This window comes from Nerophis lumbriciformis, linkage group LG15 (genome assembly GCF_033978685.3).
Source record: "Nerophis lumbriciformis linkage group LG15, RoL_Nlum_v2.1, whole genome shotgun sequence".
NCBI lineage: Eukaryota > Metazoa > Chordata > Actinopteri > Syngnathiformes > Syngnathidae > Nerophis > Nerophis lumbriciformis.
The window spans coordinates 1748575-1892753 of NC_084562.2; the positions used below are offsets into that span (position 1 = coordinate 1748575).

Below are 144179 nucleotides of genomic sequence, written 5' to 3' on the forward strand. Positions count from 1 at the left end.
CAGGCGCAACGTGACCTAGTATGCATGCGTGGAAAATGGCAGACGCACATATATTACGTCATAGTCACCTCTGACCTGGAAGTGTATCCTTACCTAGCAGTCTGATATGTGAAGTATTTCAATGTAGCCTATTGCCACATTTCTTTTACCAGTAAACCTTGCTTGCCTCACCATCGGCAGCTGTAAGACTAGCCCTATTGTATTGAATCACACCTGAGCCATCATACATGAATCAAATTTTCAATGGACGTGTGAAAGTAAACAATGTGATGACGAATATTTTACAACAATCAATCTAGGGATCGAGATATCTAGTCAGGACATTCCTCACTCTTTTATCTTCACCTTCATTGTCCATTCTTGCAATCCTGCCTGTGCTTTGAGGCTGAAATTGGCGGTCGTACTCGACGGCCGCAACCACCTCATGGTTTCACAGTAGTTATGGAGTACGAAACCAGACGTTGAGTAATCGCTCAACATACATGGCAGGCAATAACTGATACAGTCTGCTTTGCCAGTCCAAATGCATTCGCTGTTTTCCGTAATCTTCCCTAGTCGGCCAGGTGTTACACACGCTACGTTTTTTTATGAGCCTGCATTCTCGTTGTCTCCCCTTCGACAAATGGACTAAGTTTTTCACTAAGTAGAATGTGGACATTCGAAAGTTCTCTTGCCATTCTTCTGGCACTACACACTCGTTGACAAACATATCCCATCAGGCTGCCGTTCTTCCAGGCCTTATCAAAAACCGTTGCTCAACATTGCTATGTTGCCGTCTGAGATGTGTTGTATCCAAAATAGCTTGTTTCCTTCTCTTAAGGTATTAATGTGTGATTTCCACAAGCGTCTGTATATGTAGAAGAAGGAGAAACACGGGCATGTCTGGATGATCATCTTTCTAGTGGTTACCTCCGAGTTATGACCCTGGCTGTGGCGCATTCTTTCTGACGTCACTTCCTCTCCGAACTCCGTTTATAAACGATCAATGAGTCCATACAGTGCTAAGAGCCGGAGATTCAAGAAATAGACGTCGCACTTACCTTTGTAAAAAATTATCCAAGGAGGGGAACCTTAAAGGCCTACTGAAACCCACTACTACCGACCACGCAGTCTGATAGTTTATATATCAATGATGAAATCTTGACATTGCAACACATGCCAATACGGCCGGGTTAGCTTAAATTTGCAATTTTAAATTTCGCGCGGAATATCCTGCTGAAAACGTCTCGGTATGATGACGCCTGCGCGTGACGTCACGGATGGTAGAGGACATTTTGGGACAGCATGGTGGCCAGCTATTAAGTCGTCTGTTTTCATCGCAAAATTCCACAGTATTCTGGACATCTGTGTTGGTGAATCTTTTGCAATTTGTTCAATGAACAATGGAGACAGCAAAGAAGAAAGCTGTAGGTGGGTGGGAAGCGGTGTATTGCCGCAGGTGTTGTGCCGCAGGTGTTGTGCCGGATAACGCACCCCCGCCGTAGAATGCACCCCCTGACTGTTGTGCCGGATAACACAGCCGGTGTTTCATTGTTTACATTCCCGAAAGATGACAGTCAAGCTTTACCATTGGCCTGTGGAGAACTGGGACAACAGAGACTCTTACCAGGAGGACTTAGAGTTGGATACGCAGACGCGGTACCGTGAGTACGCATGCAGCTGCGGCTTCCAAACATGTGATCGCTTGCCCATACGTGTGTGCCGCTATGTGCATGTCACGTACGTAACTTTGCGCACTTTGAGGAAATATATGTGCTGTATGAACTTTGGGGAGGTGAACGGTACTTTGGGCTGTGGGATTGAGTGTGTTGTGCAGGTGTTTGAGTTGTTTTGGCGGGTTATATGGACAGGATGGGGGAGGTGTTTGTTATGCGGGATTAATTTGTGGCATATTAAATATAAGCCTGGTTGTGTTGTGGCTAATAGAGTATATATATGTCTTGTGTTTATTTACTGTTTTAGTCATTCCCAGCTGAATATCAGGTCCCACCCGCCTCTCACAGCATCTTCCCTATCTGAATCGCTCCCACTGCCCTCTAGTCCTTCACTCTCACTTTCCTCATCCACAAATCTTTCATCCTCGCTCAAATTAATGGGGAAATTGTCGCTTTCTCGGTCCGAATTGCTCTCGCTGCTGGTGGCCATGATTGTAAACATTGTGCGGATGTGAGGAGCTCCACAGCCTGTGACGTCACGCGCATATCGCCTGCTACTTCCGGTACAGGCAAGGCTTTTTTTTATCAGCGACCAAATGTTGCGAACTTTATCGTCGATGTTCTCTACTAAATCCTTTTAGCAAAAATAAGGCAATATCGCGAAATGATCAAGTATGACACATAGAATGGACCTGCTATCCCCGTTTAAATAAGAAAATCGCATTTCAGTATGCCTTTAAATGATGGGTTAGTGTGGCTGACATGGGGTTTAGGCTAAATAGTTATTTTTTAAGGAGTTTTCTGCTGTGGGCCCTAAACTATGGAATGTTCTGCCCCCTCATGTCAGGTTTGTATTTGTTTATTTGAAGGACAATGTGCAGTTACATTAAGAAGATGGCTGCACCAGATTTAGCACCATGCTAATTTCCACCTGTAGTCATTTTATAAAATTACTCAGGATTGAAAATACACAACAATATTAAAATTACATAATGATAAACAACTTAAAACACAAGTACAATACATAGAGGGTATGTGAATTACAAATCAATGGGCGGTCAAGTTATAGTATTGTAGCAGCTTCATTTAAAGTGCAGAACTACAGTATATAAAGTGCAGCAGTTTTTATACCCATAAGGGTATCATTCAATAGCCATATACCCCATTGATATTGCATACATAAAAAAGTTTGCAATGTTACAAGATTGAAATGGTACTCAGATGGCCATCAGACTACTCCCGCGAGAGTATCATCAGATGGTCAACTACCTGCCTGGTATTACTAATGTAAGCAGGACTGGTGGTCTGAAAGCCAGCCTTTGACTGCTTGTGAAAAGCTGTGAAAACTAGAGTTGTTCTTTAGATTCTCTGGGAGACCAGTCCATTCTTTGATGGCTTGATATGAAATGGCTAATTGGGAGAAAGCAGACTTTCTTTTTGGAACATTACAGTCACCCCTGTACTGGCCCCCAATTTTAAATGTTTTAAGTCTCGTCTTAAAACACACTTTTATTTTATGGCTTTTAAATCGGCGCGAGTCGGGTGGTTCTCTATGTCTTTTATTGCTTTATTGAATTTTATAGATTAGGTTTTGCTCATTTGTGGTGTTTTTTATTATTATTATTTTATTTGTATACCATCATATTTTTTTATTTATTTTTTTATTGTATCTATTGTTTTTTTAAATGCTTTTAATTGTGTTATTTTTGTATTTTTGTTTTATGAGCAGCCTCTGGAAACAGTTTTGTTGCTAATAGTCATACTTGCCAACCCTCCCGGATTTTCCGGGAGACTCCCGAAATTCAGCGCCTCTCCCGAAAAACTCCCGTGACAAATTTTCTCCCGAAAATCTCCCGAAATTCAGACGGAGCTGGAGGCCACGCCCCCTTCAGCTCCATGCGACCTGAATGACGTGTCGACAGCCTGTTTTCACGTCCGCTTTCCCACAACATAAACAGTGTGCCTGCCCAATCACGTTATAACTGTAGAATGATCGAGGGCGAGTTCTTGGTTTCTTATGTGGGTTTATTGTTAGGCAGTTTCATTAAAGTCCTCCCAGCGCGGTAGCAACACACAACAACAGCAGTCACGTTTTCGTCTACCGTAAAGCAGTTCGTCTGCCGTAAACAGCAATGTTGTGACACTCTTAAACAGGACAATACTCCCATCTACTGTACATGCATATGTGACAATAACATCTACGGCTTTTAGAGAGTGCAGTGCGCAACTGCGCACACAACAAGGAGACGAAGCAGAATGCATCATCAGAGAGGGTGTTCAGCATGGTTAGAAAAATAGTGACAGAGAATAGAACAAGGATGAACAATTCAACCCTTAACTCAACAATGAGTAGATGAGTGTTATGTGTAAATAAATGAACACTGAAATTCAAGTATTTCTCATATATATATATATATATATATATATATATATATATATATATATATATATATATATATATATATATACATATATATACATATACATATATATATATAGCTAGAATTCACTGAAAGTCAAGTATTTCATATATATATATATATATATATATATATATATATATATATATATATATATATATATATATATATATATATATATATATAAAGTCAAGTATTTCATATATATGTATATATATATATATATATATATATATATATATATATATATATATATATATATATATATATATATATATATATATATATATATATATATATATATATATATGAAATACTTGACTTGGTGAATTCTAGCTGTAAATATACTCCTCCCCTCTTAACCACGCCCCCGCCCCCACCCCCGACCACGCCCCCCCCCACCACCTCCCGAAATCGGAGGTCTCAAGGTTGGCAAGTATGCTAATAGTGCTAAAAAGAAATGGATTGGATTGGATACAAATATAGAGAATATCAACAAAAACCTAGGAAAAAAACACTTCATGTGAGTAATGTTTGCGCCAAGTAATTAATTTGTATTTCGTTCAGTGAAATAAGTGTTTGATCCTCAAGCAAAACATGACTTATGATGTGGTGGAGAAACCTTTGGTGGCAAGCAGAGATATACTGTATATGTGTCATCAAATGTGTTACTCTCTCTCACAGTATGTCCAGTTTTTTCTTCATCATCAAGATTTCCCAACTACACGAAGCTTATAGATTGTAACTTGATTCTAAATGCAGACTTCTGATCCCACTCTATCATGTTGGGTTGTGCCAAAAGGTGTTAGTAGTTCAACACTTGATGATATGATTCACAGTGGTTCAACAGTGCCACATATTTACCGCACCCAAAGTGAACCATCAAAGTATGCAGTTCATCTCTGAAGTGACCATTACTGTCCTGCCAATGTGTGTGTCCGTCTTTAAATGAGCTGGAGCAAGGAAGAGAAGAGAAAAGGGTTGCTGGCGCTGCAGACTGCTTGCTCACACAGCACACATGCTATAATTGGACTCAGAGGAACAGAAAGATCCTCTCTCAGGCTTTACATTATGCAGATATATAGGATATCATGCCAACCCAACATGTGCAAAATTCCCAATTTAACTGAGAATACCTCTTAAATCCTAATTCAGTTTCATCCATCCATCCATTTTCTACTGCTTGTCCCTTTTTGGGGTCGCGGGGGGTGCTGGACATGCACTAACACCTGTGCCACCGTGCTGTTACATACATTTGAATTAAATTTGAATATAGGTTAGTGTATCATTTGGTCATTTAATTTTTGTTTGATGAGTTTAATTTCATGTTGAGATAAAAAAAAAAAAAAAAGAGATAACATTGAAAAACAAAGTGTTCTTTTTTCGTGCCAATAAGCAATAAGTACAGAACATTTTTATTTTTTATTTTGTATTTTATATATATATATATATATATATATATATATATATATATATATATATATATATATATATATATATATATATATATATATATAAATCGTTTGCCAGCAGAAATGAAAAAAAACAGACCAAAATCATATATTTTCTCATATTTTGACACTAACCAGAAGTTGCTATTCAAAGACAAGACTAGCCTATAGGAAAAAAACAGTGTGGTGTTGGATGCTGCGTTTATTTATAAAACCATATTGATTAATTCCATCTGGTCTTTCTGACGCACGATACAACAACACACTTCCATCCCAACATCTTTTCTGGTCCGTTTTTCCATTTCTGTTTACTAGAGATTTTTTTGTTGTTGCATGAATTGCAATTTAAATTTAAAATAAGGGAAGTAGAAATTCATTTCATGAAATATTTATTGCTAATATTAGTGTATTCTACGATCACGCTTTACAGTATATTCTATGAATGTTTTTCATTGAAATAGTTACAGAAAATGGTTTTTCGACTACAATTAAGAATAGAAAAAGACATTAAAAAATGTATTTAATTGTGTTAATGTGTTCAGTTGTACACCATCTTTCTGCACTTTTGTCCACTAACTACGGGGGCGGCATGGCGTAGTGGGTAGAGCAACCGTGCCAGAAACCTGAGGGTTACAGGTTCGCTCCCCGCCTCTTACCATCCAAAAAAAATCGCTGCCGTTGTGTCCTTGGGCGGGACACTTCACCCTTTGCCCCCGGTGCCACTCACACCGGTGAATTGAATGATGAATGATAGGTGGTGGTCGGAGGGGCCGTTGGCGCAAATTGCAGCCACGCTTCCGTCAGTCTACCTCAGGGCAGCTGTGGCTATGAAAGTAGCTTACCACCACCAGGTGTGAATGATGGGTTCTACATGTAAAGCGACTTTGGGTACTTAGAAAAGCGCTATATAAATCCCAGTTATTATTACTTCCACATTTTTCAACCGATTCAAACCATTCCACTATCAAAATGCAAAACCCATTCAAGATATCTAACACTCTCTTGGTTACCTGCAAAATATATCAATAAGAAGAATATGTAGGTGTATATGTAGCAAACCCTAAAGCTAAAAGCTAACGTGCAGTTAACACGATAGAGCTAAGTCACCATATCCATGACTTTTAGTTTTATATGCTCGCATGCTCGCAAGACAGCTAGTGAAGAGTGCTGGTAGATGAGCAAAAAAAATTTAAATTGACATAGCTTATGTTGAGTTACTATATGAAACTGACTTGGACTTTACATCTGGAGAAGAAGGCCCTCAAAACCTGTCGTTACCCTAGCTGGCCGTTGGTAAAAAGTGCATCCAGTTCTAAAAGGAAGAAGAATTCTAAGTGGGTCTGTAGAAAATGTGACAGACGCAGTAACATTATTATGCCATATTTTTACTCATAAAGGTCATGAAGGTTAAACACATTTAATTCTGTCATTAAACTCTCATCCGTTTCAAAACTGACTCAACTTTAATGGGAGACCTAAACCACCTAATGCCTGAACTACTAAGATTTATATACTATGTGATAAACAGCACGTGCAAACAATAACATTTTATGTACCGTATTTTTCGAACTATAAGTCGCAGTTTTTTTCATAGTTTGGCCGGGGTTGCGACTTATACTCAGGAGCGACTTATGTGTGATATTATTAACACATTACCGTAAAATATCAAATAATATTATTTAGCTCATTCACGTAAGAGACTAGACCAGTGGTTCTTAACCTGGGTTCGATCAAACCCTAGGGGTTCGGTGAGTCGGGCTCAGGGGTTCGGCGGAGGTCAAGACACACCCGACTCATCGTGTAGATAAAAACTTTTCTCTATCGGATACGGCAACAGCAGAAGTCAGACTGATTTGCAGGTGTGTAATTTGTTGTGAGTTTATGCACTGTGTAGGTTTTGTTCTTTGAACAAGGTGATGTTCGTACACGGTTCATTTTGTGCACCAGTAAAAAAACATGGTAACACTTTAGTATGGGGAACATATTCACCATTAATTAGTTGCTTATTAACATGCAAATTAGTAACAGATTGGATTTTAACTAGTCATTATTAAGTACTTATTAATGCCTTATTCTGCATGGCCTTATTATAACCCCAACCCTCTAACCCTGGCCCTAACCCTAACCCTAACCAAATAGCTAAATTAAGTCTTTGTTAGTTAGAATATGTTCCCTTAGTGTCCAAAAAACTCTAAATTAAGTCTTTGTTACTTAGAATATGTTCCCCATACTAAAGTGTTACCAAAAACTTATAGGATTGAATTCAAAGTTTCCCTACTAACCCACCAGTGCCTCCATGGAAATGCCCTCCTCTACCTCAAAGAACTACTCACCCTCAAATCCTCCACACGACACCTCCGCTCCGGACAGGCTAACCTCCTCCAACCTCCGAGGACAAAGCTACGAACAATGGGAGACCAGGCTTTCCGCTCCGCCGCTCCCAGTCTGTGGAACGCTCTCCCTGACCACCTGAGGGCACCATAGACTGTGGATGCTTTTAAAAAAGGCTTAAAAACCCTTCTTTTTTTTAAAAAAAGCCTTTTTTTAAAGATATATGCATACTAGTTTTAGCTATTTGGCTGTTGTAGTTTTAATTTTTTTTAATTTTTTTATTATCTTTTTTTTATTTTTATTTTTTTATTTTTTATTTTTTTAATACACTGTAGCATTTTGAGGTTGTTTACTCAATGTAAAGTGCTTTTTACAAATAAAATGTACTATTATTATTATTATATAACTTTGTCTTGAGTTTGAAAAAAAACAACATTTTATTTTTCACTAAAGAAGGGTTCGGTGAATGCGCATATGAAACTGGTGGGGTTCGGTACCTCCAACAAGGTTAAGAACCACTGGACTAGACGTATACGATTTCATGGGATTTAGCGATTAGGAGTGACAGATTGTTTGGTAAACGTATAGCATGTTCTATATGTTATAGTTATTTGATCGACTCTTACCATAGTATGTTACGTTAACATACCAGGCACGTTCTCAGTTGGTTATTTATGCGTCATATAACATACACTTATTCAGCCTGTTGTTCACTATTCTTTATTTATTTTAGATTGCCTTTCAAATGTCTATTCTTGGTGTTGGGTTTTATCAAATACATTTCCCCAAAAAATGCGACTTATACTCCAGTGCGACTTATATATCTTTTTTTCCTTCTTTATTATGCATTTTCGGCCGGTGCAACTTATACTCCGGTGCGACTTATACTCCGAAAAATACGGTATATGTGTTTAAAAAAAATGTTTGCAACATGCATTTCTTGCGTCTGGATCATTCCAGTGCACCATTACAGATATTGCCTGTGGTTTTGGCACAAAACCAATAGCACCAGTTTGAGAGACATATATTATCAAATTGGTAGCATGATGATTTTCAAAGTTGACTAACTTCTTAGCTTGGTGCCACAACCTTCTACTTATCAAGTGACCTGCAAGGTTAATGATCTCGCATTAACTTTTCCTAACTCAAAGCAGGCAGGTTGGCCTTCACCATTTTGTCAGTCTGGAAGTTCCACAGGATCTCGGTTTGATTGTTCTCAATTATGCCATCTTGTTTCTGGGACCTCCAGTCCATTTCTTGCGATACACTATGCTTGCTGACTGGTTATGGCGCTCCATGCATGCCTTGTCTGTCAGCATCTTACACTCTATTGTGATGCGCTGCACTATCTATGGGGCTTCTTTGCACAGCCTGCACCTGGTGTATTGTCTAATGTGGTTGGCCTTGTGTTTAAGGCCTATTCTTGCGCTTCCATGATAAGTGCTTCTGTGTTGTCTTTCAGTCTAGACTTTTCTAGCCACTGGTATGCTTTCTTGATATCCTCTTCTTCTTCAATGTGTTAGTGGTACATGCCATGCATTGGCTTTTTCTTTCCATGACAGCTCGCCTTGTTTCTGTTCCTTACTGGGCTTTCGTTGCCTGAGGCATTCACTCAGCATGTGGTCCCTGGGGATCATATTATTGATGTATTCCTGGCCTGTTGATTTATCTTGTATAGTGGCTGTGACACTCACTTTTTGCTTTGTCCATCTGTTCCAGAGTCCAGTGGTTTATTTTGGCCTGTGAGACACCCAGGTAGATGTCCTGTACCTCTGTTTGTTGCCCTCAGGTAGTTCAACCTCTTCAGTTGTGATAATCTTCCCTCGCCTGGATATCATTGGCCCACACTTTATTTATTTTGATGGCATTGTTGTATATTCTTGTAGGTAAATCAGGGAATCCACTCTTGGTTATGGCATATACAGAACAGCGGCGGGAACAGAGCATCTCTTTGGAATATGCCTTATATGTTTTACTTACATAATGGTTGTTTTCTTTAAACACATGTAAGGACGTCTACAGTTTGTATGTTAATGCTAAGAAGTTGTATGTCCAAAAATCAAACAACGTCCTCCAATTAATAGATTGTAAAACAAGTATATGTGAAATTGTTTCATTATCTCTTATTGTACTTTATCAGAGTATTTTTGTTTAGTTTGGTTCTTCAGAGAGTCTTTATTGTATTAGTTATGTATTACTTGGTTTATGTTAATCTGGCTACATAGCGTTTTTTTACTCATTAGCGTATTTTTTTCAAACATACTTTATATATATATATATATATATATATATATATATATATATATATATATATATATATATATATATGTGCTTCTGTGTTACAATTTCAATGTTATGTGCATTTATTTATTTTTTATAAGAATAAATGTCATCAGAAAAATTCAATATTTCAAACATTTTCCTTAAAAGACATATTATGGCTAGAAAGTGTGTTTTATTCAATATTTATTCGATCGTATCAAACAAATGGTTAAATCACTCGATTACTGAAGAAATCGATAGTTGTAGTAGCTAAGGATGTGAGTCTTTGCCTAGCAGTGTTAAGGGCATCAGCTCTGGACATTTTGCTGTACTTCTTTGGCAGTTTGTTCTTAATGTTCTCACCTCTCAGCTCTGTTAGGAGGCTAACTTATCGCCGGGTCATCATCATTTTTGACTTAAGCCTTCTTTTGCGTGGAGGTTGTGCAGCTGCCCCTGATCTTCATCTTATAGCCAAGCATCTCAAGGATGACTGATGCCGCTGCATATATCAGCTGAATGGTTTCGGTAAGGTTCTTGGACGGGACACGTGTGGAATATGTCTAATATTATTTTATGCATCTTTCTTCCGCCTTGGCAAGCAGGAGAATGCCTATGGGCTACCAATTGTACAAATTCAGTCACACTTTTCTACCAGCTATATGGTGGCGCGCACGGACGCAGCGGCTTACAGCTCCCTCTTTCGGTGCTTCCTTTTGTGTTTTATATTGTTTTGGTTATGTCTGTCTACCTTAGCGACACAACACAGTCGTCAAAACCTGCTGGACATTGGATTTCAACACAGGATAGCTGTCTCGAGCGATTTCCACCGCTCACACAACATACCCGACGAGATAGCGAGACCGCCGGAATCTCCGTGGATTGTTATCGGACCCTGCAGGCGACACAGGCGGCGGCGGGAGAGGAAACAAAAGTGGGGCTGCCGGTCTGGTCTCATGGAGAGAATCAAGAAACAGCCCCACAAGCCTCCACTTCCGAGCATATACCTCACCAACGCCAGATCCATGGCTCACAAAATGGACAAGCTAAAAGTTAAAGTTAAAGTTAAAGTACCAATGATTGTCACACACACACACTAGGTGTGGCGAGATTATTCTCTGCATTTGACCCATCACCCTTGATCACCCCCTGGGAGGTGAGGGGAGCAGTGGGCAGCAGCGGTGGCCGCGCCCGGGAATCATTTTTTTGGTGATTTAACCCCCAATTCCAACCCTTGATGCTGAGTGCCAAGCAGGGAGGTAATGGGTCCCATTTTTATAGTCTTTGGTATGACTCGGCCGGGATTTGAACTCACAACCTACCGATCTCAGGGCGGACACTCTAACCACTAGGCCACTGAGTAGGTGGGGTAAAAAAAAACTTGAGCTAGCTGGAAATAGCTACATCCAGGACTATTACTTTTTGGTCATTTCCGAAACCTGGCTTCACCCCCTAATCCCCGACGCTGCGGTGCAGCTAGCAGGCCGCACGCTGCTACGTCGGGACCGAAACGAGGACTCTGGTAAGAGCAGGGGAGGTGGTCTCTGTGTTTATGAACATCACGCATGGTCTAATAACAGCACTATCATAGACAGTCATTGTTCCCTCAACCTAGAGTTCATGTCAGTGAAATGAAGACCCTTTTTTCTGCCAAGAGAGCTAACAGGAGTAATCATCACAGCAGTTTACATACCACCGGATGCTAATGTTAGCATGGCTCTCTCTCTACTGCTAAACACAATAAATAAACAACTACGTGCCCACCCCAATGGCGAGCACATTATTGCTGGAGATTTTAATAAAGCCAATCTGACAACAGTACTACCAAAATTTTCCAGTATGTTAAATGCCCAACTAGAGGGGGAAACACTCTTGATCATGTTTACTCCAACATCAAGGAGGCATACAGAGCCATCCCCCTCCCCCACCTAGGCCAGTCAGACTACCTCTCCTTGATGCTCATCCCTGCCTACACCCCCCTCAGATCAAGGACAAAAGCAGTAATAAAGACTGTTACAACTTGGCCTGAGGATGCATTCCTCCAGCTACAGGACTGCTTTGCAAACACTGCATGGTATGTTTTTGAAGATCAAGACCTGCCCACACACACAGAGTCGGTACTATCCTACATAAAGTACTGTATCTGCAATGTCACTGTGGAAAAAAGCATCTGGGTTTACCCAAACCAGAAACCCTGGATGGACAACAACCACAGCAGATGTGGCAGGGCATATAGCACATCGCCAATTACAAAAGCTGTGATGCAGGAACCAGGGACTGGGATGTATCGCTGGCAGAGGAGCTGAACTGCTTCTTTGCTTGCTTTGAGACATCACAACCAGTCACAGCCACACCACCCAGCCACACCACCCATAACCATGGCTCTCCACTCTGCACTGAGCCACCTGGAACTATGTAAGGATGCTTTTCATCAACTATAGCTCCGCCTTCAACACCATCATACTAGACATCCTGGTCACCAAACTGCAGGACTTAGGCCTCCCCACACCCACCTGTCTTTGGATTAAGGACTTCCTGACCAACCGACCCCAGACAGTGAAACTCGGCCTCCATCTCTCCTCCTCCCGCACACTCAGCATCAGCTCTCCACAGGGCTGTGTGCTGAGTCCTTTGCTGTATTCCCTTTACACCCATGACTGTAGTCCAGCCCACCCGGAGAACACCATCACCAAATTCGCCGATGACACAACGGTGGTTGGACCCATTACAGGGGGGGATGAGTCTGCATACAGAAATGAGGTCTTTAAACTTTCAGAGAGGTGTTCAGTGAATAACCTGGCACTGAACACCACAAAAACCAAGGAACTCATCTTTGACTTCAGGAAAAACACTGCAGACCCCGCCCCCCTATACATGAACGGCGAGGAGGTGGAGAGAGTCAGCTCCTTCAAGTTCCTCGGCACCCTCATATCTGCTGACCTCTCCTGGACCCAAAATACAAATGCGGTCATCCGGAAGGCCCAGTGGAGACTCCACTTCCTGAGGGTGCTGAGGAAGAACAGACTGGAAAGTCAGCTGATGGTGACCTTCTATCGCTCGGCTATTGAGAGCCTGCTGACATAGTGCATAACAGTGTGGTATGCCAGCCGCACTGTTATGCAGACAAAAAGGCGATTCAGAGGGGCATAAAGTCTGCACAAAAAATCATCAGCTGCCCCCTCCCCTACCTGAAGGATTTACACAACTCCCGTTGCCTCAACAGAGCAAAAAGCATCACCAAGGACAGTACACACCCTGGCTTCCACCTGTTCGACCTGCTACCATCGGGCAGGCGCTACAGGTGCATCAGAGCCAGAACAAACAGGTTCAGAGACAGCTTATTTCCCAGAGCTGTCACCATCTTGAACTCTAACTTATAATAAATAATTCACCCCTATACAATATCCTACCCTAATACCCTACTGTGCAATATTACCCTTCGAGTGCAATACTTCCGACACTGATTGTTATTTATTACTCCGGTACTCTTGTCTTGTTCTGTATATTGTACAGTATTTTGTATAGTGTTTTGTATACTGTACAGGATTGCTTATTATTTTTATTGGATAGTAGTCTGTTTATTTCAATTCTTAGTTATATCTTTATTACCTCTTGTGTAATTTATTGTTATCCCATATTTGTTCCCACTACCGCACCTTAAGTTGGAGTCCTTAATCTTGTTATATGCAAATATAATGACAATAAAGTCAATTTTATTCTATTCTATTCTATTCTATTCTATTCTATTCTATTCTATATTTCTATCATTAGCTCACTTTTCTCACAATAAACACACTTTTCTGAAATGTAGCTCACTTTTATCACATTTAAGTTTAAATTAAATGTTGACTATAAATGTTATATCTAAATGTTACATCTAAATGTTGAATCTAAATCTAATTGTTAAACCTAAACCTAAATGTTAAATCTAAATGTTAAATCTTTATATTAAATCTAAACCTAAATCTTATATCCAAACCTAAATGTTAAATTTGAATCTTCCCTAGCTGGGGGGTTCTTTAAGAAGTTGTAGTATGGGAACCAGAATTTGTTGCTACAGCGCAGGTCTCATGGCATCAGATCGATTGCAACTGGACTGTTCTGTTTGTCTCGGGAGACATTTGACACCATCAAACTATTCTTTATCAGTTCATGCGCACAGACTGACAATGAACAGATATATTTTAAGTGTTTGGTGCTGAGGTCCTAACTATTCATAGTAGCAGGAATTTTTTTTTCCATAACAACATTTTAATCTGAAAATATGTACACTGTATCAAGTCTTATCCGATCGTTCATACACTGTATCGAATCTTAAGGAATCGTTCTGTTTTAAAAATAAAAAACAAGATGGCGCCGGTGTGTCTGGCTCGCCGCTTGTCTATGATCACTATTGTCTGTTTTGTGGTTATTTTGACGTGTGTTTCGAGGACCATCGACTCACTTCTGGTGTATGAACGCCAGGAGTTGTTGAGGATTGGGGAGTCAGTAAGGTCATGTGAACTTTACAATGCAAGAGACCCGGATTCATGTTTCCATGCTAACCTACCTGAGTGCTTCCGTCGGGTGAACGCGCCGCTGCCCAGGAAGCGGAAACGCCGAGGAGTACGATCCGGCCGACTGCTAAAGGTGAAAGCTTGGCTGGCACTGTATCCTGACGCAGTGAGGTCCTCGGCAATTCCCCGGGAGTACAGCGACTGTTTTGGTCGCTATTTGTCACGCCGCGCGCTTCGGCTGGTCGGGTCTTGGTTGGTGCCAATCATCGGACAGCGGGAGGATCCCTGCGCGCTGCGCCCTCTTCGCTCGTCTCACCCGGGCTCAGGTGGCGTGTCCCTGGCTAATCTTCGGTCGCTGAGCTGGGCACCGTACGTGGCTACAACAACGTCTACGAGGTGTGCACTTGTGAATGCGAGATCCGTGATGAACAAGACTCTCGTTCTTCAGGACTTTTTCTCATCATGCTCTTTGGATATACTGTTCTTGACAGAAACCTGGATCGGCACCAGTGAGTCTGCTGCTTTTTCAGAGCTATTACCTCCAGACTGTACTTTCATTAACACGCCAAGAGCAAGCGGTCGTGGCGGGGGTTTAGCTATTGTTTTAAAGGAAAGCGTTCATCACAAGGTGATCGTGGAGTGGTCTTTTCCCTCCTTTGAACTGAGCTGTTTCGAGCTGCGACAGACTGATCCAGTATTTTGTGCTGTGATCTACAGACCACCAAAGCACAACAAAGATTTTATCAAGGACTTTTCGGACTTCATTGCTTTTAGTCTGGTGCGCTACGACTAGATTTTAATCGTCGGGGATTTTAATGTACACGTTTGTTGTCCTTCTAAACCCATGGCCGGAGAGTTTTTGGACTTGATCGAAGGTTTTAATTTGGCTCAGCATGTTACTGGCCCAACGCATGTACACGGACACTCTTTAGACCTTGTACTGTCTTATGGTTTTAATGTTGACAATGTCGTTGTTGGTGATGCTGTGTTTTCCGATCATAGTCCTGTTATGTTCAATTTAAGTTTGGACCCTGATGTAAAACCGCCTGCCGTGCGTCATGGGCGTGTTATTAGAACTGACACTGCAGCCGCCTTTTCTCCTTTGTTCACTGTGTCTATGCAGAATATATCACACTCTGCAGACACTGAACAATTAATGTGCTCTTTTATTTCCACATGTTCTGAGATTCTGGACAGTATAGCGCCCCTCAGAGCTATACGTCCAAAGTCAAAACAGGAGCCTTGGCTCAATGAAACCACACGCACAGCTCGGCGTGAGTGGCGAAGGGCGGAGCGTAAGTGGAAAAGGGATCACTTGGAGGTCTCTTATCAAATTTTAAAAGAAAGCTGTCAGAACTATCAAAGTGTGGTTAAAGCTGAAAAAACTAAATATTTGTCAGACTTAATTTCAAATAGTATCAACAAGCCACGTGTTCTTTTTAAATCTATTAGTTCTGTTCTTAATCCGAATCCAGCCACTTCACTAGAGATGACAAGGGAAACTTGTGAAAAATTTATCTCCTTTTTTAACGACAAGGTTGCTACTATTCGGGCAAATCTTTCTCCTTCTCCATTTAGTTTCAATGTGGCCACTCGGTGCTCGGCTGTGTTTTGTCAGTTTGAGCCTGTGTCCATGCCTGAGCTTACAGGAATAGTCGACAAACTAAAACCCTCGTCCTGTCCCACAGACCCAGTCCCCCCTCGCTTTTTTAAAGAAGTCTGGGACTCTATTGACTTATCTGTTAGGGACATCATCAACAGCAGCTTGATTTCTGGCAGTGTGCCCTCTTTTTGTAAAGGAGCTGTTGTTGAGCCTTTGATAAAAAAAAACAGGTCTTGATCCTACAAGTTTGTCAAATTATCGGCCCATTTCTAAATTACCTTTTGTGTCAAAAATTTTGGAGAAATGTGTTTTGGCGCAACTACAGCCTTTTTTAGATGAAAATAGCACTTTAGATCCATTTCAGTCTGGATACAAAGCTTTGCACAGTACTGAATCTGCACTTTTAAAGGTTTTTAATGATTTGCTTTTAATATCGGATTCTGGCAGCTCTGCCATTTTAGTGCTTTTAGATCTTACAGCTGCCTTTGACACAGTCGACCACACAATTCTTTTAGATCGCCTGAGAGACTGTGTGGGTGTCAGGGGGACTGCATTAGAGTGGTTTAGATCCTACCTGTCAGAAAGGTCCTTCTCTGTCAGGCTGGGGGACGCCACTTCTTCTTCTGCTCCGCTTTACTGTGGTGTCCCCCAGGGATCTATTCTAGGCCCCATCCTGTTCGCTCTATATCTCCTCCCTCTTGGAGAGATTTTTAAGAGGCATGGAGTGTCTTATCACTTTTATGCAGACGACTGCCAAATGTATATGCCTATTTCAAAAGGCCACGGCCCGCTGACACTCCTTCTCAACTGTCTATGCGACGTCAAGGCTTGGTTAGCCCAGAATTTTTTAATAATGAATGAGGGAAAAACGGAAATTTTAGTGTTTGGTCCGGCCCTCACTGACTTGGGACCATTGCAAAATTATGTGCGTCCCAAAGTCACCAGCCTTGGCGTCACTATAGACAGCGATTTTAAACTTGACAAACAAGTCAATGGCGTTTTAAAATCGTGTTTTTATCATCTTCGTCTTTTAGCAAAGGTAAAACCGTTTTTATCTTTTAACCTTTTTGAACAAGTCGTGCATGCTTTTATTTCAAGTCGCCTGGACTACTGCAATGCACTTTATGCTGGCATTAGCCAAAAAGCTCTCTCCCGGTTGCAGTTAGTCCAGAATGCGGCAGCACGACTTTTAACAGGGGCCAGGAGACGCCAGCATATAACCCCAATCCTTGAGAGTTTGCACTGGCTCCCTGTTCATTTTAGAATTGATTTTAAAACCTTGCTGTTTGTTTTTAAAGCTTTACATGGACTGGCACCTCAGTATATCTCGGACCTCATCCAAACTTACAATCCTGCGCGCGCTCTGAGGTCCGAGAGCCAGCTCCAGCTCGTGGTGTCCAAGACGAGACTTAAAACCAGGGGAGACAGGGCCTTCTCTGTGGTCGGCCCTAAGCTCTGGAACACTCTGCCCCTCCATGTTCGAACTGCTCCCACAGTGGAGTGTTTTAAGTCTCGTCTTAAGACCCACTTTTATTCTCTGGCTTTTAACACTACGTGAGTTGTGTGGTCCTCTGTTGTCCTCTGTGTTTTTAAAATTTTGCTTTTTGCTTTCTATTTACTGTTTTAATTGGTTTTACCCTTTGAAATTGTTTTTAATCATATTTATTTTATATTGTTTTTAATTGTGTTTAATATTGTTGTGCAGCACTTTGGAAACATTTTGTTGTTTAAATGTGCTATATAAATAAAGTGGATTGGATTGGATTGAAAAATATATTGTTTTGGAACCGTATCGTAACCCATGTATATTACCAGATTTAAAGTGGAAAAGAAAAGTTTATTTTAAGAGTCGCAACAAGCAAATTGCACTGATATATTTTACCAAGAAAAGAAAAATCTTGTTAATAAAGTTTTGGTTGAAAAAGTGCTATGCTGCACAGAAAAGCCTCCATGAACATTAACATAGCTGTTACTCCTGCATTGTATTTTACATTTTTGAGGGGATCTATGATAATGATTTTCCTTGTTTTGTATACGTACTGCAAGCATATATAGTAACAGACACATTCATAACAATATGTAATATGTACAATATTGACCATATTTTGGGGGGGCGTGTCTGATCATGGCGGAGCCAGAAGTTGAGTTTGTTAACATGGAGATATTTTCACTACTTTTCTTTTGTCGATCACAAAGAAAAGAACATTTGAGTTAAATGCAAATTGTGCTTTGGATCAAAGATCCCATCTACTGCCCAAAACAGCAATTCAAATCTGCTGAAACAAGCTACATAAGCAACATGCTTCGACGAACCTAGTAAAGAGAGACAGAGACTCCAATGACACTTCACCTCCACCACCACCACTTAAGGATTAACTCTGCCTCTGCTCATCATTCAGCTCTGAAGGTACAGACTCTGTCAATCAATGTTCCCTCTAATTTTTCATGTGTGAGCAAACGGAAAAACTCCCTGAGCATTCAGTGGAGCCCATGTGAGCAACATCAGACGTGCACACTGTGGCTACACCAGCAGCACACCTGTCCCAAACCTCACTAAATAACAAGTTCAATCTCCATCCATCCATCCATTTTCTACCGCTCGTCCCTTTTGGGGTCGCTGGAGCCTATCTCAGCTGCATTCGGGCGGAAGGCGGGGTACACCCTAGACAAGTCCCCACCTCATCGCAGGGCCAACACAGATAGACAGACAACATTCTCTTATTATTATAATCAAATGACAGCAGTCATTTCCATTTCTAATATAAGTGTTCAGGCCCACTTACAATGACAATAACAAAAAATATTGTTTTTCATGAACTGTGTACTTGTATTGTTTGTCTGGGTGGAGGTCCTGCTTTGGAAATAATTTGTACTCCTTTCAGACATTGCATTTAGTTCCCATTAAAACATTCACATGTTGCACAATGAGATGTAAGCAGGGGATCATGTGTACATTCCTGCAACTTCCTGTTTGTAAAAAATATATTCTTATTAGTATTTATTTAATATACTAACAGCATTTAATGATTAATATTTATAAATTAAGATTCCTAATAAATGACACTAGAATAAGCACACATTTGATTGGTAAATCATAGAGTAACGACCTGGAATTACACTTTATGTGTGGTGTTGGAATTGTCCAACTTTTTGTGTGGCTGTAAACGCATCACTGGCTAAGTGCCATATGTGCATGTGTTGGCGCAAGTGAGAAAGAGCGAGCGGCTGCTGTTGATATAACAAAGTTGTTTTTGGTCTGGTTTGTACTGCAGAAAATGACCACTTTTGCTAGATATCATTTTTTTTACTAATGTTTTGGTGATGTGTTTATGGCCGACAATAAAAGGTTTTGCTCAGTAAAGTGGTCCATTGAATTCATGTCCTCAAAGCGTCTCGACAGACGTTACAATATTTGAACAGTGATGACGTAAACTGTTTTCTCTGTCGTGTCCGTGTCCGTGTCGTGTCGAAAATTGTTATGCGTTTATTTTTGTATTTGATTTTGTGCGTGGCATAGATTTGCCGTGCGCAGAGGACGCTTGAGCAGTGCGCAATTGCACAGGCGCGCACCTTAGAGGGAACGTTGCTGTCAATTCTCTTATATACTCTTTCATTCTAGACTTCTAGAGTGTTTGATTATCACATCACTCTAAATGTATAGACTATAAAGTTCACAAACATAAAGAGGGATGCTAGTGGGCCAGGCCAATCTGTCCTTATCTCTAAACTAAAACTGGGGAAATGTGTAGAGTGTTCTGGGCTTCAGACATGATTTTGTGTCAGAATTTCTTGAGGAAAAAATGCCTGGTTAGGCTTTGTGTATGTAGTGTGTGCCTTTCTTGCTTTACAGCTATGCTGTTATTATGCTGTTTTTTTTACTTATGTATGTTATGTTGCAGCTATTTAAAATAGTTTTGTCAATTTGTTCTGGCCTATAAACAAATTGGCCTTTATAACATATATTTGTCTTTGTGTGTTGTATGTAGACCACATTGCTTAGCAGAGTTCAGTGATGCAAATGTATGTCAAGTTGATCAACAGATTGTATTATTCTCCAGTGCAATAACAGTACTGAAATGAAGGCTAAAAGGGCATTAATGGGAGCTTTAAAAAAAAAAGAAAAAAAAAAAAGAAGTAACTAAATAGTTACTTTTCACAGTAATGCATTACTTTTTGGTGTAAGTAACTGAGTTAGTAACTGAGTTACTTTTGAAATGAAGTAACTAGTAACTGTAACTAGTTACTGCTTTTCAGTAACTAACTCAACACTGGCTATAACAAACCGATTATTATAAATAAGACTGCTAAAACAAAACAAAAAAACATGTGTTGTTGTCTCTCATAAGGATTGTGAACAATAGACACAAGCCTTGTGGACATGCCATCAATGATTGTGTCAACTATAGGGATGTCACGATATGAAACTGATATTGGAGCCTTGATTATTGGCCGATACCGATATTATCAGATACGATATCAGCAGAACTACAAAACCCAAAACCAGTGAAATTGGCATGTTGTGTAAATAAAAACAGAATACTGTCATGACTTGGACTTTGGCTTGGTTTGTTCTCCCGAGGTGCAAGTGAATTGGACTGGTCATGGCGTGAAAGTAAATACATTATTTATTTAGCACTATAACTACAAAGAAAATGATCAAACAAAAGCGCGCACAGGGGCGGAAGTACAAAACTAGACTATAAACACAAAACTTGCACATTGGCAGAAACTATGAACAATTAAACAAAACACTAACTGTGGCATGAATCGAAACAAAACTTACTTGACATGGCATGAAGTGCGCAGAGGTACATAGAGTGTGACAGGGGTAAGAATGCGGGGTCGAATGCAGGGATGTCGTCAGGACGAACAACAGAAAATGAAAAGCTTAAATAACACAGACATGATTAACGAAAACAGGTGCGTGACTCAAAACGTGAAATAGGTGCGTGACGTGACAGGTGAAAACTGATGGGTGCTATGGTGACAAACAAGAGTGCACAATGAGTCCAAACGTGGAACAGGTGAAACTAATGGGTAATCATGCAAACAAGACAAGGGAGTGAAAAGCCAGAAACTAAACAAAACATGACTTAAAACAAAACATGATTACACAGACATGACAGAGCCTCTCCCTTAAGGACAGATACCAGATGTCCATAAAAAAATTATCAAGAGTCATGGGAGGGCGGGAGGGGGACATGGCGGTGGGTCGCCAGACCACGTGTCCCCGTATCCACCGGGGCAGAGTTAGGTGGCGGCGGCGAGTGGAACGCCGCTGCAGCAGGCGAGGCGGACGCCCAGGGATTGGCCACATTCGTGGCCGACTGGGAGGTGGGCGAACTTGGCGTGGCGGGCGACCAGGTAGCGGCCATATCCGTAGCCGACGAGGAGGCAGGCGCGTCGTCATCGTGGCAGGCGTGGCTTGGCGTGGTGAGTTAGGCGGCGAAGCTCGGCGTGGCGCGTCAGGCGGCGAAGCTCGGCGTGGGTCTTGGTCTTGGCATAGGTCTTGGTCTTGGCGTGGGTCTTGGTCTTGGCATGGCGGGTCTTGGTCTTGGCATGGCGGGTCTTGGTCTTGGTCTTGGCATGGCGGGTCTTGGTCTTGGTCTTGGCATGGCGGGTCTTGGTCTTGGCATGGCGGGTCTTGGTCTTGGCATGTCGGGTCTTGGTCTTGGTCTTGGCATGGCAGGTCTTGGTCTTGGCATGGCGGGTCTTGGTCTTGGCATGGCGGGTCTTGGTCTTGGTTTGGGTCTTGGCGTCGTGGAGCTGCGACTGGCGGCACTTGGCGTTGTGGAGCTGCGACTGGCGGCACTTGGCGTTGTGGAGCTGCGACTGGCGGCACTTGGCGTCGTGGAGCTGCGACTGGCGGCACTTGGCGTCGTGGAGCTGCGACTGGCGGCACTTGGCGTCGAGCTGGTACCGGAGCTTGGCGTGGTGGGTCTTGGCGTGGTGGGTCTTGGCGTGGTGGGTCTTGGCGTGGTGGAGCTGGTGCTAGCCTTGGTGCGGCGACAGGTGCTAGCCGTGGAGCAGCTACAGGTGCTAGCTTTGGTGCAGGTGGAGGTAGCCTAGCTGGGGGTTGCGGCTTGGCATGGCGAAGCTGAGTCACCCCACCTGTACAGTTCCCAGCCCTAGCCCCCCCCTCAAGGAGCAGATACCAGACGCGCTCCCCGCGGTCTGGAACCGTTTTTAGGGTTGGGTGGAGGGAGGTCAGGAGGGGGGCAGAATCCTCCCCACTAAATTGTCCAAAAAATATTTGTTTTTCCCCCACCTGGGGTTGTGTGGGCGGAAAAAAAGAAACATTTTGTGACGGGGGCGGGGCTTAAGTCTTGGGGGGCAAGGACTGTCCCAGTGAGCGGGTCTGTGAAAAAATGTTCTGGAAGTGTCTGATTCTGGCAAAAAAGTCCTTTGGTGGTGGCTGATACACAAAGTTAACAGAATTTAAAAAAAAATCTTGGTCTCTGATGTCATCACCAGTGGGTGGGGTGACGTCATGACAAGGCGGCGGCGTGATGTCACCTGCGGGAAAACTTTTTTGCTGACGACATCCGTCAGGACTTGGACTGTGGCGTGGTTTGTTCTCCCGTGGTGCAAATGAACATTTGGACCAGTCATGGCGTGAAGGTAAATACATTATTTATTTAACACTATAACTACAAAGAAAATGATCAAACAAAAGCGCGCACAGGGGCGGAAGTACAAAACTAGACTATAAACACAAAACTTGCACATTGGCAGAAACTATGAACAATTAAACAAAACATTAACTGTGGCATGAATCGAAACAAAACTTACTTGACATGGCATGAAGTGCGCAGAGGTACATAGAGTGTGACAGGGGTAAGAATGCGGGGTAGAATGCAGGGATGTCGTCAGGACGAACAACAGAAAATGAAAAGCTTAAATAACACAGACATGATTAACGAAAACAGGTGCCTGACTCAAAACGTGAAACAGGTGCGTGACGTGACAGGTGAAAACTAATGTTTGCTATGGTGACAAACAAGAGTGCACAATGAGTCCAAACGTGGAACAGGTGAAACTAATGGGTATCATGCAAACAAGACAAGGGAGTGAAAAGCCAGAAACTAAACAAAACATGACTTAAAACAAAACATGATTACACAGACATGACAAATACAATGATTTGCAAATCCTTTTCAACCTATTGAATAGACTGCAAAGACAAGAAACTTAACGTTTGAACTGGTAAACTTTGTTATTTTTTGCAAATATTTGCTAATTTGGAATTTGATGCCTGCAACATGTTTCAAAAAAGCTGGCACAAGTGGCAAAAAAGACTGAGAAAGTTGAGGAATGCTCCTCAAACACTTATTTGGAACATCCCACAGGTGAACAAGCAAATTGGGAACAGGTGTGTGGCATGATTGGGTATAAAAGTAGATTCCATGAAATGCTCAGTCATTCACTAACAAGGATGGGGCGAGGGATGTGTTACAACAGCGTGGCTTCTTGGCAAAAGAGTGCGGGTACTAGACTGGCCTGCCTGTAGTCCAGGCCTGTCTCCCATTGAAAATGTGTGGCGCATTATTAAGCGTAAAATACGACAACGGAGACTCTAGACTGTTAAACAACTTCAGCTGTACATCAAGCAAGACCTGAAAAGCTTCAAAAATTGATCTCCTCAGTTCCCAAACGTTTACTGAGTGTTCTCTAGTAAAAATGCCCCTATGCCAAGTGTTCTTATCGTGGGCAAAGGGAACACTTCAGCATGGGTTCTATTTTGAATGTTCTGTAGGCTAGTTTCAAACACTTTATTTTGTTAAAAATAGCAGGTCTACAAGTTTCTAGTGGGGCACAAAATGACATTTTGAGATTGTATATCTGCAGTGTTCTAGCCAAGTAAAATCTAAAATGACAGATGCTTTCCCAGTTCTAGATGGGTTAAAGTAGGGCTAAATAATTGTTTATGACTGCTTCCGATACTGTTTGTCCCTATGGAACGAATAGTTTAATGGTTAAGAGAAGTTCCAAAGGCAGAAAAAGCTCTTTGCTTGAGCTTTTGGGTTCATTTACTGTTGTTTTTCATCCAGCATTAAATAAACAAATGTTATTTATTAAGATTATTTACTTTTATATTAATGTCATTTATTAAGATCCCTTTACGTTTTATTCTAGATGACATTTGACAATGCACAAATTGTGGAAAAAAACATGAATTTCAGCAAATTTTCTTGCTATGTAATGCAAAAAAAAAAAAACACTGACACTAGGGGTGTTTTGATCAGGGATCAGTGCTGCCAATCCATCTAGGAGATCGGCCGATACCAATACCGATACCGTTCACACGTATTAACTGCAAATTTTTCCATTTATTTATGCTAATGACTTTTTATCAATATCAGCACAATATTTTACACTTATTCTCTTTTATTACATACAATTATTTGAGCAAAACAAGCTAAATAGCGCATGATTTAGTAAAGTCATGCACTATTGCACTGCAACAGTTTAACAAAAACAAAACTTACTATTACTGATATAAAAAGATTACTCATTGAAATCTGGTTAGCCCTTAAAAGTCCTGCTGTGTCCAGAAACGTATTCTCTAAGTTTTTTTTAACATTATATTGATATATCACCATTACCACCAATTTATGGATGGAGCTGCCCTTACATGTTGTGGACTTTTGACCACAATAATGCTGACACACCGACAGTTTTTTTTACATTATCCTCCCTCCAGACTCTTATTAATGTACCTGTTAATTTCCTGTTAATAACTGCTTACTTTCTGCTGCAACGCAATTACATCTACAATTTTTAAAGAAATAAACTCAAACTCAAACTTACTTATTCTATTTTTCTAGCTATCTTAGTGGCTAGCTTAGCATTTAGCACGCCTGCTCCTGTTTTCTCTCAGTGTGTAACATGTTTACCCTCATCCATCTGTGATAATGTTACCTAAGATATCAAGAAATGTGGTTTATTTGCCGTAATAGAGGTGATTACTATTAACTTAGTGGCACAGCTCCACAGTGTATGAAAATACACAATTGGCTTACAGCTTGTCAGTTGGGAGAATATAAATAAATACAAGAGGAGATCTGCATTTGTAATCGGCATAGTAATGTTACGGCTCACACTCCTGCCTCCTCTCAATCATCTGGGCGCAACTCTGGACATGCCCATGGACGTTCCCCTCCTACCGCGGCCGCGCCTCTGCAGGCAATCTGAAATCAACACACCTGACGCTGATGAAGACTCCACTCCCTTCATAAGCCAGCTCATCCTGCGTTCCAGTGCCAGAACGTAGCTACCAGTCTCAGTACAGTAAGCCTACACGTCTCTAGCTCTCTCTATGTGCATTCGCTCTCTCTGTGTTTCCCCTCCTCTGTGCTCATCGTCATGTGTCCTGTTTCGTCATCCAGCAGCGTTCCCCCATTTCCTGGTTTCGAGTTGTGTGTCTCGTCTCCCTGGATCCCCTCTGGACTACCTGCTGCCTTCCTGGATCTCGACCTCACGCCTGGACACAAACCTTGACGCCTCGCTCCTGCCTTTGACCTCTCGCTTGCCCACGGACCTCCGAGCTTGCCTTGCCCTCCCTGGACTTCCGCCTCTCGCTCAACACGCACCTTCAACAACTCCTGGTAACGCTCAGTTAAATACAATACATATTCACACCATACTTATTTGGATTAATTACACACTCCACTATCTTGTGTTTAATAAACACGTCTCAAACTATCGATGCCCTTGTCTCAGTGTCATCTACTTCTCCATAGTACTGTCACAAGTAAGGCATTAAAGGCCGACTGAAACCCACTACTACCGACCACGCAGTCTGATAGTTTATATATCAATGATGAAATCTTAACATTGCAACACATGCCAATACGGCTGGGTTAGTTTACTAAAGTGCAATTTTAATTTTTGCACGAAATATCCTGCTGAAAACGTCTCGGTATGATGACGTCAGCGCGTGACGTCGCGGATTGTGGAGGACATTTTGAGACAGCATGATGGCCAGCTATTAAGTCATCTAATTCATCGCAAAATTCCACAGTATTCTGGACATCTGTTTTGGTGAATCTTTTGCAATTTGTTCAATGAACAATGGAGACAGCAAAGAAGAAAGCTGTAGGAGGGAAGCGGTATATTGCGGCCGACTTTAGCAACACAAACACGGCCGGTGTTTCATTGTTTACATTCCCGAAAGATGACAGTCAAGCTTTACCATTGGCCTGTGGAGAACTGGGACAACAGAGACTCTTACCAGGAGGACTTTGAGTTGGATACGCTTCCAAACATTTGATCGCTTGCCCGTACGTGCGTGCCGCTATGTGCATGTCACGTAAATAATTCAATGTATACACCCTGATGATTATCTTGTGTGATTACTGTATTATGATGATAGTATATATCTGTATCATGAATCAATTTAAGTGGACCCCGACTTAAACAAGTTGAAAAACTTATTCGGGTGTTACCATTTAGTGGTCAATTGTACGGAATATGTACTTCACTGTGCAACCTACTAATAAAAGTCTCAAAAAGTCTCACGTACGTAACTTTGGGGACTTTGGGGAAATATATGTGCTGTATGAACTTTGGGGAGGTGAACGGTACTTTGGGCTGTGGGATTGAGTGTGTTGTGCAGGTGTTTGAGTTGTATTGACGGGTTATATGGACGGGAGGGGGGAGGTGTTTGTTATGTGTTATTAATTTGTGGCATATTAAATATAAGCCTGGTTGTGTTGTGGCTAATAGAGTATATATATATGTCTTGTGTTTATTTACTGTTTTAGTCATTCCCAGCTGAATATCAGGTCCCACCCACCTCTCACAGCATCTTCCCTATCTGAATCGCTCCCACTGCCCTCTAGTCCTTCACTCTCACTTTCCTCATCCACAAATCTTTCATCCTTGCTCAAATTAATGGGGAAATCGTCGCTTTCTCGGTCCGAATCGCTCTCGCTGCTGGTGGTCATGATTGTAAACAATGTGCAGATGTGAGGAGCTCCACAACCTGTGACGTCACGCTACTCGTCTGCTACTTCCGGTAGAGGCAAGGCTTTTTTATCAGCGACCAAAAGTTACGAACTTTATCGTCGATGTTCTCTACTAAATCCTTTCAGCAAAAAATGGCAATAGCGCGAAATGATCAAGTATGACACATAGAATGGACCTGCTATCCCCGTTTAAATAAGAAAATCGCATTTCAGTAGGCCTTTAATTGTCAATAGCAATCACTAGTGATGTATATCGTTAACATTTTATCGATACCAGTGTCAATATTCCCGATCAATACCGGTATTAATCAGTACTCTAACCGGTACTGTATGTAATTTGTGTAAAGTGAAAACATTTATTTTTTATTTGCATTTGTATTAGCACAAGAGGTTGTGCAGCAGCAACATCATGATATAACATCTCACAACAGGGAAGTATTTTATCAACACCTGCGTTTTCTGTTTTATACAAGTCAATTATGTTTGCATGTGCAAGGTGCGATGTTATGTCATCGTCTTGTAAGGCCCACACAGTTTCTATTCACTACAATTGCACTCAGCATACTCATCCATCCATTTTGTACTGCTTACCCTTATAATAACTCTTAAAATAATAGTGGATAAATATTGGCTTGTGGATTACTGGATTGCATAGAGGATGGTTGATGAAGTGTGTAGTACTAACGGTCGTGAGTTAAGAGACGTTCACTTCAAACCGACACAAATTCTTATTAGCGTGCGTGCGTTTGGGGTAAGGGTTAGGGTTAGGGTTAAAATATTTTTGTGTTCCAAACTTGTGTGTGGTGCTGCTTCCTTATTTGGGATCCTTCCAAGACAATTATCAATTTATCATCTATCCGTGCATAGTAGCGACACTTGAACGAAATGTGACAGTATGTCATAATGACGACAGTCAGCTGGATAAAATAAATACCAATAGCAGTATCATTAGTCCAAAATCTTAATGATCTTCCTGGACCAACCCAGAAACTTGTAGAAGGTATACATCTTTCGTAATCACATACGTTTTCAAGAAAATCAGCCGATATTGATCAGTGGCCAATCGATCGGGACATCCATTAAAAGAACTCAAGTTCTGTCAGTCTCACACTCACCAGACATCAAGCACTAGGGATTGGTGATGAGGAAATTGTGACAGTATGTGACGATGATTTAATGAATTTCTATGTCACTGTAGTAGTTGCTACTTATAGACAAATACACTGCTGAGAGTGGATACAATTGATTTCCATTGCCTGAACATTGATAGCCTTAGCCTTATCCAGGTTCTATTATTAGGTGGTGATCAGTCAGTTTTCTCTGCCACCTGTTCTTTTGCTGCAAGTACTGTGTTATTAACCAACGTCTTTGTCATCCATGCTGTCTGTTGGATCAAGCCAAATGTATCAATGATTGATTTCTTGATCCTGTTGATCAACACCAAGCAAAATTCATGAGAATGTCCCAACTTTGTGTCAGTTTGTGGTGGTTTCCTTATTCCTTGTCGAGAGCAGATGCATTTATGTCATGATTTGGCAGCTCTGCTGTCACCTGTCTGCTTTTTGTTGCAGTGCCCGGTTTCTGGGTCACGGGGCGGAGCCACCTGCGGCACACACCTGATACTAATTTCTTCCTGTCTACTTAAGCTCTCCAAGTTCACTCAGCGCCAGTAGATTCCTGATGGTTCACCCTTCAGAACGTGTTCATCTTCTCTGCTTTCGCTCCACTCATGATTTTTGTTTTCCTGTGGCTCTGTCCCTGCATTGCCGTGGAGTGGTAAATGTTTCCTCTCCACACCTTTTGTGTGCAATTTGTCTTTCTTCACACCTATTGTGTGCATCCTTAGTTATTTTCCCTCATTCCTTTTGGAGTTTGCCTTTTGTTATTATTCTTTTTATTTTTGCTCTGCGTTCGGGTCCTACTCCGGCTAAGCCTATCGTGACAGTTCAGCCTTACTGCAGAGCTGCGCTGCCCACTCCTTAAATCTATTTCTGTGTGTTGGCCGGAACACAAAGCACAGCAGTTTGCCTAAAAGCCTGCGGGAAGATCAGATGCAAAAGAGCGCGGCAGTCTGCTAAATGCCAGCGCCCCTGAAAAGCAAAGCACAGGAGGGGTTCAGTGCTCATGCATGTGACTCTGCAACAGACTGTCAAATTTGAATATGATTATGAAGGGAAACGTGGTTGGATAGGATTTCATTTCAAATGCATAACATGTATTTTCTATCTGCGTCATGACAAGTAAAAGAAGATGATGACTTCTTGGGATGAGAAAGAAGAAGGAAGTTAGCTGCGATATAAATCCAGCTACAACAAACACTCTCTCTAACATGCACACAGACTGGGAGTATGTGCGTGCATTAAATCAGGAGCATCACTGCAGTATGCGCATTGCACCTCTAAAAACATCTAATCACATTACAACCCACCATACCATATCGTGTGAGGGTGGGAGATTGGAGGTGTGTGAACAGAAGATAGAAAAAGAGAGAAAGAGCAGATGGAACAATGGGTGATGGGCAAAAGAGCAAGGAGGGGGAGAGCAGATTGAAAAGAAAAGAGGAGGGGGAGCAGTGGGAGAGCGAGAGATGAAGAGAGGGGAGGTTTCGCCAAACGGCACCGGAGAGTCGGAAGTTTCAGCTCCACGCTTCCCTCACAAGCAGGACGGGCGATCCAAGCTCACACACATTCAAAGGTGAGATGGCTCTTCATCATCACCATCAGCATAATCACATCCACGGGTCTCCATCAGTGTTTTGGCGTGAATGTGAGAGCTGTGTGCAAGCAGTGAACAGTGACCAGCCCAAGTTCAGAGTCTGCAGGCATGCATCGTAAACAGTGAGGTTGGAAGGGTGGCGGCAGTGGCGTCCTGACGGACCACCGTAAAATACAACAGATTAAGACTTAGTTTTTGAATGTTGTAAAAATACCAGATGGTGCCTTATAGTGATGAATTCTGGGGGAATTCTGCATTTAGCGCTCATGCCGCATTTGAGCGATATGCATTATTTATCCACTGTGAAACAGTGATACCTCAACAGAAGAAGGCATGTGTTTAGTATATACCATCACTTTGAATATCACTGGTATGCATGGAAGGATGCATATATCTCTTGTTAATTGTGGTGCTGACACTGGAGGTCCCAGAGGCAACAGGATGCTGTGATATGAATAAGGCTGCTGGTGAGAAAAAGTGCAACCTTTTTTGCAAGAAAAACCAGTACTTGCTGTATTATTACCTGCGTTTGTGTCTCCAGTGTGTGTTTAGTTGTGCTTTAATATTTTGCCCATGACAGTTTAAACAGTTTAAATTGGAACATGCGTACAGTTTCAATTTGGTACATCACATATTCCTAGTTTCTCATTCCAACATGCCTGAAGAGGAGTGGGAAGACGCAGACCTTATTTAATTCTACCTCTTTTCCGTTTCATAGCAATTGCTAAGACATTTATTTGTGCACTTATTGTGCTCAATCTGTAATACAAATAAATAAATAGTTGTTTTTTTGCATCATAAAATGTATGAGATTATCTCATTTTTAATAAGGTTCAAGATTTTTATCAGGTTTCTTCTTCCTTGTACTTTGTAAATACTTTGAGTTTGAACAGTTTCTTGAACTTGATCAAATTAGTCCATTGTTTGACTTCTTTCCCTAATCCATTCCAGTTTAATTCCACATACCGATACTGTATGCTAAAGGTTTTAAGTGTTGTATGTGCATACAAATGTTTTAAATGATTCTTTCCTCTGAGGTTATATTTCTCCTCTTTTGTTGAGAAGAAATGCTGTACATTCATGAGTGCTTTGTGCATAATTTTAGCTGTTTGCAAATTCACTAAATGAATGAATATTTTCAATACATTTGTGTTTCAATAAACAAAAGGTTTATGTAAATATTATTTAAAACCCAAATTATTATTCTAACTGACCTTTTTTGTAACGCAGTTAATGAATAAAATATACTTTTGTTATTTTCCATATGTCTACAAAGTAACTCAGTTATGGTAACACTGGCGAGCAGTAGAGAATACGGGGGGATTTTTGGTCCAGAACATATGTAGCTTTATTCAATTTTGAATTATTTCTTGCCACCTTTTGTAATACATGTCTATGTCGTCTATTTGTATTTGACATGGAACATGGAATGTCATGCAAAATCAGAGTAAAGTATTGATTTAAACTTGTTTAGAGTATAGTACAATATTTCAAAAAAGAAAATGTAAGAACATTTAACTATTTTGTGAGTATTGTGTGGTTGTATGAATTCCAGACAGTAAATTTCCACCACATAGAAAGTGTTTTGCAGTTCAAACCTGATACAGACAAGCACGTTGACATGGTTAAAGGGCTGGTTATGAATAATAAAAACCATGAAACCTTAATACCTGAAAAACTGTAATGGCACAAGCAAAACATTTTGCAGCGCAAACATAGCGCAAACAAATGGGACAAGTTTGGGATGGTTTCGACAAGGGGCGCTGGAGGACATCTCTAGTCAAAAAATGTATTTTAGATTAACTTAAAAACCATAACGGCTAGGGAGGTGTTTAGGGCACTGCATGTTTTCTGCGTCATGTTCGTAATCATTGTTCAGTATCGGTGTCACAAAATGTTTTGTGTCTGATGCTCAGCATATGTAATAATTACATTTTATAATCAGTTTTCAAACTCCTGAATATGTCAATCCTCTCTCAAAGTCACAACTTTTCTTTGAAATTCCACTAAACCCGGTTGCCAAGCAACGATTGCTGTCAATAATTGTATTTTTCTGTTGATGAAAAGTCCATCCATCCATCTTTTTCCGCTTATCCGAGGTCGGGTCGCGGGGGCAGCAGCCTAAGCAGGGAAACCCAGACCTTCTTCTCCCCAGCCACTTCGTCCAGCTCCTCCCGGGGGATCCCGAGGCGTTCCCAGGCCAGCCGGGAGACATAGTCTTCCCAACGTGTCCTGGGTCTTCCCCGTGGCCTCCTACCGGTTGGATGTGCCCTAAACACCTCCCTAGACAGGCGTTTGGGTGGCATCCTGACCAGATGCCTGAACCACCTCATCTGGCTACTCTCGATGTGGAGGAGCAGCGGCTTTACTTTGAGTTCCCCCCTGGATGGCAGAGTTTCTCACCCTATCTCAAAGGGAGAGCCCCGCCACCCGGCGGAGGAAACTCATTTCGGCCGCTTGCACCTTTCGGTCATAACCCAAAGCTCATGACCATAGGTGAGGATGGGAACGTAGATCGACCGGTAAATTGAGAGCTTTGCCTTCCGGCTCAGCTCCTTCTCCACCACAACGGATCGATACAGCGTCCGCATTACTGGAGACGCTGCACCGATCCGCCTGTCAATCTCACGATCCACTCTTCCCTCACTCGTGAACAAGACTCCTAGGTACTTGAGCTCCTCCACTTGGGCAGGGTCTCCTCCCCAACCCGGAGATGGCACTCCACCCTTTTCCGGGCGAGAACCATGGACTCGGACTTGGAGGTGCTGATTCTCATCCCAGTCGCTTCACACTCGGCTGCAAAACCGATCCAGTGAGAGCTGAAGATCCTGGCCAGATGAAGCCATCAGGACCACATCGTCTGCAAAAAGCAGAGACCTAATTCTGCAGCCACCAAACTGGATCCCCTGAACGCCTTGACTGCGCCTAGAAATTCTGTCCATAAAAGTTATGAACAGAACCGGTGACAAAGGGCAGCCTTGGCGGGTGAAAAGTGTTGTTTAAATAAAGTTTTGATTGATGGATAGTATATAACTAGAAAAGCACCCAGGGAGGTCAGACTACTGTAGGCTACTGCAAAAAAAGTCCTGATTTCAAAATGTAATCATCTTCTGTCATTTCTTGAATGTTAAATGAATATGCATTTTATCAGTCGTCCTCTGTCTTTCGCTCTGTGGGTGGAGGCGGAGTCGTACGCATACGCACACAGAAGTTTGTAACGTAAACGTAAGATAACCTACTAGTAATTAACGGGGTCAGCCAAAAAATAATGACTTGTTTCTTGTACCATTTCGGACATTTCCCGAAGGTTTCATGAAAACTGCAACTTTTTCCTTTTTGAATGATTTTGCTAACTAACTACGACTGACAGACAAATCATGGCAAAATGACATCAATCAATTAATCAATCAAACTTTAAAGCACTTTTCATAATATAAAAGAAGTGCAACGCAAAGTGCTTTACAAAGTTAAAACAATACCCCAGTGACCCATATCCCCCATTATCACATACGTACGCACGGACACAGATACCAAACACAAACACACACACACAACACACACACATATGAACTATATGAACAAATGATTGCATGGCTGAGTACAGAGGAGACATGTGAGTAAACACAATCACAGGAGCCATCTGCACCGGGAGGTCATCAGACCATGGCCACCAGGACGCTGACCATAAAAGCGCCCCCACAAGCACGGCCGATAACCCCTGAAGCAGATGGCTCATCTTAGGAATGTTGGAAAATAAAAATAATAAAACTTGTAAAATAGTAAGAACCATGAGTAGAGATAAATAATAAAATACAAGTAAGACATATGAAGATTAATAGAAAAAAAAAAACATATATGTATTGTATGTATATATATGTACAGTAAATAAATAATACATAAATAGAACTAAATAAAATATTGCATAACTAATAGGATAAAAAGTTAAATACAAATTACTTCAATAAAATAATTAATATCAGGTAAAAGCCAAATCAAAAAGGTGGGTCTTAAGCCTGCTCTTAAAAAAATGAATGTTCTCCTGGCAGGGGTAGGAACATATACTGTGCAGAGGAAATTAGACAAGAAAAATAGAATTAGGTATAGAATCAATGTTCTTCCATTATTCATCTATAGATTATAGAAAACCACCTGTGCATAAACATGTGTCTGTTGACATATTGCCTGCCCATTTTGTTGAGATTACAAATAGCTCTTGGCGTTGAGGACACGGGTATTAAAGAAAATGTTTCCTTTTATCCAAAAGGTATCCTTCTCCGTATAGTAGGATCTTATCAGCATGTATTCATTGCCACTGAAAAACCTTAAAACACCACACAATCCATTTAGTACATGTGCAGTCAGGAGCTTGCAATGTGTGTAACATCCAAGCAGATGGAGAAAAATGGCAGCCACAGAAGTAAGTCACCTAATAAAATTAATAATATGAGACTAAAATATGGATGGCGTTTGCATTTTGGGTGTAAAATACCTAAATACTGCTATATATATAAATACTGCTATTACTATGTTATGTTGTGATAAGGCGAGGTATAAGTGGGGGTTGTATTTGGGTGGCAGGTGCCTGATGATTGCTTTGCGTGTCTCTTTTAAAAAACTATGACGACTGCCCGTCACTGTCACAACATGCTTTGTACGCCTTCTGGTGGCACTCAGTGGTGGACACACAGTAGCAGCGTTTGGGTGAGAGCCATCATTCAAGTTTCTCTGCTGCTCACCGTAGTCGGAAAATAACTGAAGATTAGTTTAGAAATCCTATTAAAGTTTCAAGTAGCATGAAAGCAAGCCTGTCACGTTTTCACACCAGCCCGCTTGTGGCGCCATCGTTTCACCAAAATAAACTAAGCTAAGTGGGGACGGCGTGGCGCGGTTGGGAGAGTGGCCGTGCCAGCATACTTGAGGGTTCCTGGTTCAATCCCCCATCTTCTACCAACCTCGTCACATCCGTTGTGTCCTTGAGCAAGACACTTCACCCTTGCTCCTGATGGGTCGTGGTTAGGGCCTTGCATGGCAGCTCCTGCCATCAGTGTGTGAATGGGTGAATGTGGAAATAGTGTCAAAGTGCTTTGAGTACCTTGAAGGTAGAAAAGCACTAAACAAGTATAACCCATTTACAAACCCCGTTTCCATATGAGTTGGGAAATTGTGTTAGATGTAAATATAAACGGAATACAATGATTTGCAAATCCTTTTCAACCCATATTAAATTGAATGCACTACAAAGACAATATATTTGATGTTCAAACTCATAAACTTTATTTTCTTTTGCAAATAATAATTAACTTATAATTTCATGGCTGCAACACATGCCAAAGTAGTTAGGAAAGGGCATGTTCACCACTGTGTTACATGACATTTCCTTTTAACAACTCAGTAAACGTTTGAGAACTGAGGAGACACATGTTTAAAGCTTCTCAGGTGGAATTCTTTCCCATTCTTGCTTGATGTACAGCTTAAATTGTTCAACAGTTCGAGGGTCTCCGTTGTGGTATTTTAGACTTCATAATGCACCACACATTTTCAATGGGAGACAGGTCTGGACTACAGGCAGGCCAGTCTAGTACCCGCACTCTTTTACTATGAAGCCACGTTGATGTAACACGTGGCTTGGCATTGTCTTGCTGAAATAAGCAGGGGCGTCCATGGTAACGTTGCTTGGATGGCAACATATGTTGCTCCAAAACCTGTACGTACGTTTCAGCATTAATGGCGCCTTCACAGATGTGTAAGTTACCCATGTCTTGGGCACTAATACACCCCCATACCATCACAGATGCTGGCTTTTCAACTTTGCGCCTATTACAATCCGGATGGTTCTTTTCCTCTTTGGTCCGGAGGACATGACGTCCACAGTTTCCAAAAACAATTTGAAATGTGGACTCGTCAGACCACAGAACACTTTTCTACTTTGTATCAGTCCATCTTAGATGAGCTCAGGCCCAGCGAAGCCGACGGCGTTTCTGGGTGTTGTTGATAAACGGTTTTTGCCTTGTATAGGAGAGTTTTAACTTGCACTTACAGATGTAGCGATCAACTGTAGTTACTGACAGTGAGTTTCTGAAGTGTTCTTGAGCCCATGTGGTGATATCCTTTACACACTGATTTCGCTTGTTGATGCAGTACAGCCTGAGGGATCCAAGGTCATGGGCTTAGCTGCTTACATGCAGTGATTTCTCCAGATTCTCTGAACGTTTTGATGATATTACGGACCGTAGATGGTGAAATCCCTAAATTCCTTGCAATAGCTGGTTGAGAAAGGTTTTTCTTAAACTGTTCAACAATTTGCTCATGCATTTGTTGACAAAGTGGTGACCCTCGCCCCATCCTTGTTTGTGAATGACTGACTATTTCATGGAATCTACTTTTATACCCAATCATGGCACCCACTTGTTCCCAATTTGCCTGTTCACCTGTGGGATGTTCCAAATAAGTGTTTGATGAGCATTCCTCAACTTTATCAGTATTTATTGCCACCTTTCCCAACTTCTTTGTCACGTGTTGCTGGCATCAAATTCTAAAGTTAATGATTATTTGCAAACAAAAAATGTTTATCAGTTTGAACATCAAATATGTTGTCTTTGTAGCATATTCAACTGAATATGGGTTGAAAATGATTTGCAAATCATTGTATTCCATTTATATTTACATCTAACACAATTTCCCAACTCATATGGCAACCTGCTCACTGAATTCTGTTGTTACTATAAAAAAATGTCCAATCAAAACACATAATTCAAAATTACACCCATTTATTTTCCCTGCTATGCGTGATGGGAAAAAATACAAAACACTCCACACTTATCTGTGTTTAGCTCATTTCAGGTGCTTGATATTTCTGATTGATCACAAAACTTTAAGGAAGTTGTCATGGAAGTAAACAAGGTAGGAGTCAAACTTTCACATATGCTTAATATCTAATTATAATAATTACATATCCTTTACATTAATATATAATGGCTATATATATATAAATATTTATATACATATATATATATATATATATATATATATGTATCAGAGGTGGGACCAAGTCATTGTTTTGCAAGTCACTAGTAAGTCTCAAGTCTTTGCCCTCCAGTCCGAGTCAAGTCCCGAGTCAAGACAGGCAAGCCCCGAGTCAAGTCCAAAGTCAAGACTGGAAAGTCTCAAGTCAAGTCCTAAGTCCTGCATTTTGAGTTTCGAGTCCTTTCAAGTCCTTTTAACCACAGACTAATATATTAACACAGATTGTGTATGCTTTTCAAACGCTGTATTTATTTATTAAAACAAGTGCATTTTAAATTGCAGGAAAGAAAATTGTGCTGACATTGCACTTTATAATAGCACTATTAACCAGTCATTTTAAACATTAACTCATTCCTTTACAGAACAAACACATTGAAAAATAAAGTGCAAATGTACTTATTTGTACAAAAGTGTTAACATTGAAAAAACATGACATATACGTGAACATAACAAAAAAGTTGTACTTTTTATATGTCGGGGCCCTATGCTGCATTGCATTTGCAAAAGACCAAATTAGCCAAGAGTCTGTCAGTCATTTGTGCACGATGTGGGCGTAGTATGATGCCACCATGGCTGAAAACTCGCTCCACTGGAGCACTGGAGGCAGGCACTGCCAAGACTCTCATGGCCACTCGGAACAGTGAAGGAAGAGTCTTCATGTTCAATGCCCAGAACAAAAGGGGGGAGAGAGTTTTTTGGGGTTGGTGCAGTACTTGTAAGTGTTTTTTGTGTTTTTTATGTTGATTTAATTAAAAAAAAAAAAAAGAGTATTTCTTGTGCGGCCCGATACCAATCGATCCACGGACCAGTACCGGGCCGCGGCCCGGTGGTTGGGGACCACTTAGGTAAACAACCAACAGTATTTCAGAAAGCTAGCTAAAACGGTACACATATTCATAATATAGTATACATTTTAACTGACCTTTATTTTACTATTTTTGTCTTTTTTTAGGTGGCTAAAATACGCGGTGCTGCTGACCGCCGTCTAACGTTACGTGTGATATATTGACTAACGTAACCCTGCTTAAAAAAATCACTGAACAAAAAGTATGAATAAGGTAGTGAACTGCAACAGATTCCCGTGTTTGCAATAACGTTATAACGTTAGCAGTGAGTTTACAGCCTCACTGATTTAACTACACTGCAAATAAAAGTCACGTTACTTAGCCAATAAACATTATCTTACATTCAAAACTTACCGTTCTTTGTGCAACTTCAAATGCCGGACGAAGTTGGAAGTTGTTGCCTCTCCATCAGTAATTTTCGAACCCCATGTGTTGCATACTGCAAACCGTTTTGTGTTGACCACCTCGTAATTTTTATACCCAAACAAAATTATTTTAGGTATCATTTTTTGTTCACTGGCGTGTGGTTTGGACATGTCTTCTTCGTTGGTTGTCCTGCAATTTGATTGGATGAATGCTGTGTGATGAAAACAAAGTAGATCTAATTTGATTGGCTGTTGTACTCAGAGCACACCAGCTGACACACACAACGCTGATAGACAAGTACACAATGAAAAATACGGAGCGCTCCCGAATAACTTTTTCATCTTTGGATTTTGGGGAAAGTAGCAAGTCATGTCAAGTCATGTCAAGTCATGTCAATTCAAAAGGCTCAAGTCCAAGTGAAGTCACAAGTCATTGATGTTAAAGTCTAAGTCGAGTTGCAAGTCTTTTTACATTTTGTCAAGTCGAGTCTAAAGTCATCAAATTCATGACTCGAGTCTGACTCGAGTCCAAGTCATGTGACTCGAGTCCACACCTCTGATATATATATATATATATATATATATATATATATATATATATATATATATATATATATATATATATATATATATATATATATATGTATGTGTGGGAAAAAAATCACAAGACTATTTCATCTCTACAGGCCTGTTTCATGAGTGGGGGTACCCTCAATCATCAGGAGAAAAAAAAAAGAAAAAAGAAAAAAAGAGAAAAAAAAATCTCCTGATGATTGAGGGTACCCCCCCTCATGAAACAGGCCTGTAGAGATTAAATAGTCTTGAGATTTTTTTCCCACACATACATATATTGCGCTCTACTACGGTATCGAGCACTATTTTTTGGATAACCTTATTAAGACATATATATATATATATATATATATATATATATATATATATATATATATATATATATATATATATATATATATATATACACACACAAACCCCGTTTCCATATGAGTTGGGAAATTGTGTTAGATGTAAATATAAATGGAATACAATGATTTGCAAATCATTTTCAATCCATATTCAGTTGAATATGCTCCAAACACAACATATTTGATGTTCAAACTGATAAACTTTTTTTTTTTTGCAAATAATCATTAACTCTAGAATTTGATGCCAGCAACACATGACAAAGAAGTTGGGAAAGGTGGCAATAAATACTGATAAAGTTGAGGAATGCTCATCAAACACTTATTTGGAACATCCCACAGGTGTACAGGCTAATTGGGAACAGGTGGGTGCCATGATTGGGTATAAAAACAGCTTCCAAAAAAATGCTCAGTCTTTCACAAGAAAGGATGGGGCGAGGTACACAACTGCGTGAGCAAATAGTCAAACAGTTTAAAAACAACGTTTCTCAAAGTGCAATTGCAAGAAATTTAGGGATTTCAACATCTACGGTCCATAATGTCATCAAAAGGTTCAGAGAATCTGGAGAAATCACTCCACGTAAGCGGCATGGCCGGAAACCAACATTGAATGACAGTGACCTTCGATCCCTCAGACGGCACTGTATCAAAAACCAACATCAATTTCGAAAGGATATCACCACATGGGCTCAGGAACACTTCAGAAAACCACTGTCACTAAATACAGTTGGTCGCTACATCTGTAAGTGCAAGTTAAAGCTCTACTATGCAAAGCGAAAGCCATTTATCAACAACATCCAGAAACGCTGCCGGCTTCTCTGGGGCCGAGATCATCTAAGATGGACTAATGCAAAGTGGAAAAGTGTTCTGTGGTCTGACGAGTCCACATTTCAAATAGTTTTTGGAAATATTCGACATCGTGTCATCCGGACCAAAGGGGAAGGGAAACATCCAGACTGTTATCGACGCAAAGTTCAAAAGCCAGCATCTGTGATGGTATGGGGGTGCATTAGTGCCCAAGGCATGGGTAACTTACACATCTTTGAAGGCACCATTAATGCTGAAAGGTATATACAGGTTTTGGAACAACATATGCTGCCACCTAGGCGCCGTCTTTTTCATGGACGCCCCTGCTTATTTCAGCGAGACAATGCCAAGCCACATTCAGCACGTGTTACAACAGCGTGACTTAGTAAAAAAAAGAGTGCGGGTACTTTCCTGGTCCGCCTGCAGTCCAGACCTGTCTCCCATCAAAAATGTGTGTCGCATTATGAAGCGTAAAATACGACAGCGGAGACCCCGGACTGTTGAACGACTGAAACTCTACATAAAACAAGAATGGGAAAGAATTCCACTTTCAAAGCTCCAACAATTAGTTTCCTCAGTTCCCAATCGTTTATTGAGTGTTGTTAAAAGAAAAGGTGATGTAACACAGTGGTGAACATGCCCTTTCCCAACTACTATGGCATGTGTTGCAACCATGAAATTCTAAGTTAATTATTATTTGCAAAAAAAAATTAAGTTTATGGGTTTGAACATCAAATATCTTGTCTTTGTAGTGCATTCAATTGAATATGGGTTGAAAAGGAATTGCAAATCATTGTATTCCGTTTATATTTACATCTAACACAATTTCCCAACTCATATGGAAATGGGGTTTGTATATATATATATATATATATATATATATATATATATATATATATATATATATATATATATATATATATATATATATATATTTATACACGTTAGGTCAGGAACAAAACACAGAGGCTATTTCATCCCTACAAGCCTGTTTCACAGGTTTCCCTGCATAACGGATAAACCACAGAAACCTTGACCATATATATATATATATATATATATATATATATATATATATATATATATATATATATATATATATATATATATATATATATATACATACATATATATATATATATATATATATATATATATATATATATATATATATACATACATATATATATATATATATATATATATATATATATATATATATATATATATATATATATATATATATATACATACATATATATATATATATATATATATATATATATATATATATATATATATATATATATATAAATATATACATAAATATTTGTATATATATATATACATATATACACTGTATATAGTCTATACAGGTGAGTATATATATATATATATATATATATATATATATATATATATATATATATATATATATATATATATATATATATATATACATTGTTACTTTACATGCAAAGTGTAAAAGTTTGGACACCCCTGTTCTATAGGCACAACTGAATTCCGCCAGCACTACGGGGTATTGATTCACTTAAAATCGAACGGTTCCATATTTAGATACCTTTGTTGTCACGTCCGGTTGCAGACTTGCCTCTGGCTTAAACACTTGGTGGGGAAACGAGCACTCAAGCAGCACACAGGCCTGACTCAGCCGGACTGCCTCTTAAGTAATGTTGCAATTGTTTCATGCAAACAAAGCAAACATGCCTGCTAAAAAACACTCGAACATACATTACGTTTCCACTTTTCCAAAATGCAATAGCTGGATGCTAATTTACATTGGCTGTACCATATACGTGCTCCTAATTAGCAATAGCGATTTTACATGGCGATTTCAACACCACCAAATTTGGTGATGAAAACTTAAACGAAGATGCATTTTACAATCAAACAGATGGTGTGTAATAAATACAACAGTTACAGTATAAACACAACAAAGCTCAACAAAAGCTCAACAAAAGCCTAGACATTCAGCTTAATGGCAAAGACTACTTACTGGCTAATCAATACACCATAGTATTTACCCTAGTGCCATCTAACGTCTTGGAATTGCAAATACATACAAAGTCACTTGCTAATGAAACTCAGCAGTGTAAAAAAAAACACGAAAAAATAACTGGACAGCACAGTTATTATTAGTAGCTCAATAATAAATGTTAAATCATAGATTCCCATGTAACGAGAATTGGTACCGTATGTGAAATGTACTCAAAATGTCCCAATTTTTGAACGTCGTCTTAACATTGTGCCTAACAAACGACAGTAGGTTACAGTTTTCTCGCGTATCATTCAGCGGAATCACGTGCCCAAACAAGGACCTCACATTGGTAACTAAGTCTCCGTTTTGTCTTTTTAATTGAGTACGCACAACTCGAAACCAAGGCAACGGAAGGAAAACACTGCGGGCACAAGGGAGAAGACAGAGAGAGCAAAAGAGAGCATAAAGCTTGTGTCGGCTTACGGTACACCATTGAGAAACTAAGTTCCCGCCAGGATCCTTGGGTCCACTGGTCCTTTAGTCAGCTCCCTCTCATCAGGTCCAGGTGCGCAGATTGCAGAATGTCTCCAGCTGCGGCGACACGGCAAACGCGGGGGAGTGTCCTGTGGAGCTCACAGCGAAGCCTCTAAGTGCTCCCGCAGAGGAGGGAGAAGCAGACTGCGCGTGCGCCGTAACAATTACAGTAGTATTGGTCACTATATGAGACCAAACAAATCCGATAACGCTGTTCAGTATCGTGGCCACTGATTGGCTCAGCCTTAAGCAGCATTACTAAATTGGATGAATGTTATGGTGTACAGGGGAAGAAGACGGCACAGACAGCGGGGACGTCGTTTAGTTCTATGTTTATTTTATATTTACAGTAGAATGGAGTGTGAAACGAATCCAAATGTGTGTGTGTCTGACTATGTGTAGCGATTATCTGATGAGTGTTACCGGAAGTGTTGAGCGAGATGTGGAAGTCCAAGGGGGCAAGGCAGGCTCGGAGGTCTGTGGGCAGGCGTGAGGTCAAGGGCAGGGGCGAGGCGTCAAAGTCCGTGTCCAGGCAAGACGTCGAGATTCAAGATGCAGCCAGGGAACCAGAGGGAACACGGGAAGACGAGACACAGCTCGTGACGCGGGAACGAAGGTATGCTGCTGGAAGGCGACAAGGGGGGACACGAGACAAATGAACACGGAGGGGGAGAAACACAGAGAGAGAGTATGCATAGAGCTTGATGAGTCGGCTTACTGTACTGGAACAGATCACTACGTACTGGCCCGGAACGCAGGTCTGCACTGGCTTAAGAAGCCCAGGGAGCTCATCAACGACAGGTGTGCAGATTGCTTGCAGCTGCCTGCTGCAGCCGGAGTGGCGCGCGCAGGTACGCTCTTGGAGGTGCGCCCAGTGCAGCGCACAGATGAATGCGCACCTCAGTGTGCCTGGGCCGTGACAATTATATGTGTGTAAAGGTGACTAAATACTGTTATTTCATGTGTTCAATGTTGACAAATGCATTTAGAAAGTAGTAGACATTTTTTTATGCTCTTGCAAGGAAAAATATTAGGTTTATAATTATATTAGGGGCGGTGTGGCTCAGATGGTAGTGCAGCCATGCCTGCAACTCGAGGTTTCAAATCCAGCTTTCACCATCCGAGTCACGGCCGTTGTGTCCTTGGGCAAGTAACCTACCCCACATTGCAGCTTCCCCCGTGTGAATGGGAGAATGGGTGAATGGGTGAATGTGACGTGCAATGTAGAGCACTTTGCGTATTGTGCAGGTATATAGTAAAGTGCTATGTAAATACAGACCATTTACTATAATTATTTATTCCTGATTCATGAAAATTAATTTATCCCGGTCATGTCCGTGACCAATTAACTGCGATAAACGAGGGATTACTACATACATTGTATTTAGGTTGAGTTAATTCAGTAGCAGTTGGAATTGGATCGATAGGGCGTAGATTGCTGCAATAGCCGCATTATCTCCATCCTCCACTTGTGTGACTATCGGTAGTTGTATCAGGTAACAGAGCAGCAGTCTAGCTGCTGTACTTCTTTTTGTTGTCAGACTGCAGCACAAGATAGCAGATGTTTACCGGACAGATTAGAGCTCTGAGAAATAGATATCTTCTGTTGTCCAGCTTCAGATGGCGAACCTGGCATGTCCTCTGTCACTCTTCCCGTCTCTGACGTCCATCCAGTCCCCAGGCTGGCTCTACGACTGCAGCCGAGCTGGCGGCTGACAGCTCGCTGACAAGTGTTGAAGATGAGAGGCGGGGAAGGGGAGAGAGGAAGAGAGACTGATAAGAGGGATAGTAGCAGCAGGGCTCTGTCAGTGCACCTCTAGGTAACAGCACCCCTGAGTCTTTGATATGTCTCAAATGTCCGGATTCCAACATCCTGTGCTTGAATGTGAGGTTTATTCGACATCCTTGGCTTCTTGGTTCACACAAGGAACGGGCAGCCATTGCAAAACCTTGCATGGATCAAAAAACCAAAGGTGGTATTGAAGTAAAATCAGAACTAAAAATTACGTTATTAGGATTCCTTAATCTTCTTGTTTTTGTTTTGTTTTTTTAGCAATTTTTAATGCAATGAGGCTGAGGTCCACTGTTAAGAATTAATAATAACAAACAAACCATTTTTGTGCCACCGCTGCTGCTCACTGCTCTCTCACCTCCCAGGGGGTGATCAAGGGTGATGGGTTGAATGCAGAGAATAATTTCACCACACCTAGTGTGTGTGTGTGACAATCATTGGTACTTTAACTTTAACTTTTTTATACACATGACCATTACTGATCAGTCTGTTGTCTTAGACTTAGACAAACTTTATTGATCCACAAGGGACATTGTTCCACACAGTAGCTCAGTTACAAAGAATGGAAAGGGTAAGGATGGAAAGGATAATGCAGGTATAAAGTAGACTAAAAATGTACCATAGTAGCAATATAAAATATAACATATAAACTATATTGCCAAAAGTATTTGGCCACCCATCAAAAAAATGAGATTCAGGTGTCCTAATCACTTGGCCCAGTGTATAAAATCAAGCACTCAGGCATGGAGACTGTTTCTACAAACATTTGTGAAAGAATGGGCCGCTCTCAGTGATTTCCAGCGTGGAACTGTCGTAGGATGCCACCTGTGCAACAAATACAGTCTTGAAATGTCCTCGCTCCTAAATATTCCAAAGTCAACTTTATTATAAGAAAAGTGAAGAGTTTGGGAACAACAGCAAGTCAGCCACCAAGTGGTAGGCCACGTAGACTGTACAGTGAGGGGTCAGCGGATGCTGAAGCGCATACATACTTGCCAACCTTGAGACCTCCGATTTCGGGAGGTGGGGGGTGTGGTCGGGGGTGAGCGGGGGCGGGGCGGGGGTGTGGGGGCGTGGTTAGGGGCGCGGTTAAGAGGGCGAGAGTATATTAACAGCTAGAATTCACCAAGTCAAGTATTTCATATATATATATATATATATATATATATATATATATATATATATATATATATATATATCCAGCCATCCATCCATCCATTTTCTACCGCTTATTCCCTTCAGGGTCGCGGGGGGCGCTGGAGCCTATTTCAGCTACAATCGGGCGGAAGGCGGCGTACACCCTGGACAAGTCGCCACCTCATCGCAGACATATATATATATATATATATATATATATATATATACATATATAATAAATACTTGACTTTCAGTGAATTCTAGCTATATATATATATATATATATATATATATATATATATATATATATATATATATATATATATTAGAGATGCGCGGTTTGCAGACACAACCGCGGAGTCCGCGGATAAACCGCGGGTCGGGCGGGTAAAAATAGATTTTAAATAGATGCGGGCGGTTGGCGGTTGAACCAATTCGGAAATATATATACATAGTTAAATGTTGTTACCCACATACGAAAAACGAGCAGCACTCTTTGAAACAGTCAATTATTCATCAGGCACCGCGTCCCAGCAACAAGCTTCTTCAGCGCAGCAGGGCGCATTTTAGAGGCCAGGCGCTCTCGCATGAATCCTGGCACTGTAGATGCCATTTTATTCCTGCATAGTGCTAACAAAAAAAAAAGTAAGTAGACATACGGTTGGATATGTTAAACGAATTAGTCTACGTTACCTAGGCTATACCAAATAAGCCCATGTCTAACCTATATTGAGTTCGGTCAGCTAAATAATGTTGATGGTTACGTGTTGTTGGGGCGCACTACAGTGCAAAGGAATTAAGGCAATTGCGTTGTTTATTGTGTTTTTTTTCTATTCGAGATATACTACTATGTGTGAATAATTATTTGGCCTCGCTTTCAAGTGAAGCGCATCTCCGATTTGCGACAATGTAAGGCTATTTAGCCTGCTTTGTTTGTCGTGACCGTCTATTTTCATTATAATTCAAGTTTGATGATAAAGTGCAGTCTGATGGGTTTGATTTCCACCCTTCAGCTATTTGCCTTGGCCAATAAGTTGCAGGTAATTTATTATTATTATTTATTTAATTTATTTTTGTTTAAATAGAGATGACATACATATGTTATTGTATAATTTAAGTTTGTGCGCGTGATTGACAGCCTAAGGCTTATGAGGCACATTTTTTATTTATTTTTTTATTTAAACTTAAAAACGTATGAGCCTATGCCTATGCCTACAACATATGTGTTTATCTTTATTTTCCTGCCTGTCGTTGACAATGGAGATTGTCTGATATTTTGTCATGGCTGCAGATCAATCAATAAAGGTTCATCTTTGTCGCGAAATTGTTCACTGCTTCACTGTGCACCCCGCCCTTGTCCCTATTTGAGCATTATAACGTTAACAAGTTAATATTCATTGAAATAAATTCAGAACATTTTTTTTACCTAACGAAAATATAGGCCTAGTCTTTCTAAAACATTTTTTTAACTTCTTAAAAGCCTCGTTCTGCTTGCTGCAACTGCGCACACAAAGTGTGAGGAACGCACTCCTGATCTGAGGGCATTGGCAACAATAGTCAACACTTTCTTAATGGAAATGACAATAATATTATAATAATGATAAATAATATTATCACGCATTAATATCTCTTAGCCACTAATGCGTGGCACGCATTGAATGTCTCTGCGTCATTGGATCAGTCTCCTTTCTTTAACAGGCAAAAGCTTTATAACCTCACTAATGCCTTGCATCGTCTATATTAGATATATAACAACGGGCGGGTGCGGGCGGGTGTGGTTTTGATAAAATGTTGGTTCGGGTGGATGGCGGATGGACAATCTGTCAATCTGATGGACCAGTCTGGGTTTGGAGGTTTCCAAGAAAACGCTACATTTCGGACCTCATTGTACCAAGTGTGAAATTTGGTGGAGGAGGAATTATGGTGTGGGGTTGTTTTTCAGGAGTTAGGCTTGGCTCCTTAGTTCCAGTGAAAGGGACTTTGAATGCTCAAGGATACCAAAACATTTTGGACAATTTCATGGGATGGCACTTCAACTTCATATGTGAGTAAAGGCAGGTGGCCAAATACTTTTGGCAATATAGTGCATGCAATATTTACATATTATACTGTATATGCAGTATATAATATATACTGATATATTGTATTATTATATTATATTTTTATATAATATATATACCATATATAACAAATCCCAATTACCATGTACAATATTACAGTATATGTAACAGCTGCGGCAAAAAAAAAAAAAGGGCAGCATAAAATAGAGAGTAGATCCAGCAGAAAATATACAAACGTACATTATAAACAAAGAGAGGTAGCTAACATAGAAGCGGTCAGGCTGTTGGTTATTTAGAATACAGTAGACCCCTGTCTATTTGTGATCCGACATACAGTATGCTCTACATCTGGGCTGTAGGCTTGTCATGATGTAAAAAAAAGGAATAATAAAACAAAAAATATATATTGACATTTGTCCATTAAACTGTCTTATAAATGTATTTTCTGCTTGACTACAATCTGTTTTTTTTTTCAACATTTACTTAAGTAAAAATCACTTAATTTGGACACAAGCCTACCATGAGGCTTCTAGGTCTTTGAGGCCATTTTTCCTTCCTGCCTGTAAAGATGAGGGTGTGGCTTACTGGCTGGTCTGCATGTCAGAATGTCGCCAAAATAACCATATTTTAGCTTTAGCACAAGGGTATTTAAACCATACCCACCAATATTAAAATTGGCGATGAAACAAAACCAAAGACATCGTCATGGACCCACTAGCTGCGGAAGTGAGCTCTCCAATCAGCGAAACAAATAACTCCGCAGTGACATGTTGGTGAATTTACGCAACTGGAACAAAAGAAGCAAAATGCCATTGTAAGTTAATAATACTAACACACACACTTCTAAACGTGTTAGCATATTCGCTAATGCTAACGACGCTAGCTTGATTACATTACTATAGCACGCACAAATATGCATGAAAATACTCCTACAGACATCACACATGCCACGGTTTAGTAAGTAAGAAATGTTTTAGTTATATTGTAAAACTTACAAACGTTGCTTGCAAAAACACTATAGATAGTTATACTTCTGGTTCAAGGCACGAAACAGTAAGTACATTTTCAACCCGCGGCACCTGCAGTGAGCGAACTCGTTCAAAAGATGGCGCTGAAGCACAAACAATACCACACCTTTTCAGTGTCTCTGTCTGTGTTATATGAGAACTATTTGTGGAATACAAAACGTTATGGCCGTTAGTAAAGAAAAATCCTAAATTAGCCGCACCGTTTTATAAACTGCAGGGTCCAAAGCATGGGGAAAAAAGTAGCGTGTTATAGTCCGGAAAGTACGTTATGTTTGCAGAGACATTTTTACTAGGGATGTCCGATAATGGCTTTTTGCCGATATCGGATATTGTCCAACTCTTTAATTACTGATACCAACATCAACCGATACCGATATCAACCGATATATGCAGTCGTGGAATTAACACATTATTATGCCTAATTTGGACAACCAGGTATGGTGAAGATAAGATACCGGTACTTTAAAAAAAAAAAAAAAAGATAAAATAAGATAAATAAATTAAAAACATTTTCTTGAATAAAAAAAGAAAGTAAAACAATATAAAAACAGTTACATAGAAACTAGTAATTAATGAAAATTAGTAAAATTAACTGTTAAAGGTTAGTACTATTAGTGGACCAGCAGCACGCACAATCATGTGTGCTTACGGACTGTATCACTTGCAGACTGTATTGATATATATTGATATATAATGTAGGAACCAGAATATTAATAACAGAAAGAAACAACCCTTTTGTGTGAATGAGTATGAATGAGTGTAAATGGGGGAGGAAGGTTTTTTGGGTTGGTGCACTAATTGTAAGTGTATCTTGTGTTTTTTATGTTGATTTAATAAAAAAAAAACAACAACAAAAAACGATATCGATACCGATAATAAAAAAAAACGTTACCGATAATTTCTGATATTACATTTTAACGCATTTATTGGCCGATAATATCGGCAGGCCGATATCATCAGACATCTCTAATTGTTACACTATGAATGTCTACTTTGTATACTGTACAATGGATTCATGTTTCATGTTGCATGTTTTTTGTTTAATAAGTGAGACATTATTCTTGATAATCGGACTACAAAAAGGGGAAAAAAGATAGTGCGTGTACTGTGTTAGAGTGCCTCTTGTGGGATTCAACACACTGTGAGAAGTGGGTGTGATCTTGAGCATGTCGCTACTTTATTTTATCAGCAAGGAAGCCAATGTGTGTGGGTTGTTTTTCATTTCAGATGCAATGTATGTTTTAATACCCTGCTGAATGAATGAATAAATGAATGAATGAATGAATGTGGCTGCCAATATGGAGGACTGTAAACCCAAGATCAAATACTTCTCTAAACTAGACTTTCAGACACAACAGAGGTGATCATACAAAGTACATTTTCATGCTCTGCAAATTGCATTTTTTTTGCTTTAAATTGTCAGTAAATACTTTTGTACTTTCTATTTTTATTTTGCAATGGTATCGTAAATAGAAAGTGGTTTGATGACGCTATTCACACACATAGTGCTGAGGGCACTGTCCCACCGGTCCATTCACTCAACGTTTTCAGCACCAGAAGATGCTTTGACAAGATGTTGTGTAACTGCACGTTTTGTAAGGACAACACTTTATACCTGGAATTATTTCTTAATGTGTAAAACTGGATTTAATAATGTGTTTTTAACTGTGAGAGGTAGATTATAGGTTTGAGAGCAGGTGTCGGCACCCCACAGCTCCGGTGCCGCACATGATCCTTTTCTCTCCTTGTTGTGACTCCCTTCACAAATTTGCATTTTTGGAAATAATTCAATCATTTTTGACTGTCCGTGAGGCCGTGAAAGAGTACCTGCTGAGTCTTGAGTGGTGATTGGATTAGCATGAGTATGGCAAGGAAAATAACAGGGTCGCTTGTGTGTGTGTGTGTGTGTGTGTGTGTGTGTGTGTGTGTGTGTGTGTGTGTGTGTGTGTGTGTGTGTGTGTGTGTGTGTGTGTGTGTGTGTGTGAGTGTGTGTGTGTGTGTGTGTGAGAGAGGTGAAAGAGACGTCAGCTTCTTGAGTATGTTATTTATAAAATATAAATAAATAATACATGTTTTATATTTGTACATTTTAGGCTATTTTCCTTTATGGAAGAGAGGGCAAATGACTCTTTTAAAAGTAAAGGTTGCTGACTGCTGGTTCAGAGCATCAAAAAGGGGCATTTTGTTTGATCAGTCCATTGTTCGAGGTGTTCCAACATTCACTGGGGTCTTGAAATGTTGTCACCAAGTGTATTGGGTATTACTGTGCAGCTTGGTTGAGTGAGTGCAGACTAAGTTCAAACATGTTCATTAACTTGTTTCATGATTGATTAACCTACTGTATTTGTGAAGTATAATGAATAAATATTTACTTTGTAAAATTATTTGGCCAGCAGAGGGATGGTATACAAAGCGTCTTTTTTTTTTTTTTTTTTGTTGTTGGTTGTGAGGATGCCATTAAGTTATGAGTTCCAGGTGTTTTCCTGCTCAAAAACAAATTAAATTATCAGGTGTCACCTAGGGATCACTTTGATTATTTGCTATGCTAAAACCAATCCAACATAAGGCAGGGGTCCCCAAACTACGGCCCGTGGGCCGGATATGGCCCGACGGCATCCGCAATCTGGCCTGTCGGACTTCCCAAGTTAAAAAAAAATATATTTTTTTTTTCTATGATTTTTTGTATTTATTATTGTTATTATTATTATTATTATTATTATTGTTATTATATTATATATATTATTTGCAATTTATCTTTCAACAATGTGTGTTTTACCTGCTACATGGCTTATCTGTGTACATTTATAAATAGTTTTGTTTTTAGTACTTACTAAAATTTTATAGAGATGTCCGATAATGGCTTTTTTGCCGATATTCCGATATTGTCCAACTCTTAATTACCAATTCCGATATCAACCGATACCGATATATACAGTTGTGGAATTAACACATTATTATGCCAAATTTTGTTGTGATGCCCGTCTGGATGCATTAAACAAAGTAACAACATTTTCCAAAATAAGAGAAGAACTTCAACTCAGGTTATGGAAAAAGTGCCAACATGGCACTGCCATATTTATTATTGAAGTCACAAAGTGCATTATTTTTTTTAACATGCCTCAAAACAGCAGCTTGGAATTTGGGACATGCTCTCCCTGAGATAATCCTGATACCCACTACAACTATGGGAAATACTATACTTTGACTTTCACAAAGTGCATTATTTTTTTTTTTTTTTTTTTAAACATGCCTCAAAACAACAGCTACAAAAACAATGAAGGCACACAGCTTCAGTCCAGAGTATACTAGAGTAATAAAGTACACAATAACATAGTCCTCCTTTAGTGCAAGACTGCCTGGCATACTGTATAACAGGAAATTATAAACTGGGCTCAATCTGCCCTGCTCTAACGTATTTGTATGAGTAACACAAATCAATCAATCAATCAATCAATCTTTTGTTATATAGCCCTAAATCACAAGTGTCTCAAAGGGCTGCACAAGCCACAACGACATCCTCGGTACAAAGCCCACATACGTGTGCTGCAAGCTAGTGGTGAGTGCTTGAAGTGGCCTACCAGTCAGTCAGAAATTCTGAAATGCTGCGTTGAGACAGGGTACCTCCGCTCATCCACCTCATGCATCTTCTGCTTGTATTTGTCGTGTATTTCTTTATTATTCTTGAAGAGGTGGCACATCAAATTGCTCGTATTGAAGGAAGACGTCTTGGTTCCTCCTCGCATAACCAACTTTTTGCAGTCATTGCAAATTGCCTGTTTTTTATCCGTCAGAGACACTTTAAAATAATCCCAAACCATAGCCATGGTGTCGTTAGTCAGTCACCGAGCGAGCTCGCTTTTTAGCCACGGCTACAGCACCGGCAACAACACACTCTTGTTGTTGTTATGCTACGCTCGCGGCGGTTTGATGAGGTCATCAAGCGTCGCCAGTAAACCTCTCATGCTGCAGTCGTCGACTCCTGTGTTGTGTGTGGGAGAGGGGGAAAGGGAGGGGCTGCTGACTGGAAGACGCAACTGCTCTGTACTGCTCCCTAAGTCCGTGTTTTACCAGCAGCGTTTCAAAAAGTCATTAATTTTACTTTTTGAAACCGATACCGATAATTTCCGATATTACATTTTAAAGCATTTATCGGCCGATAATATCGGCAGGCCGATATTATCGGCCGATAAATGCTGCAAGCATTGCTTTAAAACATGCTTCGCCAAAAGTGTCAATACAGCATTACCACCCTTGCTTCAAATTTAGGTAAACATTTAAATAACCAACATTCAGACCTGCACAAGGAGTTTAAAGCGTGGCAGGTAATATAGTTAACAGCCTCCCCCGTGCACATATACAGTAGATACGAGACACGCATACAGCTGGTTGACTTGTTGAAAATTATTAGAGCAGTCCAAACCGCCCACATAATGTAAAATAATACAAGTGAATTGACTGAATTTCGTAACAAACTTGCACTTTTTCATTTGTTTTATCTTTAACAATGTCTGTTTTACATGCTACTGGTCTTATCTGTGTATTTTTAGCCTTGTTTTCAGTGTTTACCAATTATTGTATTTGTTTTAAAGTACAGGTCATGAAGCATTTAATACACTGTCACTAAAGCTTTCAATTCTATGTTTACCTAATTCTAGATTATGGTAGGCTTTATTTAATATGTAAAATAATTGTGAAACTGTTATTTGAGTGCAATAAGAAAAGCCCATGTGTTTGATGCACATTTTAATTTTAATTATAATATTGTTCTTTGGGTGAAATAAGAAACATATGTTTAATCATAAGTTTGATCATAAATGTTCTGTTAAAATGAAGCCAATAATGACAATGGGATTGGGCCTTAATGCGTCCATGATGAGTTCTGACTGGTGATCGAATGATGAGATGATAGTCGGCTTCTTGGACTTCCTAAGTAAGCTAAACCGTGTGCTTGGTATATCCATCCATCCATTTTCTACCGCTTATTCCCTTTGGGGTTGCGGGGGGCGCTGGAGCCTATCTCAGCTACAATCGGGCGGAAGGCGGGGTACACCCTGGACAAGTCGCCACCTCATCGCAGCGCCAACACAGATAGACAGACAACATTCACACACTAGGGCCAATTTAGTGTTGCCAATCAACTTATCCCCAGGTGCATGTCTTTGGAGGTGGGAGGAAGCCGGAGTACCCGGAGGGAACCCACGCAGTCACGGGGAGAACATGCAAACTCCACACAGAAAGATCCCGAGCCCGGGATTGAACCCAAGACTACTCAGGACCTTCGTATTGTGAGGCAGATGCACTAACCCCTCTGCCACCGTGAAGCCCCGCGCTTGGTATAACACAACACAAATGTTTTTGCTTTTTTAAAACAATCACAACTGCATTTTCAGAAAAAATAGGCCTACACATCATCCATGCAGTCGAAAGCTTTCAAAAGATGTACATTGTGTTATGTTTTGTGGCTCTATTTTTCTGTTCTGTAAGATGGGAAAAATTGTTCTTTTGACAGTAACGGTTGAAAACCACTTGTTGTGTTTACGGTGGGGGGCGGCACAGACCACAAGGGGGCATAGTGGTTCTATGATTAATTGTATATATACACTATATATATAATAATCAAACAATAATGATATAATAAACTAGAGAATGGAGGGTGACAAAAATCCAAAGGGGGTGTATGGTGTGAGACTATCAATCCATCCATTTTCTACCGCTTGTCGCGGGGGGTGCTGGAGCCCATCTCAGCTGCAATCGGGCGGAAGGTGGTGTACACCCTGGACCAGTTGCCACCTCATCACAGGGCCAACACAGATAGACAGACAACATTCACACTCACATTCACACACTATGTGAGACTATGTGTAGGAATTAATGAGTGTGTTACCGTGAGTGTTGAGCGAATCTTTCGTCAGACCAGAGGGGCAAGGCAAGATGGCAGTCCGTGGGCAAGCAAGCGGTCGGGGGCTGGAGAGAAGCAACGAGATCCGTGTCCAATCAGGGGTCGAGGATCGAGGGAGGCAGTCCGGAATCCAACAGGAAAGTCGGGGCACACAGCTCGATCGCGGGAGACACAAAAAGTACTGCGGTAAACACAAGGGACATAAGACACAGGAACTGGGAACACACAGCGAGAGATCAAGTTCGCGGGAGGGAAGCTGGAGATGGGACGCTTACTACGGGAGTGAACTACGTTCCGGCAAAGGATCTTCTGGTCCGCTGGTCTTTATACTGCTTGCCATCATTAGTCCCGGGTGTGCAGATTGCAGATTGCTTGCAGCTTTGCCAGCGTGTGGCCGTGATGCGGCCTGGCACGTTGCGGAGGCGCCGGCAGAGCTTGCCGCAAACGACATGCGGGATTGAGCACGCGCCGTGACACCACTGGTCTAGTCTAATAGGGCCAATATTGGTACTGAACAAAACAGTAAACTTTTTCACATAACTGCCATATAATCATACAATTTGCATAATTGGCCATAGCACAGTCACAAAAAGTGAGTAAATTAAAAGCAAGACAACTATGTTTAAAAGTATTTTGTTGTTTTTTGTCAGTTTTTTTTTTTTTTATCACAGTCAAAATGGCAGAGGTGCCCACAAGAGCAGAACCTACTGCTCAATGAGAACAGTAATTATTGTCAGACTCGCCAAAAAAAAACTCATAATTTTTTTTAAAAGAGAATGTAGAGAGGTCTGATTACTCACTAAGTTTAGCAACAAAGTCGCTAATTTGACAAAACCGGTCCCTCTTGCTCCATCTTCTTATGCTCTGGCAGACCAGGTGCATTATAATGTGTTCATATCAATCAAGGGCAAACAGGTAGTATACGTGGCTGGTACGGGTTACACAGCCATGCATCGCTACAATGGACATTTATGTGTATTGACATCAAGATGGATATGTTACTCTTGCTTTTGTTTTTTAAAAAGACTTATTTGAGAGCCTGCAGGGTCACAAACTATACTTTGATGTGGACCTCTCAGGTAGAAGGCCAAGCAGGGCAGCATCAAAGCATTGCACACACTGTACCCTTTATGAGAAATAGCAACTGTATTGTTCTTTGTAGCTTCAGATGATTTATAACAGACGTGAACACTATTATTGTGGTAGTGGTATCTTTGTATCGCACTTGAGTGACATGAAAGAGAAACTAATGAACTGATGATACTTTTATAGTTTGGCCAACAACACTTGTTTTATTGTAGTTAAAAAAGTATTCAGAGCAGACTGAACCGAATATTGTGGCAATAAAGTCATATAATTAGGAGAATGAAGACCATATCCTGAGATTGAAGTCAAACTTTTTGTTAGAAAGAGTTACAAATAGACAAGAAGATGATCGGGTTTTAGTGTATAAGTCTGAATTTATGCCTAAATTATAGCTATATGTAACACCTAAGTTAATCACACTGTACAAAGAACACAAATGATTTATAAAATACAGTAATAGAAAGACTACATCTGTTATGTGTACTGGAGGAAGGAGACTGCACAGACAACAGGGATGTCGTATTAGCTCTATTCATATATATATATATACGATATATATATATATATATATATATATATATATATATATATATATATATATATATATATATATATATATATATATATAAGAAATAATAATATTAATAAAAAAGGGAAATTAAATGTGACGGATCCAAAAGTGTGCGATTAACTGTGTGAATTAACTGCAGTGTGTTACCGGGAGTGTTGAGCAAGGGGCGGAAGTCCCTGAGGGGAAATGCAGGCTCGAAGATCCGTGAGGCAGGCACGTAGTCGGGGGTACTAGCGGGGCGTCAGAGTCCGTGTCCAGGCGGGAGGTCGAGATCCAAGATGCATCCAGGGAACCAAAGGGGACGCAGGGAGCCGAGACACACAGCTCGTGACGTGGGAACGAAGGCAGGCCGCAGAGAGGTGACAAGGAGGACACAAGACAATGAACACGACGGGGGAGAAAACACAGAGAGCAAACAGTGCGCATAGAGCTTGACATCTTGGCTTACTGTACTGAACAGGAAACTACGTTCTGGCCCGGGATAGCAGGTTGTGCCGGCTTATGAAGGCAGGTCTCATCATCAGCTTCAGGTGTGTTGATTGCTGGCGATTGATTGCAGCTGCTTGCTGCAGACGTGCGCCCGGACCGTGACAACATCCCCCCAAAAAACAGGAATAAAATAGGCTGAACAATTCCACACTTTATCTACTGTAAAGGCTCTTGGGATTAAAGACAGGATTCTAAGGAGTTTCAATAATATATATACATATACATATTTATCATATATTTTTTGTTAACATGTTAAAGGTGTTTAATAAAAATACAATTAATTTAACTCAAAAAGAGTCCCTTCTTTCATGAAGACAAGAATATAAGTTGGCGTATTACCTTATTCTGATAACTTGCACTGATTGGAATCAGACAGGATTCACAGTAGTGCTAAGTTCCAAAACTTCAGGTTTACATTGTGGAGAGAGAAAAAAGTCCTCCTCTCTTTCCAGTACCACAGGAAAGTGGTTGGTTTTTTAGTTTACTATTTGTCCAGTTTCTATACTCGTTTTTAAACCCTTTACAAGAAATACATTGGAGTTAACTCCGGAGCTCATTAGCTTGTGTGCGCTAGTTTTCTGAGACCCTTATTTTGTTAGCGCGGTAAGACTTTTGATAGCCAGTACGGAGAGAGTTGAAATAAAAAGTGCTTCCTGCGTTCCAGCCGTTATTTTTTTACTTTTTCTTCATACTACCCCTGCTCCACTGCCTGATCCTTTTATGATGGCTAATTACAATTCCTTTAGTGAAGTGAAGTGAAGTGAATTATATTGATATAGCGTTTTTTCTCTTGTGACTCAAAGCGCTTTACATAGTGAAACTCAATATCTAAGTTACATTTAAACCAGTGTGGGTGGCACTGGTGGGTAAAGTGTCTTCCCCAAGGACACAACGGCAGTGACTAGGATGGCGGAAGCGGGGATCGAACCAGGAACCCTCAAGTTGCTGGCACGGCCACTCTACCAACCGAGCTATACCGTCAAAAAAGAGAACATTATATATATATATATATATATATATATATATATATATATATATATATATATATATATATATATATATATATATATATACATATATATATGTATATATATATATATATATATATATGTATATATATATATATATATATATATATATATATATATATATATATATATATATATATATATGTATATATGTATATATATATATGTATATATGTATATATATATATATATGTATATATGTATAAATATATATATATATATATATATATATATATATATGTATATATGTATATATATATATATATATATATATATATATATATATATATATATATATATATATATATGTATATATATATATATATATATAAATATATATATATATATATATATAATGTTCTCTTTTTTGACGTACTACCATCAGAATATACCTCAAGCTTAGGGAACATAAAAAAAGCATAAGTTAACTTAAAAGAACAAAAGTGAACTTTCTCAGTATAGCAATGCACAAATATGCATTCTTCCGCTGCGCGTACTGATAGTTGTCTTTTTCTTTTACATGTATTTACTATTATTGGTGATGTGTCGTACCCACAAAACTTCCTAACACGAGCTCCGCCTGCCTAATATCCATCCATCCATTTTCTACCGCTTGTCCCGTTCGGGGTTGCGGGGGGCGCTGTAGTCTATCTCAGCTGCATTCGGGCGGAAGGCGGGGTACACCCTGGACAAGTCGCTACCTCATCACAGGGCCAACACAGATAGACAGACAACATTCACACTCACATTCACACAATGATAATATCAATTTTTGTCTGTTCCAATGAACAAATACCCCGAATGGACTTTTGTTGGAATGGATGTGTTTAATCATCAACCATTAGTGTCAATATCTAATTAGTGATCACCCGCTAATATGTGCCAGGTCCCAGGAGAGATAACACTGTTCATCTGTACTATAAGTGATGTACCATCAATCAAATCAGTGTGAATTGTTTTTTTTTAAACTGAACACAACTTGTGATTAAAGAGTAGATATATGCGAAAATGCTGCATCCTTCGCGGGTCAAAGTCTATTTATTCGGCTCGAGCAGATGTTCTCGTTCCAGGTTTTTCTGGTTGCTGAGCAACATCTGTCACTGCAGCCTGTGTTGACCTTCAAGTGTTTCACACCGCGGAGCCTCCAAAGAAATTCAGTACGTGATAAACATGAAAGACAATATTTAATCTAATAAAAAAAAATACAGGCTTATAGCCACAGTATAATGTAGTAACAATGCTATAAGAGACTGTTCTTTATATTCGGTCAAGTATGTGGGATCTTTAAAATGGCTATACTGTATTGTATCATATTTTTCAGCAATGAATTTAGAATTAGTATTTACTATTACTAGTCTCATGACTCCATTACAAAACGCAGTAAAGTCTCACAAATATTTACAGTATTTCGCAACAATATCTTAAAATAAGCAAACACCAGCTTCTCCAACTTTGGTCAGTTATGTAACTCGTGTTGATGCAGTTTTTCTCAAACAGTGGAGCAGGCCCCTCTAAAGCTGTGCATTACCAAACATGCTTATTGTAGCCAATAATCCTGACTTAGTCATTTTGATTAAATAAAAGTCAGCACAAATTGTTTTATTATTTTTTAATGTGAAGTGGAGTGAAATATATATATATGTAGCACTTTTTCTCTGGATACTCAAAGCCTTTTTACATAGTAAACCCCATTATCTACATTTAAGTTAAATTTAAACCAGTGTGGGTGGCACTGGGAGCAGGTGGGTTAAGTGCCTTACCCAAAGACACAACGGCAGTGACTATAGGCAGTGACTATAGGCAGTGACTATAGGCAGAAGCTGGAATAGACCCTTGAGCACCCTCAAGTAGCTCAACCAACTGGGCCACGCCGCCCCAATGGTGCTCATCAATTTGAATGTATTATTATTTATTGACGTAATGTGGATTGATTTTATAGAAGCAAATGGTTAATGTCGGTAAAAAAATGTTTTCAGTTTAAATAAGGATTTTTTTAAATTTAAGTAAAGTTTATGCACGCTAAAACCATTCTGTTACTGACAAACAAACAATGCTAATAAAAATTATTCTTTGTTGGAAGTTGATCTATACTGTATGTTATAATGTTATGCAGAGGTGTACTCGAAACAATTTTATGGACAAATTATATTGTTTATAGTCGTGGCGCAGAGTGTGGTGGGGGGCACGACTCGAGAGCTCCCTGGAGAAGAAGCACTGGGCTAATGTGAGTTGGCATTAAACAACCATCCATCCATCTTCTTCCGCCTATCCGAGGTCAGGTCGCGGTGCCAACAGCCTAAGCAGGGAAGCCCAGACTTCCCTCTCCCCAGTCACTTCGTCCAGCTCCTCCCGGGGGATCCCGAGGCGTTCCCAGGCCAGCCGGGAGACATAGTCTTCCCAACGTGTCCTGGGTCTTCCCTGTGGCCTCCTACCGGTCGGACGTGCCCGAAACACTTCCCTAGGGAGGCGTTCGGGTGGCATCCTGACCAAATGCCCGAACCACCTCATCTGGCTCTTCTCGATGTGGAGGAGCAGCGGCTTTACTTTGAGCTCCTCCCGGATGACAGAGCTTCTCACCCTATCTCTAAGGGAGAGCCCCGCCACCCGGCGGAGGAAACTCATTTCGGCCGCGTGTACCCGTGATCTTGTCCTTTCGGTCATGACCCAAAGCTCATGACCATAAGTGAGGATGGGAACGTAGATCGACCGGTAAATCAAGAGCTTTGCCTTCCGGCTCAGCCCCTTCTTCACCACAACGGATCGATACAGCGCATTACTGAAGACGCCGCACCGATCCGCCTGTCAATCTCACGATCCACTCTTCCCTCACTCGTGAACAAGACTCCGAGGTACTTGAACTCCTCTACTTGGGGCAAGATCTCCTCCCCAACCCGGAGATGGCACTCCACCCTTTTGCGGGCGAGAACCATGGACTCGGACTTGGAGGTGCTGATTCCCATCCCAGTCGCTTCACACTCAGCTGCGAACCGATCCAGTGAGAGCTGAAGATCTTGGCCGGATAAAGCCATCAGGACCACATCATCTGCAAATAGCAGAGACCTAATCCTGCAGCCACCAAACCAGATACCCTCAACGCCCTGACTTCGCCTAGAAATTTTGTCCATAAAGGTTATGAACAAACAACCATTATTTGAAAAACAAAAACCTCCCATATTTAGATTAAAATCATGCTATTAAGCTTAAAAAGGACTGACTTTATTAAAAACCTGTTTGTTAAATGTCAGTGTAAATATAATGAATAACACTGCATTGATTTTTACAACAAACCTATTCCTAGAGGGAAAAACAGAAGTAAATAGCAGAATTCACCTGTTAATCCCCGGTAGTGTAATAGTACACATCTCTACCCTTGTGGCACAACAATAAGCACATGATGTTGGAGTCTCTCGTCGGTTCGATGAATAAGTAGACAAGTATTCATTTTCTTTTAGCGTAACTCCTCATGTGGGAGAGTGGTGATGCAAAAAAAAAAAAGTTTACTAACACTGCACACCGCGACGTCTACGAGTGGGGGAATACGCGTAATATGAAAAGCCACTTCATTAACTGTCACTGGAAAAATATCCTTGATGTGAAACACTAAAGCCAGTGAGGCCAAACACCAACTTGCGAGATATTTACCCGTTTAAACATTAACTTGTCAGTTAACCACCTGAGAATCAGCATTCTCCAAACTAATGTTTGACTTCACTGCTATAGTGGAGGCTGACCGCGAGGCCTGGCCCACACCCCTTGGTGCTTACGGAGCCAACGTTTGTTGGAACTCTGCTGCTTCCATGGGTTGTGTGTCAACAACACTTACTTTCCGTGCAAAGCAATCCACCGGGTGTCCTGGAGACACCCGCGCTCCTGCCACTGGCACCAGCTTGACCTGGTCATTACCAGACAAAGTGACCTTGCTAGTGTCTTTCTCATCCGCACGTACAAAAGTGCGGATTGCAGAACAGACCATTCCCTCGTCATCAATAAGGTGTGCGTCGCTCTACAGAATATGCACCACTTAAAGAAGAAACGTCTGCAGCACCAGCGACCAAGTGAGGACCCAGCAGTTCCCGAGTTATCTTAATGAAACCCTCACCAGGGATGCTAGGTGATGACACCACCGACTCTAGGTGGGCCTGCCTACATGACACAGTGTGCAATGCAGCCATCTATGCCCATGGGAAAAAGAAGCGCAAGAATGCTGACTGGTTTGAGGCCCACTGGCACCCCTGACCGGGGGCAGGCACTACTGACATACAAGGCCGGGCTCAACCCACACACTCTTGCTGCACAGAAGGCTGTCAGGAAAGCATCCCAACATACTGCCTGCCGTTGCACCAAAACCTACTGGCAGAACTTCAGGAGAGGCATTCAGACTGCAGAAGAAACACGCAACGCCTGAGGGATGTACAAGTGCACAAAGAGAGCAACAGGCCAAGGTTACCGTGAGATTTTCTTTAAGGATGAAGCAACCTTGTTTGTCATCACACACGAAAGATGGCCTCTAACAGATTGTCAGTCGCTTCTCCCACGAGAGCAAGGAGTTCGGACTGACAATCAATCTTAAGAAGACACAAGTCATGGCACAGGACACAGACCCCCCCCCCCCCAACCATCATCATCGACCAGTGACGTGCAGTCAGTAGAGGCAGGTGAGGCGGGGCCTCATCTGCCATCATTGAAAGAAAAAATATATAAAAAGAAAAGAAAAAAAATTAAATTGTTATATGTATCCAGTGATTATACTAAAGTTATTTTCCATTTAACTTCACCAGTTTCAGATTATTTGTATTCAAAATCGCTGAATTTTCACATTTGCCGTTCAAATACTGAGAAGAGACGGTGCGGTGAACAGCAGCCAGTTGAGGCACGTCACTCAGTTGTGCCTCAACATGGATTGTGCAAAGGCTAACTGCTGGCCTGCTGTGCAGTGAGACCGTATTGCTATATGAACTATATTATACATTTCCATAGTTTAGTTAGCTGAGGTGTATAATGTACAGTGTATTTTGTCAACAACTGTATGTGTGTAACGTATTTTTTGTGCTGAGCATTCATAAAACGGCTGCAAAAGACGTACTGGCTGAGGCTCGCAGTAATCCGGCCCGATGGTGGTAGAGGGCGGTAGTGATCCCAAAGATCATTCCTCGGCCGCAGAAGAAGTGAGAACAAGCAACAGTTAGCAAGTCAAGTGCAGCGGTCGTTTATTATTTCCTCTCGCCTGAACTTTTATTAAAAACATGGAGGATTACATATGTAAAATAAAACAGTTTTCTAAACTGGACTTTAAATCGAAGCAGGAGGTAATAATCAAAGGTAGACCAACGCCAGAGCTAAAAGGTTTGCTTCAGACTTCGGGACAGAAGACCCGTTCTTTTCAAACAGCGTGGTTCACACGCAAAGGCTGGCTGTGTGGATGTCCAGCAAGAAAGGTTCAGACCATAATAATGTTTTTTTTTTTTATTAAATGTGCTTTTTTGTGTGCTACAGTTTGTATGTGTAAAGAATGCTGGTATGAGCTTTTAAACATAACCCGTTAACTGCTGCCAATCAAATGGTGAATAAGATACTCTTTAGGGTTCAGATGTTTGTAAATCTGACTGTGATGAAGTCAGTGCCTCACCAGCCATCAACCTCACCGCACGTCACTGTCATCGACGGGAACACGCTGGAGGCTATTGACAACTTCACCTACCTTGGGTCCACCATCTCGAGCTCGCTCTCGCTTAATGTAGAAGTGAGCAGTAGGAATGTTAAGGCCACAGCTGTTGTAGCGACGCCATAGAGTCTGGAATAACCCCAGTTTCACGGAGAAGACCAAGCTAAGCGTGTACCAGGCCTGCATGCACTACAGCAGCGAGGTGTGGACCACCTACGAGAGGCTGGTGAGGAGACTCAACAGTTTCCCCTTAACATTCCTTTGCGCATCCTGCACATCTGTTGGCAGGACAATGTTCCAAACACAGAAGTCCTGCAACAAGCTGGGATGAGCAGCTTCTTGACCATCCTCAGTGAGAGGCACCTACGCTGGCTCGGCCATGTCAGAAAGATGGAACACGGCCGCAGCCCAAAGGACCCAAAAGGGGATGTCATTGTGGTTTGTGCAGCCCTTTGAGGCACTTGTGATTAAGAGCTGTATAAATAAACTTTGATTGACTGACCGACCGACTGACTGACCGACCAACCGATAGAATGGTTGGTGTGTTGGTCGGTTGGTTGGTTGATTGATTGTTAATTGGTTGATTGATTGATTAATTGATTGATTGATTAATCTCTTGCATGGCAAACTGGTGGAAGGGACTGAGCAATTACGCATCCGTTTTAAAGACGCCTGCAAGAAAGACATGAAGCAGTGCAGCATTGACGTCGCTTCTTGACTCTGCATCCTGGTGTTCAATGTTTAGAAGCACTGTCAGGACATGGGAAAAGGCGAGAAATGTGGCCCTTGAGGAGAAAAGGACACGACTGAAGAGAAAGGAGCACCAACAACAACAACCAACTTCCTACATCTGCACCAATTGCACCAGAGACTGCCACTCGCGGGCTGGGCTCTTCAGCCACTCTCGCAGGTGCCGATGAGACCTGACACAGAGCTACTGCATCGACCCACGTAGACGGACAGATGTTGACAAACTTGTCATGCTGTCAGGTTTGGGAAAGCTGTGCTGCTGGTGTGGCTACAGTGTGCACGTCCGATGTTGCTCATATCTGGTCCACTGAATGCTCAGGGCAGTTTGTGCATTTGCAACATGAAATACATGAAAACTTAGGGGGAACATTGCTCTTCACTCATCTTTGCACTGATGTATGTATTGACCTGATCACTGACTGTAAAGCAACCTGTTCCGCAGGTTGGTTTAAGGAGAATTGTACTTTTTGGGGAATTTTGTCTATCGTTCAATCATTATGAAAGACATGACGACAGATGGATTTTTTTTTTAATTGCATTCTAAATATTAAATAAACATAAATAAAAGTCCACTTGCAGCAGGGCCAACAGGAGGTCCTCTATTAGCACATAAAATCCAATAAATAACCATTTAAAAAAGCACCAACAAAACTCAATTTACATTTTGTGACTTGAATATTAGTGATATTGTTATTATAAGTGCTAACACAGACAAACTATTTATAGCTACGACGTGATCACTACCGTGTGTCCCTATGTTTACATCGCCGAGTGGTCTGCTGCTTCCTCGCTTCCCTGCTCTCTGGAAGTTTATTGTAGATCATAAATGATGCCTCTCACCTGGAATGTAGATGGCTGAGGATGTAATCCGTCAAGTTGGTAAACTTTGACAGCCATTTAGGACCCGGAACTGGCAAGAACGACACGATAAAACACATTCTTCATGTAAGTGGGAATATATGAACATCCTTGCAGTCTGCATTCTAATGACAGCAGACATTATACAGTAGGTGATGTTTTATAATATTTAGCTCGCATGAAGTTTGCAGTTAGTGATGAAGAAAAATAAGAGCAAACGTGATTCGCTTTTGAAATTAATGCGTCGCGTATGCTTAAAATCATTAAATGTTATTATAAATGTGCCTGTTACTACATATACATACATATACTTACATCATATATAAAACACATCATTGAAGGTGTTTTTATGTTTTTTTAGGGCTCTATAGGTATAATTGAACAGCTCCCATAGGCTCCATTGAAAGCAGACTTTTGATTGCATGTATTTAATATTTAGAATGCATAAAAAGAAAAATCCATCCGTCGTCATGTCTCTCATAATGATTGTGAACGATTGGCAAAATTCCAAAAAAAAAGTGCAGTTCCCCTTTAAAGAAGCATGTCCGGTCAACATAGATTGTGCAATTATACATTTAATTAATGATAATGTTTGTGATTAATCACATGGGTTAAAGCGTTAACTTTGACAGCGCTAACTTACACACACACATATACATTTTGTACCAACATTAAAAACTCATTTCACATTTTTGTAGGTTTCAACCTTCCACTAATCGTCATGTCTCCCATTTTTTTTCTCCCTCCTCCTTGTCATCCATGTCTCAACCATGCTATTGATCTGTCTCCAGAGCTCTATTTTTAGATGCATGGCACATCTCAGGGAGCTACAAACTGAGCCATGCAGCACAGATGCCACAGATACTGTGAGGTGGAGTGTTATTTGATAGCGAGGTGATACTGATAACAGACTTCACAAATCTGTTAAGATGCTCTATTGACTTGAGACACTGGGAAGACACAAGGCGAATGCACACTGGACTTGCAGTTGCGGTGCTCTCATTTTTCTACTGTGTTTACAAAATGCGAAGCAACCACAGCAGACTTACAAGACATGTTCCAAATTTCATTGAATGACCGAAGCATTGACAAAAGGCTAACAAATGTAAAAAGAGCTTTGAGAGGTGGCACGGTGTTAAAAATAATTTTGATTTTGTGCTGGTAGCTTCCAGAGGCCTTTATGTACAGGGGACAAAATGTATATATGATAAATATAATGTATATGTGTTATTGAAGTCATACAGCTATTTTTACAAAAACTACCAAAAGCCAGGATTGTTATTCTTTTGTTAAAAGTTATTTTATATATACCAGTATTCAATATAATATGGCTTTTCTTTAAGGGTAGGATAAAATAAACTTTATTTAGCCGACAATGGAACAGGTATATGGTTGCAGTGCTGATTTTTACATACAGTAACAAAAGTAAAATGTAACGAAAAACAAAACGAAAAATACATAATGCGCATAAAACAATTGCAATATGTATACATAAATAATAAAACAAAAACATTATCTTAACACACATATTGTACAATAAACAAGAAGCCAATATAAAAACAGATCACAGTAATTACGCAAGTGCGTTGTAAAGTCAGGGCTCCTTTAATAATTATATGGTAATTGTTGATATAAATGTTAGAAAAATTATTCAGCTTCCAGTTAACCATAGTAAATATAACTCTCCAGGATTTTAAGCGCATTTTTATTTTTATTGTTGCAGCCTAAATCTAATTTTGTAGCAGCATTTTTAAAAACTTGATGTTTTGAAGCCTCTTTATTCCAATAACAATGTATTGTCCTGAAGCTATCAGCGTGGTGTTCAGTGAATAATCTAGCACTGAACACCACAAAAACCAAGGAACTCATCTTTGACTTCAGGAAAAACACTGCAGACCCCGCCCCCCACTACATCAACGGAGAGGAGGTGGAGTCAGCTCCTTCGAGTTCCTCGGCACCCTCATATCTGCTGACCTCTCCTGGACCCAAAATACAACTGCGGTCATCCGGAAGGCCCAGCGGAGACTCCACTTCCTGAGGGTGCTGAGGAAGAACAGACTGGAGAGGCAGCTGATGGTGACCTTCTATCGCTCGGCTGTCGAGAGCCTGCTGACGTACAGCATAACAGTGTGGTACGCCAGCTGCACTGAAGCAGACAAACAGGCGATTCAGAGGGTCATAAAATCTGCACAAAAAATCATCGGCTGCCCCCTCTCCTCCCTGAAGGATTTACACAACTCTCGCTGCACCAACAGAGCAAAAAGTATCACTAAGGACAGCACACACCCTGGCTTCCATCTGTTCGACCTGCTACCATCGGGCAGGCGTTACAGGTGCATCAGAGCCAGAACAAACAGGCTCAGAGACAGCTTCTTTCCCAGAGCTGTTACCATCCTGAACTCTAAATTATAATAATAATTCACCCCTATACAATATCCTACCCTAATACCCTACTGTGCAATATTACCCTTCGAGTGCAATACATCCGACACTGATTGTTATTTATTACTCCGGTACTCTTGTCTTGTACTGTATATTGTACAGTATTTTGTATTTTGTATTTCTATAGTGTTTTGTATATTGTACAGGATTGCTTATTATTTTTATTGGATAAGTAGTCTGTTTATTTCAATTGCTATTTTTTTTTCTTTATTACCTCTTGTGTAATTTATTTTTACCCCATATTTGTTCCCACTACCGCACCTTAAAGGCCTACTGAAACCCACTACTACCGACCACGCAGTCTGATAGTTTATATATCAATGATGAAATCTTAAATTGCAACACATGCCAATATGGCCGGGTTAGCTTACTAAAGTGCAATTTTAAATTTCACGCAAAATATCCTGCTGAAAACGTCTCGGTATGATGACGCCTGCACGTGACGTCACGGATTGTAGAGGACATTTTGGGACAGCATAGTGGCCAGCTATTAAGTCGTCTGTTTTCATCACAAATTTCCACAGTATTCTGGACATCTGTGTTGGTGAATTTTTTGCAATTTGTTCAATGAACAATGGAGACAGCAAAGAAGAAAGCTGTAGGTGGGTATTGCGGCAGGTGTTGTGCCGTATAACGCACCCCCGCCGTAGAATGCACCCCCTGACTGTTGTGCCGGATAACACAGCCGGTGTTTCATTGTTTACATTCCCGGAAGATGACAGTCAAGCTTTACCATTGGCCTGTGGAGAACTGGGACAACAGAGACTCTTACCAGGAGGACTTTGAGTTGGATGCGCAGACACGGTACCGTGAGTACGCATGCAGCTGCGACTTCCAAACATTTGATTGCTTGCCCGTACGTGCGTGCCGCTATGTGCATGTCACATACGTAACTTTGGGGACTTTGGGGAAATATATGTGCTGTATGAACTTTGGGGAGGTGAACGGTACTTTGGGCTGTGGTATTGAGTGTGTTGTGCAGGTGTTTGAGTTGTATTGGCGGGTTATATGGACGGGAGGGGCAAGGTGTTTGTTATGCGGTATTAATTTGTGGCATATTAAATATAAGCCTGGTTGTGTTGTGGCTAATAGAGTATATTTATGTCTTGTGTTTATTTACTGTTTTAGTCATTCCCAGCTGAATATCAGGTCCCACCCGCCTCTCACAGCATCTTCCCTATCTGAATCGCTCCCACTGCCCTCTAGTCTTTCACTCTCACTTTCCTCATCCACGAATCTTTCATCCTCGCTCAAATTAATGGGGAAATCGTCGCTTTCTTGGTCATGATTGTAAACAATGTGCAGATGTGAGGAGCTCCACAACCTGTGACGTCACGCTACCCATCTGCTACTTCCGGTACAGGCAATGCTTTTTTATCAGCGACCAAAAGTTGCAAACTTTATCGTCAATCTAAATCCTTTAAGTTGGAGTCCTTAATTTCGTTATATGCAAATATAATGACAATAAAGTCTATTCTTTTCTATTCTATTCTATTTCCATGTGACGATACCAATTTGTTACCAATGTCTTTCTTACTGGGAAGGCAGTTATTATGAGATATATTTAACATTTTAACAAGGCACATTAATCATTGTTACACTCTCTTACACTCTCTATGTCCTGTGCACACTTGTTTGTAGGAGTGAGTGTTTGTGTGCGTCTCAATACAGGCATGAATTACCGCTGTCAAATAATTTACATTTTTAATCAGCTCAATCACATTTGTGAACTTGGATTAATCATGATTAATCAATCACAGGTTATTACTCACTTGCATAATCTAAATAAACTTAAAAGAACAACTGTTGGACACAATATAATTTTATTGTCAGAATGTCATATATTTATATATGACAATATATATATATATTTATAAATGTTTTATTTGAATACCTGTCATTTATATGCTCAAATCTTTGGAACAGTTTTATCTGAAGTCCTTTTGAGGTGTATTTTGAAGTGAAGTTTGTAATTATTTGGGTAGTTATTTACTTGTTATTGGTTGGAGTTACTATCAATCAGAGGTGGGACCAAGTCATTGTTTTGCAAGTCACAAGTAAGTCTCAAGTCTTTGCCCTCGAGTCCGAGTCAAGTCCCGAGTCAAGACAGGCAAGCCCCGAGTCAAGTCCAAAGTCAAGACTGGAAAGTCTCAAGTCAAGTCCTAAGTCCTGCATTTTGAGTTTCGAGTCCTTTCAAGTCCTTTTAACCACAGACTAATATATTAACACAGATTGTGTATGCTTTTCAAACGCTGTATTTATTTATTAAAACAAGTGCATTTTAAATTGCAGGAAAGAAAATTGTGCTGACATTGCACTTTATAATAGCACTATTAACCAGTCATTTTAAACATTAACTCATTCCTTTACAGAACAAACACATTGAAAAATAAAGTGCAAATGTACTTATTTGTACAAAAGTGTTAACATTGAAAAAACATGACATATACGTGAACATAACAAAAAAGTTGTACTTTTTATATGTCAGGGCCCTATGAGACCAAATTAGCCAAGAGTCTGTCAGTCATTTGTGCACGATAGGGGCGTAGTATGATGCCACCATGGCTGAAAACTTGCTCCACTGGAGCACTGGAGGCAGGCACTGCCAAGACTCTCATGGCCACTCGGAACAGTGAAGGAAGAGTCTTCATGTTCAATGCCCACAACAAAAGGGGGGAGAGAGTTTTTTTTGGGTTGGTGCACTACTTGTAAGTGTATCTTGTGTTTTTTATGTTGATTTAATTAAAAAAAGAAAAAAAAAATATACATATATTTCTTGTGCGGCCCGATACCAATCGATCCACGGACCAGTACCGGGCCGCGGCCCGGTGGTTGGGGACCACTGAGGTAAACAACCAACAGTATGTCAGAAAGCTAGCTAAAACGGTACACATATTCATAATATAGTATACATTTTAACTGACCTTTATTTTACTATTTTTGTCTTTTTTTAGGTGGCTAAAATACGCGGTGCTGCTGACCGCCGTCTAACGTTACGTGTGATATATTGACTAACGTAACCCTGCTTAAAAAAAAATCACTGAACAAAAAGTATGAATAAGGTAGTGAACGGCAACAGATTCCCGTGTTTGCAATAACGTTATAACGTTAGCAGTGAGTTTACAGCCTCACTGATTTAACTACACAGCAAATAAAAGTCACGTTACTTAGCCAATAAACGTTATCTTACATTCAAAACTTACCGTTCTTTGTGCAACTTCAAATGCCGGACGAAGTTGGAAGTTGTTGCCTCTCCATCAGCAATTTTCGAACCGCATGTGTTACATACTGCAAACCGTTTTGTGTTGACCACCTCGTAATTTTTATACCCAAACAAAAGTATTTTAGGTATCATTTTTTGTTCACTGGCGTGTGGTTTGGACATGTCTTCTTTGTTGGTTGTCCTGCAATTTGATTGGATGAATGCTGTGTGATGAAAACAAAGTAGATCTAATTTGATTGGCTGTTGTACTGAGACCACACCAGCTGACACACGCAACGCTGATAGACAAGTACACAATGAAAAATACGGAGCGCTCCCGAATAACTTTTTCATCTTTGGGTTTTGGGGAAAGTAGCAAGTCATGTCAAGTCATGTCAATTCAAAAGGCTCAAGTCCAAGTGAAGTCACAAGTCATTGATGTTAAAGTCTAAGTCGAGTTGCAAGTCTTTTTACATTTTGTCAAGTCGAGTCTAAAGTCGTCAAATTCATGACTCGAGTCTGACTCGAGTCCAAGTCATGTGACTCGAGTCCACACCTCTGCTATCAATTAGTATTTCTAGTCATGTGACTATATACAGTATGTGTATATTGTACGTATGTACTGTAATTTTGTGCCAAAGAAAAGTGAGTCAAGTGGGTAAAAGATTATTGATAATATATTGTAATAAGACCGGTAAATGTATCATTGTATATAATAACAATGATGATGATAAGAAAGCTAGTTATTTGATTTATAAAATAAGGGGTCGGAATAAATAAGTTTCACTTTTTCCCACTCCTTTTTCGATATGAAAAAAACTAACTATTATGTTTTGTTACCATTTTATTATGTGTTATCATTGTAAAATATTTGTTTCTATTTCTGTTCCTTACTGTAGTGTAATCAAGATGATTTTATTTTCTCATTATTTTTTCTTTTGCTTTGTTTTTAACATGTCCAAAATAAACTACTACTACTACTAACTTGTACAACATGTAAAGTACAGAATATCAGAAACATTTACAAATGTAGAACAAAAAAATCACTTAACATCTTTAACAATCAAAGCATGATCGTAACAATCCATAGTTGGTGTTATTAATGTGTGAAACTGCTATTTAAACAGGGAAGTGTAGATCCTCTCCTCCTAATGCAAGTACTCCTAAAGCAGGACTACAATCACACAGGAACTCTTACGTGCTGCCCAGGGTGAAAGAGGCCCTTGACTACATCTTATGCTGGTTCAGTTCCCCCGAACTGTGGAGCAGCTACTGGCAAGTGGCGCTGGCACCGGAAGCACATCTAAAGACTGCTTCTTTATCAACAACAGCTGGTGTACAGACGTGACGGTGATATCCAAACACTGCTCTCTTTCTCTGGAATATATGTTCATTCACTGTAAGCCCTTTTACTCACCGCGTGAGATCATTTCATTCATTCTGGTGGCTGTTGACATCCCACCCGGCGCGGACGTGCGTGACGCTCAGCGCACGCTTGCAGACCAGATCTTACATGTGGAACGGTCTTTCCCGGACTCTCTTGTTATCGTGCTTGGTGACTTTAACAAGGGAAATTTGAACCAGGGTTTACCCAAGTATAGGCAGATTATTAAATGCCCGACCAGAGAGGAGAACACTTTGGATCACTGCTACACTACAATAAGCAAGGCCTTTCATGCAGTCCCGCGCGCTGCTCTTGGACTATCAGATCACGTGATGGTGCACTTAATCCTTTCATACAGACAGAGACTGAAACTGGCTAAACCTATTATGAGGACCATTAAGTGTTTCACCGCAGAGTCTGTGGAAGAGCTGCGTGCATGTTGGGAGACGACAGACTGGGAGGCAATTGGCGCGGCCACGAACAATCTGGACGAGTATACGGACACTGTGACCTCATACATTCAGTTCAATGAGGCGCACATCATTCCAACGCGCACCAGCGCTTGTTATAACAACGACAAGCCCTGTTTCACACCCAAACTCCAACAGCTGCGCAAGAAAAAGGAGGCTGCGTGAAGAAGTGGGGACCGGAGTACCTACAGAGAAGCGAAGTACCACTTCAATGGGGAAGTGGAGAAAGCTAAATCTGTGTACTCTAACCGTCTACAGGAACAGTTCCGCTCCAATGATTCTGCGGCCGTTCGGAGAGGGCTAAGGGCCCTTATGAACTATAAGCCCAAAACCCCCCAGGCCCTGAATGACCGGACTCTCGCTTAGGGCCTCAACACACATTACTATCGTCATGAACGGCCTCCAGCTCATCAAAGCTCTGCTCCCCCCACCATCACCCTCCCCACCAACGCCAGCACTTCATTAAAGGAGTTAAAGGAAACAAAAAGGACTCCAAAGACATCACAGGACTCCAAGAACATCATAGGACTCTAAAGGCCCTCTCCATCCAAGAGGAGGATGTACGCCGGCAGTTCTTGAAGCTGAATACGCGGAAAGCGTCCGTCCGGCCCTTCACTTCATCCTGGATCATCTGGACTCCCCAGGAACCTACGCTAGGATCCTGTTTGTGAACTTCAGCTCTGCCTTCAACACCATCCTCCCTGGACTGCTACGAGACAAGCTCTACCAACTCAGCGTGCCCGACTCCCTCTGCAGTTGGATCAATGACTTCCTGACAGACCGAAGACAGCACGTGCGGCTGGGGAAGATTGTCTCGGACAGTCGAACCACGAACACTGGTACTCCTCAGGGCTGTGTACTCTCCCCCTGGGTCTTCTCCCTGTATACAAACTGCTGCACCTCCAGTAACCAGTCCGTAAAACTGCTCAAGTTTGTGGATGACACTACCCTCATCGGGCTCATCTCGGATGGCGATGAGTCCGCCTACAGGAGAGAGGTGGACCGGTTGGCGTCCTGGGGCAGCCACAACAACCTGGAGCTGAACGCCCAGAAAACAGTAGAGATGATCATGGACTTCAGGAAAGTCACAGCCCCACCATCCCCCCTCACCCTGATTGACTCTCCCAACCCCGTCTCCATTGTGGACTCCTTCTGTTTTTTGGGCACCACCATCACCCAAGACCTATAGTGGGAGCCGACTATCAGCTCCCTCATCAAGAAGGCCCAGCAGAGGATGTACTTCCTGCGGCAGCTGAGGAAACTTAAGGTGCCGACCGAGATGCTGGTGCAATTTTACTCAGCCATCATCGAGTCCATCCTGACCTCCTCCCTCACCGTGTAGTTCCCCGGTGCCACAGTCCAGGATAAGCATAGACTGCAGCGCATCGTATGTGCTGCTGAGAAGGTGATTGGCTGCAAGCTCTCATCCCTCCAGGACCTGATCTCCTCCAGGACCAGGAGGCGTGTGGGTCGGATCACAGCTGACTCTTCTCATCCTGGACACACACTATTCTCCCCTCTCCCCTCAGGCAGGAGACTATGGTCCATCCAGACCCACACCTCCCGCTACCTGAACAGTTTTTTCCCCTCGGCCATCAGGCACATGAACAATAACTCCTAAGAGTAGCTCCTTGAATTCCTTCTAAATCTACAACAGGATCTGATAGCTCAGTTACAGCTCTTGTTATTACCAAATCTGTGTTATATGTGTTTTATGTTGCACAATTGCACCAAGAAAAATTCCTAGTTTGTGAACCCGTTCTCAAACAATGGCAATAAAACGATTCTGATTCTGATTCTGATTCACAAAACGCCGCTTCCTTTCATCCTGCTTTCAAATGTCCGCTCCCTGGAGAACAAACTGGACTACCTTAAGCTGGATTTAATTGCAAGACGCGAGATGAGAGACTGCTGCGCCATATTTCTCACAGAAACGTGGCTGAAACCAGTTAGCATCGAGGGGCTAACTATGTTTCGGTCGGACAAGAGCAGAACTCTCACTGGTAAATCCCGAGGCGGTGGTGTTTGTATATACATCAACAACAACTGGTGCAACAATGGGAAGATAGTATCGTGTCACTACCCTCCCGATGTAGAAATATTAACTATAAAATGCAGGCCATTTTATTTACCCCGGGAATTCAGTGCTATGATCTTCACAGCAGTGTACTTTCCTCCCAGTGCTAACACCAAAGAAGCTTTGAATGCTTTGTACTGCTCCAGTAATGAACTGCAATCTACACATCCAGTGTACAGTTTTCATCGTGGCAGGGGATTTTAATCAAGCTAACATGAAAACTGTGTTCCCTCATTTCCATCAATATGTGAATTTTACAACCAGGGGTGGAAGCAAGCTGGACTTAGTGTTCAGCAATATTAAACATGCGTTTAAAGCTGCACCACGCCCCCACCTCGGCTCCTCAGACCATCTATCTGTGATGCTTATTCCTGCATTCAAGCCCCTGCTGATCAGGAAGCAAGCTACAGTGAAGCAGGTGAGGACCGGTCTGGCCAGAGGGATCAATGGAAGCATTACAAGACTGCTTCGAAACCACAGACTGGGACATGTTCAAGGCAGCCAGCCACCGAAAATCATCACACATGTGTGGAGGAGTATGCAGAGTCTGTGTCCGCATACATTCAGAAGTGCATGGAGGATGTCAGTGTGATCAAGAACATCCCCACACGGGCCAATGAGAAGCCCTGGATGAACAGTGAGGTAGGTGCAATGCTGAAGGCTCGAAACAAGGCTTTTATGTCTGGCGACATGGTAGCATTAAAAACAGCCAGAGCTACAAGTTTGTATATAAATACATTTAATAAAGTCAAATACAAATAAGGCAACAAGAGAAGTATCCTACATTTCTCTTTTGTAAAGTAAATCTGAACAGCCGATATGGGCATGTACATCAACTATATGATTTGCCTGAGAAGCTGGACAGGACAAAAAAAAAACAACAAAAAAAAAACAGCCAGAGCTAACCTGAACCATGCCATTAAGTTTGCAAAGCGTGCTCACAGTCAGAAAGTGCAGGACTTCTTCGACGACCCCACAAACACCAGACGAATGTGGCAGGGCATACAGGTCATCACGGACTATAACGCTGCCCCCCGTCCCTGTGACAACAGTATCAGCTTCCTAGATAACCTTAGCAACTACTTTGTGAGGTTTGAGGCACTTAACACCACTCCGGCGAGAAAATCCATCCCTCGCCCTGATGAGCAGCCGCTCAACCTGGATTGATTGAGACTTTTATTAGTTGGTTGCACAGTGAAGTACATATTCCGTACAATTGACCACTAAATGGTAACACCCGAATAAGTTTTTCAACTTGTTTAAGTCGGGGTCCACTTAAATTGATTCATGATACAGATATATACTATCATATATACTATCATCATAATACAGTCATCACACAAGATCATCACATTGAATTATTTACATTATTTACAATCCAGGGTGTGGAGGGGAGGGGGGAGGGGGGTTGGTTTTGGTTCTTATCATCAGTCATCAACAATTGAGAACAGAGAAATGGATATTGGAACAGTGTAGGTCTGACTTGGTAGGATATGGACCGCAAGTAGTGGGCAGAGAGAGAGAGAGAGGGAGAGAGAGAGAGAGAGAGAGAGAGAGAGAGAGAGAGAGAGAGAGAGAGAGAGAGAGAGAGAGAGAGATCAGAAGGCGTAAGAAAAAGTATGTGCATTTGATTGTTTACATTTGATTATTAACAATCCGGGGAGGGTGTTAGTTTAGGGTTGTAGCTGCCTGGAGGTGAACTTTTATTGCGGTTTTGAAGGAAGATAGAGATGCCCTTTCTTTTATACCTGTTGGGAGCGCATTCCACATTGATGTGGCATAAAATGAGAATGAGTTAAGACCTTTGTTAGTTCGGAATCTGGGTTTAATGTGGTTAGTGGAGCTCCCCCTGGGGTTGTGGTTATGGCGGTCATTTACGTTAAGGAAGTAGTTTGACATGTACTTCGGTATCAGGGAGGTGTAGCGGATTTTATAGACTAGGCTCAGTGCAAGTTGTTTTACTCTGTCCTCCACCCTGAGCCAGCCCACTTTGGAGAAGTGGGTAGGAGTGAGGTGGGATCTGGGGTGGAAGTCGAGAAGCAATCTGACTAGCTTGTTCTGGGATGTTTGGAGTTTAGATTTGAGGGTTTTGGAGGTGCTAGGGTACCAGGAGGTGCATGCGTAATCGAAAAAGGGTTGAACGAGAGTTCCCGCCAGAATCCTCATGGTGCTTTTGTTGACCAGAGAGGAGATTCTATAGAGAAATCTCGTTCGTTGGTTGACCTTTTTGATGACCTTGGTTGCCATTTTATCACAGGAAAGATACGCCTCTAGAATGGAACCTAGGTAGGTGACCTCATCTTTCCTGGTGATAACAATGTCACCCACTTTTATAGTGAAGTCACTTATGGGATGGATTCCGTTTTACCCAAGTGTATAGATAGCTTGTTGTCAGCAAGCCAGGTGCATGTTCTACAGAGTTCAGCACTGAGGATTTTCTCCACCTGTGACTTGTCCTTGTCTGATACCAGCAAGACCGAGTCATCCGCAAACAAGAACAATTCACAGTCCCATGCCGATGACAAGTCGTTTATGTATATTAGGAACAGTAAAGGCCCCAATACACTGCCTTGGGGGAACTCCACAGAACATCTGGAAGGAAAGGACACACACGTGCGTATGTTTTTTCTGGACTTCAGCTCAGCATTCAACACCATCATCCCGCAGCACTTGGTGAGCAAACTGGCCCCCTTTGGATTCAGTACCCCCCCTATGCAACTGGCTGCTTGACTTCCTCACAGACAGACCCCAGTCTGTGAGAGTGGGCAACAACACCTCCAGTGCCATCTCCCTGAGCACCGGCTCCCCTCAGGGCTGCGTCCTGAGTCCGCTGGTGTTCACGTTTATGACCCATGACTGCTGCGCCAGGTCCACTACTAACCACATTGTGAAGTATGCGGACGACACAACAGCAGTGGGCCTCATCCGTGACAACAATGACATGGACTACAGGGAAGAGGTGAAACATCTGGTTGACTGGTGCAGAACCAACAACCTGGTCCTGAATGTCAACAAGACCAAGAAGATCATCATTGACTTCAGGAAGCACCAGTCCAGCCACGCTCCACTCTACATCAACGGCACAGCGGTGGAGATGGTTAGCAGCACCAAGTTCCTGGGGGTGCAGATAACTGACAATATAACCTGGTCCCTACACACCAGAGCTCTTGTAAAAAGAGCTCAGCAGCGCATGCACTTTTTGCGTCGGATGAAAAGAGCACAGCTCCCTCCCCCCATTCTCACCACATTCTACAGAGGCACTATAGAGAACTTACTGACCAACAGCATCTCTGTCTGGACTGGAGCCTGCAATGCCTCAGACTGGAAGTCTCTCCAGAGAGTGGTGAGGACGGCAGAAAAGATCACCAGGACTCCTCTTTCTCCTATCCAAGAGATCGCAAAAAGCCACTGCCTGACCAGGGCTCAGAAGATCTGCAAAGACTCCTCCCACCCCCACCAAGGACTGTTTTCACTGCTGGACTCTAGAAAGAGGTTCTGCAGCCTCCGAAGCAGAACCTTCAGGTTCTGTAACAGCTTCTTCCCTCAGGCCATAAGACTCTTGAACGCATCATAATTAAATTATCCCCTCAACTCCCCCCAAAATGGATCAACTCGCTGGAATAAAAAAGACAATATAACATACATCCATAAACGTGGATGCATATGAAAAAGTGCAATATGTTTATCTGTACAGTAACCTATTTATTTATTTATATACGCACCTTATTGCTTTTTTATTCTGCACTACCATGAGCTGATGCAAACATTTCTCAGACACAAGGCACATGTAAGCCGGCTTACCCCAGACTGCCAAAATAATTGCTGCTGTGGGGGGCGTGGCTAGGTGCCTTGTCAAAATGACGTCATCATAAACTTTGCATAATCTTTGATTATGCAAATATTTTTGTAAGAAGGCTAAAAAATTTTATAAATACATTTAAAAACAAATGTTTATTATTAATTAGTATTAACATTTAATTTGCTGTATATTATATATTTTGCTTTATTTTTCCATTGTTGCTGAGTGTGAATGTTGTCTGTCTATCTGTGTTGGCCCTGCGATGAGGTGGCGACTTGTCCGATTGTAGCTGAGATAGGCTCCAGCGCCCCCGCGTCCCCAAAGGGAATAAGCGGTAGAAAATGGATGGATGGATGCTGCTTATTCAACAAACTTTCTTGCGAATTTTTCAAGTTTTGAGAGATTTCTCCAATACTTTTAAGGACCTTTTACTTATTAAAAACGACTATCAACAAATCTAGCATCTTTTTCTGGTGTTATTGTAGACTGTATTCATGTTTAAAGACTCTTCTGTCCGCGATGATCAGAGAGAGCTGCAGTGAGCCTGACTTCACACTTTCCTGCTCCCACTGCATTTTCTCTCCTTAAAAGCCACCACTGCCTTCTTAATATTTGCTCATTGCACATTCTGTAGATCGCTGTCCCCAGGTATATCTCGGATAAACAGTATTAAAGTGCACTTATATTGCAGGAATGTTGCCTCCGCAATCACATCATCACATCATCCTGTTTAGGCAGTGCTGCTTTGGTGATCAAAGACTTTTTAAGGCGGCCAAATTTTTGATGCATCACTAGTCATGAGTGCATAAATAATATACAAGCAATATATATATATATATATATATATATATATATATATATATATATATATATATATATATATATATATATATATATATATATATATATATATATATATATATATATATATATATATATATATTTATATATGTGTGTGTGTGTGTGTGTGTGTATTAGAGATGCGCGGTTTGCGGGCACAACCGCGGAATCCGCGGATTATCCGCGGATCGGGCGGATGAAATTTTAAAAAATTAGATTTTATCCGCAGGTCGGGTCGGGCGGTTGAAAAAAAAAAAAAGATTTTAAATAGATTCAGGCGGGTGGCAGTTAAACCAATTCGGAAATATATATACATAGTTAAATGTTGTTACCCACATACGAAAAACGAGCAGGCACCTGCAGCATATGCCACAACAGAAGAAAAAAAAAAAGAAGAGATGGACACTTTTACGGAGCGGAGAAGGGACGCCTCGCCGGGGTCCGGGACCAAGGCCCCTTCCCCCGAGAGGGCCCCACCGGGAGCCGTAGCTGAGGCGATCCGCGAGAAGGGCCCGACGCACGTCCAGGGTCACCACCGCGCCCACCGCACCGACACCCCGCCTCGTCCGCCTTCGCCGCGGCCGGCGTCACGCGCAGCAGGTAAGCAGGTTACCTGCCCGCCACCCCCGTGGCCGGGGGCTCGTAACAGGGGTCACTCCGCGCGCTCCGCCCGCGCAGCTTACCTGCCCGCCACCCCCGTTGCCGGGGGCGCGTAACAGGGGTCACTCCGCGCGCAGTGCGCTCACGAAAGGGGTGGGGCTCACCCTGGTTGATATAGACAGCAGCAGGACGGTGGCCATGGAAGTCGGAACCCGCTAAGGAGTGTGTAACAACCCACCTGCCGAATCAACTAGCCCTGAAAATGGATGGCGCTGGAGCGTCGGCACCATACCCGGCCGTCGCCGGCAGCGAGACGCGCTTGGAGGTGCGCTCAGCGCGGCTCCCATATGATTGCGCACTGGTGTGCGTCTGGGCCGTGACAGCGTGGCACGCGAATGTCTGTGCTGCATTCGATCAGTCTCCTTTCTTTAACAGGCAAAAGCTTTATAACCTCACTAATGCCTTGCATCGTCTATATTAGATATATAACAACGGGCGGGTGCGGGCGGATGCGGTTCTGATTAAATGTTAGGTCGGGTGGATGGCGGATGGTTGACGACTTTCTGATGCGGTTGCGGATTAAATAATTGCCTATCCGCGCATCTCTAGTGTGTATGTATGTGTTTACATATACAAACCCTGTTTCCATATGAGTTAGGAAATTGTGTTAGATGTAAATATAAACGGAATACAATGATTTGCAAATCCTTTTCAACACATATTCAATTGAATGCACTACAAAGACAAGATATTTAATGTTCAAACTCAAAACTTTTTTTTTTTTTTGCAAATAATAATTAACTTAGAATTTCATGGCTGCAACACGTGCCAAAGTAGTTGGGAAAGGGCATGTTCACCACTGTGTTACATCACCTTTTCTTTTAACAACACTCAATAAACGATTGGGAACTGAGGAAACTAAATTTTGAAGCTTTGAAAGTGGAATTCTTTGCCATTCTTTTTTTATGTAGAGCTTCAGTCGTTCAACAGTACGGGGTCTCCGCTGTCGTATTTTACGCTTCATAATGCGCCACACATTTTTGATGGGAGACAGGTCTGGACTGCAGGCGAGCCAGGAAAGTACCCGCACTCTTTTTTTACGAAGCCACGCTGTTGAAACACGTACTGAATGTGGCTTGGCATTGTCTTGCTAAAATAAGCAGGGGTGTCCATGAAAAAGACGGCGCTTAGATGGCAGCATATGTTGTTCCAAAACCTGTATGTACCTTTCAGCATTAATGGTGCCTTCACATATGTGTAAGTTACCCATGTCTTGGGCACTACTGCACCCCCATACCATCACAGATGCTGGCTTTTGAACTTTGCGTCGATAACAGTCTGGATGGTTCGCTTCCCCTTTGGTCCGGATGACACGATGTCGAATACTTCCAAAAACAATTTGAAATGTGGACTCGTCAGACCACAGAACACGTTTCCACTTTGCATGAGTCCATCTTAGATGATCTCGGGCCCAGCGAAGCCGGCGGCGTTTCTGGATGTTGTTGATAAATGGCTTTCGCTTTGCATAGTAGAGCTTTAACTTGCACTTACAGATGTAGCGACAAACTGTTTTTGTTCCTGAGCCCATGTGGTGATATCCTTTAGAAATTGATGTCGGTTTATGATACACTGCTGTCTGAGGGATCGAAGGTCACGGTCATTCAATGTTGGTTTCCGGCCATGCCGCTTATGTGGAGTGATTTCTCCAGATTCTCTGAACCTTTTGATGATATTATGGACCGTAGATGTTGAAATCCCTAAATTTCTTGCAATTGCACTTTGAGAAACGTCGTTGTTAAACTGTTTGACTATTTGCTCACGCAGTTGTGGACAAAGGGGTGTACCTCGACCCATCCTTTCTTGTGAAAGACTGAGCATTTTTTGGGAAGCTGTTTTTATACCCAATCATGGCACCCACCTGTTTCCAATTAGCCTGCACACCTGTGGTATGTTCCAAATAAGTGTTTGATGAGCATTCCTCAACTTTATCAGTATTTATTGCCACCTTTCCCAACTTCTTTTTTTACGTATTGCTGGCATCAAATTCTAAAGTTAATGATTATTTGCAAAAAAAAAATGTTTATCAGTTTGAACATCAAATATGTTGTCTGTGTAGCATATTCAACTGAATATGGGTTGAAAATTATTTGCAAATCATTGTATTCCGTTTATATTTACATCTAACACAATTTCCCAACTCATAGGGAAACGGGGTTTGTATGTACGTGTTCTTGTATTTCTGTCCTTCATGAGACATCAACAAGGAAAAGTACCTTCCATATGAGGTCCGGTGAACAAGTTAGGACCGAAACTATGGTCCCAATATGGAAAACCATTGCATCTAATAGAGAATGTCTCATTTGCACCCCTTGTGGTGAAATCTAACAAACTTTAGGGTGGTCCCAAACAGGAGGGATTTTTTCAAATTGACTGTGTGTCGCTTTTAAAAGTGCTCCCCCTCTGGTCAACATATGAAATAACAAGTGTGTGTAAGAAATTGAAATGTGCCCTCTTTGGCCAAAATTAATTAAAAAAAATAAAATAAATATGTATAAAGAGACATAGTGTAATAACTTGAAGTAAATAATGACGATTAAAAACCAATTACAAACAAAACATTAAAAAATGTCAACAATTTACTAAAATCAGTCTTTTTCTCAGAATATGTTGACTTTTTTCTTATAAAATTGGTAACAATTTCTCATATTATTTTTGTTTCTGTAATATTGCAATATGTTCTCGTAAAATTACTACTTTTTTAATGTAAAATTATTGCTTTTTAACGCAAAATGGTGACATTTGTCATATAAAGTTCTGACTTTTATCACAATATTGCCAATGTTTTGTTGTTCTTGTAAAATAGTGACATTTTTTTAGTAAAATTATGACTTTTGTCATCATTTTGACGAGTAAAATTCCGATTATTATTATAATAATGCCAAAGTTTTAAAGTTTTCTTATAAAATTCTGACTTTTGTGAAGTCTGGGATACGTGTAAAAACTAAAACATTCCTGAAGAATTTAAATTATTATATTTCTTGGCAAAGTCAAATTTTAGGAAACAGGGACAGTTGCAAACTGTTTTTGGTAAAAAAAAAAATAATAGTAATAATTAGAATGTGTCGTGCATTCATACTTTTTTTTCCTGGGGATGTAATAGCACCAATTTGGTGGAATGACTCATCAACAGCCTAAAAAAAATATAATACATGCTGTATGTTTTGTGTTGGCACCGATGTTTTATAATTGCATTTATATACACGTTCGTAAATTGACTTTCAGTGAATGTACTTCTTTAATTCCTTCATTAACATTACACAACATAACATACCCTATCGTTATAAAGTAAAAATCTTGTATCCAATAAAAAGCTTGAGAACCAGTTAAGAAGAATGTACAGTAAACACACAAGAGGAGTACATTCAGTACGTGTAGAAGACAAACAGACAATGGGGTTGCAGCGCAGACAGTAGTTGTTAGATGAATACATCCTGATGTGACAACTGTGCGAACGCTGCCAAGAGGTTCATAAACTTGTGTGGGACAATAGACGCCGTAAAATTACTCAACAGGGACTGACTTGTCAGACTGCACACCTTGTTCTCTCAACACATAATTGAGAAGATTGCTGTTTGTTCGACATTCTTATCATTGCGCTGACATTAATTTAACCCGGTGAAGCACAACAGTGTGTCTTTATGCCTTAAAATACCAAAGTATCCTTCATTTAACTTAAGTCATCATTATCAACAATCTACCGCTTTTATATCTATCCTATCTATCTATCTCTATATCTATCGATTCATCTATCTGAAGGCAAAGTTGTTGTTGTATCAGAATATATGCATTTAATCAAATAGCTTAGAATGAGCTAAAATTACACTATTAAGCCCTGTATTAATAAATAATATGTGCAGTTGTGGTCAGAAGTGTACATACACTCATCATGCTTGAGCTTGAATGTCTTATTAGTTTGGGAATTTTGAGGATTCATTTGAACTGTTGTTCTTCCAAAGTGGAATGATTTACAATATACATTTTGACTCTGTGTGGTAGAGGTAGGCAGTACTACAAATGTCAGTATCAAGCCAATAGCAAATAAATACAGCGGCTGTATCGCCAATACAATATCGACATTTTTCAGATCATTGAAAGATTTTGTGATTTCCATGCTGTTAATTTGCTCAAATGATCAATATTTAGTACAACAATATAAGACAATGTAACAATATCAACAAAATTAAGAAAAATATATACCCTCTTATTACCGCTATACGCAGATTGTAGGGCCCTATGATCTGTGGTGGGCCCCGATTGGCATAAAGAAACACATGTAAAATGTAAATGCATGAATGACAGAGCGCTTCATATAAAAATGTTACCGCAAACATATTCCTAGCTTCCTCCTGCTCCTTCACTGAGAATATGATTATATCATTCCTCATATTGTCAAACTGGCTTCCATAGCGCACAAAGTAAAATATCCTAGGAAAGCGTTTAGAATATTGAAACATTTTTTTTCGCAAAAATATGAGCAAAATGAGCTAGAAAGCTAACATGATAACAGTACTATGCTAACAATAGCATGCTTACAGTTAGATGTAATAAAATGCCAAAATATATGACACTGAGGGTTATACCTGATAAAATAGCTAAAAAACGTTAACAACTTAGCATGTTAAATGTTAACTGTAACATGTACCAAGATATATTACCCTGAGATGTGTACCTAATAAAATGTTTTTAAAATGTTAGCATGCTAACGTTAGCGTGCATTGAGTACCAAAATGTGACTGGGGTGTGTGTATACCTACAAAATTAGCTAAAAAAAAAAAAAAAAAGATAGCATACTAGCATGCTACCATGTATCAAGTAACAAAATATTTGATACTTAGGTGTATACCTGCTAAATTGGCAAAAAAGCTAGCATGTTGATATTAGGATGCTAATGATCAGGGCTGCTCAGTTTTGGAAAATGACAAGAGCGATACTTTAGTGTCATGATGCGTTCGAAAATGTGTTATCCTTTTTTAACATTGATTTGACCTATTTTAACGTCGATTTATATATTTAGACTTAAGTACCCATTATCAGGGTCATTCACTAACTTATTTTTCATCATTTCCCTATCTATTATATTTCCTACACGTGTTGATTATAGGTAGGGGAAATATTCGATTTTTAGATGCATTGCAATTCGGACATGGGCAATTGTAAAACTAATTAGTAAATGTCAACAATCAATGATTTATTTACTGTAAATAAAGTAATACAGACACTTCTAAATTTGGCTGACTGCAGCGAGCCACCTCACCAAGCGATCCCACCAGCTGCTTTATTATAGGGCACTTATGTTCCAGTTTTGCACACCTTTCCATTAATCTAATGAATACAATGGGAATTAATTCAGCTGTTTCCGATTACAAATGCACTGTGTTTAAAAGTTGCGAGTGATGAATGCTTAATTAGTGAAACAAAAAGAAACGTAAAACGGCATCAATAATTGATTTTTAATGGAATTCTAGCTCCTAAATGTTAATCGTAATCAAATCGTCAGGTGGCCAAAGATTCCCATCTCTATTATGAATACATGCTCTACATTATCTATGTGATTACAATAACCACACAGCCCTGTGTTATATGTTCCTATTAAAGTTAAGGAGCTATTGTCATGTCTGTGATCATGTTTTGTTTAGTTATGTTTTTGCTTGGTTTTTGGACACTTTTTAATTCCTGTTTTCACTCCCTTGCTTTGTCACCATAGCAACCATTAGTTTCACCTGGTTCACATCCTCATGTCACGCACCTGTTTCACATTTTGAGTCACGCACCTGCTGTCACTAATCATGTCACTATTATTTAAGCTTCCGGTTGCCAGGCTGTCTTTCTGGCAACATCACTCGCTACCAGTGACGTGCGATGAGGTTCATGGCTGGTGAGGCACTGACTTCATCACAGTCAGATTTACAAACATATGAACTGGCAGCAGTTAACGGGTTATGTTTAAAAGCTCATACCAGCATTCTTCCCTGCTTGGCACTCAGCATCAAGGGTTAAAATTGGGGGTTAAATCACCAAAAATTATTCCCGGGCGCGGCGCCTCTGCTGCCCACTGCTCCCCTCACCTCCCAGGGGGTGATCAAGGGGATGGGTCAAATGCAGAGGACAAATTTCATTACACCTAGTGTGTGTGTGACAATCATTGGTACTTTAACTTAACTTTAACTTTACACATACAAACTGTAGCACACAAAAAAGCACATTTAATAAAAAAAACGTTATTATGGTCTTACCTTTACTTATAAATGAAGTCCATGCGCCGCTGTTGTGCTGGATTAATGCACCCCCTGACTGGAGTGTTTTATCAACTAAAGCCCTCACTTAAACTTTCCACGTGCAAGATTGAATCTATTTAAAAAAAAGTGTAACCGAGGGTTTATAAATGTTGCCTATACTGTATGAAACTACAAAATAACAAACACGGAGGCTCCAGTTTACACGAGGACCACTTTATTTACCTTCTTTCAAAAACCTCCGCTCCACTGTGTCATCACTTCCGCTCTTAGCGCCTTCAAAATAAGAGCTCAAGGCATATGCTGTATAACAGCGCATAACAGGAACTTAACATCACAAAGAGGAAAGCCCATAAAAATAGGTTACAAAAGTTATTTAATAAGAAGCCAAAAAGTGCAAAAACAATAATGTTCGTGTTGGAGGAGTTGTGAATTAGGTACACCTGCAGTCTGCAGGTGTACCTAATGGTGTGGCCCTGCAGTCATTCACAACTCCTCCAACACGAACATTATTGTTTTTGCACTTTTTGGCTTCTTATGAAATAACTTTTTTAAATAGATTCAATCTTGCACGTGGTAAGTTTAAGTGTGGGCTTTAGTTGATATAACACTCCCGTCAGGGGGTGCATTCTGGCAGGGGTGCAGGAGGCGGGATTACTGCGAGCCTCAGCCAGTGCGTCTTTTGCAGCCGTTTTATGATCGCTCAGCACAAGAAATACGTTACACACATACAGTTGTTGACAAAATACACTGTACATTATATACCTCAGCTAACTAAACTATGGAAATATATAATATAGTTCATATAGCAATACGGTCTCACTGCACAGCAGGCCAGCAGTTAGCCGAGTCAGCAATCCATGTTGAGGCACAACTGAGTGATGTGCCTCAACTGGCTGCTGGTCTCTTCTCAGTTTTGAACGGCAAATGTGAAAATTCAGCGATTTTGAATAAAAATAATCTAAAACTGGTGAAGTTAAATGGAAAATAACTTTATAGTATAATCACTGGATACATATAACAATTTAATAAAAAATAAAAAAATTTACATTTTTTTTCTTTCCATGATGGCAGGTGAGGCATCGCCTCACCTGCCTCTAGTGACTGCACGTCACTGCTCTCTACACACCCTTGTTGATATCCATGCTGCTCTTTTTCATGTCCTTTTCTCGTTCCAAGTTCTCTTTATTCAGGCCATAGTTTGCAAGTTTTGTTTTTTCCATAGTTCTGCCTTCGTGCGAGTGTTTTATTTTCATAGCCACATTTTGTACCTCCGCTGTGAGGGCCTTTTGTTTGTTCCTTTTGAGTGTTTAAAATAAAAGATGTCACTACCTTCACGCCATGTCCAGTCCAAGTTCACTTGCATCTCGGAAAACAACCACTCCAAAGTCCTCGTCTTGACAGCTATTTAGATTTATGTCATAACCTCAGTCTAGTAGTGATGTCGTCTTCTTTCCTAGTTCTATTACCTCCTCTAATTACTCCTACACTCCTCTGGATTTACCTTTTCTTTCTTTATTCCAATTATTCTGCCGTTTTTTTTTTGTTTTGTTTTTAACTTTACTACACATTTACCACACATCCAGCTTTATTTATTCAAAACATGGTATGAAGTATTTCATATATTAAATCCTGTCTTGTTTCTAAAGCTTTATTGTTTTGTGATGATAAATGCACTGCTGCAGTCTGAGCACACAACTTTACTTACTTTAATTTTCCTATTTCCATTTAACTGCCATGCAAATTTATAATAATTCCCCCGTAAAAATTGATAACTTGCCACTAATTGTTGTATTGAAATCTATGTTTTCTTGTGGAATAACTGTTATAGTTTTATACACATGTGTATGTATGTTTACATATTCTGAATGCTATTCCTCAATATATTTTTCTATCTGATAATGCTTTAAACCAGGGGTGTCAAACTGAAATACAGAGTGGGCCAAAATTTAAAACTGAACAAAGCCGCGGGCCAAGGTTGAACAAATTAACCTTTTAATAGGGACCCAAACAAGTTTTGCATTGAATATTGAACAAGCAAGGCTTATATAACTTTATAGTGACATGCAAAATCGAGTTTCCAATAATAATTAAAAAATATCAATGGCATATCAAATAAAATGTAAATAAAAATTGAATGCCTCTTTTCTATTTGCAGAGAAGCTACAAATCCAGCGATAAAAAAATAAACTTTTTCCACAGGCTAATAATAAATTTGAAAATAAAATAACAATAATGAATGAATCAAACATTCAAGACTTGAAGTAGCTAAAGAAAGTGCATGAATAAAACGTAAATTATTGCTCAGTTTGCTACACTGATTTTGTTACGATCCGCTGCCCGGATCATAGTTTGTTTATGTTTGAGTCACGTGTTTTCAGCACCTTGATTTTGTTTGTTTTCAGTTGCCATGTCAACCGATTACATGCACCTGCCTCTGGTTAGTGTTCGGGACGCGCACCTGTTGCCCGGGCACTAATCAGAGGGCTATTTAGTCTTTGCCCTGGCTTCCTACTGAAACGACGTGGTCGCATAGTGATGCAGACGGCTTCGGACACAGCTTGCAGGTAAGAAAATAATTTATTGAAAATATAAATCGTACGGGGAACGAACAAAAGACGTGCAAATAGCAAAAGGCAAAAACAAAAGGACTAGCGTGGGAGCTAGCAGGCAAAATGGCATAGCGTGAAAAGCTAGCGGGAATCAAAGTTGTCGTTATCTGTTGTATGGGAACAAACTAGGAAGCCAGACCGAGTGAAGCCAGGGCAAAGACTAAATAGCCCTCTGATTAGTGCCCGGGCAACAGGTGCGCGTCCCGAACACAAACCAGAGGCAGGTGCATGTAATCGGTTGACATGGCAACTGAAAACAAACAAAATCAAGGTGCTGAAAACACGTGACTCAAACATAAACAAACTATGATCCGGGCAGCGGATCGTAACAGATTTGCTTTAACAATGAATATGGAACAAGCAACGCTTATATAACTTAATAGTGCAAAATCAACTTTCAAAAAACAGACGAAAAAACATCAATGGTGTATTAAACAAAATTTAAATAAAAAATGGAATGCCTCTTTTCTATTTGCAGTCTTCTGAGGTAAATATCAACATTAACTTTTTCCACAGGCTAATAAATTTGAAAATAAAATAACAATGAATAAATCAACCATACAGGCCTTTTTACTGCTCAGTTTGCGACACACTGATCGAATCTGATGTGCCCAAGCCAGATACCTGCCATCTTTTCTGGGATGCTAGTTCATTAATGTCAGGGCTCAGGTGGGCGGGGTTTGGTGGTAGCGGGGGGTGTTAATTGTAGCATCCCGAAAGAGTTAGTGCTGCAAGTGGTTCTGGGTATTTGTTCTGTTGTGTTTATGTTGTGTTAAGGTGCAGATGTTCTCCCGAAATGTGTTTGTCATTCTTGTTTGGTGTGGGTTCACAGTGTGGCGCATATTTGTAACAGTGTTAAAGTTGTTTATGCGGCCACCCTCAGTGTGACCTGTATGGCTGTTGATCAAGTATGCCTTGTGTAGAAGCCGCATATATCATGTGACAGGGGCCGGCACGCTGTTTGTACGGAGGAAAAAGCCGACGTGACGACAGGTTGTAGAGGGCGCTAAAGGCAGTGCCTTTAAGGCACGCCCTCAATATTGTTGTCCGGGTGGAAATCGGGAGGAATACGGGAGAATGGTTGCCCCGGGAGACTTTCGAGAGGGGCACTGAAAATCGGGAGGGTTGGCAAGTATGAGTATTGGCGGTGAATGCAGTGTTACCGCCGCTGTATGATACCGGCGGGCCAGCTCTAATGTTAATTTGATATTGCCTCAAGGGCCAAATGAAATTACACGGCGGGCCAGATTTGGCCCGTGGGCCAGAGTTTGACACCCATGCTTTAAACTTAAAATTTGTTATAATTGCATATCCACGTCTGGGATGCCGTACATATGCCAGGAATTGGTATAATATTATAAATTAGATCTTTTTTATACAGCTCCAATTATCCATCCATTTTTTTTTCTCTGCAATTTAGTAGTACTTGATATCCCGCCACTATCCCCATACATCTCGATCCAGTCCCAAATCAGACTATGCCTTACCGCCAAAAGATTCAAGTAAATACACTCACGGATTGTAGGCATGACAGGCGTGGCCACCACCGGTGCAGTTCTCTACGCAACAAAGGGCTGGCCAAAACTCAGGCAAGACCCGCCTTACAATGTTTCTGATTGGTTAATGTTGTGTGGTGCTTTCATGGTTGGTTAGATTCAGGCTTGAGGGACTGATGAGATTGGTCAACTCAGTCACGGCCTAAGTTTATTACCATGAAAAATAAAATATGGTGTAGTGAATGGGGAAATATATGTGTGAGAAATGGCAAGTGTTCAGTTCAGTTCAGTTTCAGTTTACTTGAAACATGCATACGATATAATGTAATGCATCACATATTTCCAGTTCTTTCATTACAGCACGTCCGAAGAGGAGTAGGAAGAAGCTGAGCTTATTTAATCCTTCCCCTTTTCATACCATAGCAATTGTATCCCATTTCCTTGTTCTCTGTAACAGAACAGTGAACAAATAAATAATAGATAAATAATATACCATAGTAGGTAAACAAATATATACATAAATAATCTTTATCTCAAAAAAAAAAAAAAAAAAGGGTTCCAGATGTTCATCATAACGGGAACGGCGTGGCGTGGTTGGGAGAGTGGCCATCCCAGCAACCTGAGGGCTCCTGGTTCAATCCCCACCTTCTACCAACTTCGTCACGTCCGTTGTATCCTTGAGAAAGACACTTCACCCTTGCTCCTGATGGGTCGTGGTTAGAGCATTGCATGGCAGCTCCCGCCATCAGTGTGTGAATGTGGAAATAGTGTCAAAAGCGCTTTGAGTACCTTGAAGGTAGAAAAGTGCTATACAAGTTGTGGAGGGGGGGCGTGGCCTGCGGGCCTGCCGCAGAACGGGGTGTGTCAGGACCGGCCTCGAAGACAGCGGCAGGTGCGTAGATGGCCCAGGTGGGCCTTGTTATCTAATCACCTGTCGCCTTTATTAGCAGCAGCCGTGAGGAAACGAGTAGTTGGAGTTGGAGGTGCTGCTGAGAGACACGGATGCAGAAAAGACACTGTGCTGAAAAGCAAAAGACTTTGCACCATTGAAGGAAAATAAAACAGTGTTATATCCTGAATTCCTGGCAGTCTGTGGTGGTCTGAAGAACCCACTAGAGGGCAACCTCTACACAAGTATAACCCATTTACCAAATAATTCTTGTTCTGTGTACTTTGTGAACACTTGTAGGTTGAACAGTTTCTTAAACTGAATCATATTGGTGCTTTGTTTGATTTTATTTGGTTAATTCATTGCATAATTTAATTCCACATACATATATGCTAAAGGTTTTAAGTGTTGTACGAGCATACAAATGTTTTAAATTAGATTTTCCTCTAAGGTTATATTTCTCCTCTGTTGTTGAGAAGAATTGTTGTACATCGTTGGGTAGCAGGTTATAGTTTGCTATGTGCATCATTTTAGCTGTTTGCAAATGCACTAAATCGTTGAATTTCAATAATTGTGATTCAATAAATAAAGGGTTTGTATGTTCTCTGTATCCAACATTATGTATTATTCTAATTGATCTTTTTTGCAACACAGTTAGTGAATGTAGTGCACATTTGTAGTTGTTTCCCCATATTTCTAACAATAACTCAGATATGGTAGCACTAGCGAGCAGTACAGAATATGAAGTGATTTTTGGTCTAGAACATGTTTTGCTTTATTCATTATTGATGTGTTTGGTGTGAGAAAGGGTTAAATTGCGTGACTGTCACACTCAAAGCGTGACACTTGGCAGCCCTGCTAATGAAAAAACGATCTACGGGCCGCTAATGGCCCCCAGGGCCGCACTTTTGGTACACCTGATTTAGAGTGTGACAATCATTGGTACTTTAACTTAACTTAACAAGAGTCTCCAATTAACTAAACTTACATGTTCATGACAATGCGCACGGCACAGGCGGTGCAAATGTCCTCCACACAAATTGGAACCCTCCTGACTGTGAGGTGAATATGCTACCTACTGTGCAGTTTCTTGTCACACATCTAAAGTAAAGTTGCAGAAACTACACTTTTTTAATGAAACTTTAATGAGGGAACGGATCAGAAAAGTCACTAATAGGCCTGGCTTTGAAATGCAAAAGCATAATGTACGTTCTACCTTGCAATTCAGATGGAAGTGTAATATTCCCTCTCCCTGCGTTGCTCCCACGGCTGCTCATTACAGAAGGTTTGTTTGATCAACTATTTCATTGGTGTTTGAACCTTAAGCATCACTGACTCCGTGGAGTAATGTCTGTCAACATGACCCGTTCAAAATGTTGTCGTTACAAAGACAAGAGCTGCAATCACACTGCAAATTATTCTCCATTTGCCAAGATTTAAAATGTTATTTGTAGAAATGTTGTTACTTTTAAGAGCTATTGACCTATTTTTAGTCATTGACTCTATAGCAGGGGTGTCAAACTCATTTTAGATCGGAGGCCACATGGAGAAAAATCTACTCCCAAGTGGGCCGGACTGGTAAAATCACGGCACGATAACTTAAAAATAAAGACAACTTCAGATTGTTTTCTTTGTTTAAAAATAGAACAAGCACAAATGTACAAATCATAATGTTGTTGGGGTTTTTTTTGTGTACTTACATGTTGCGGTTAATAATTTATTTGTCGTTATTTATATTTTCTGAATAAATTATGTGATAATGTTCATCAGTCAACTCATTGGTGTCAATTTTCAATCTATCAAGATAAAAAACTGTTTCAAAATCAAATTACAGGATGTTACTTATGTAGTTGGATCATTTTCCTTGACTGATGTACTAACATGTGGTTTATTTTGTACATATGTAGCATCATCTACAAAGATACAAAGAATTGCTATTGCGACATCCAGCGGACACATTTAGAACAGCTGTTCCATTCATTAAAAAATTTCAGGTTAATTTTTATTCTTAGCAAACTCATCCCGTGGGCCGGATAAATCTTGTTCGCGGGCCTGATCCGGCCCTCGGGCCGTACGTTTGACACCCCTGCTCTATAGCATAATCTTAGTTTTAGCATGAATAATGACATTTTATCTAGTCTATTTAAAAAAAATAAAAATTCGAGAAAATAACTATTCAAATAAGATATTTTGGTTTTCCTCACATAGAAAATTTAAAGATTCCGCAACATCCCGAGGATGTTTTATTTAAGAATTGTAAGTATTGCTTGTTTTTCCAGATATAAATACTTATTTCTATCTTAAAAGTCTTGCTAATTTCTAGATATACAAATCCTAATTCAGGATGTTTTATCAAGTAAAATTAACTAGCTGCATGGACATATAATTTCCCTAGTTTTTAGTGTTGTTTTCCTAAAATCTAGTCTTTTTGGCTTATATTTAGTCAGCCCTTTGTGCAGTGCACAAATGTGTTACAATCTTTATAATTTTTCAAACAATTAAACATATGGGTTGTAAAAAAAATAAAATAAAAGCAAGCACACTTTTCTATCTGATATAAAGTATTTTAGATATTCAGCTTGCTTTTCTCACATTTACAAAATGTTCTTAACATTTGAGGTATACAATAAATGGTGAAAATGAATTGAATCTAAATGTTGAATCAAAATGTCAAATATAAAATAAATGTTGAATCAAAATTTGAAATCTAAATCTCAATATTGAATATACTGTAAAAATTTAATCTAAATGGTATATCTTAATATAGCAATGGCAAATCTAAATGTTAAATATAAATGTTGAATCTAAATGTCTTGCAAAGTGCAAATATTTCATCATTTTCTCACATCTCGGCCCACACAAACACGCCTTCACCACGCCAATGAGGACTTTTAGCAATTAACTTTTATATTTTTTAACATTTAGATTTGAATTGAACACTTAGAATTGAATTTAACATTTACCATTTAGAGACTTATATTTAACATACATACTGTATAACATTTAATACTTATATTTAACATATACTGTATATAGGGTTGTACAGTGCACCGGTACTAATAAAGTAATTATAATAATAATATTGTAACAAATTGCTACAATTTGTGTTTTATCTGCTACATGGCTTATCTGTGTACATTTATCCATAGTTTTGTTTTTAGTACTTGCTAATAATTTTATTTTTCTTAAAGCACAGACCAGGAGTAAACCATGAATCATGCATAATTTAATATGTCATATATTCTAACCTTATCCTTGATTATGGCAGACTATATGTAACATGGAAAATTGTAAATTGTTCTTTAAGTGCAACAAGAAGAGCCCAATGTGTTTAATGCCCTTTAAATTATATTTTAACCTTCTAAAATTGTTCTTTGAGTGCAACAGGAAACATATGTTTTTGTATTGTAAGATTTTATGTTAAAGTAAAGCCAATATTGACATTGTTTGTAGTTCCCTTTATTTTGGAAAGTATCAATATACATTCTGATATATTATTGGCATCGGGACAACCCTAACTGTATATAACATTTAACATGTATATTTAGATATACAATTTTACATTAAAATTCCATCCATCCATTCATTTTCTTCCGCTTATCCGAGGTTGGGTCGCGGGGGCAGCAGCCTATGCAAGGAAGACCAGACTTCCCTCTCCCCAACCACTTATTCCAGCTCTTCCCGGGGGATCCCGAGGCGTTCCCAGGCCAGCCGGGAGACATAGTCTTCCCAACGTGTCCTGGGTCTTCCCCGTGGCCTCCTACCGGTCGGACGTGCCCTAAACACCTCCCTCGGGAGGCATTCGGGTGGCATCCTGACCAGATGGCCGAACCACCTCATCTGGCTCCTCTCGATGTGGAGGAGCAGCGGCTTTACTTTGAGTTCCCCCCGGATAACAGAGCTTCTCACCCAATCTCTAAAGGAGGGACCCGCCACCCGGCGGAGGAAACTCATTTCGGCCGCTTGTACCCGTGATCTTGTCCTTTCGGTCATCGCCCAAAGCTCATGGCCATAGGTGAGGATGGGAACGTAGATCAACCGGTAAATTGAGAGCTTTGCCTTCTGGCTCACCTCCTTCTTCGCCACAACGGATCAATACAGCGTCCGCATTACTGAAGACGTCGCACCAATCCGCCTGTCGATCTCACGATCCACTCTTCCCTCACTCGTGAACAAGACTCCGAGGTACTTGAACTCCTCCACTTGGGGCAGGGTCTCCTCCCCAACCCGGAGATGGCACTCCACCCTTTTCCGGGCGAGAACCATGAACTCGGACTTGGAGGTGCTGATTCTCATCCCAGTCGCTTCACACTCAGCTGTGAACCGATCCAGCGAGGGCTGAAGATCCTGGCCAGATGAAGACATCAGGACCACATCATCTGCAAAAAGCAGAGACCTAATCCTGCAGCCACCAAACCGGATCCCCTCAACGCCTTGACTGCTCCTAGAAATTCTGTCCATAAATGTTATGAACAGAATCGGTGACAAAGGGCAGCCTTGGCGGAGTCCAACCCTCACTGGAAACGGGTCCGACTTACTGCCGGCATTGCGGACCAAGCTCTGACACTGATCATACAGGGAGCGGACCGCCACAATCAAACAGTCTGATACCCCATACTCTCTGAGCACTCCCCACAGGACTTCCCGAGGGACACGGTCGAATGCCTTCTCCAAGTCCACAAAGCACATGTAGACTGGTTGGGCAAACTCCCATGCACCCTCAAGGACCCTGCCGAGAGTATAGAGCTGGTCCACAGTTCCACGACCAGGACGAAAACCACACTGTTCCTCTTGAATCTGAGGTTTGACTATCCGGCGTAGCCTCCTCTCCAGTACACCTGAATAAACCTTACCGGGAAGGCTGAGGAGTGTGATCCCACGAAATTCACCATTTAATTTCTACCTGAAATGTGAAGATAAGCCAAATGTGGGAACATTCAGCTAAATATTTAAAATATACCAGCTAGAAAAGTGTGATTGAAATGTTACATTCAGCACCCCATGCAAAGAAACAACAGAAATACGATATGAATCTGTTTAGACTCACAAATTAATTTTTTTATTTTTTTTTAAAACAGAAAAACATTTTGTCGCTTCTGATTTTCTACTTTTTCCCCAAAAAATTATACATTTACTGAAATTGGAAAATATATTTGAAAATAACAAATCTCCATTTGGACAATCTGATCAACTGAAAGCCACAGTTACTGATCAGATGCTGTTTGAAGAGATTTAATATTAGTGTTGGTTGGATGTCTGACATGAATATAAAGCTAAACTTCAAAGGCAATACATGTGTACAGTAGATGAAGGGTGCAGTTGAAATTTTACTCACTCTATACTGTATGCCTTTTCTAAAAATGTAAATAGCTCAGCATTCATACACATATCAGTATTCATGAATATAGTGCATTTAGATTTTTTAAAGCAGGTTTTTTGGTTGCCTGGCAACAGATATATTGCAGATAGTAGTTCACAGCCTTTACGACTCGAGCTTTCAATGCAGCAGCAGAGCACTTTACAGCCACCAACAAACTAGTCTTTAGGGCAGTTGTATAGTAGTAGAAGTTTTGTGTAGTTTTGTGTTTTTACAAGTAATAGGGCTGTCTTCCACTTGGGTTTTTTACTGTCAAATCAGATTTGTTTTTGTTTGCATTAGGTTTGTGACTCTTACAACAACCCACGATTCCAATTCTTGGGTTGACAATTCGATTCAATTAAATTTGTGAAACAATACAAAAAGAATGCCATGGTAAATTAATAATACCAGCACAGACACTCGTAAACGTGTTAACATATTAGCTAGCTTCATTACATTACGATAGCTTGTACAAATATGAATGAAAACAGTCCTACGGACATAAAACATGGGACAATTTAGTAAGTATAAACTGATTTATATTGTAAAACTTAAAAACGCGGCTTGGAGTGATGAAGAATCCATACTAGTAGTAACACTTTAAACGGCTAGAAGAAAAGAAGAGCACTGCAAGGCCTGCAGTGATCAAACTCATCCAAAAGATGGCGCCATAGCTCAAACAATAACACACCTCTTCGGTGTGTGCTTGCATTTCTTTTTTTAAACTATTTGCAAAAAAAAAAGTCCATTTAACAGCTGCACTGTTTTATAAGCCGCAGAGTACAAAGCGTAGAAAAAAAAGGAGCTTTTAGTCCGGAATTCATTGTAATTTAAGTGTTGTTGATCAAGTGCACAATGATTTGACTCATTTTCTGATTTTGTCCATCCCTCTAGAGACAAGATGCTGCTCCCAGCGAGCATGCTGATTGGCCTACTATGTCTGAGCTATGCAGGCGTGGTGACGGGTTTTGCTCGTCTGCTGGACAACGCTGAACTACGGTCGGCTTTCTCGGTGGCACGAACCACCAGTATGGAAGGTGGGCCCAAGATGACCGTGACCTTCGACGCAGTCTATGTCAATATCGGCGAGGACTTCGACCCAAAGACAGGCTTGTTCCACTGCCGAATCCCGGGGGCTTACTACTTCTCCTTCACGGTGGGAAAGTTCCCCCACAAAGACTTGTCTGTGATGCTGATGAAGAATAGGAATGAGGTGCAAGCTATTGTGTATGAGGAGAATGCCGGCGAGGAGAAAAAGGTAGGTCAACTCTGCGTTACTGCAGCAGCGTTCTTGTGTAATATACAAAGCCCACTGTAGCATTCAACAACAATGGCAACTCCCCAAGAGAGAGGAAACATGCACACACACACACACACACACACACACACACGCACACACACACAAAGTAATCAATACACATTACCAGTTACATGAAAAAATAATGCCTGCTTTGCTTTACTTTTGGATTACATACATCACCTGGAATGTGTTTACCAGCACTATCGACATTACTGTAATGCATTACATTACTGTATTACAGACAAAAGTTATCGGATAACAATAACGCAACATTGGAAATTGTATTTCACTTATACAGCTGGTTGTTGGGCTACCACAGATTGGCTTACTGTCAATCAAAACGTAAAGCTAAATTATTGCTGTATATTAACACTTAAGTCACTCACACTAACAATATTTTGGTACCGGTACCAAAATTATTTCGAAAGTTTTTGGTACTTTGATACTTTTTTAAATAAAGGGGAACACAAAAAATTGCATTATTGGCTTTAATTTAAAAAAAAATCTGAGGGTACATTAAACATATGTTTCTTATTGCAAGTTTGTCCTTAAATAAAATAGTGAACATACAAGACAACTTGTACAGCAAGCAAAGGCTCCTAATTTAGTCTGCTGACATATGCAGTAACATATTGTGTCATTTATCATTCTATTATTTTGTCAAAATTATTAAGGACAAGTGGTAGAAAATTAATTATTAATCTACTTGTTCATTTACTGTTAATATCTGCTTACTTTCTCTTTTAACATGTTGTATCTACAGGAAGCAAATCACCATCAAGGACAAGATGTCAGTGCCCTGCTTAAATAGCCCAGTGACAAATTAGGACCAGGTGTGTCCGATTAAGCCATCCTCCGCCGAGGAAGGAAGCACTGAGGAGGAGAAACAAAAGACAACAGTAGGGACAAAATAATAGGGAAGGCAGGCGAGCAACAGCAACATAACAAGAACATGTCTTTCCCTTATCTATGCATTCTCAATGGTAAAAAAAAACTTCTAGCATGAGGTAGCTAACAATACAGGTAAGGGGAATTCACCTATTCCGCCTATAGAGCCCTCTAAGAAAAAGGTAAAAAAAAATTTTTTTAAAAACTCCCATGTTTTATAGTTATGCTGTAATTATATATGATGGAGTAACAGGCAAGGATTCCATAGCAATATAACGCTACTCCCGCCAACAACAATAGCATAGCTTTAACTTTAACTTTAGAGAGCGCATTTTGTGTTTGCTACTACTAACGTTGGCAGACTTTGTGGGAGCCAGCGACGACTAGTTTGGGTCAAAAGATGATCCAGAACTAGAGATGTCCAATGATATCGGACTGCCGATATTATCGGCCGATAAATGCTTTAAAATGTAATATCGGAAATTATCGGTATCGGTTTCAAAATTATGGGTATCGGTTTCCAAAAGTAAAATGTATGACTTTTTAAAACGCCGCTGTCGTAGGGAAAAGTACAGAGTGCCAATAAACCTTAAAGGCACTGTCTTTGCATGCTGGCCCAATCACATATTATCTGTGGCTTTTCACACACACAAGTGAATGCAAAGCATATTTGGTCAACAGCCACACAGGTCACACTAAGGGTGGCCGTATAAACAACTTTAACACTGTTACAAATATGCGCCACACTGTGAACCCACACCAAACAAGAATGACAAACACATTTTGGGAGAACATCCGCACCGTAACACAACATAAACACAACAGAACAAATACCCAGAACCCCTTGCAGCACTAACTCTTCCGGCACGCTACAATATACACCCCCCCCGGTACCCCCTACCCCCCCCCCCCCCCCCCCCCCCTCCACCTCAATCCCGCCCCCCCCCCCCAACCCCGCCCACCTCAACCTCCTCATGCTCTCTCAGGGAGAGCATTTCCCAAATTCCAAGCTGCTGTTTTAAGGCATGTTAAAAAAAAATGCACTTTGTGACTTCAATAATAAATATGCCAGTGCCATGTTGGCATTTTTTTCCATAACTTGAGTTGTTTTATTTTGGAAAACCTTGTTACAATGTTTAATTCATCCAGCGGGGCATCACAACAAAATTAGGCATAATAATGTGTTAATTCCACGACTGTATATATCGGTATCGGTTGATATCGATATCGGTAATTAAGAGTTGGACTATATCGGAATATCGGATATCGGTAAAAAAAGCCATTATCGGACATCTCTATCCAGAACCTTATCTTTTTGAGCCTGAATATATGGAGGATGAGCTACAGTTTTTTTTAGAAGCTGGATGCTATAGTGAAACACTAAGCCATCATGTCGCACTATTGCTAAACTAAATACGAACTTAGTTAAACGGTGACTTACTATGGCCGCTCTCACTGGAATGCCAACACATGCAATGGATGGTTGTATCTTTCAGCACCAGACTTGTGCTCTTTGTTTTAGCTGGTGAATTCAGCATAATCCTTAGGTGAAAATGCTGGGAGCAAACGAGCGTCTTGCCAAGCCTGGTGATGTTGTCTAGTTAAGTTGAGAGCCAGTGTTCACTGCTACAGTCTTTCCAAATGTTGTGTTGGTTAGTTGGTTGTGGAACATCTAAGTTTAAAACTTTTCTAAGCTCGAAGGTGATTCAGCAGCAGCAGCAGCAGCAGTTTGAGCAAGGCGCTGTGTCACTACGCCAGAAAAGTAGTTCCTCGGGTTTTAGCTCCTACGATAACAATGTCGCTATGCTTTTGTTAATATGTACAGGTCATTGCATGTTTGTAGAGTAATGTTGGCATTTTTTTAAGAGAGCTGTATAGGCAAAATAGGGGAACCCCCATTACATGCATTGTTAGCTGCCTCGTGCTAGCCCTTTTTTAGTCTTTTGATTGCACAGAAAAGGGAAAGACGTGTTTTTTTCTTACATAAGGATTGTGGACGATGGGCAGAATTTTTTTTTAAAGTATCGTTTTCCTTTTAATTCATGTACCATCCAGGTGTAAAGAAATGACGTGTCTCCATACTTTTGTACTTTTACTCCTTGCAAGTGAAGTAAGAAGTGTGGTCAACCGGATACATTGAAAAGCCAACTTTGGTTGATCATTTAAATCAGGCCCGCAGTTTGTTTTTTATTGGCCCTTGACACAGACAAAATACATTTTTGATTAAAAAAAATGGAATCAGTCCAATTTGCCCCAAAAATGGGGCCTGAAAACTCAAATTGTGTTGACCTGTGCGTCTTCTACATGGTGTTTTAAGAGCATATGTACAATTTTCTTCCTAAAGCCCTATAAGGTAATGATGATACTACAAACCCCGTTTCCATATGATTTGGGAAATTGTGTTAGATGTAAATATAAACGGAATACAATGATTTGCGAATCATTTTCAAACCATATTCAGTTGAACATGCTACAAAGACAACATATTTGATGTTCAAACTGATAAACTTTTTTTTTTTTTGCAAATAATCATTAACTTTAGAATTTGATGCCAGCAACACGTGACAAAGAAGTTGGGAAAGGTGGCAATAAATACTGATCAAGTTGAGGAATGCTCGTCAAACACTTATTTGGAACATCCCACAGTTGTGCAGGCTAATTGGGAACAGGTGGGTGCCATGATTGGGTATAAAAGTAGATTCCATGAAATGCTCAGTCATTCACAAACAAGGATGGGGCGAGGGTCACCACTTTGTCAACAAATGCGTGAGCAAATTGTTGAACAGTTTAAGAAAAACCTTTCTCAACCAGCTATTGCAAAGAATTTAGGAATTTCACCATCTACGGTCCGTAATATCATCAAAGGGTTCAGAGAATCTGGAGAAATCACTGCACATAAGCAGCTAAGCCTGTGACCTTGGATCCCTCAGGCTGTACTGCATCAACAAGCGACATCAGTGTGTAAAGGATATCACCACATGGGCTCAGGAACACTTCAGAAACCCACTGTCAGTAACTACAGTTGGTCGCTACATCTGTAAGTGCAAGTTAAAACTCTCCTATGCAAGGCGAAAACCGTTTATCAACAACACCCGGAAACGCCGTCGGCTTCTCTGGGCCTGAGCTCATCTAAGATGGACTGATACAAAGTGGAAAAGTGTTCTGTGGTCTGACGAGTCCACATTTCAAATTGTTTTTGGAAACTGTGGACGTCATGTCCTCCGGACCAAAGAGGAAAAGAACCATCCGGATTGTTATAGGAGCAAAGTTGAAAAGCCAGCATCTGTGATGGTATGGGGGTGTATTAGTGCCCAAGAAGGACATGGGTAACTTACACATCTGTGAAGGCGCCATTAATGCTGAAAGGTGCATACAGGTTTTGGAGCAACATATGTTGCCATCCAAGCAATGTTACCATGGACGCCCCTGCTTATTTCAGCAAGACAATGCCAAGCCACGTGTTACATCAACGTGGCTTCATAGTAAAAGAGTGCGGGTACTAGACTGGTTTGCCTGAAGTCCAGACCTGTCTCCCATTGAAAATGTGTGCCGCATTATGAAGCCTAAAATACCACAACGGAGACCCCCGGACTGTTGAACAACTTAAGCTGTACATCAAGCAAGAATGGGAAAGAATTCCACCTGAGAAGCTTAAAAAATGTGTCTCCTCAGTTCCCAAACGTTTACTGAGTGTTGTTAAAAGAAAAGTCCATGTAACACAGTGGTGAACATGCCCTTTCCCAACTACTTTGGCACGTGTTGCAGCCATGAAATTCTAAGTTAATTATTATTTGTAAAAAAAAATATAAAGTTTATGAGTTTGAACATCAAATATCTTGTCTTTATAGTGCATTCAATTGAATATGGGTTGAAAAGGATTTGCAAATCATTGCATTCCGTTTATATTTACATCTAACACAATTTCCCAACTCATATGGAAACGGGGTTTGTATTATTAATACATAAAAATACTATTAAGAATTGATTGAACAACAATGTATTGTTTTTTGTTATGCTTCATTGTTTGTATGCAGACACGACAGGCCTCTCTATTAAGGTGAGGCAGGCGCTCAAATGGAAAATAGCGCAAAGGTTGAGGTACAAAGCAAAATTATCCAGTCCCGAAAAGCATTCTGATTGCCAATCAGGTACAGGTGTTCCCTGATTGCCAATCAGGTACAGGTGACGGAGCCAGAGTGATTAGCGTGGTAGCAAATGGAGGCAAACAGAATATGGACCGAAAAATAAGCGCGCTTGACTGGAAATAATACAAATACAAAAAACTGATAATAACTGTCGGGGAGATCATGACAGATTTTAGGGTCTTGAATGTATAAAAAAGTACAAAGCGGCCCCTGCAGATTTAAACTTTTGGACACCCCTGATAGAAAACATTTTATTATTAAGAGTCTATATCAGACCTGGGCAAATTAAGGGCAGGGGGCTGCATGCTGCCCGTTAAGCTTTTCAATCTGGCCCGCCGGACTTTCCTAATTATTTATTTTTTATCTTTAAGATGGAAACTGTAGCTGCCGTTATGATGTGCAGTGGTGTTTTTAAATTACCATAAGTCTTGAACTACACAAAGTATTTCAATGGTTTCAATCTGCGCTTTTGCATGACATACTAGTTACTATGGTAATCTAATTAGTTACTATGGTAATCTAAATAGTTACGATGGTAATCTAATTAGTTACTATGGTCATCTAAGTCACAACAGATCGGACGAGGCAGTGTGGGTGGGAAGCGTTTCCACAGAGTGTTTCCAGAGCGGCCAGCCTGAAATGCTGGTGTCCGGGACAGACGCGGAAGGAGATTTTTACAACAAAGTTCCAAAACTTAGTGATATGTCAGATGTATCAGATTGTAGGTGGGGTTTTTTTACCCTTCGCGTTCATATTTCGTTGTGTTTGTTGCATTTTTGTTGCGTTTTGCTTGATTGTAAAATATGTCGATCGAGAGGGGGCGTGACGTTCATATGTTGTCAATATTCAGTGTTTTATCGTTCATAGTTAATATTGTAAATCCCACATTCTTTATTTTCATGTACATTCCGGATGTCTCATTCAGTAAAAATAATATTAATTCCATTCTGTTTTTTAACCAGGTGTGTTTCTGGTGTTAAATGTATTTTATATGTATCTTGGTGCATTTATGTTGGGACAATTTATTTAAAATCTGTTTTAACTTAAAGGGAACATATTAGTCCATTTTTTTGCACTTGTTTAATGGTTAAGTGTTTGATGGCCTAATTAATAATTGTAAATTATGGGATTGATAATTGATTGATTTTTTTACAGCATGTTAATCTTGTGGTGTTTTGTCCTTAAAGGTTTTTCACCAACTAAAGAAGCTGAAGGCTACTAAAGACAGCTAATGACAGCTAAAGAAACTAAAGTCTACTAAAGTCTACTAACACTGCTAAAGACTGCTAAAAAGACTAAAGAAGAAAAAAGAAGCTGTTTCTTCGTTGGAAAAACTGTTGCAAACTAAAGGAAAATAAAAGGGAAAAAAAGTAACTATGGTCTGGTCTTTTGAGTGAAATCCAGAAGCCACATTCAGCATTGGTATATCCCTTCAAGTGTGGGATAAGCACAGTGAAAAAAGCAAAACACTTGACAGTCATAATGTTTTTAGCATTCAATCAGACACTATTGTGAGGTTTTGTATTAGGGTTCCTAAAAATAGGACCCACACACACATACACACATACTGTACAGCAGATTTTCACAGCGTACACATATATATTTATATATACATATATATATTTCTCCAAATTTGGCCCCACGAGTCAAAATAATTGCCCAGGCCTGGTCTATATGGATCCACTTCAACACATTCAGCTTTTTTGATGATAACTGGCTTGTATATTCGCCACTAAACCTTTAAAATACGCTCACACCTGCACTGCTAAAGGTAAACAAACAGCAACCATATTGAGTGTTTGCCATCCATCTGGGAAGCTCAAGGCGTTGAGGTCACAGATTATAACCCAGCAGTAGGGAGGAGGACGTCCGGGCATGCATCCAATGATGATTTCTTCACTTCTCTTCTCCTCAGAGCATATTTTACGCTTGGGAGTCGTAAAGAAAGGCAGAAAGTTAAGTAAAAAGAACAATAGAGACGGTGACTACGTTTTACTTTGCCTTTGTATTCTTTCACCGCTGGCACGTAACACGTTCTCTTTTTCTTTTTGTACAGTATTAATAAAAAGTGCGTATGTAACTACTAAATTCCGTAAGAATTTAATGTACTCTATATGCTGTATTTATGTTAGTGATGGGACGAAATATAGCGAGGCTTCGGGGCGTGTGTCGAGTACTGAAAGGGGCGTTTTCCGCAAAGCGTGTATCGAGGCTTGCTTCGTGTAGGGGAGGAGCCGGAAATGACGATGTGTGAAGCCTCGCAACCCAGATCAGATTTTGCTTGGAGATTCGACAACTCATAAACCACCCAATCTACATAGAAAATGTAGGCCTTTCAGAGTTGTGGTCGGCACGAAATCTTGATAGAGAATAAAAATATTTTTTTAAATGCCAACAGAATCAAAGGATGAGGGCAAACTTAATCCAAACAGATTACCGCTTTAAATATAAATAGCTAACCAGTATCACAACTGTACTAGAAAACACATCAGACACATTAGTACCATCACTTTCCTTTAAAACGTCCCCGGTCTTCTTATGTCAAAATTCTTGAGTAGAGCCATGTGTTCTTAGTTTTATGGCAGGCCTGGGCAAATATTTTGACTGGGGGGGGCAAATTTAGAGAATAAAATGTGTCTGTGGGGCAGGTATATCTGATTTTTAGGAACACTGATACAAAGACTCACAATAATGTGTGAGGTTTGCTCAGTGGCCTTGTGGTTAGAGTGTCCGCCCTGAGATCGGTAGGTCGTGAGTTCAAACCCAGGCCGAGTCATACCAAAGACCATAAAAATGGGACCCATTACCTCCCTGCTTGGCACTCAGCATCTAGGGTTGGAATTGGGGGTTAAATCAGCAAAATAGTTCCCGAGCACAGCCTCTGCTGCTGCTCCCAGGGGGTGGAACAAGGGGATGGGTCAAATGCAGAGGATAATTTCACCACACCTGTGTGTGTGTGATTATCAGTGGTACTTTAACTTTAACTTTAATGATTGAATGCTAAAAACGTTATGACAGACCGCCTTAAAAACAGAATGGAATTTTAAATTTTTTTACTGAATGAGACACCCAGAATGTACATGAAAATAAAGAATGTGGGATTTACAATATTAGCTATGAACAATAAAACACTAAATATTGACAACATATGAATGTCACACCCCCTCTCGATCGACATATTTTACAATCAAGCGAAACGCAACAAAAATGTAACAGACAGCCAAATATGAACGCGAAGGGGGAAAAACAACAACTAAAATCAGATATATCACCAAGCTTTAGAACTTTGTTGTAAAAATCTCCTTCCGCATCTGTCCCTGACACCCAGTCTGGCCGCTCTGGAAACACTCTGTGGAAACGCTCCCCACCCACACTGCTTGGTGCCTCATCTGAGATGCTGTGACTTAGATTACCATAATGGGTTATACTTGTATAGCGCTTTTCTAACTTTTTTAAGGAACTCAAAACGCTTTGACACTATTTCCACATTCACCCATTCACACACACATTCACACACTGATGGCGGGAGCTGCCATGCAAGGCACTAACCAGATTAGATTAGATTACCATAGTCACTAGTACAGTGTTTTTCAACCTTTTTTGAGCCAAAGCACATTTTTTTCATTAAAAAAAATACAGAGGCACACCACCAGCAGAAAAGGTAAAAAAATGAAACTCCACCAGGTTGTTGTGCCTTATTTTGAGTTTGTTGTTTCCTGTGTGTCATGCTTTAGTTCCTGTCTTGCGCTGTTATTTTAGCGACTTTTCCTGTTATGTTGGTGTTCTCCTGTAGCAGCTTTCCTTTGAGCGCTATTCACCGCACCTGCTTTGTTTTCGCAATCAAGACTATTGAAGGTGTGCGTACACTATTCTTCTTTGTGAGGACATTGTTGATTGTCATGTCATGTACGGATGTGCTTTTTGGACGCCGTCTTCGCTCCACACGCTGTAAGTTTTTGCTGTCGTCCAGCATTCTGTTTTTGTTTACTTTGTAGCCAGTTCAGTTTTACTTTTGTTTTACATAGCCATCCCTATGCTTCAGTGCCTTTTCCTAGCGGGGCTTGCCTTTTGTTCATTTTTGGTTTAAGCGTTACATACCTTTTTACCTGCACGCTGTCTCCCGCTGTGCTCTGCATATTGGGATCACGGCAAACCATCCTCGACGCGTTCCGACTTCTACAAAGCAATGAACTACCTGCTGCCACCTACTGATATGGAGTATTACAAGATTACCCTGCCAAGCGCTACACAGCACAGGCACTAGACAACGGCACATTATTATGATTATTCATTTGCAAAAAATATTTTTTGGACCAATTAGGTGAAGTTGCATAGTTTCCCACGGCACACCAGACACTATCTCACGGCACACTAGTGTGCCGCGGCACAGTGGTTGAAAAACACGGCACTAGTATATTATGCAAAAGCGCAGATTCTAACCATTGAAATACTTTGTATAGTTCAAGACTTACGGTAATTTGAAAACATCACTGCACATCATAATGGCAGCTACAGTTTCGCTCTTAAAGATCTAAAAAAATTATTTGCGAATGTCCGGCCCGGCGCGGCCCCCCGGCCATAATTTGCTTAGGTCTGGTTTAAGGGGTTGTGTTCTGGTGGACAGTGGAAACAATGGTTGCTACAGTCCAGATTCCTTGATCTAAAGTCAATGTAAAACCTGCTTGCATTCCTTACAGGTACAGAGCCAGAGTGTTATGCTGCAACTGGAGTTTGGTGACACTATATGGCTGCGTCTTCATGGCGATCCTCGTTATGCCCTCTATAGCAACACTGGACACTACACCACCTTCAATGGTTACCTGGTCTACCCCGACACCTACGACTACCAGACACACCAGCAGCAGCACCATCTTGCTTACAAACCCCAGCAACTCCAGCAGGACAATGTACCGCTGTGGAATGATAACCAAGCCACAGTAGACGTTGGGTCTGAACTGAGGAACCCGATGGGTGAGAAGGGGCTGCAACGTCTGGAGGATGACGAGGAGGAGGAGGAGGCTGATCCACGATCTGCATTCTCAGTTGGCCGCACTCAGAGTATAATCGGAATAAATCAAGTAGGAGCGCCACAGCACCAGCCAGTCAGCTTTGACACTGCATTCGTGAACATCGGGGAGGACTTCAACGTAACCGAGGGGATGTTCACCTGTCGCATTCCTGGCGCCTACTACTTCTCCTTCAACGTAGGCAAGCTTCCGCAGAAGACTCTCTCCGTCAAGCTGATGAAGAACCACCTCGAAGTGCAGGCAATGATCTATGACGACAGTCACGGAGAGAAAGCGCTGCAGAGTCAGAGTTTGATGCTGTCGTTGAAACCAGGCGACACCGTGTGGCTGTACTCCCACCAGAGAGATGGTTTCGGAGCTTACAGCAACCATGCCAAATACATCACCTTCACCGGCTTCCTTGTGTACCCAGAAATGTCTCCTATGACTAAAATTAACATTACGAGTCAGTCACAAGCAGATAAGAAGCCCTAGTCGCCGCATCTTGGCTACAGACTAAATGTTGATGGTGGAATTCATGCAAACTGGTGGGCATGAATGATTCTACATGGTTCTTCCACGCATCCACTTCATATGAATGTCTTTGTAATGTCACTGAGACCTTGCACTGAGTGAGAATTCAATGCCTAGTTACTTCAATTCCAGCAAAAGAAATCCCCAAATGTGACCTAATCCTTTCTTATCAAATTCAAACATTGATTTGCTATCACTGTTTAACGACGATATTAGGAATCCAAGCTATTTGTGCACTTCTGTGTCAGTTGACCTCACACCCAAATTAAACAGCACAGCTGAATTAGGTTTGAACTCTAGTTCAACATAATTAAATGGGAACTGCACTTGTTTTGGAATTTTGCCTTTCATTCACAATCCTTATGTTACACAATAACACAAATGTTTTTCTTTTTTTATGCATTCTAACCAGCAAATAAAAGCGAGCAAAAGTTTGCTTACAATGGAGCCTATAAGAGTCAACAAAGTGCTCTAAAAACATTCAAACACTTCCATTATCATTTTAAATACATGCTGTTAGTACATATGTAATGTAGTGACAGACCCATTCGTAATAACATTTAATATTTAGGTATTACTAATTTTAAGCATGCGGCGGTGCATCATCACTGATTACTATTCACTGCAAACTGACTTCATAACAGCAAAAAAACATAATTAATAATCACGTACTGTACAATGTCGGCTCTCACCGGTGTGCCAACTGATGGGATGTTGATATATTCCAATTTAGATGAAGAATGACTAATAATCCTCGCAAAGAAACCTAACGTCATTTAATGTCTTTCTCTCCATTTCCGGCTCTAAAGTTGATGACGAAGTTGATCAACTTGTCGGATTATGCCTTCATCCTTCTACTATCAAGGTGAGAGGCGTTATTTATGATCTAGAATACACTTTCAAGAGCTCCTAGGAGAGAAAGCAGCTCACCAGCTTATGATGTCAATATGTCAGCACAAGCTAGTTACCTCTCTGATCACGGCACCGCTAAGAATAGTTTGTCTGAGTTAGCGCTTATGATAACAATATCACCAATACTATGGTAATATTCAGGTCACGAATGGCAAAGGGAGTATTGTTGGTGCTTTTTGGATGGTTATCTATTGTGTTTTATGAGGACCTCCCATTGACTCCATTGCAAACTGCCTTTTATTTATGTGTTAGAATGCATTAAAAAAAATACATCTGTCTTCTTGTCTTTCATAACGAGTGTGAACAGTGTGGAGCAGAATTTTAACGAGCCGAAGTGTCCCTCAGCATCATAAATAAGTAGGGAGATGATGTTCACTGTAGTTATGGCATTCCATTATATCCATTTGTGGTCTGCATATGGTGTTTTTAGCTTGTATGTAGTGGTCATCTTTCTCATTCAACATTCAAAGACTTCAAAGATTCTTTATTATCAATTTTCTGCCTCAACTAAAATCCAAAAGACTACGTGAACTGTATATTTGCTGTTGACAAAATGTCTCTTTGTCTTTCTCATGAAGCGAGACAGGGGCAGCAGAGGATAAAAATAAAATATATTTTTTAGGGAAAAGTTCCAACTCTATATTCATCCTAGGGGTGTTGTTGACCAAACGGCATCTCCGAGCCTGCATGATTGTGCACCATAATTAGATTTCAAATTCAGGCAGCGTTTAATTTATTTCCTAAGTTAGGGAACAGAAAGGGGGAAATTGAATTTCCTCTTCAAAGCCACTTTAATATGCATGTCGGTTTCATTTCACACCACGGGGAGAAATTGGAAATTGTGATGACCCTCGACTTAATGATACGACTTTCATTTTCTGAGAAGCACAATGCAAAATGACGCTTTTCTTTGATTAAACATTTCCGGGGTCAACGGGATGCTAAAGTAATTCTGCTTAAGGGGAGAACAGTTTCAGTGGCACAAAATGTCGACGTTTTAACAGTTAAACAAAAAAAACTATATTACACAGACAGTATTTCTAAGCAACTAAACTATAAGCGCATATGCTAAAGAGTTACATTTAGCGTCAGGCGGGGAAGGAAATGAAATGAATCTGCAGGAACTACCATCGAAAACGTTATCCGTTTGAGATTTCTTGTGTTTGCGCAGGGAACCAGTTTCCAGGAAGCAGTGGCAGTTTTGACGAAGGCTGAAGCTACAGCTGAAACTATCAGAGGTAACAGAACACATTTATTTAAAAAAAAAATATATATATATATATATATGTATATATATATATTTGTATGAACACAAGAAATATCTAGCTATTACTCAAAGAATACATGATGGACGCATTTGGAAACAGTTTTCAAAATAAATGTCACATTTTCGTTCATGTGATTGGATGGATGGATGGATGGATGGATGGATGGATGGTTCAATCAATATTTACTAAGGACAAAAAAATGTGGCCTTTCGAGTAAAATTTCAGCATGAACATATATTTAGAATTAACATAACTTTTATAGGTGAATTTCAATTCATCTCTAGGTTTTTGAGTGCACATGTCCAACTGTGCCACTTCCTTTTTTTTCCACTACTGTCCAAGTTAACACGTTAATGCATATGATTAATCTCACATACATAATGGTATTAATTTTGTATAAACGTAGATTAATTGTAAAATTTGTTTTTGACAGCAAATGCTCCTGACCTGCTCAGTGGCCTTGTGGTTAGAGTGTCCGCCCAGAGACTGGAAGGTTGTGAGTTCAAACCCCGATTCATACCAAAGTCATACCAAAGACTATAAAAATGAGACCCATTGCCTCTCTGCTTGGCACTCAGCATCAAGGGTTGGAATTGGGGGTTAAATCCCCAAATGATTCCCGAGTGTGGCCACCGCTGCTGCTCACTGCTCCCTTCACCTCCCAGGGGGTAAACATGGGGATGGGTCAAATGCAGAGGATAATTTCACCACACCTAGTGTGTGTGTGACTATCGTTGGGACTTTAACTTTTTAACTTTAACTTTACCTTAACCTTACTGAAAGGTGGTTCTGGTTGTTACAAAAGGTCAATGCATACGTTAGTACAAAGATAACTGAGGAGACCCTACCTGGTGTGTTTGCTGGCAAAATTGGCTTCAAAATACTCCATGAGCGGAATTAAGATCGGTGTTTCCTAACCTTAGGGCCTAGGGCCGCTAGCGTCCCTTATAAGTCTGCCAGAAATATATTTCTTAGCTGTGGTCCATAGGGCCTGAAGTGCTACTTTGTTGTAATACACCTTTCCACCACTTGAGGCAATAATGCCTCTGTCAGTTGACTAAATGACACAAGACAAGCTCATAAAGTCGGAAGAAGTCGAGAACAAAAGTCATGGAGAAATTTCTTAAGCACAAACACGATGATTAATAATCACAGGTCAGGTTGACAGTTGCCTCGCGCAGCAGTCCCAGCTGTTGTCAGAGCAGAGAGAAGACCCCTGCGCATCCAGATGGCAAATGAAATGTGAATGTGCAAAGCTACCGCTGTTACAGCCTTGGCTTACAGAGCAAATTATGAATTTCACTGTCATGTCACACTAAAATAAATCACTGCAATGTCCCATCGCTCATGTTAATGAGCCAGTCATTAGATTAGGTTAGTTTGTGAATTTCACAACCCTCTAGTGTTTTGATCACATTTGATACTCTAACATTTAATAAAGCAGAACAATATTGATTTAAATTTAAATTTAAGGCTCAACAGAAGAAAGATAATTTGCAGTTTTATCCATTTTAAACTCCCACGATGCGTCGATTGCAATTAATTCCGCAAATATGGCGATGGCTTCATCAAGCAATTTCTAGCTAATTTTATGACAGCCAATAGCTACTTTGGCAACACTGAGTAGACCCTGTCCCCCTTCTACTGAAGCAATAAAGGACGTGCATTTAAGTAGAACCTTTTTTAAAAATGTATTGTACGACATCCTGACAATGAAATTGAATGTGTGATGTAACCTATAGTGATTAATCGTGATGAATTACAATTAATGTAGTGTTTGACAGCTCTACTTTTTACAGAACTTGTTCTCCAACAGGAAATTCACAATAGGTGACTTTTTTGTTTTTACAATTTCACAGAATGGCATACATTCTGCAATCCTGTGACTTTTCCAGTCTCTCTGTACATCAGTTGCTAACTGCTGATTACACTCAGCAACACTCTAAGCTCAGTGGCCAATTCTCTCTAAGAACATCCTGTTGGAAGCCTCTCAATGGTTAAGTACCGTTGATGGATTGTTTGGTGTGGTTCTGTTTTAATAAGCAACAGCACTGTTGAAACACTTATCAGGATATGTATTGGTCCATTCAAGGATCACACACCTTTATGAATTGTGCTGTTCAGTTCCTTTGTAAATAACAGCAAGTTGTGAAACATTGAACCACATGTGTCGAACTCAAGGTCCAGGGGCCAAACCTGGCCCGCCACATCATTTTATTTGGCCCGCAAAAGCCTGGAAATGATACGTAAAGTACTTTAAGTAAATGTACTTGTTCTTTGCATATTGACATTAAAAAAAATACCGTATTTCCTTGAATTGCCGCCGGGTATATATTATATATATGCCTCGTTTTACCGCCGGGTCAAACTCGTTTTGCAAAATAATTAGCGCATGCTTAGAATTAGCGCATGCTTAGAATTACTGCCGGGTCAAACTTGTTTAGCCAAATAATTAGCGCATGTCTCGATTTATCGCCGGGTCAAACTCGTTTCGCAGAATAATTAGCATATGCCTCGTTTTACCAGCGGGTCAAACTCGTCACGTCACGAGTGACACTTCACCTTTCAAGGCATCATTTTCCAAAACGGAGGAAGCTAATTTCAATCATTTAAAATCGCATGAAGGGAAAAAGATAACGAGCTATTCAGTAGGATTTAAGGTCCAAGCTATTGAATATGCTAAAAAGAACAGTAAAAATGTTTTATTAATATAGCTGCGTGTGTCAAATATGAGTCATTAAATGACTCCCGCCCCATGGTGGTAGAGGGCGCTAGTGATCCCAGGAATCATTCTTGCGACTACTTGGCTGCAGAAGAAGTGACAACAACAGTTTTCCAAACTGGACTTTCAATCGAAGCAGGAGGTAATAATTAAAGGAAGATCTCCATCGAGACAGAGAGACTTTTAAAACTGAAGAAAGATAAGGAAGACTTCTATAAACAAGTTATCGATGCTTTTGTTCAGAAGGAACGGCGCATGGACTTCATTTATAAGTGAAAGTAAGACCATAGTAAAGTTTTTTTATTTAGTAAGCGCCAGAGTGAGAAGAGGTTTTAAATTTATAAGCGCAGGCCTAAATTTACCGCATGCCTTTGGTAAGCGCCGGAGTGAGCAGAGGTTTTAAATTAATTACCGCCCCGGCGCTAATTCAAGGAAATACGGGTACACATACTGCAGGCAATTGCATATATTTTAAACTTTAATATTATCTACTATTATCTATTAAAGCAGCAAAATATATATTTTTTCCTGCTTTCCAAAACATTGTTTAAAAAAAACCCCATAAATATCTGTTTGACTCATGATTTCAATAGAAGTTATCAATCAAACTGTAAACATTAAAAATGATAATAGAAATTCTGGCGATATAGCTATCTGTTTTTTGTTTTTTTACCGTAAGAACAACATTGGTACCGTTTTTCGTTTTTCAGTAATACATTATCAAACCAACAATCATAGACTTTACGGTACGAAAATGGCAGCTCAGTTAGGAATTTCATCGTAAAAAAAATAAAGGTACTGTTTTTCTATTCTGTTTATAGCAATACGCTGTAAAAACCCACCGCAAATTTTACGTTAAATTATCCATCCATCCATCCATTTTCTACCGCTTGTTCCTTACGGGGTCGTGGGAGTGCTGGAGCCTATCCCGGCTGCACACGGGTGGAAGGCGAGGTACACAAGTCGCCACCTCATCGCAGGACACGTTAAAAATTATTATTTTTTATTTTTTAAAAATCTTCTTTTTTTATTTTTTTTTTTTTTACAGCATTCGTAAAAATATGTAATAATGAAATGCATAAACAATAATATACATGAAATTTCACCCAACGGACAAATATTTGTAACTTTTTGTGAGCAAAGTATGTGACAGGTAATAATATGTTTAACATATCTTACCTGGCAAAATTAGTAATATTTCACAAGTTTTTACCTTATAAATAATTATTTAGAATAATTATTTATATTAAACAATATTTGGAAAAAATATGTTCGTAGCGTTCATTGTTACAAATAAAACAGGCAATACAGACAAAGGTGGACACGTGTGTGTAGTATGCGTGACAAGTATAATATTCAACATGCTCAGAGTTGATTGTGGACACACACAGTTTCTTGTTGTCACACAGGGGATTTTAACCAGACACATTTGATGAAAACTAATATGTGATGAGTGTCCTGTGTCACACTCCCACATCACTTTTCTCCCCTTCCATGGTCCTAATGAACATTTTCCCATAGGTACCTCTGTAAAGAAATAACACCGTAAGCACATTCTACCCAATCATGTTGTCTGTTATTGTCTCAACCTCTGTGCTTTTTCCACTCCAGTCACTTAAAAAAAGACATCCACAGTGGACCTCATGATCACGCCTCGGCACAATTCATAGTGTGTGAAGTGACTTAAACGCTGTCATTTAAAACATCCAGCAGCATGTGGTGCATGCATAGAACTGAAAATACAATTAATTAAAAAGATCACAGGCCCAGCCAAAGCCTGTTACTGTATTTTTTAATAAAAGTTGAGTTCACTTACTGATGTGTTGAATGTCGCTGTTCTATATTTATTCATGATGAAAGGGTTATTACTGTGTATTAGCTACAATGTTGTACTTAAAATGGTCCAAAAGTAAACCCTCTCAAAACTAAATTGACCTGATAACATATACAGAGTACATACATTCGGTGTGTGCATTTTACCATGTCCTGTTTTGATAATGTGGCTTGTGTCCTGAGAACGTTGACTATTTCTAACATGTTAATTGAATTAACTGATTTTAGTGTTCTACAAAATAATAAAGAAAAAACATGTGTTGTTTATGTCATTTGTCACAGAAAAATATCTTGAAAAAAATAAAACCCAGGCAGATGTATTTAAGTGCTTATTTGCAAACTGATAACTGATTCTGCATCGCCATCTGCTGGACAGACAACGTCAACCATGTCATCTGTGGTAATCAAGAGTCTTCAATCAATCTAACTTGAATGTTTGGTTTACTGGGAATAATACAGGAACTGTTTATAGAGCCTTGTCAAGAGTGGTCGTCGGCCAATGAGTCCAGCAAGTGAATTATATTCCATTAAAAGACCCATACCCAGCAGGGACAAGACATTGATACAATGTTGATTATACATACATGTCCTTCAACTAACTTTGAAACAACGTTGCAAAAGAGTTGTATTTGTAAATTGAGACAACGTTTGTGTCTAGGTAGGTAGGTAGGTAGGTAGGTCTTTATTGTCATTGCACAAGTACAACAAAACTTTGTTTTCAGCACAAACCCGTTCAAGATTAGACAAACAAACAGTGTACAGGGTTACAGAACAGGAACGCTGATGGGTCGCCATAAGGCACCCCGTAAAAGATGGGGAAAAGGTAAACGCTGGGGGAGGATGAGTAAAAAAATACAATCTAGGCTGGGCTCCTAAAGGGGCCCAGTCTGGAGTGGGAAAAAAACTCCATAGCACAGCACATATACATATTACAACATACAACTCCAGACTTGCAACAGAGGGGAGTTACATGGGAGGCTGCAGCTCTTTAGGCGCTGCCCAGCCGTCCATCACCCCTAAGGGATTCACGTCAAGGGCGTTGGATGGGTGGTGGGGTATGTGTGTGTGGCGTATAATTTTTGTGGATGCATGTGTGTGTGTAAGCCTGTCGCGTGTCTCTGTTCCGAGGCCTTGGAGTTCTTGCATCCGCCGGTCAGTCCAAAGTCAACAACAACAGGTGTGTGTCCATGAGACATAAGAAGGGAGTTTGTTGTGTCTTTGCCGCACTGTCCTTCGGGAGAGTCTCGAATCCAGGGAAACAATCCAAGTTAGAATGTCTTGTATGCGAGTGAAAATAAAATTTGCTTTTCACTCTAAATTTTCTATTACTGGTCCCCAAATTCATCCTGCAGGGCAGACAGTCCAATGTTATCTAAAGTACAAGAGTGTCCACAGTTCTACCTGCATCCTCCAATCATTTGTGGCAGCTTTGGGGTACTTTGAAGACTGCCAGCCACTTCCAATTTGTCGACAAACCAGAGCAACGCTTACTCCAATCAGCAGATGTTCTGTTGTCACAATTCTGAATAGGTGGGTATATTCACGTCCTCGACTGAAAGGGTCGCCAGGCACGCGGCACTCCTTCTCCTCCCAAGAGTCCGTCGTGTGTCGAGCAACAACCGCTTTGTCAAGACAAACAGGTTCCCCCAAACCTATGATCTAGTCAATTTCGTTGAGGCCAGTTAAATAGTTCCAATGTTTAGATTTGGCGAGCAGTGCAAAAAGAGGCATCAAGAAAGTTAAGACAAGACAAAAAAAGATCAAGCAGGAGAGATAAGGGAGAGGAAAGGGAAGTGTCCACCCTTGATGAGTGCCAGTGAGAAAGCTAAGGTTAGATCCACGTTGTTGGTTGGGAAATGACCAAATCAAGGTCCCAACCTGACATTGAATAAACGTTGTCAAAAAGCATGTTGTTTCATCGTTCTATTTGTGTTATAAATTTTGGTTAGAAAATGACCAAAATTAAACGGTCAAATCAACGTCAGAACCCGACATTGAATGAACGTCGTCAAAACGCATGTTGTTGCAATGTTAGGATTGAGTTGCTCAACGTCAGGACCTAATTCAACAAGTTTTAATTTCTTGTGCCTGCTGGGTATCATCCAGATGGCTGAAATTTCATTAACAAGTTATATTGTATTTTTTGCCACCAAAAATTAATCTGGCTGTAATTTCCCATAATATCAATCATTTGTTGAGTAATAACTGTACTTGGACTGCCCCCTTTCCATCACCAGACTTGATATGCTGCTCCCCATTGGTGTGACGTCACCTACAGAACTGGAGCCCATTTCCCTGCATAGACAGTGTGGATAAAGGCAAGAAAAACTAATATGTTGATCACTTAATTGCATATTTTGTCACCCTGGTCCATGATTACTTCAAAACTGATATGGTTAACATTATGAGCAAACAAATATAAAATAATCACCATTTCCAGACTCTCCCGCTCTTCCGTCTCATCTTTCATAGACACAATAGACTGTTTCCTCATACTCTTTCAACATTATGAGGAAAACTTCAGTTGAAGAGAACGCAGAATAAAACACTAGCGGTTTACTTTTTTTTTCCTCTCATTTTTGTTTTGGGTCTGCTCTTCTCTGAAGTTTTTCTCCTTTCAAAGGTTGCTCCTGGTTTTTGGGATCGCATTTGGGATGAGTCTTTAAATGTTTTTCCATCTAAACTCTGACCAAAACCCTTCTTCTTCGAAGTCAGAGTCATAAAAATTTGCACTTTAAATTACGCTACTCTCTCATGGGCCATCCCATTTTGCACAAGTCCATTTGACTGGAGAGGTGAATACTTTCCCTATATTCCCATCATTTTGAAATGTATGCAGGCTGACCCCTACAGTGTATCTGGCAGACATATTGGATCATTCCTTCAAATTCTGCGTACAAGGAAAACAGTCATTTGTTAAGTACAAATTAATATTTGTGCAGTTTGGGAGTGCACAGAAAACATGTAGAGGTGGCAACTTTAATTATCAACTATTTCCAGATGAACAGAGCAGGCCTAAGAAGTAACCAGGGGCATGTCTGTCCGGATTTCCAACCAGGGACAGGTGACGGTGGAAGAGGTACATTGGCAGGTAATGGGAGCAAACAGATAATGGGAACAGGAAAACACGAGTGCTGGAAAGGAAATAATGCCAAGCACAGAAAAATAATATATCCAATCTGTTATGTAAGACAGTTGACATTATTTATTGTTTATGATTAATTAATATATTATATATTACACTCATTTTCTTAGTGAACCCCAGGGCCGCCCCTGGGGTTCACTAAGAAAGGGTAATTGGAGACTTAAGCAGAATTTCATTTTGGAGTCCCTGAGGGCTGTCAATCATTGTGGCACAGCGAGCGGTGCCAAATTTTAAGCTCTTTTTGGTCTCACCTTTGCCGGATTTGGTGCTCTCTACCTGCCTTGAAGCACATCCTTTACGCATTTGCAAGATGGAGCCCCTCATGGATTGTCTGCATGTAGGGCAAGGCGTACCCTGAAATGGTGCCCTTGCGGTGGTCCTCACGATGTGCTGAAGCAGCCAGACAAAAATAAGAGCCGTGTCATGATCTGGTAGCTCTGCTGCCACCTGTTTTTGTTGCGGTGCCTGGTTTCTGGGTCATGGGGCAGAGCCACCTTTGTGCACACCTGATTACTATTTCTACCTAACTACTTAAGTTCTCCAGTACATTAACTTGTCGCCAGTTGATTCCTGATGGTTCACCCTTCCAGTCTTGTTCATTTCCTCTGTTTTTTTAAACCTTTTGTTTTCATCCTTTTTTTCACTCACTCCTTTTGAGTCCGCTCTTTGTTATTATACATGTTATTTATTCTCTACGTTGGGGTCCTACTCCAACAAAGTCGATCGTGACAAGGCCCAGTCAGGCAAGAAAGAGAAACCCACCTTTCTCCTTGGCATGCAACACCGCATAGATCAGTGGTTCTTAACCTGTGTTCGATCGAACCCTAGGGGTTCGGTGAGTCGGCCTCAGGGGTTCGACGGAGCATCCGCCACAGAGGTCAAGACACACCCGACTCATCGTGCAAATAAAAACTTCTCTCTATCGGCGTATTATGGATACCCCCAAACAATGTTCCCTCTAATTTTCCATATAATTGAGCAAACGCAAAAACTTCTTGAGCATTCAATGGTGAACATGTGAGTGACGTCAGACGTGCACATGCACTGTGGCCACACCAGCAGCACACCAGTCCCAAACCTGACTAAATAACAAGTTAAATGTTTTATTATTCTAATCATTATAATCCATGAGATTATTTTCTAATATAAGTGTTTTGGCCCACTTGCATTGACAATAACAAAAAATATTGTTTTTTATGAGCTGTGTACTAGTATTGTATGTCTGGGTGGGGGTCCTGCTTTGGAAATAATTTCTCCCCCCCTTTCAGATATCGCATTTAGTTCCCACTAAAACATTCACATGTTGCACAATGAGATGTAAACATGGAATCATGTGTGCATTCCTGTAACTTTGTTTGTAAAATATGTCTTTATTAGTATTTATTTAATATAATAACATCATTTCATGATTAATATTTACAAATTAAGATTAAATTAAGAAAAAACATTTTATTTTTCACTAAAGAAGGGTTCGGTGAAACTGGTGGGGTTCGGTACCTCCAACAAGGTTAAGAACCACAGGCATAGATGCTGATGTGTGCATTTATTTTACCTTTTGTGAGCAGCATATTGCATGTATTTAATATTTGTACAGTATATCTTCTCAACCTTGGAGCTGCAGATGAGTTCAAAAAAGGTCAGCTGACGCTCATGAATAAAAATTATCCACAATGCTTTGAGGGCCTCTGTGTTTTGGGAGAGAAAATGTGTGCATCCAACATTACTGCAGCTCAGCTTATCATGATACATGACACCGCAATACTCTGGATATTATAGTTGACATTACTTGCAAATCAGGGACAATTAACTCTAGACTGACAGACATCGTTCTCTCAGGCAGGTTTTGGGCAGGCATATATGAGGGGGCAGTCAGAAATGTGAAGGGGGCATCATGTGTACATGCTACTCCATCATGCTCCAGCACTATTTTTCTGTGCTAATACAACATTGCTTTCTTCATAGAATTTGGTTGTTAGCAACAGTATGGGCCTGATTTACTAAGATTCAAACAGTGAGAGCAATCTATAAAATAGAGTGTACTACTGGGTGTGTTGGGTGTTATTTACTAAGACTGCGTGTGTAATTGTAAAGTGGTGCAGACCGCCTTATTTAAATAAGGATTTTGCATGCACTATATGGGGCATCACCACAGAGATGCTCTCTTTTACTGCACATTCATGTTATCATGCTCCTACCTGTGGGATTTTGCTATCTTTTCAAACATGTAGGAGACATTTACCACTTTTTATGGGCACTTTAGAAGCAGTCCTACAGTGCATCTACATTGACACCACCTTTTTTTTTTTTTTTTACCGCTGACGGTGCATGGGAGAGAGGCTGCACTTAATCCATTGAATACGCAAAAATGCATACTTCAGAAAGTTTTTTTTCATATAAAAAAATATTGTATTAATGTTTATTGTGAAAAAAACGAAAGTCATTTTAAAAATACTAAAGGACACCAAAACGCATACATTTAATTTGTTTTAATCAGCCGCTTAAGTCCTCTAGCAGCTTTAAATTGATATTGCTGAATAGACAATATGTCTAAAATGTGTGTCTGTGCAGCGCGAGCACTGATCCTGCAGCCATGGGTAGAACTGTCAGTTTGCACAGTTACTAAATAAAATGCAAAATAATGCTCGCAAAATAGTGATGATGAGGGTTGATAAATCCCTTTGCGTTTGCTAAATAATTACATTTGCATTTCCTCCTCCCAGTATTGTGGGTGTTTTGATGATCAACATATATATTTGCATATTAATGAAGACAGGGACACAAAAGGGATAGTGTGGTAAATTATACCGTATATGATTTTATGATTGTGAGCTAGCATAAATACATGCTAGCTCACAATCATAAAATCATATACGGTATAATTTCAACTGAAAAATCCTCTAAAGGACTTTGTGACCAAATTCACAAAGTCCTTTAGAGGATTTTTCTACTAAGGAAATATGCCCTTAGAGAACTTCAAAGGTGCACATGCCCATCACAAACTCTCCAGAGAGTGATTGCCCTTGCCCCCAGGAAATTGTAATCCCACAGGAATGCAGTTTTGGAGTTCAGGAGTGATAATAAAAACATTAGCAACATCTGGTAGGAAGCCCCCACAGGTAGGAGTAGAGGATAGGGGTCGGAGGTCACCCAACTCAAACTGATTAGAGGAATAATGTCAAGGAAAGATTGATTGGCCAGACTGACCGGCTCCAAGGCTCGAACTACAAAGAGTAAAGGTCTTTGTGTAAAAGGTATTTCAGGACAGTTGTCCAAGTAGACAGCAGAAGAGTAATCCAGCCCATACTTATTCTACTGGAAGCTGCAGGTTCCAGTCTGAGGATCGCTGAAACAAATAAAGCTTTACGTTCGACGATTCCTCGTCGGTGTCTTATTGGCTCATCACTCATCACTCATCACACGACCATCGAATATGCCATATGCCTTATTCTGCCCATTTAACAGACACAATCTACTTTGCACACATTTAGTAGATCAGCTTTGCGTGTGCTATCAAGTTTGCACATGTTTTAGAACACACAAACCTTTAGTAAATCAGGACCTAGTAAATGGGTTATACTTGTATAGCGCTTTTCTACCTTCAAGGTACTTAAAGCACTTTGACACTATTCCCACATTCACCCATTCACACACACTGATGGCGGGAGCTGCCATGCAAGGCCCTAACCACGACCCATCAGGAGCAAGGGTGTAGTGTCTTGCTCAAGGACACAACGGACGTGACAAGGTGGGTAGTAGGTGGGGATCAAACCAGGAACCCTCAGGTTGCCGTTCCCACGTGTCCAACTCAAATCTGGAGAAGAGGATTGCACTTTGTCAGGCCTCTACATTCACACCTGTTCAACTTGGGTGTCCCACCTGAAGACTAAGCTCCTGTTGGTAGCTTTTAACCACAATAAGGTGGCAATCTCTCAGGGAGGAAAGTAAAAAAAAAGAGTTAAATAAATAAAATAAAGTATCCTTCATCCGCATTGTATCAACCATCAGAACATTTATCTTAACTTGATGGCCTAACTCTTAAACTGAATGTTGTCTTAAGTAGCACTTCACACACAGTAGTCAATATTTACAAAATTGAAAGGTACAGTAGTCTTATGAATAATACACAATTATTATCTTCAAACTAGTCAATCATCAGGTCAGCTGCATCATAATGTTTTTTTTTTTCAAGTTGTGGTTTACTGTACCAACTAACAGGGAGTCAACAGTTCCCCCGGGTTCTTTTAAATTATATTTATGTCATGATGTGCTCTGATCAGTAAGCATGTACACACTTGCAGCGTGAGAAGGTTTACATTGACGCAAGTAATGCTATACTACATATTTGTTTTCATGGCTGTTTAAAGGGGAACATTATCACAATTTCAGAAGGGTTAAAACCATTAAAAATCAGTTCCCAGTTGCTTATTTTATTTTTCGAAGTTTTTTTCAAAATTTTACCCATCACGCAATATCCCTAAAAAAAGCTTCAAAGTGCCTGATTTTAACCATCGTTATATACACCCGTCCATTTTCCTGTGACGTCACATAGTGATGCCAATACAAACAAATATGGCGGATAGAACAGCAAGGTAGCGACATTAGCTCGGATTCAGACTCGGATTTCAGCGGCTTAAGCGAAATTGAAGAAGAAACTGAAGCTATTGAGCCATATCGGTTTGAACCGTATGCAAGCGAAACCGACGAAAACGACACGACAGCCAGCGACACGGGAGAAAGCGAGGACGAATTCGGCGATCGCCTTCTAACCAACGATTGGTAGGTGTTTGTTTTTAAGTGTTGTAATGTTTTTAAGCTAAATTGTTGCTAAGCACAGTCTATGTATAATAATTTACGTAAAACCGCGAGTAATGAATAAAGTTTTCATCAATTAATATATTCTGTAGACATACCCTCATCCGCTCTCTTTTCCTGAAAGCTGATCCGTCCAGTTTCGGAGTTGATGTCAGCAGGCCAGGGAAGCTAGGGTCGATATTCTTCTCTTGATCATCTTCGGTGGCATAAGGGACGGTAGAAGCAGTGTGAGCCAAGACATCCAGGGGGTTTAGCTCGCTCGTCTACGGGAACAAACTGCCGCCATTGCTTGCTGTGCTACCGAGGTCTTTTGTCCCTGAATAGCTCACACACTCCGGCAGATTCCATGGGGGTCTGGCGGCAGATTTCTTTGACTTTATCGTTGGAAATGCATCTGCTTTGAGTGTCGCAGGATATCCACACATTCTTGCCATCTTTGTCGTTTCATAGCTTTCGTCGGTAAAGTGTGCGGAACAAACGACTGACCATTTTCGTCGGCTTTCCCCACACCCTCGTAATTTGAACACATTTCGTCCAATTTCTTGCCACTTCCGCATCTTTGGGCCACTGGTGCAACTTGAATCCGTCCCTGTTCGTGTTGTTACACCCTTCGACAACACACCGACGAGGCATGATGTCTCCAAGGTACGGAAAACAGTCGAAAAAACGGAAAATAACAGAGCTGATTTGATTCGGTGTTTGTAATGTGTTTGAGAAAATGGCGGATTGCTTCCCGATGTGACGTCACAACGTGACGTCATCGCTCCGAGAGCAAATAATAGAAAGGCGTTTAATTCGCCAAAAATTCACCCATTTACAGTTCGGAAATCGGTTAAAAAAATATATGGTCTTTTTTCTGCAACATCAAGGTATATATTGACGCTTACATAGGTCTGGTGATAATGTTCCCCTTTAAACAGAAATAGCAACCAATAGCTCTTTTCGACGAAACAGCTCATTTTGACGGAACACCTGAAGCAGAAAATACGCACAGCTTTAACTAACAGTCTGTAGATGTTATGATTGATGGCTTAGATAGATAGATAGATAGATAGATAGATAGATAGATAGATAGATAGATAGATAGATAGATAGATAGATAGATAGATAGATAGATAGATAGTACTTTATTGATTCCTTCAGGAGAGTTCCCTCAGGAAAATTAAAATTCCACCAGCAGCAGTGTACAGAATTAAGATCAAATTTAAAAAGTAAAAAGTAAACAATAAATAATGGGGATATATGTTATTGTTTTGCATCCCTTGTCATCCTAGTACACCCCACCACCCCCAGAGAGGAGTTGCTTGCCTCCTAATATCATCATATAGTGTCAAAAATAAAATGTGTCCCACTCACTTTCTCCCAGGTGTTCACATATTGTGATGTAGAACACGTTAAATCCACACCTTTTTGATTTGCCGCCGCCGGTGAGAAATCCGTCTTCTTCATCGCACGGAAAAAGCATCTATTGGATCTCCTTCGTCGCTAACTCCCACCCTCTCCCATATTGTACGCAATTAAAGAACTGTGAATGGACATATTCCGAATTTGTATCACCCATTTGCAAAACAAAATATGATTGTATTTTGTTTCTGACAACTCTTCGTCTCATTTTTAATTCGTCAACACTGGGTTTGTTTGTCAACTTGTCATATATACATTTTGTGGGTGTATTAAAATGTACTTTCTCAACTTTGAAACATTTTGATTTGAGGGGGGCAAGACATTTTTTCGGTTCACTCCCTTTTTACAAAGGGGGACTTGAGAGTGTTGTCTTACTAAGGGAAATCACACTACTCACCTTCCCTCAAAGAGTCTATTTCAGAGTGCTAGAGAGGAGAATCCTTGGTTATCTCGAGTCTCTTGTATAAGAGTGAGAGAAAGATTGATTTTGACTGATGCATCAAAGCAGGAGTTGCAGTCATGCGGGTCACTGTAACGGACCATCGTACTTGGAGATAAGGGAAAGCTGAGCCAGAAGGCAAACTTCCCAACTACCGGTCAATCCACACTCATACCTTCACCTGTGGTCACAAGCTCTAGCAGGGACGTCTCCAGAATGTTTTCTCTTTTGGGGCTAAGGTGGGGCTTGACCGATTCGTTGGAAGGCTAAGAAAATAATTGATTTTAATCAGTTACGATACAGAGCACAAGCATGTTTGATATGAAAGTAGTTTTAACTGAATTTAACCAAAGAATATTGTGACATCCCGAAAAGGCTGCGTCCTGGAGGGGAAGTACATTTCCCCGAGATGGGTCCAAGCTGGAAGAGTGTTGGCCCCATCTGGTGGAGAACGGCAGCACACCACCACACAGCACAACCCCACACCTGTGGCTGATCAGGGAGTGATTGCCATGCAGGGCTTTTAAGGGCCAGCGAGCATGTCAGTAGTAGGAGCGTGGAAAGAGAGACAAGGACAATTATAATCAGCTGCAGAGGAGAAGCCCGAGGAGAACGTTGTTGTGTGGAAGCCAACCAAAGTTGGAACCACAATGAGGAACCCTGACCTTGACCATTGAGTAGAGTGACCAAGCCCACCAGGACCGAACAACAGGAGGGATGAGGCCTAACTGTGCTGAAGAGACCTTACTGTTGTAAAATCCCTAATTAAATCTTTGTTTTCATTAATCCTTGGTGTACGTTGCACTTCTTGTCCAACCGCACAGAGAGCTAGCCTCTCATGGTATCACAATATTCAACAAAATAGTTAAGCCTAACACAAGCAATGATGTAAAAAATGTTTCACGCATACTTGCCAACCTTGAGACCTCCGATTTCCGGAGGTGGGGGGGTGGGGGGCGTGGTTAAGTGGGGAGGAGTATATTTACAGATAGAATTCACCAAGTCAAGTATTTCATATATATATATATATATATATATATATATATATATATATATATATATATATATATATATATATATATATATATATACATCCTGAAAATATACAAATAAAACTGTGTTTAGATCAGTGGTTCTTAACCTTGTTGGAGGTACCGAACCCCACCACTTTCATATGGGCATTCCCCGAACCCTTTTTCGTGAAAAATAAAATGTTTTTTTTTTTTAAATTTAAGACAAAGTTATCTGTATTTTTTACTGGTGCACAAAATGAACCGTGCATTAACATCACCTTGTTCAAAGAACAAATCCAACACAGTGCATGAACTCACAACAAATTACACACCCGCAAATCAGATGGAACATTAGAGGGGACATTGTTTGAGGGTATCCATAATACGCCAATAGGGAGAAGTTTGTATTTACACGATGAGTCGGGTGTGTCTTGACCTCCGCGGTGGAGGGTCCGCCGAACCCCTGAGGCCGACTCACCGAACCCCTAGGGTTCGCTCGAACCCAGGTTAAGAACCACTGGTTTAGGTAATTGATACTTCAAACTTGCATAAATAAATCTTAAGGAATATAACATAACTTGGCTTCTGAGAGCTTCAAAATGTAATAAATAAAATGCTAAAGTTGTTGATAATCAAGCAATTATTTTAATAATTAAATATGGTCATTTTAAATGAATTATTATGATAATTTAAAATTAAGTATTTCAAATATGTTTATTTTAATGTATAATTCTATGTCTGGATGTAATAAGAAGTCAGAAAAAATACAAATAAAAATACAATTAATTTTGATGTTTTTAGCAAAATATAGTAACAATGTATTTAGTTGTTTTTTTTATTAATAAATATATTTATTTTTAGGTAAGATAAACATAATAATACAATTTATCTCTAGACTGGATGATTTAGTTCTTGTCACCCTGTTGTCCTCCCGTCTCTTCCCTAAGGATGGCTCCATGAGCTCGGCAAACACCTGGAGTTGCCCTACGTCAACAACACGGTCGGCGGCCCGTGGGTGCGCAGCTTGTACATCGCCGCCTTCTACTTCACCCTCAGCAGCCTGAACAGTGTCGGCTTTGGCAACGTGTGCGCCAACACGGACGCCGAGAAGATCTTCTTCATCTGCACCATGCTCATCGGCGGTATGCCGGACGCCTCGTATGGAATAACGTGATTGGGCAGGCACGCTGTTTATATCGTGGGAAAGCGGACGTGAAAAAAGGCTGTCCTCACTCAGGTCCGCATGAAGCTGGAGGGGGCCTGGCCTCCAGCTCCAGCTGAAAATCGGGAGATTTTCGGGAGAATATTTTTCCCGGGAGGTTTTCGGGAGAGGCGCTGAATTTCGTGAGTCTCCCAGAAAATTCGGGAGGGTTGGCAAGTATGGTTTCACGTACAAAGGTGACAGATAAGGCAACGGACAGTGCCTATGCACCTGCTAAAAACAAGACAATACATCCAAAATGTAACTGTGTCTTTATCCATATGAATAAGTAATAAAAACAGAAACTATGCATTGGCAGTATTATTTCAGATCACAACATAATAACTTAAAAAATTATTAATAGTGAAATCAAAATTAGGCCTATAGGTTACAAAGTGTAGCCGCGTTGCCGCAACAAAAAGTGCAAATAGTTTGTGTGACAATTTCTTGCTGTCGTGCGGGTTCTCAGGACCACCAAGGAAGGACATTGTTGAGCAGGTTTTGACTTTTCTTTATTCTTTCAATAAAGCTGCGTCTTCTTGCTTCGGGTCGCTTTTCAGCTCCACCTCGCTCTGCTCGCTTCGCCGTCTGCTTTTTAGCACCACGTCGTTGTCTCCGTCTGGCTCTCGGTCTCTTGCGCGCTGCGTCTGCTTTGGACTCTCCAACTCTCTCTGCCTCCTTTTTACACAGTGCGAGGAGATTATCTGATTGTGCCCAGGTGGGCGCTCCACGCACCTGATATGATTTACGGCGTCGATCCCGGCGAGCCCCGCCTCGCTGCTTGCTCGCCGTCCACGCCTCCTCGCCGCCATCTTGGAGCGGGCTCTGGTGTGCCCTGCCTCGCTGTCGGACTGCCGGCCCCGCCTCTCCACAGTTTGGTGTCCAATGTTTAAGCTGGGGAACAAGCAACCGTATAAGATAGGGAAGAAGCACAAAGTATTTATATTTGCAAATCCTTTTTAACTTTGCGCCTGTAACAATCTGGAGCGTTCTTTTCCTCTTTGGTCACGACGTCCACAGTTTCCAGAAACAATTTGAAATGTGGACTCGTCAGACCACAGAAGACTTTTCCACTTTGCATCAGTCCATCTTAGATGAGCTCGGGCCCAGCGAAGCCGGCGGTGTTTCTGGGTGTTGTTGATAAATGGCTTTCGCTTCGCATAGTAGAGTTTTTTGACTTGCACTTACAGATGTAGTGACAAGCTGTTGTTACTGACAGTGGTTTGCTGAAGTGTTCCTGAAGTGATATCCTTTACACACTGATGTCGCTTTTTGATGCAGTACCGCCTGAGGGATCGAAGTTCCGTAATATCATCACTTACGTGCAGTGATTTCTCCAGATCCTCTGAACCTTTTGATGATATTACGGACCGAAGATGGTGAAATCCCTCAATTCCTTCCAATAGCTCGTTGAGAAATGTTGTTCTTAAAATGTTTGACAATTTGCTCACGCATTTGTTCACACAGTGGTGACCCTCACCCCATCCTTTCATGGAAGCTGCTTTTATACCCAGTCATGGCACCCACCTCTTCCCAATTAGCCTGTTCACCTTTGGGATGTTCCAAATAAGTGTTTGATGAGCGTTCCTCAACTGTCTCTTTTTTGCCACTTGTGCCAGCTTTTTTTAAACATGTTGCATGCCTCAAATTTCAAATGAGCTAATATTTGCAAAAAATAACAACGTTTTCCAGTTCGAACGGTAAGTATCTTGTTTTTGCAGTCTATTCAATTGAATATAGGTTGAAAAGGATTTGCAAATCATTGTATTTTGTTTTTAATTACGAATTACATAATGTACCCTCTTCACTGGTTTTGGGGTCTGTATAACATCAAGTAAGACATATACACTAAGGGCCTGATTTACTAAAGATTTGCGTGTACTAAAACATGTGCATACCTGATAGCACGCGCAAAGCTGATCAACTAAACGTGTGCAAAGTGGATTGTGTCTGTTAAGTGAGAAGAATAAGGCGTGCAATCCACTTTGCATCTCTGTCTTCATTAAAATGCAGAATACATGCTGATTATCAAAACGCCACAATATTGGGAGGAAAAGATGCAAAAGTCACTATTCAGCACGCGCAATGTGATTTGTCAACACTTATCACCGTTTTGCGAGCCCTATTTTGCGTTTTATTTAGCACGTGTCAGAAGGACGTGCAAACTGACAGTTCCACATGGCTGAGAGAAAAGAGGCCCTGGCGCTGCGAAAACAGGCGATGGGCAGACGCGAATCCTCCGTCCTATGTGTGTGTCAACATTCAGGACGGTCACAATTTAAAAAAAAATGTTTATGTTGGGCCCTGCGATGAGGTGGCGACTTGTCCAGGGTGTACCCCGCCTTCCGCCCGATTTTAGCTGAGGTAGGATCCAGCGCCCCCCGCAGCCCTGAAGGGAATAAGCTGGAGAAAATGGATGGATGGATGTTTATGTTGTTCAGGTTTTTTATTTAGGATATATATTACTATAATATATCTGTTATTACGTATTTTATAATGCATTTTCTTGCGTTTGGGTCCATTCAAGACGCACAAATGTGCTGACTATGCGATCCACAGCCTCACGCACAAAATTAAGTGTCACTGTGCATATGTTTCTTTTGTCTAGATTGCGATTCAGAAAAGGTGTTGAAGATTATACAAACCCCGTTTCCATATGAGTTGGGAAATTGTGTTAGATGTAAATATAAACGGAATACAATGATTTGCAAATAATTTTCAACCCATATTCAATTGAATTCACTACAAAGACAAGATATTTGATGTTCAAACTCATAAACTTTTTTTTTTTTTTGCAAATAATTAACTTTGAATTTCATGGCTGCAACACGTGCCAAAGTAGTTGGGAAAGGGCATGTTCACCACTGTGTTACATGGCTTTTCCTTTTAACAACACTCAATAAACGTTTGGGAACTGAGGAGACACATTTTTTAAGCTTCTCAGGTGGAATTCTTTCCCATTCTTGCTTGATGTACAGCTTAAATTGTTCAACAGTCCGGGGGTCTCCGTTGTGGTATTTTAGGCTTCATAATGCGCCACACATTTTCAATGGGAGACAGGTCTGGACTACAGGCAGGCCAGTCTAGTACCCGCACTCTTTTACTATGAAGCCACGTTGACGTAACACGTGGCTTGGCATTGTCTTGCTGAAATAAGCAGGGGCATCCATGGTAACGTTGCTTGGATGGCAACATATGTTGCTCCAAAACCTGTATGTACCTTTCAGCATTAATAGCGCCTTCACAGATGTGTAAGTTGTCCATGTCTTGGGCACTAATACACCCCCATACCATCACAGATGCTGACTTTTCAACTTTGCGCCTATAACAATCCGGATGGTTCTTTTCCTCTTTGGTCCGGAGGACACAACGTCTACAGTTTTCAAAAACAATTTGAAATGTGGACTCGTCAGACCACAGAACACTTTTCCACTTTGTATCAGTCCATCTTAGATGAGCTCAGGCCCAGCAAAGCCGACGGCGTTTCTGGTGTTGTTGATAAACGGTTTTCAGTTTTAACTTGCACTTACAGATGTAGTGACCAACTGTAGTTACTGACAGTGGGTTTCTGAAGTGTTCCTGAGCCCATGTGGTGATATCCTTTACACACTGATGTCGCTTGTTGATGCAGTACAGCCTGAGGGATCGAAGGTCACAGGCTTAGCTGCTTACGTGGAGTGATTTCTCCAGATTCTCTGAACCCTTTAATGATATTAGGGACCGTAGATGGTGAAATCCCTAAATTCCTTGCAATAGCTGGTTGAGAAAGGTTTTTCTTAAACTGTTCAACAATTTGCTCACGCATTTGTTGACAAAGTGGTGACCCTCTCCCCATCCTTGTTTGTGAATGACTGAGCATTTCATGGAATCTACTTTTATACCCAATCATGGCACCCACCTGTTCCCAATTTGCCTGTTCACCTGTGGGATGTTCCAAATAAGTGTTTGATGAGCATTCCTCAACTTTATCAGTATTTATTGCCACCTTTCCAACTTCTTTGTCACGTGTTGCTGGCATCAAGTTCTAAAGTTAATGATTATTTGCAAAAAAAATAAAATTTACATCGAACACAATTTCCCAACTCATATGGAAATGGGGTTTGTAGATGTGTGCTGCTGGTTCAACACATCGCACACAGGTAGGAGCATGATAACATGAATGTGCAGAAAATTATCATCTGTCTACAATGTGGTAAAAGCCTCGTGTGCACGCAAAATCCATCAATTGTACACGCCCACTCATAGTACATGATATTTTCTATTTTGCACACACTGTTTAGCATGTGGTATTTAGATCTTAGTAATTGAGGGCTATAAATGTGCAAAATGTACAATTATATACATATTTACAAAGAACATGTTACATTACACACTATTTACACTGTATATGACTGCAGAGCCAGGTAATTAGGCAAATATGGACTATAGCTAGAGGTATGTACTACAAGTTAAATCAAAAGATGATTTTATATCTACTTCCTCTTTATTTTTAGCCACCAGGCCCAGAGATCACTTTTCTATCGGTAACCAGAATACATGCCGCACTCACTAGTCTCTCACATAAATATACATATAGCAACTTGCTCAATTACTTTAAATGTATTTTTGTACAACACACTTAAATGAATATACTGTAGTAGGCTATACTTGTAGCTAGTTACTTTATGATTTTTTTGTGAAAATGGATTAAAATTAGGGCAGCACGGTGGAACAGATGCATGTGCCTCACAATACGAAGGTCTTGGGTTCGATCCCCAGACTGGAGGTCTTTCTGTGTGGAGTTTGAATGTTCTCCCCGTGACTGCGTGGGTTCCCTCCGGGTACTCCGGCTTCCTCCCACCTCCAAAGACATGCACCTGGGGTTAGGTTGATTGGCAACACTAAATTGGCCCTAGTGTGTGAATGTGAGTGTGAATGTTGTCTGTCTATCTGTGTTGGCCCTGTGATGAGGTGGCGACTTGTCCAGGGTGTACCCCGCCTCTCGCCCTAATGCAGCTGAGATAGGCTCCAGCACCACCCGCGACTCCGAAAGGGACAAGCGGTAGAAAATGGATGGATTGATGGATTGCAATCAAGTAATCGGCTTTCAATATACCTTTTGATACAACTTGTACCACTTCTGGCGACATTACTACAGTCAAATTTAAAGCAAAATGACAATAATTTTGTACATGGTAATTGGGATTTGTTATATATTGTATATATTATATAATAATATAATATAATATAATATAATATAACAGTATATATTATATACTGTATATATAATATGTAAATATGACATCTATGTTATATTTTATATTGCTACTATGGTACATTTTTAGTCTACTTTATACCTGCATTATCCTTTCAATCCTTACACTTTCCATCCTTTGTAACTGGGCTACTGTGTGGAACAATTTCCCTTGTGGATCAATAAAGTTTGTTTATGTCAAGACTTGATCTTGGTTGTTTGCTTTTCCGGGATGCAGCGGAAAGTTGGCACGGGCGAGACGGGAACCAAGGTACATGATTTATTTATTAACTATAAATACAAAAAAAAAGGATCAAACAAAAAGCGCGCACAGTGGCGGAGAATAAACTATGAACAATTAAACAAAAACATTAACTGTGGCTTGACAAACAAAAACTTACTTGGCATGGAACCGGCATGAAAAAAGAGTTAGAGGCATGAACAGAGCATAAATGTGTTGTGAGGTCGTCAGGCCGAACAACAGAAAATGAATTAACTTAAAAACTATGGACATGATAAACGAAAACAGGTGCGTGACTCAAGACGTGAAACAGGTGCGTGACGTGACAGGTGAAAACTAATGGTTGCTATGGTGACCAGACAAGGGAGTGAAAAGACAGAAACTAAACAAAACATGACTTAAAACAAAACATGATAATACAGACATGACAGAGCCCCTCCCTTAAGGACAGATACCAGATGTCCAAGAAAAAACTTAACAAAAGTCATGGGAGGGCGGGAGGGGGACATGGCGGTGGGTCGCCAGCCCAAGTGGCCCCGAATCCACCGAGGCAAAGTCAAGTGGCGGCGGCGAGTGGAACGCCGCTGCAGCAGGCGAGGCGGGCGCCCAGGGATTGGCCACATTCGTGGCCGACTGGGAGGGGGGCGCACTTGGCGTGGCGGGCGACCAGGTAGCGGCCATATCCGTAGCCGACGAGGAGGCAGGCGCGTCGTCAACTTGGCAGGCGTGGCAGCTCGGCGTGGCAAGTCAGGCGGCGAAGCTCGGCGTGACGAGTCCAGCGGCGAAGCTCGGCGTGACGCGTCCAGCGGCGAAGCTCGGCGTGGGTCTTGGTCTTGGTGTGGGTCTTGGCATGGCGGGTCTTGGTCTTGGTGTGGGTCTTGGTCTTGGCATGGCGGGTCTTGGTCTTGGCATGGCGAGTCTTGGTCTTGGCATGGCGAGTCTTGGTCTTGGCATGGCGAGTCTTGGTCTTGGCATGGCGAGTCTTGGTCTTGGCATGGCGAGTCTTGGTCTTGGCATGGCGAGTCTTGGTCTTGGTCTTGGCTTGGCGGGTCTTGGTCTTGGTTTGGCGGGTCTTGGTCTTGGTCTTGGCTTGGCGTGTCTTGGTCTTGGCATGGCGTGTCTTGGTCTTGGCATGGCGTGTCTTGGTCTTGGCATGGCGTGTCTTGGTCTTGGCATGGCGTGTCTTGGTCTTGGCATGGCGTGTCTTGGTCTTGGCCTTGGCATGGCGGGTCTTGGTCTTGGTCTTGGCATGGCGGGTCTTGGTCTTGGCGTGGAGGGTCTTGGTCTTGGACTTGTTGAGCTGGTACCGGAGTTTGGCGTCGTGGAGCTGGTACCGGAGTTTGGCGTCGTTGAGCTGGTACCGGAGCTTGGCGTCGTGGAGCTGGTACCGGAGCTTGGCGTCGTGGAGCTGGTACCGGAGCTTGGCGTCGTGGAGCTGGTACCGGAGCTTGGCGTCGTGGAGCTGGTACCGGAGCTTGGCGAGGAACTTGGCATGGTGGAGCTGGTGCGGCAACAGGTGCTAGCCTTGGTGCAGGTGGAGGTGGCCTAGCTGGGGGTTGCGGCTTGGCAGGTCGGAAGACTGGTGAGGGCGGTCGTGCTGGAGGCTGTGGCTTGACAGGTCGGTAGACTGGTGGTGGCGGCCGTGAGGGAGGCTGTGGCTTGGCATGGTGATGCCGAGCCACCCCACCAACACAGCTCCCGACCCCAGCCCCCCCCTCAAGGGGCGGATACCAGACGCGCTGCGCTCCCTGCGGTCTGGAACTCTCTGTAGGGGTGGGCGGGGGAGGGCAGAAATGTCCCCTTTATTTTGGCCAAATTGTTTTGTTTTTTTATCCCCCACCTGGGGTTGTGTGGGCGGTAAAAAAGAAAAAAATTGTGACGGGGGCGGGACTTGAGTCTTGGGGGGCGGGGCATGAGTCTTGGGGGGCGGGGCATGAGTCTTGGGGGGCGGGGCATGAAATTGGGATGACTGTGACTGACTAGACCTGATTTCTAAAAACATGTTTTGATAATGCTTTATCAAAGACATGGCAGAGTTTTTAGCTGGAGGCGGGTGATTTAAAGAAAAAGTATTGAAACAAAAATCCTGGTCTGTGATGTCATCATGGGGAAGACGGGCAGACTGCTGCTTGCTTCCGCCCGGAGGGGGCGGGGCTTGTGGGAGCGGCGTGTCCTGCTGGCTCGAGGAAGTTTTTCCCCGTCCTTGGCGACGTTTCCGGGACGGGAGCGACGCGCCGATCGGCACCAGCTTGCCTTCATTCCCCCACATCATCCCCCTGCGCTCCCTGGGGGAAAAGCGCAGCGTCTCTGCCTCCATGGCGCGCAGCACCTCCCAAGAAGCTTCATCCGCATTGTCCAACTCGGCCAACTTACTTGCGGAAAAGCGGGTCTGCTGACGACCTACTGTCAAGACTTGATCTTGGTTGTTTGCTTTTCCGGGATGCAGCGGAAAGTTGGCACGGGCGAGACGGGAACCAAGGTACATGATTTATTTATTAACTATAAATACAAAAAAAAAGGATCAAACAAAAAGCGCGCACAGTGGCGGAGAATAAACTATGAACAATTAAACAAAAACATTAACTGTGGCTTGACAAACAAAAACTTACTTGGCATGGAACCGGCATGAAAAAAGAGTTAGAGGCATGAACAGAGCATAAATGTGTTGTGAGGTCGTCAGGCCGAACAACAGAAAATGAATTAACTTAAAAACTATGGACATGATAAACGAAAACAGGTGCGTGACTCAAGACGTGAAACAGGTGCGTGACGTGACAGGTGAAAACTAATGGTTGCTATGGTGACCAGACAAGGGAGTGAAAAGACAGAAACTAAACAAAACATGACTTAAAACAAAACATGATAATACAGACATGACAGTTTAAGTCTAATATCATGTGTTTATTGGATGACTGTGGATTAATACTAACAAATTGGTTACTGCCAAATAAGGCAAAGTTGGTAAACACTAAAGTGTTTACCTTTCAATTTAGGAGGGATCACTCTGCAAGTAGCACGCAGAGGGGCAGGACAAAAAAGTTCACATGCTCGTTGTGATTGGGCAGCCAAAAGATGTCTGACGTCACCAGTGGGATGTCACAAATGGGGCAAATGATTGTTTTATAGATATCTCCACCATGCCTTCATGGTTTAATTTTACATTTCCTGGAACTTAGACAGATATCTGTCTAAGTTCCAGGGAATGTAAAAATGCCATTTGTGTGCCATGAATTCATGGCACACAAATGTATTTGAGTCTCTGTAAGGCCTGCCTAACCCAAAGGTTAAAATTAGGAACCAATAGTTTTGTCTGGATTGTGATGTTACCATATTTATAAGAACCCGCTTACCTTAAAGTGTTTTTGGCTATTAAGTAGAAGCTCCTTGGGCGAAGACCTGTCATTGTCTTTTCTTGCAAGTGACTACACAGAATCACTATCATGCATTCATCCAACCTCATTAGGGAAGCCCTGACTTCCCTTTCTCCAGTTACACTGAAGGGACACTGAGGCATCCCCAGGTCAGCTGTGCGCATGCTCAGTACACTTCACCAGAGAAGTGTCTGGAAGGCATCCAAAGTAAATGCCAGAAACACCTCACATGCCTCCTTCCAAGGTGGAGGAGCAGCAACCCTACTCGGAGTCCCTCCTGGATGACCAAGTTAAAGGTGAGTCTAAGGGTGAGCCCAGATACCCTGAGAGGGAAACTCACATTGCCCGTTTGATGCAGATATCTTGTCCCATTGAACACTACCAAGAGCCAGGGATGGCGCTACATTGGAGCTTGGGGAGGGTTAGAACCTCATCAGAATTCTGTTGAGCCCAAGTTTAGCCCCCAGCGTTTTAGGCCCTATTATGCAAAACCAACTTTTCTTATCTATTGGTACCTGCTGGGTAAGTATCTCTGGGTCTTGTTCACGAGTGAGGGAAAGATGGAGAAGGAAATCAGCCGGAGAATCGGAGCAGCTGGGGTAGTATTGCAATCTCTCTGCCGCACTGTTGTGACGAATTGAGAGCTGAGCCAGAAGGCAATGCTCTCAGTCTACCGAGCTATCTACATCCTACTATCACCTATGGTCATGAAGTCTGGATCATGACCGAAAGAATAACATCACGGATACAAGCGGCCGAAATGAGTTTCCACAGAAGGGTGGCTGGCATCTCCCTTGGAGATAGGGTGAGAAGTTCAGTCACCCGAGACAGACTCGGAGTAGAGCCGCTGCTCCTTTGCTTGGAAAGGAGCCAGCTTAGGTGGTTCAAGCATCTCACGAGTGTCTCCCTAGGGAGGTTCTCGTTGCACGTCCCATTGGGAGGAGACCCCGCGGCAGGCCAAGGATCAGATGGGGGGATTACATCTCCTCTCTGGCCTGGGAACGCTTTGGGATTCCCCAGGAGGAAGTTGCTAATGTTGCTGTAGAGAGGGAAGTCTGGGGGTCTCTGCTGGAGCTGTTGTCCCCGCGACCCGATTGCGGATAAGCGGTTGAAGATGGATGGATGTTTTACAAGGTTTTTTTTGTGTTAAACCGCCAGATTGCCATACTAGACCGAAATGCCATATATCAACATGCTCTCAAACAATGCCCTATTAAAGGTCCACAGAATGCTGGTAATGACACCGAAGAGCTTCAGTCTGCAATGAAAGTATAGTCTCTGGGCAGGACAAGAAGAGAGAAAATCAGGTGTTTAGTAGAACTCAATGCAGTTGTTCTTGTCAGTGACAGGGTCTTGTGTTTTAACTTCTGTTTGGTCAAAGATCATGTCTATACATTTTACCATCACATATGAGGTGGTGGCTATGACAACTTCCCAGGTAACAAGTGAACGTTATGTGAACGTTAGGAGAACGTAGTGGCATTGTTATGGGAACGTTAGTTTGTAACGTTTAAAGAACGTGAGGTTGTGGAGTTCTTGCTTGGTTAGCAGAACGTTAGCCATGAACGTTTGGCAAGAACGTTTAGGAAACTGTTTAGGAACATGCTATTTACGTCTGTTTTTGTGCTATATTGTCAGGACTAACACTCAAACAGAAAATTCAACAATAATTCTTTATTAGTGATAATTATAATACAATAGAAATGGAATGCAGTGGTATTTACGTCTGTTTTTGTGCTATATTGTCAGGACTATAACACTCAAACAGAAAATTCAACAATAATTCTTTATTAGTGATAATTATAATACAATAGAAATGGAATGCAGTGGTATTTACGTCTGTTTTTGTACTATATTGTCAGGACTATAACACTCAAACAGAAAATTCAACAATAATTTTTTATTAGTGATAATTACAATACAATAGAAATGGAATGCAGTGGTATTTACGTCTGTTTTTGTGCTATATTGTCAGGACTGACACTCAAACAGAAAATTCAACAATAATTCTTTATTAGTGATAATTATAATACAATAGAAATGGAATGCTGTGGTCTTGGTCGTGCGCGTCAGTGTACTCCTGCCCCTTCTTGTTGGTTCTCTTCCTGGAAGTAAATAATTATAGATATTCAAAGACAGCACTGGAATGTAGATGAATTGAATTCAATTAAAACATGGCATAATTTACTCCTTGTTTACCTGCTCAATGCTCACTGGTCTCACTAGCGTTTGCTTGGTTCTTTTCCCTTTCCCTGTTTTCTTCTTCTTCACTTCCTGCAAGTATTTATAATTGCAAATTCAACACAGAACTGGGATCTTTATGAATTGAATTAAAACATTGGCATAATTACTTTATCATTTACCTGGTCACTCATCTCACTGTCACTTTCCTTTGTACACTTCCCTTTGCCCTTCTTCGCCGTCACTTCCTGCAAGTGTTTATAATTGCAAATTCAACACAGAACTGGGATCTTTATGAATTGAATTAAAACATTGGCATAATTACTTTATCATTTACCTGGTCACTCATCTCACTGTACCTTTCCTTTGTACACTTCCCTTTGCCCTTCTTCACCGTCGCTTCCTGCAAGTATTAATAATTGCAAATTCAACACAGAACTGGGATCTTCATGAATTGATTTAAAACATTGGCATAATTACTTTTATCATTTACCTGGTCACTTATCTCACTGTCCCTTTTCTTTGTACACTTCCCTTTGCCCTTATTCGCCGTCGCTTCCTGCAAGTGTTTATAATTGCAAATTCAACACAGAACTGGGATCTTTATGAATTGATTTAAAACATTGGCATAATTACTTTATCATTTACCTGGTCACTCATCTCACTGTCCCTTTTATTTGTACACTTCCCTTTGCCCTTCTTCGCCGTCGCTTCCTCTTAATTCCTCCTCTTCTCCTGCAAGTAGTTATAATTGCAAATTCAAAAGACATGCAGTGGAACTTCAATAAAATGGAATTCAAAATTGGGATATCTTATCATAATTCTCCGTACCTCAAACTTTGAACCTCCCTTTCGAAAAGTGGCCAGTTTCAGGACCTCTCCAAGCTCACAATCTACTTCAGCTGTGGTCGTCTGTTTGTAAACACCCCTGCATGCCTCTGGAATCACCAGCACAATTTAGAATTCCCTTTAGAATAAATACCGTAATAATAACAGCTAGATCGACCTTGTGAGCATACATGCAACATGTTCAAAGATGCAAACCTATTATTAACACTTACTTATTATTATTCTGTAAAAGGGCAAGTCCTCAAACGCCACGTTGCCTGTCTTTCCACGGAGACAAAGCTGCTCCAGGACTTTGTTTGTGGCAATTTTCCTCAGCATTGTCCTCACCGTGTCTGCCAAATTCTGCCCACCAAGAGCAGTAAGAGCTTTCACCTATACAAATAAATAAACAACAATATTGTACTTGATTAGAACATGTTTTTTGATAACTGAGCAAGATCATTTTGCAGTGGGGAATTAAAACTAATTACCAGCTGCTTTCTGAGCAGAAGATCAGTGTCGAGCTGTTCACAGAAGGCCTTAAGCTGCTCAAGAGTCTCGAAAGGCTTCTCAATGAGATCTTGAACATCCACAGCTTCTGGCCCCACAGACTGTGCTGCCAGCCCTCTCAGCATGCGCATAATTTCTCTCTGGTTCTCAACTATTTTTTGAACTTTCATGTTTAACTGGAAAACTGCAAAGACAACAAAAGTCAAAGAGGTAATTCGTATTATTACTGCCCGTTGTAACAGCCTGTTTAACACCACCTACCAACAGTTAAATAGCCAACTAATGTTCACTTTCAAGGGCATTCCTGCTGCTTCTTGGAGTGGTCTGGTACTGACTCGTACTGGCTGGAGTGGTTTGGTACTGGCTTGAGCTGGATGCATGATTCCTGTCTGGACTGAGCCTGTAAGTGCTGCTTCTCGCTGGGCTGGATGCCTTGGAGTGGTGTAGTATTGGCTGGTACTGGCTGAAGTGGTCTGGTATTCGCTGGAGATTGGAAAGTTCAATGGTGGGAGCACTGGCAGTGGGGGTGCCTGGATGAGGATCTGTGATTTCTCTTTTCTGCACTTCTTTTTTGGCCGAATTTCCTCTTCGTCTAAACCAACGAAGACAATAAAATGTATGCACCACTAAGTAGTGTTTCAGTATTGTAAGTAAACAGTCTTTGAAAAGTGACTAACCGTCAGCATCAAACACATCTTCCTCATCGTTTCTATAACGTTCAGGGGTGATGTGGCTCCGTTTGGTTGACATTTCTTCTTCCTCTGGGCTCGAAAACATTTCAGCTTGTTTTTCATATTGAAGGGCCTTGTCAAAGTCTTCTGCAAAATTTCAAAGTATGCTGATGACTCAAGATGAATTATGTTGTTTAAGATATACATGATATGACTTTGACAATATTCCCTTACCAGTCAATGTTTTCCTGAAAACCCGAATTGGCAGTCTATCCCAGACTTCTTTGTCAGGAATCTCAGCTCTCCGGATTCTGGAGTGGGTAGGATTTGGCTTTGGCCAATAGCAGAAGCTATTCTGAAGATAAAATAATCCAGTCATGATGAATTACATAATAATTAATAATAAGCTATAATATTATGCCTATGCACAGTACTTTTCAGAAAAAGTAATAACCTTTCCATCATCTTTTGTCCATATGGTTGGGACAACAGCGACTGAACGTTCACCAAGGAACTCAACGACCACATACGAAGGAGCCATCTGGAAAACAATCAGATAATATTACCATTTCAATACTGCATCAAAGAGTTATTTATAAATCCTGATACAGTTAGTCAGTTATTCTTAGTCTGCACACACTCTTCTGGTTAGACATGCTCCAAGCAGACCTTTTACTACTTACTACTGGTTATTGATCTGTTCAAAATTCATGCAGTATCCCCATGAATATGCTATGCCCCGTTTCATCTTTGTCCAGTTTGATGGCACTGGTTCTGAGGCGTTCTGCCGAAAGGACTCGCATGCGTGTGTACCTCCTATGTCCTCTGTACACTCTAAGGACCCTAGAGTCACAGGGTTCAATGAAGAGAGCTTCAGGATGTTCAAGAAGAAGTCCCTTTGTTCAGCAGAAGTCACTTCACAACATGTCCCATCTTCCAGTACATAAGCATTATTTGGGGGTTTCGTACACACTTTTGGACTGTCCTTCAGTTCAAGCTCTGTCTTCTTGCTCCTTTCACTAAGCCGTTTGACAACTTGTGCCAAGGGCCTTTTTCCTGATCTCACAAGTTTCTTCATCTTGTGCATGAAGTTCTCGAAAGGGAAAGCTGCACATGCATCCAATGATCCATGCTCCCTCACTTCATCAGCTAAGTGAAGTGAAGAGTGCACATTGTATACTAGAAACTCAACGCCATACAGATTGCGAGCTTGTGTAACAAAGTGGACAAGGAGTTGGTGAGCATAATCTATCATGTGAGTTTCAGCAAGTTTGGGTGCCAAAAGTATTGACACAGCAACACTCAGTGTCATGAAATTATCATAAAGATCTGGTCTAAGAATTCCACGAAGGACCACTTTTCCTGTGTACAACAGGAACTGTCTATACTCAGTGGCTTTCCATCTGTCAATTTCTTTTAGTGACCGTGGTTTCCTGGCTAATGTAGATGGGAATGTGGTTCTCATTCCTTCCAGCCTATCACTAATTTGTTGAATTTGATCTGCTGAATGTTTAACCTCTCTTTAACCTTAGGGGGAATTTAAATTTCAAAATGCTTAGTTATAGAACGACCATTAAAAGTTTTTGTATTTCAATTTGTGGAGTGAAATTATGGAATGGTTTGAATGTGGAGTTAAAGCAATGTCCAAACATAAACCAGTTTAAAAAGAAGTATAGGTACATGGTATTCCAGAGGTACAGAGATGAAGAAGGGCTTTGATATTGGCTTGTTTATGTTACAGAAGAGTGTGGGGCTGCCCATTGAGGCAGTGGTGTTGCTGTGGTGGCATGATACCATTTCCATGATCACTAGTGGTAATGGTGTGGCTATGTATGTGTGTAGTGTGCATATGTATGTATATATCTATAATTTATGTATATACAAGTTCATTAAGTTTGTACATTGAGTGAACAGGTAGTTCTAACTCAGAGTAATTTATGATTTAAAGAAAAGGGGTGGGATTAAATAAGTGTAAACTTCTTCTCACTCCTTTTCAAATATGTAAAGAAAAGAAAAGAAAAAGAAAGTCCAATGCTCATTTGTTTTTGTTTTTTCTTTTCCATTGTTTTCATTTTGTTATAATGTCTGTTAAGGCTATAGCACTGTATTGGATCAGGTTTGCTCTTGTTTTTATGCATATTTGAAATAAAAATATATCAATCAATCAAAAAAAAAAAATTCTAATCCAGACAAGGAGAAGCCTCTTCATGGTGCCTAAGCACACCTGGTGCATGTAATCTACTGGGAAGGTTTTCACCATATCAATAGGTAACTGGCAGAAGGGGGATGGATCACCATCATGGTGGTGTTCTGCATAAGTCTGACTGCGAAATGAGGCATCTGTCCGTGGAACCAGGTTCTCGATTTCTTGGTAGGTAATCCTCCCAAAATATTCGCCTCGCTGACAACATTTGTCACAGCCAGAGTAGCCTGCAAACAGTTTCGTTTTATTTACCATGGCCCTCGCAGGAGCATCACACACTATGCATCTCAGAGTGACTTGGAATGTTTCATCGCCATCATGTAGGCCATGCTGCAAAACTGTCTTCATATCAAGAATGGTATCCATCAGAAAGTCCAAGTCAATGGGCTTTGAAATTCCGCAGGTCAACGCCACTGGAAAGACAACAGTGGGCTTCATGTAAACAATAGCACAGAGTACTGGCCATAGTGTCACACTGGAACTTCTGAAGAGTGGCAGGCCGTCTATGTTCAACGATATTTCGAGTGCATTGACTTGAGTCCTCTTGTGCAGCGGGTACATCTTGAAATGTTTTAGTAGTTCACTGCCCAGTCCTAAGTAGTAATATTCCATTCCAGATTTAACCTGTGTCCACCTCTCTAGCTGTGTTCAGTATGGTGCGTGCAGTGCTGGGTAAATCAGGGTGGCCCGATTTCTTGAGTAGCTTCTGAATCAGATGACAAGGTGACATGATGGTCGATTAGTCTCCAATCAGCATCATTTTCATCAGGCTCATCACTATCAGGGCCACTGTAGGTGGCATTGTCAGCACCCGCGGCAGTGCAGGAAGCAGTCTCCGCAGCATCCATGTACTGAAGGGTTGTCACTGTTTCTGGAGTTGTAAAGATTGTCGTGTCATTATCTTGCTCGCTATCATCACTCTCTAATTCTAAAGTTGACTGTCGGCATTGCTTCTTCAAATGCCTAGTTGTGGCAGCCCATCTACGCTTATAAACCCTCTGTTGAAACTTCTTCATTGTGTTGTTTATTCTATAAAAAAAAACCAAGGAAAATGGGTTGCCCTATTATCGCCCACATTTTTACTATATTTTGCTAAAAACATCAAAATTAATTGTATTTTTATTTTTATTTTTTTGTGACTCCTTATTACATCCAGCCATAGAATTATACATTAAAATAAACATATTTGAAATAATTGATTTTAAATTATCATAATAATTCATTTAAAATGACCATATTTAATTATTAAAATAATAGCTTATTTATCAACAACTTTAGCATTTTATTCATTACATTTTGAAACTCTCAGAAGCCAAGTTATGTTATATTCCTTAATATTTATTTATGCAAGTTTGAAGTATCAATTATCTAAACACAGTTTTGTTTGCATATTTTCAGGATATATATATATATATATATATATATATATATATATATATATATATATATATATATATATATATATATATATATATATATATATATATAATATGTATGAAATACTTGACTTGGTGAATTCTAGCTGTCAATATACTCCTCCCCTCTTAACCACGCCCCAAATCACGCCCTGCTCCACCCCCGACCACGCCCCCACCCCCCACCTCCCGAAATCGGAGGTCTCAAGGTTGGCAAGTATGCTCAATAGCTTCCGTTTCTTCTTCAATTTCGTTTTCGCTTCCTGCCTCCACACTACAACCATCAGTTTCAATACATGCGTAATCTGTTGAATCGCTTAAGCCCCTGAAATTCGAGTCTGAATCCGAGCTAATGTCGCTATATCTTGCTGTTCTATCCGCCATGTTTGTTTGTATTGTGACGTCACAGGAAAATGGATATATATATATATATGTATATAACGTTTTTTTAGGGATATTGCGTAATGGGTAAAATTTTGAAAAAAACTTCGAAAAATAAAATAAGCCACTGGGAACTGATTTTTAATGGTTTTAACCCTTCTGAAATTGTGATAATGTTTAACGGAACGTTCAGGCAACATTCGTGCCATATGGACCTCAAAATATGACACTGACGGGGCAAATTATTGTTTAACTAGGCTACAGATAGATCCACCCTTCTTCAGAAGTCATTCGTTGGTATTTGGAA

At 40.8% G+C, this 144179-nt stretch overlaps 1 protein-coding gene and 2 long non-coding RNA genes across 4 annotated transcripts; 1 reads left to right on the top strand and 2 right to left on the bottom strand.

Moving 5' to 3' along the window:
• The first annotated feature begins 29720 nt into the window (after nt 1-29720).
• LOC133616029 (complement C1q tumor necrosis factor-related protein 4-like) lies at nt 29721-113543 on the top strand. Of its 2 annotated transcripts, none has more exons than XM_061975013.2 (3): nt 29721-29879; nt 97111-97474; nt 107247-113543. In XM_061975013.2, the coding sequence occupies exons 1-3, from the start codon at nt 29773-29775 to the stop codon at nt 108048-108050; spliced, it is 1275 nt and encodes a 424-aa protein (XP_061830997.1). In that variant the 5' UTR covers nt 29721-29772; the 3' UTR covers nt 108051-113543. The 2 variants fall into 2 exon arrangements, with proteins under 2 accessions (XP_061830997.1, XP_061830998.1); XM_061975014.2 differs by lacking the exon at nt 29721-29879 and adding an exon at nt 88408-88427.
• LOC140679439 (uncharacterized) lies at nt 43310-56637 on the bottom strand. Its single transcript, XR_012050857.1, has 3 exons — nt 56114-56637; nt 54295-54464; nt 43310-44116 (listed from the first exon to the last, which is right to left on the bottom strand). It is a non-coding gene; the product is annotated as an uncharacterized lncRNA (long non-coding RNA).
• Nucleotides 113544-137674: 24131 nt separating the features above from the next.
• LOC133616228 (uncharacterized) lies at nt 137675-138965 on the bottom strand. Its single transcript, XR_009816824.1, has 5 exons — nt 138926-138965; nt 138696-138802; nt 138513-138599; nt 137883-137957; nt 137675-137788 (listed from the first exon to the last, which is right to left on the bottom strand). It is a non-coding gene; the product is annotated as an uncharacterized lncRNA (long non-coding RNA).
• Between the last annotated feature and the right edge of the window lie 5214 nt (nt 138966-144179).

Excerpts from the sequence above, each read along its gene's own strand:
- LOC133616029 (XM_061975013.2), top strand. The coding sequence starts at position 29,773 with ATGAAGAGAGGGGAGGTTTCGCCAAACGGCACCGGAGAGTCGGAAGTT. Across the intron at positions 29,880-97,110 it reads AAGCTCACACACATTCAAAG|AGACAAGATGCTGCTCCCAG; the intron begins GTGAGATGGCTC and ends CCATCCCTCTAG. Across the intron at positions 97,475-107,246 it reads ATGCCGGCGAGGAGAAAAAG|GTACAGAGCCAGAGTGTTAT; the intron begins GTAGGTCAACTC and ends CATTCCTTACAG.